General features: G+C 53.0%; 3 protein-coding genes and 2 long non-coding RNA genes across 23 annotated transcripts; 4 read left to right on the top strand and 1 right to left on the bottom strand.

Moving 5' to 3' along the window:
• The first annotated feature begins 1150 nt into the window (after positions 1-1150).
• Positions 1151-13991, top strand: PIPOX (pipecolic acid and sarcosine oxidase). Of its 2 annotated transcripts, none has more exons than XM_053212055.1 (8): positions 1151-1326; positions 2547-2695; positions 9938-10151; positions 10429-10611; positions 11592-11744; positions 12132-12290; positions 12881-12956; positions 13654-13991. In XM_053212055.1, exons 1-8 carry the CDS (start codon positions 1213-1215, stop codon positions 13695-13697), a joined length of 1092 nt encoding a protein of 363 aa, XP_053068030.1. In that variant the 5' UTR covers positions 1151-1212; the 3' UTR covers positions 13698-13991. The 2 variants fall into 2 exon arrangements, with proteins under 2 accessions (XP_053068030.1, XP_014936925.2); XM_015081439.3 differs by having other exon boundaries at positions 1152-1326; positions 13349-13991.
• Positions 13992-27965: 13974 nt separating this feature from the next.
• MYO18A (myosin XVIIIA) lies at positions 27966-130133 on the bottom strand. 17 transcript variants are annotated; one of them, XM_053212437.1, is made up of 46 exons: positions 87412-87551; positions 85178-85228; positions 82100-82768; positions 79920-79997; positions 78628-78663; positions 76780-76867; positions 76470-76576; positions 76184-76360; positions 75613-75826; positions 75202-75344; positions 74490-74590; positions 73568-73631; positions 73196-73340; positions 72849-72869; positions 70831-71007; positions 70516-70606; positions 70031-70223; positions 69210-69296; positions 67108-67249; positions 66793-66952; positions 65606-65792; positions 65064-65307; positions 60720-60829; positions 57536-57601; positions 54416-54544; positions 53568-53711; positions 53094-53183; positions 52827-52946; positions 52513-52624; positions 51971-52098; positions 51543-51697; positions 49654-49777; positions 49367-49567; positions 48692-48802; positions 47844-47948; positions 47336-47482; positions 46846-46959; positions 45379-45495; positions 45120-45203; positions 44565-44702; positions 41282-41467; positions 40844-40983; positions 39974-40018; positions 36589-36711; positions 33950-35202; positions 29248-29388 (listed from the first exon to the last, which is right to left on the bottom strand). In XM_053212437.1, exons 1-45 carry the CDS (start codon positions 87457-87459, stop codon positions 33954-33956), a joined length of 7161 nt encoding a protein of 2386 aa, XP_053068412.1. In that variant the 5' UTR covers positions 87460-87551; the 3' UTR covers positions 29248-29388; positions 33950-33953. The 17 variants fall into 17 exon arrangements, with proteins under 17 accessions (XP_053068413.1, XP_053068414.1, XP_053068412.1 ...); XM_053212427.1 differs by lacking the exons at positions 82100-82768; positions 85178-85228; positions 87412-87551 and adding exons at positions 116269-117347; positions 129980-130133 and having other exon boundaries at positions 78520-78663; XM_027034545.2 differs by lacking the exons at positions 82100-82768; positions 85178-85228; positions 87412-87551 and adding exons at positions 116269-117347; positions 129980-130133.
• LOC128313504 (uncharacterized) lies at positions 76356-80150 on the top strand. Its single transcript, XR_008294320.1, has 3 exons — positions 76356-76974; positions 78071-78185; positions 79810-80150. It is a non-coding gene; the product is annotated as an uncharacterized LOC128313504 (long non-coding RNA).
• LOC106983251 (uncharacterized) lies at positions 83780-103188 on the top strand. 2 transcript variants are annotated; one of them, XR_008294319.1, is made up of 3 exons: positions 83780-87107; positions 87809-93013; positions 93526-103188. It is a non-coding gene; the product is annotated as an uncharacterized LOC106983251 (long non-coding RNA). The 2 variants fall into 2 exon arrangements; XR_003412655.2 differs by lacking the exon at positions 83780-87107 and having other exon boundaries at positions 88856-93013; positions 93526-97989; positions 100596-103188.
• LOC128313531 (collagen alpha-1(I) chain-like) lies at positions 126444-133299 on the top strand. The gene is made up of 3 exons (XM_053212663.1): positions 126444-126665; positions 129350-130803; positions 133018-133299. Exons 1-2 carry the CDS (start codon positions 126444-126446, stop codon positions 130538-130540), a joined length of 1413 nt encoding a protein of 470 aa, XP_053068638.1. The 3' UTR covers positions 130541-130803; positions 133018-133299.
• The last annotated feature ends 6342 nt before the right edge of the window (positions 133300-139641 follow it).

The following is a 139641-nucleotide window of genomic DNA, read 5'->3' as shown; positions in this document are numbered from 1 at the left end:
GGGTTAAACAAGGAGATGCGTGCAGAGGCCGATTTACCGTGAAGCTAATGACACTTCAACCACGGGGCTCCTTAACTGGATGGTCTCTTCCTAGTCCTGGCATCTAATTTTGTATTCATGATTTTTCTTTTCTCTTCCACTTCTTTCTTCCTTCCTTCCCGCCCTTCCCTTGCCTTCCTTCCTTCTATTATTTTTGAGAGAGAGAGAGAGACAGAGAGAGAGAGCAGGGGAGGGGCAGAAAGAGAGGGGGACAGAGGATCAGAAGTGGGCTCTGTGCTGACAGCAGAGAGCCTGATGCGGGGACGGAACTCACAAACTTCGAGATCATGACCTGAGTCAAAGTCAGACACTTAATCAACTGAGCCACCCAGGCGCCCCTCTTTTCTTTTTCTTAAAGAAGACCCCCAAATTGTATAAGAACCAGGCCCTACAAATCCTAGCTCTGTCCTGAATACATGTAAAAGTACTTACTTAGCACACTGCCTGGCACAGAGGGCGCGTTCCCCACAGGGCCCCTCCATGCCCCGGGCTGGTGCCTGGTCCCCTCTCTGTGCCTCAGGACAAAGCTCCACCTCTCTGTCCTTTCCATTTGTTCCGGATAATTTCTTCTCCTTTGTAAAAAGTGAAAGTAAGACATGCTGAGAATAATTTCATAATCACAAAACTGCCCTCCCGTTTTGTTTCCTGCGTCTACCCCCGACCTTGCACCCCACCGGGGAGGTGGGTCTTACCCTGGGCAGAGTGCCAAGTTCTTAGCTTGGCCCTCTAGAATCTCCAAAGGAAATCAGGCGGGAGGGAGGGAAGCCAGCAGGGGGAGGCAGCATTCCTGGTGCCCAGCTCGGTCTAGGAGGCATTGAAATTCCAGGGCCGAAGTCCCGAGACAAAGATCATAATGAGACAGGAAGGTGGCATGGGAAGGAGCCATTTGCATGACAATAATTGAGCCAAGAATAGAAAGCTAGAGGGATACAAGGGTGAGGCTGGCAGCTGAGCTGGGCTAAACCTCAGATCAGACTACCCAGCTCCACTCTGCAGGAGAGGTGGGGACTGAGCCCTATGCCGGGTTTTGCGGGGAGGGAGGGGTGGGGAGAAGGATGCAGCCCAGGGGATTGTGGGAATGCTGGCCAGGCTGGACTTTGCCCTACTCCTCCTCCTTCAGCCCAGAGGCTTCTTTGTGTGCGGGCTTTGTGGCTGTAGGACTAAGTGGGCATTATGGCTGCTCAGAAAGATATCTGTGATGCCATTGTGATCGGGGCAGGCATCCAGGGCTGCTTCACGGCATACCATCTGGCCAAACACAGGAAGAGGGTCATCCTGCTGGAGCAGGTACTATGTTCCCCCTGCACTCCTGACCTTAGGGACGGTCCCTCTCTCCTCCCCTAGAGAGAAGTTTCCAGAGCCAGCAGACTTTGGAGTGAGGTCTGATTGTCAAATTCTGTGCAGTTTGCGGCTTTGCTGCCTAGTGTATTTCGTGACAACGCAAAGAAACTTCCACCGTCCCTAAGACCCACACTGGGTTTCCAGGCTCATTGCCTCCTCTTACTGCCTCCCGGTTCCTGCCCTTGACGGAGAAGTGTCCGAGGCCTGTTCTCTTCCTTCTTGCCAGTCAGTTTCTTCTGTGCCTTTTAAAATGGTTGATCCGGCCCGGAAAAATAATCAGTTCTGCTTTGGGTAACCTTAAGTAAAAATAATTTTGCCCAGAGGCAAAAGCTGATTTGTCAGCCTAAGAGGTAGGATTCTTCCCTGGGTATTCCTGGCCTCTCACGCTGGAACCCAGCAGAAGCTTCTGTTGCTTTCTGTCACCTCTGGTTGATGGCAGCCTTATTGTTTGATACACAGGCAGGACGACTTAGGTCTTATTTTTCCCTGTGGAAAAGGTGACCCCACGTGGGGCAGTGTACCCTGACCACGGCACATGTGGGTGGGCCCTGTGAGTCTCCAGGGTCCTTCCCTGGGCAGGTCCACCCAGCCCACCTTCCAGAGTCCTCTATCCTCCCATCCTCTCTACAGCTATCCAGATGAGTTTTGATTTACCCTTCTTGGTAAATGAGCTAGATTGGTTAGAAACCTTTTTCAGCTTCTCTATCAGTTTTCTCAAAGCCTGAGGGATTCCTGGTTTAACCTTGCAGGAAACTCTCCATCCTCTGCTAAATCCCAAGGTGGCTCCCTTGTCCCGAGTGATCTGAAGCCACAGAGAAATAGCATCTGCTTCCTTGTCCATAAGATGAAGGGGGCTAGACTGGAATGATCTCAAAGGTTCTTTGTGGTTCTGTTTCTCTAGGAGACTAGGTGGGGTGGGGTTGCAGCAAGATGACCAAAGGCTAACTAACGAAGGGACTTTGGGATGTGAATAATGTTAGCAAAAGGGAAGCTGAGTTGGTGCTACTGAAAACTTCTGTGCCGATGGCTAAATCAGTAACTTGGTCGTGAAGGGAGACTGAATGGAAAGATCTGAACGTGACGAGCTGGCTCCAGAGGGTGGGGATGAGGGGCGGGCAGCGTAAGGGGTAACAGCTTCGGCTGTCTCTCTTGTTTTCCGTCTCCAGTTCTTTCTACCGCACTCCCGAGGAAGCTCCCATGGGCAGAGCCGGATAATCAGAAGGGCATATCCTGAAGACTTCTACACCCAGATGATGGATGAGTGCTACCAGATATGGGCTCAGCTGGAGCATGAGGCTGGGACCCAATTACACAGGTTTGGGTGTGGGTGGGAGAACTCCTTGAATCGTGGGGCCCAGTGCCTGGGGGTGCTTGGAGTCTGTGAGGGGGCACCGCCATCAACACTTGAAATGTGGTGCAGGGACACAGGGCCCAGGGGAGTGCCAGACACGTGGAAGTATTGTGCCCACTGTCATGACGATTGCCCCACAGGGCCAGCTGGCTCCTGCCTCACTCTGAGCCCCAGGACTGGGGTCAGACACGTGTTCGAGGCTGGCAGAGGTTGTACTGGGAAGACTGCTGAAAAGGCACTGGGAGCAGATCTCCAGAGCTGGCTCCATGGAGCCATCTGAGACTCTTTTAGGGCAGAGATTGAAATCAAGGAGGAGGCTGCTGTCTTGATTTTTTTTTTTTTTAATGTTTATTTTTTTCTGAGAGAGAGAGAGAGAGAGAGAGAAAGCACTAGCGGGGGAAGGGCAAAAAAAGGGGGAAAAGAGGATGTGAAGCGGGCTCAGTGCTAACAGCAGCGAGCCCTACGTGGGGCTGGAACTCACGAACCGTGAGCTGTGAGATCATGACATGAGCCGAAGTTGAATGCTCAACCGACTGAACCACCCAGGGACCCCTGTCTGGATTCTTTATATTCCTGCTAATATCATAGCCCTTCATGCTGGATCCTCATCCCCAGAGTGACCCCTGTAATCCATGCATTCTCTCTGAATGCCTCTTCCTATAGGCCTCCTCTTCAGGCCCCGTTGCTTGCTGGAGATCTCGATTGTTCCCGTGGCTCTCTAACCCTTAAGACACTGTTGCCCCCCCACCCAACCTCCACTGACCTTTCAAACACCCACGGGGAGGAAGGCAGACAACCCATCATGCGCAGAGAATTTGAACCACCCACCCCACATCCCCTCCCACCTTCTCTGTGGCTCTTAACTGAACTTTCTACAAAATCACGGCTCTATCCTACAGGGTGGCAGTTATTTTAATGGCCAGGAACCAAGAGGTTACTGTTCTGTTGCAAAAACACCATTAACTTAAGAACAAAGTGAAATCCATTATGCAAATACGGCTAGGACAGCTAATTACAGATTTATTCCAGAGGCAGCTAAATGCACCCAGCACCCAAATAAAGGAGCATGTCTTGCTGAGGGGTGGCCTGGCAAAGGGACCCCTTTCTGTCAGCCATCTGTGAATACTGCTGAATGTCTGGTAGTAAAAGAAGTACCAAGGCCGTGGAGGGACCACTTCTTCCCAGCAGATACGGAGGCAACTAAGATGTTGGGAGAGTGATGTTACGAGAGTGTCTGGAACCTTTCAGAGGGAACATGGTTCGGGAGACAGGCTTGGACTTGACTTTGTGCTCTTACCTCTTACGGACTGCGTGACATTGGAAAAATTTCTATACCTCTCTGTGCCTCATTGTTTCCTCACAGAGCTTCGTGGGGATGAAACGAGACTCTTAGGAAGTACTTGGCATAGCGCCTAGCACCTTCTGATAAGTGGCAGCTCCTACGACCTCTTCCGGGTCAGCGGTATCCTATCTGCATTGCACAAGGCAGGAAGAAGGGCAGGAGGAGACACGTGGGGCGTAGCAACCATGGACAAACCGCTGCTGGAGAGAGAGAAAGGAACCACTGGGTAGGAGAGTCTCATAATCTCACAATCCTTTCCTTGGCAGGAATCTGGAAGGGCTTTGGGACCAGGCCGACCTGCTCTACACGTCAGCTCCGACACATTTAGCTATATGGTTTGCAGCAAGCCGTTTAACTCTACGAGACTCAGTTTTCTCATCTGTAAAGTAGGGGTATCTATTTCATGGGGCTGCTGTGAGGATACGTATGTGAAGGGCTTAGAGTAGTACCTGACAAGTCCCTCGTCATCACTGACACCATCATCACCTATTTAATGCTTGTGATAAGAAACTAAGGCTGTTTTAAAAGGACTCAACAGGGGTTAACTCATTTGTTTCTCCCCACAGCCCTTTGAGAGATTTGTTAGTGAGCAGTCAGGGTCCTATTAGTGCAAATCACAGGATTACTATACTCCTAGTTAGTCTAGAATAGGGCTTGGCGAACTTTTCCCGGAAATGGCCACATAGTATTTTAGGCTCTGCAGACCATATGGTCTCTGTTGTAACTATTCAGCTCTGCCAATTACCCAACTCCTGCCATTGTAGTGTGAAAGCAGCCACAGATGATATGTAAATAACTGAGCGTGGCTGGGTGCCAATAAAACTTTATTCACGGACGCTGACATTTCATATTCTCCTCATGTCATGAAATGTTCTTTTTTTTTTTAATCAACCACCAAAAAAAAAAACAACACAAAAATCATCTTGGCTTGTGTGACAAACAAAAACAGGTGGTAGACCTGATCTGGTTCCCGGGTCATGGTCTGCTGGCCCCTGGCTTAGCAGATACCACAGACTGGTTACTTTGTCCATCCCCTCTGTCCCAATAAATTCATGTCTAAATCATCCTGGGTGGAAAGACTACTAATGTTTATTTAAAGATAGGGACAGGGGCACCTGGGCAGCTCAGTCGGTTGAGTGTCCCACTTCGGCTCAGGTCACGATCTCGCTGTCCGTGAGTTCGAGCCCCGCGTCGGGCTCTGTGCTGACAGCTCAGTACCTGGAGCCTACTTTGGATTCTGTGTCTCCCTCTCTCTCTGTCCCTACCCGCCCCCTTTTTCTCTCTCTCTCAAAAATAAATAAACATTAAAAAAATTAAAGACAGGTACATATTGGGGCACCTGGGTGGCTCAGTTGGTTGAGCTTCCGACTTCGGCTCAGGTCATGATCTCATGGTTCACGAGTTCGAGCCCCACGTCGGGCTCACTGCTGTCAGGGCAGAGCCTGCTTCAGATCCTCTGTCTCCCTTGCTGTCTGCCCCTCCCCCACTTGCACGCATGTGCGTGTGCATGCGCTCTCTCTCAAAAGTAAATAAAAACATAAAAAAAAAAAGACAGGGACGTATGATAGCCCCTCTTAAAAGACCACTCTGATGCCTAGAATCCCCAGTTATGAAAAAGAAAGAGTACAATGAATGTGCTTTGGAAAACCTTCCGAGTTCTACAGAGTGCTAGGTATGTTGCTATTATTATTTGAATCATCACGTCCTTTCTTGTGGCTAATCTGATTGACTCGGGCAGGCTAATTTCTTTGGTTCTTTTCTTTAGGAACACAGCACAGATACTTCCCGTTCCAATTCTTTTCGCTTTTATTCTTAATTCTGGTTTTCTACAATGACGCATTATCTCTGGGGTTCTTATTCTCCGAGGTTCTTCCCGGAGAACCAGCACAACATCATGATCTAACCAACAGATACAGATGTATTTACTTAAGGCCACCGCACAATGATTAAAAAAGCAAACAAACCACCAAACATCTTCAGGAGTTGCCGGTGAAGGTGGTTGTCCGATTCTTTTCATTCTGTTCTGCCTCTTCCTGTGACAGTGGCATACTAAACATGGGTGGGCTCAGGATATTTGCATATATTCTGGGTACAGACAATGACACAGGTGCCGGATCACAAGGTCCGAGTCTTTTGTGACGGGTACAGCCAGGACGCTGATAACCACCAGCAAATCCCAGCTCTGGGGCCCAGCTCTTGCTTGCCCCACCTTCTCCCTTTGAGTCCTAATATCTAGCTCCTGACCCAGGCTGCCCCTGCTTAGCTGACAATATCAGACAAGATCACAGCCGTAGGCAGTACAGCTGCTGGCAGAACCTGGTGGCCCCCTCCGCAGCTGCTGCTTCCTGTGTCTGTGAAGTGCCTGGCTTGTCAGCCACATCCCCTCCCTGGAGCAGAGTCTTTGTTAACCAATTCCACCTCGGCCCACTGAGCGGAAGATGAAACGCCAAGAGCTCCTCCAAAACCAACAAAGACAGCAGCCATTACCGAGTCCCCTACCCAAGGTGACTCTGGGAGCTGGCTTGCCGTACACTTTAAACCCCCAAGAGGAGAAAACGGGAGCCTGGGATGGGAGGTGGCTGACGCGGGGTGAGCTGCCTGCCCCTCCCGATTCCTGCTGGCTCCATCCGGCGCCCTGGCCTCCTATAGAAATGGATGGAAATCCCCTATCACCAGCTCCTTACATCGTGTCCGAGGCTTTAGTCGGCCAGAGGAGTCAACAAGGCCCTTGGGAGGATTCTTCGATTACCTCTTCCTAGTGCTGGATCCGGCTGGGGTTGGAGGAAGACGCCCGTTCACACCACATGCTCTGCACTCAGCTGACCGCGTACTGGGAGCTGGGAGCTGCAGTCCTTCCAGGGTTCCCTGACAACCCAGCCTCGCTTCAAGGTGCTCTCTTTCTAGGCCAGCCCTGACCAGGCATTTCCTGGACAATTTTTTTTTTTCCTTGCGATGGCCTTGTCTCCTCTCATGCTTCCCCTCCCCTAACTTTGTAGCCCAGATCTGAGCAGAAAGAGCACAGGGAGACCCAGAGCACAGGGGTGAGAAATTGATGCAGAACTAGCCGGTCTGTTTATTGGGATCTAGGAAAAGCCATTAAGAAAATAAGCATTTAAATGATTTTCAATCCGCCCATGGAAGTCATCTATCTTCATACTGGGGGGAAAAGGCCCATTCTCTGATCCCGGTTTTGACTGACTGATTTCCAATTCTCTAAGCATTTCCCACAGGAGCCTCTCACCTATCTCCCATAATGACAGGCCTTTGCATTTCCAGGCAGTGTTTTACATTTATTTCCGATTTGCTCATAATGGTCAAAAATCTCTCTCCAATCGGAGGCATTTCTCCAGCCGTGCGCAGTTTCCCTCAGGCCAAATAGCTCAGCTGTGATCCACGGAAAATGAGAATTTCCCAAACGCATCTTCGGACCAGGGGAGGGTCCAGCATCACAAATTCAGATGGAAAATTTCCCACTGTTAGATCAATATCTGGGCTAAGAAATAAATGCCACAGGGGCAGAGAGCTGGAGCAAAATGATTACAATTGGCACAATTACACTCACCGGCGGAATCAGCTCACTGATTACTCCTAGGGACGGGAGCGCCCGCTTCATCCACTGCAGGATGGCTTGGGAATTAGAACATCACTCAGCGTTTCATAATTCGACTGATTTGCCCGTTGTCTTGGCATGAGTTTGTTTTCCCCATACAGTACATTCCTGTAAGAGGGGTTCTTACTTCAAGGGAAGAAAGAGGGAAGAAAGGGAGGGAGGGTGGGAGAGAGGAAGGGAGGAAAGAAAGTGACTGAGTCTCCCAGTCTACGGGGAGAGACCGAGAGACGGGGAGAGACTGAGAGACGGAGGTTGCTCTGTTGCAGGCAGGGGTTGGAATACGTTGCTCTGAAATTTCTGAGCCAGGGATCTGACATTGTAACCGCGGAGGTGAGGGTTCAGCCAGGTCTTTCCCAGAATTCTCCCCAGCCACAGCCCCAGAGGGTAGAAAGGGCTCAAGAACATATCCTTGCATGACTTCTGAATTATCCTCTCCACTGAGAAGTCTACCAGGCAAGTTTTCATTCCCTGAGAACCCATCTGAAGTCCTTTTGGGGGCCACGGGGAAAGGACCTGGCTGACGAGTGGGGATTCGACAGCATCTTTCCTCTGCTAAGCTTTGAAGAGGCAGAGGCTCTCACTGCTTTCTCACCAGTGGTGGATGCCGGGTAGGCGGGGGCCGTGGCCAATGGATTGGCCACGCTGCGCGGCTCTGTGTACTGACACCGGCCCTGGGGCCTGCTGTGTCCCTACCCCCTCCCAATCTTCTCTTTAATCCCCCCAACCAGATAATGTGGGATTTGGAAGCATGTAATATCCATGAGACTCCATTATAGGCTATTACGAGCTTTATACACAGTACCTGGGGGATGTACCAGGCTGATGCTGGTCACTGCGGCTGCTGAAAGCGAGAAGGGACTACAGCAACAGTCCCGAGGTCCAAAGTGACCCTTCTATGGTTTAGATCAGTTTCCACCAAAAGGGAGCTCTGGTCTCTTGTGACAGAGAGACAGGAAAGTATTCAGGAGAAACAGATTTCACTCCCCCAGAGAGTAAGAAGCATAAAAGGACATATAGGGAGAGACAAAACCATAAAGTCACTGAATTAATTTCTGGAACCCTAAGAGACCATCTACTGGTGTTTCTGCAGGAGGGTGCTATTGGCACTGGGGTAGGATCTTCCTGAGCATTGCAGGTTTAGCGTCCCCGGCCCCTGCCCACTAAATGTGAGTGGCAACGCCTAGGCACTGTGATGACTAAATAAATGGCCCACGCCATTCACATGCCCTAGGGTCGGGCGGTACCACCCTGGGGTGGCACCACCGATGGTCCAACAGGCACATGTTCCAGAGGAACGTGGGGCCTGGAAGAGTGTGTAACAAGAGCAAGGTCCCAGGGATGTCCCAGGATGGGACCCAGAGCCAGGTGTCCCGATTTAGGATCCTTTCCACAAGACAGGCAGCCCCCAAGGAGGAACCAAGCACAGGCCAGCGCAGCAGGGGACAATACGTCATATGACAAGAAAAGGGACAAAGGAAAAGAAACAGCAGGGGGTGGCGTGGGGGCAAAGAGACTAGAGATCAGGGGCACGTGGGTGGCTCAGTGGGGTTAAGCATCTGACTCTTGATTTCAGCTCAGGTCATGACCTCACGGTGTGTGAGTTTGACCCCCGAGCTGGGCTCTGCGCTGACAGCACTAAGCCTGCTTGGGATTCTCTCTCCCTGGCTCTCTGCCCTTCCCCCCACTCACACTCTCAATCTCTCTCTCAAAACAAATAAATAAACTTAAAAAGAATACAGATCACAATAGTGAATGGATCAAAGGAGGGAGGAAGAGGAAGAAACACCTTTCCAGGTGAGGATTTCAGATGTCTGCCCTATGGAAGGACAAGCAAACCAACAGTGAGAGCCCAGGGTAGACTTAGGAATGGGCTGGCAGCCCGCTCAAGAATACTGACCTCGACCCTAACAACAGCATTGAGATGACTTTACCCGTTCTTTTTATTGTTAATTTTTTAAATCTTTTTAAGTAAGCTCCACGCCCAGTGTGGGGCTTGAACCTATGTTCCGGACATCAAGAGTTGTGTGCTCTGCTGACTGAGCCAGCCAGGCGCCCCTGACTTTGCCAGTTCTTTGAACAGGAGGCTGAGACCTCCTTGATGGGACTTTTGCTGAAGAATGAGACAGAAGGGCCCAGGACCCTGACTCATACCCTCATCCACGTGCCTTTTTTTTTCTTTTTTTTTTCCTTTTCTTTCTTCCTTCCTTTCTTTCTTTCTTTCTTTCTTTCTTTCTTTCTTTCTTTCTTTCTACAGGCAGACGGGGCTACTGCTGCTGGGAATGAAGGAGAATTCAGAATTAAAAACGATCCAGGCTACTTTGTCTAGACAGGGCGTGGAGCACCAGTGCCTTTCAGCTGAGGAGCTGAAACAACGTTTCCCCAATGTTCTGTTGGCTAGTGGAGAAGTGGGGGTCTTGGACAAGTCCGGAGGAGTTCTCTATGCAGACAAGGCCCTCAGAGCCCTGCAGGTAGTGTGTGCAGCTTTTGGGGCAACGCAGCCCCTGCGGTGGTTCCAATCTGCCGTCTCCCAATCACCTTGGCCGGATGAGGACCTTTGCCCTGCTGGCTTCATTCTCGACCTTTTGGGCAGGGCGGTCTTATATACCCTGCTAGGCCCGGTCTTTATGGGAAAGGGGGTCTGGAGTCGGAGCCCTCTCTTCCGCCCTAAGTGAAGGACTTTGTTCACCAGGGTGAACCACATAACTATGTAACTAACTTGCCCTTCCCCGCTGCCGCCCTTTTTAGGATGCAATTCGACATCTGGGAGGCCTAGTGTGTGATGGAGAGAAGGTGATGGAGATAAAACCGGGGTTCCCAGTCACGGTGAAAAGTATGGCCGGGAGCTACCAAGCCAAGAGCTTGGTCATCACAGCGGGCCCTTGGACCAACCAGCTCCTCCGTCCCCTGGGAATAGAGCTGCCTCTGCAGGTAAGGGGAGCTGGAAGCCTGAGCATTGGTGCTTAAGAGAAGAAACCTTGGAGTCAGACGGACTCAGGTCTGAGTCCTAGATCTGCTACTTGCTACCACATGACCTTGGGCAAATTAGGATACCTCATGAGCCTCAGTTTTATAACCTGTCAAATGGGGATATGACTGTTGGAGAATTAAATTATGTAATAAATATGAAGCCCTTAGGAAATGGCTTGACCTGTAGTAAGCGTTCAATAAATCTGAGGTATTATTAACTCCGGGAGAGAGAGAGAGAGAGAGAGAGAGAAGTACGGCTGGGTGTAAATAAATATTTAAAAAAACAAGACTGGAAGAAGAGACAGATGCAGAGATCTTTGTACCTCATATCAAAATGTAACATGTCGGGAGCCTGGGTGGCTCAGTTGGTTGAGCGTCCGACTTTGGCTCAGGTCGTGATCTCACGGTTCGTGACTTTGAGCCCCATATCGGGCTCGCTGCTGTCAGCACAGAGCCTGCTTCAAATCTCCGTCCCCCTCTCTCTCTCTCTGCCCCACCCCCACTGGTTCTCTCTCTCTCTCTCTCTCTCTTTCAAAATCAATACATAAATTTAAAAAAAAAATGGAACATGTCAATGACGTGAGAATTGGGTGAAACAACGATGGACGAGTTAAGAGGGGGCACCCAGCTTGTATTCAAGAGCTACAGGACCCCAGAAGAAACTGTTCTTTTATAGAGTTTCAGGGCTTCCCCCTCCCCTTTTTTAATGCTTATTTATTTTTGAGAGACAAAGAGAGCTTGCGTGGGGGAGGGGCAGAGAAATCAGGAGACACTGAATTTGAAGCAGGCGCCAAGCTGTCAGCAAAAGCCCGAGGCAGGGCTCGAACCCATGAATCGTGAGATCATGACCTGAGGTGAAAGTCGGACCTTAACCGACTGAGCCATCCAGGCGCCCCCATGGCTTTCCCCCTTTATCTCCCACTTCCTCTCTCTGCTTCAAGACCCTGCGAATCAATGTGTGTTATTGGCGAGAGAAGGTTCCTGGAAGCTACGGTGTGTCCCAGGCCTTTCCTTGCTTCCTAGGCCTGGGCCTCAGCCCGGCTCCCCACCACATCTACGGGCTGCCCTCCGGAGAATACCCAGGGCTGATGAAGGTGAGCGGAAAGGCCCAGAGAAGGCTGGCAGGGGCCCATGCAGATTTGGTCCAGCTGCTCTAAGGTCCTTTTCAACAGATCCCTCAGAACCCCCCTCCCTTTCGGGGAGCAGAAGGAGCAGGAGAAGAATACTTCACCATTCCTTATTTGCAGCACAAGACCCCCAGCTGTCCTGAGGCGGCAAAGGGAGCCCTTCCTTTGCAAACACAGGGTTGGAGGGGGAAGGAACAGCTAAGGCAACCTCGAGTGGCAACACACACAGCATCGGTCAGGACTGGGGAAGGCTGGGATGATGGATGGGGGCCCTCGGTGAGAGCCTGCCCCCTGGGCTGGGGGTGTGCAGGAAGGCCGGCCCTCGCAGCTCACACCGCTCTGATTGGGAGCTAGGTCTGCTATCACCACGGCAACAATGTAGATCCTGAGGAGCGGGACTGCCCGGAAGCATTCTCAGACATCCAAGACGTCCAGATCCTGGGCCGCTTTGTCAGAGATCACTTACCTGACCTAGAGCCCAAGCCTGCCCTTTTGGAGCCCTGCTTGTACACGGTAAGGGTGTGGGCGGTGGGGCAGGCCCCTCTCACAGCCCCGGAGAACAGGGGAAGGAGACAGAACTCAGCACTGCTCAGGCTCACATCTAATTGACCCCTGACATGATATGTGACTTGAAACAAATGAGCTTATTTCCGTGGGTCGGTTCACCTCTACCGGAGAAGCCCCGCTAGAGGTTATTCATATTCCTTTTCATTAGCACACGAGGCTGATGCCTGGCTGCCCCTCGCTATGTTTCCCAGAAGAGCTCTAAAAGATTTTTTGGCAAGATGTTCTAGTTGAACAGGCCTTAGGGACGAAGAGAAGAGACAGATGTCACCAAGGCCTGAGGCATCTTGGCTAAAGTTAGTTTACACGCATTAACTGAGCACCTACTGTGTTCATAGCTCTGTCTGAGAAGAGAGGCAGATGGACAAATGAGAAAGGCTGTCGCACCCGGAGGGGGCACTGGCATGCAGAACACATCCTTGTGCCCCGTTCCCATTTTTTCTGGAAAGCAACCCAGCCTGGTCCCCTCCCTCCCTTGCCTGCGGCTCTTCCTCTTCTTTCTATCCTCAGAGGACACAGGTGTGATCGTTTCTTTCTAGAACACCCCTGATGAGCACTTCATTCTTGATCGACACCCAAAGTATGACAACGTTGTCATCGGTGCTGGATTCTCTGGTGAGCCTGAGCAGGGGAAGACGTGCCTTAAAGCTGACCTATCTCCGTACCAGCAGAATGTTGTTTTCTTTTTCTTTCTTTCTTTCTTTCTTTTTTTTAATGTTTATTTATTTATTTTGAGAGAGAGAGAGAGAGAGAGAGCTCAAGCGGGGCAGGGGCAGAGAAAATGGTGTTTTCTGCGTTCTTGGCCGGCCAAAGTCTAGACTCGACTGTAAAAAGGTGCTGGGTGGTGCAATCAGAGAAGAAAGGATAGCTCTGGTGGGAGGCAGCTCCCAGTTTTGGGATGCAGACCAAGAAGAGAGGTGGCCTTATTTGGGGACAGGGTAGCGGACATGCAGGGACCCCAGCCGCTGTCTCTGAGGAGGTTTGACAACCTGCTCTCCTTTCCCTAGGACATGGATTCAAGCTCTCCCCTGTTGTGGGGAAGATCCTGTATGAATTAAGCATGAAATTAACGCCATCGTATGACTTGACACCTTTTAGAATGAGCCGCTTCCCCGGCCTGGGCAAAGCCCACCTCTGACCCCTGGCCAGCGCCTCCTTTTTGTACACTGGAGCCGGGAATAAAGCCCTCTGGCTGTAACATGCCCTCGTGTTCTCCCGCCTCTCTTGAGTCCCCTGTCAACGCCGCATGATTGAATCGACCTTCTCTCCCTGGCCAGCTCTCCAGTCCTCACTACTTTTTTGCTTCCGGAAGGTCAACCAGATATTCCACAATCACAGAGTAGCAAGGACCTTTGAGATGGCTGTCTCAATAAGGAGGACGCATAAGGAGTGGCTCACGGGACCAAAGCAGTTGTTGAAATTCTCTTCGCTGAGGCATTTGATAAACCTGGGGTGGATGTGACTAACGCTGCCCAGGGGAGGGCAAACAGAACAACGTGTAGACCGCTGCTGCCCTTGGAGTTCCTTTTCCGAAAGCTGGAGCCACCCTCCATCACAAACTCCCATAAAATCTGGCTCACCTTGGGTGCACAATAAATGTTTGTTGGAAAAAATGTGTTGAGCAAACAAATAAATAAAAAGCTGCATTGCACTAAAGTCTGAGGGGGGCTGTATTTTCCATGCGACCTTATTTCTCAGAGACTTTAATTGTCTAACTCAGCACCCCAGAGTCCATTATCCCAGGAATCCTTGGGGTCTTTATCCTCTCAGGGCACCGCGCCCTCTCTCCCTGGATTCTTTGTCTTGTTCTCATCCTCTCTCTGGTTCTGCGAAGACGCTTAGCTCCCCAGTCTCTCATTAGGGTGTATTGTCAGGTCCTTATGAAGATGGAGTTGTTATACCAGAAAGGAAGAGAGAGGCACACTCGCTTAGAAACCCTGTTCAATGTTTGAATGTTAAATGTGCCATTTTATTATCATTAGGATTGCTCCCACTTAATGAAACGGCATTAGCACCGAGTCGGCTGGCCTCCTCGCACTAATTGCTTTGGAAGGGAACAGGCTCATAACTACCCCAGGGTGGGTGGAGGGGTGAGGGGGGTAACAGGGACTCGAGCGGGGCCCATCGAGCTCAGTCGAAACCCCAGCAGGAGCAGCTCCAGACCGGGCCAGTGTGACTTGAGAAAAGGCCTGCTCTGGGGAGAGAAAAACTGGGACCAGCTGGGGTGGAAATGTCAGGAGGAGGCAGTGAGTGGGAAGAGAGGGAAATGGGAATAGGAGTAAAAATATCCCCAAAGGAAAGACAACACAGAGGAAATTGCCTCGTAGGCCTAGGCACACGGATCGGCGCTGACTTCTCCGGGGAGTTGTAAAAGCCAGCCAGTCTCCTGCGCCCCAGCCAGGTCTGCTTCTTGGGTGCTCTCCGAGGCTCCCCTGCACCTCAGCCTCCATAAAGTGGGAATAATCACGTCTGCAGAGTAGGAATAACGCTAAGGTGATGCCAAGCGCCAGGAGCCAGACAGACGCAAAAGGACAAACACTGGAGGATTCCACCCACAGGTGACGCTTATGGCAGTCAGAGTCACAGGGACGGGAAGTGGATGGTCGCTTCCGGGGAGCTGAGGAGAGGGGGGAATGGGGAGTTAGTGTGTAAGGGATGCAGGGTTTCGGTTCGGGAAGATAACAAAGTTGCGCAGATGGTGGTGACGGCTTCACAACACCGTGGTTTAACACATTACAAACGCAAACGTGGTTTAAGAGAGTGTACTCAATGCCACGGAACGGTGACACTTAAAGATGATTAAAATGGGCAGCGCCTGGGTGGCTCAGTCGGTTGAGCGACCGACTCTTGATTTCGGCTCAGGTCATGATCTCTCAGGTTTGTGAGATCGAGTGCCGAGTTGGGCACGTGCTGCCAGCTGGGAGCTGGCTTGTGATTCTCTCTCCCTCTCTCTCTCTGCCCCTCCCCTGCTTGAGCACTCGCACGCACACCCTCTCTCCCTCTCAAAAATAGAATAACAGGATACTTATTCTATTGAGTATTAAGTATAAGTATTCTGTTATTTATTTATTTTTATAAAGATTTCCATTTTTATAATGTTTATTTTCTTATTTTCGAGAGAGAGAGAGAGAGAGACAGAGTGAGCAGGGGGGGCAGAGAGAGAGAGGCAGAGGATCCAAAGCAGGCTCTGCACTGACAGCAGAGAGCCTGATACGGGGCTCAAACTCACAAACTGTGAGATCATGACCTGAGCCGAAGTTGGACCTTACGCGACTGAGCCCCCCAGGCACCCCAGTAAATAAACGTTAAAAAATGATGACAAAGGTACGTTTTATGTCACGTATATTTTATCACAATAAAAAAATGGGAATAATAACACTGACCAACTTTACAAGGGTGTGTGAGGATCGAAAGAGATCACTTGTTCAATGTACAATTTTTTTTTTTTTTTTGAGAAAGAGAGAGGGCACACGTGAGCAAGGGGCAGAGAGAGAGAGAGAGAGAGACAGAGACAGAGAGACAGAGACAGAGAGAGAATCCCAGGAGGGGCAGAGGGAGAGAGAAATAAAGAGGGAGAGACAAGTGGAGCTGGGGTTGAGCTCACCCCACGTGGGACGCGAACTCACGAATCATGAGATCATGACCTGAGCCCAAGCCAGATGCTTGGCGACTGAGCCACCCACCCGGGCGCCCCAATACACGTTTATTGAAATTCTGCTATGTGCCGGGGACTGTGCTAGGCATCCTGGATGTATCTGTGAACAAAACATGAAATCTCTGCTCTTGTGGCGTTCACCCAGTCCAATGTGAAGACCTATAAACAGTACGCATGAGTAAATTTTATCATAATTTAGAAGGTGACAGGTGCGTTGGGAAAAAGACGGAGCAGGCCGGGAAGATAGAGAACTCTGGCGGAGGCGGGTTGGGGGACGCTGCCCTTTGCGATGATGGTGATAGTGATGATGGCGGTCAACCTGGGACTCAGTGAGGAGAGGCATTTGAGCAGCCCAGGAAGAGGGGGGAGGGCACCATGCACATAGTGGGATATGTAGAAGAGAATGCAGTAAACTGTAAAGCGAGGTATTGTGTCGTTGCTGAGAGAGAGAGAGAAACGGGGTACAGAGAGAGATCCGTGTAAGATCCTGCTGTCTCCCAAGCTGGCAAAGTTGGGGAGAAAGGGTGTTGGGAACCTCTCCCTCTCATTCAATGGCTGCCCGCAGCTCCCTCTGCCTCTGCTTCGCTCAGTGCCGCCCTCCTCCCCCAGCCAGCTGCAGATCCCCTTCCAAAATATCCAGTCTTATTCAGCTTGCTGGTGACAGTAAAGGAGGGGACCAATGTCTAGAAGAGGCTGAGAAAGGACAAGTGGGGGATGCTGACAAGCCCTGCCTGAGCTGGTGTGTCCTAAAAACGGAGTGTGAGGAGGGGCAGGGGCGTGTGGGGGTAGGAAGGGGTGTGTGTGGGAGGGATGAGGTCAGGAAGGAGTGGAGAGAAAAAGGAGCCGTAGAAGAAGAGACTGGTCATGTGCAGACCAAGAAGGCAGGCGGGGACCTCCAGGGGTGCTGCCCACCCCCAAAGCCAAAGGAAGCTGGTCCAGAATGCCCAAGAGGGAGGATCCGAGCACTTCGTATTGGGGCTCAGATGGGGTCCTGGAGGGGATGTAGGCAATGAAGAGTCTGTGGGCACAGAGGAGAGGAAACACCATTGTTGAAGGTGGGGGTGGGGATGGACAACTTGAGGGTTTTAGAAACATGGAAGGATTTACCAAAACCGACCCACCTACATTATCTCCCTGCTTCCCTCCGGCCTGAGCGTGGCCAGGCATGCCCCTTCAGGCAGACCCTACGTATCTTCAAGATGGAAGGAAATCGCAATAAATCGGGCAGGCAATAAGAGACCTCTGGAAAGGCCGCTAGGGTCTGCACAGGCTGCAGGGGAGAGATAAGGGCAGCGGAGAGAAAGAGGCCAGCATGGTTGCCAACCAGACGAAGGAAAACAGAGGCAGGCTAAAAATAGGTTGGGGGTGGGGAAGGAGGAAAGCCAGTCCAGAAAAGAAGGGAAAGCGGAGGCAATCGATGCTATTGTGACTCTGACCCAATTCTTCCTCTCTCAGCCTCACCAAACTGAAAAACTCGGGGGTGACGGGGGAAGAGGGAAAGGTCTGGCCCAGAGAGAGGAGAGTCAGAAAGTCATGTGAGTCCTAAGACCTGGGCAGCTGTGGAGCACAAGTCAGTAATTGTGACGTGGAAAAGAGGGGGTAAAGTGTAGGTAGTACTAGTTAAACCCTTCCCAGAGTTTGGTGCCCCAGGACAGGCTTAAGAGCTTAAGGAGTGTGAGTGTAACTTGGAAGGAGGAGGTTCAACTGTCTACAAAGGTGAAAGGAGGCGATGAGGATGAGTTAGTCTGGAGACAGTAAGCAGGAGTCACTTGACAACTTGAGTTTTACTTCTCAGAAAGGTGATTAAAGAGAATTTGGCTACTGGATATTTTATTTCTTTTATTTTTAAAGTTTATTTATTTATTTTGAGAGAGAGAGAAAGAGAGAGAGCATGAGCAGGGGAAGGGCAGAGACAGAGAGGGAGAGAGAGAATTCCCAGCAGGCTCCACACACTGTCAGCGCAGAGCCCGATGCGGGACTCGAACGCACGACCCGTGAGATCGTGACCTGAGCCAAAATCAAGAGTTGGACTCTTAACCAACTGAGCCACCTGGACAGGCATGGATATTTTACTTCGACGGCGGGCTTCCAGTACAGCAGGAGGGATTTAGGTTAGACCTCAGGAAATCCATCCCGCTAAGTAGATTTGTGAGACATTAAAACATGTACAGAAACACTCTTGTGGTATCCTTTCCTTGGACATCTTTTAAAAAATATTTTTTTTTAACATTTATTTATTTTTGAGACAGAGAGAGACAGAGCATGAACGGGGGAGGGTCAGAGAGAGGGAGACACAGAATCTGAAGCAGGCTCCAGGCTCTGAGCTGTCAGCACAGAGCCCGACGTGGGGCTCGAACCCACAGACCGTGAGATCATGACCCGAGCCAAAGTCGGCCGCCCAACCGACTGAGCCACCCAGGCGCCCCTCCTTGGACATCTTTAACAATGAGAGGCCCATCTATCTGGGCCTGTATAGGTTTTCCTGAAGGCTAGGGCCTCCCCAGAAACCTCTGGGAGACTTCCGGCTAGAGAGGAGATCTAAGGTTTTTATTACCCTTGAGGTAGGGTCTAAAATGGGTTTCTGGATCCGGGCCGATGGCAGGGCAAATGTAAGCACCTGAGCCAGCAAGGGGAGGCACAAGGTGGTCTGAGTCTGTAGGGCAGGGAGAAGCAGCAGAGACAAGGGGTGGGCTTCTAACGGGCAGGGCCCAGTGGCATTTACATAACTTTGAATAATGAATGAGCCCAGCTCTGGGGCTCCTAGTCAGCATGCTCATCTGCATCTTTATTAAGCTTTATAAATGATTCAGCTCCCTACCCCTTCCCCCCAGCCCCTGCCCAGCCTGCCCCAAGCATCAGGGTAGCTGATTGCTCATTATTTTAGACTAGATTTGTTTCACCAACATTCAGTGAGGCGTGGAGTGGGGGACGCAGGAGGGAGAAACGTGGCCAAAAGGCAGGTGGAGTTGAGGGGAAGGGGACAGAAGCAGCAGCCACAGGAAGGCAGGCAGACGGCTGGGAGCTAGGGACCTGGGCATAATTCTCTAAATGGCTCCTGGGGCCAACATCTTCAGGGACGAAAAGTTTCTTAAGATTCCCCAAAAGGTGCTGGGTTCAAGTCCCATTCAATCCCCGGTTTCCCTCGCACCTGCTGCCAAGCCCCCCGCAGGCCCCTCGCTCAGCTCCATTGCAATGTTGAGCCACTTGAGCAGCCAAATGATGAGTACAGCCCCCAGGAAAGCTCTCACTTTTTCCTGAGGCAGGAATTTTGATATTTTCACACACACACACACACACACACACACACACACAAAATCTGCTACGCTTGCAAGGTGAGAACAGGCATCAGGCATTATTAGGGGAGAATGAGACAGACACAGACACACATGGTATGTGGATATGTAGGGACAAGGAAGCCTCCTGCCCACAGAGTTCGAGCCCACCTGGAGGAGAAGGCTGGAGAAGATGTGCAGACTTCAGTGTGTCCCGGGAGGGCATGTTAGTGCCAAGTGCTCTGGGACCTGCCGGGTCTACTGGCTGGAGGCAGGGAGAGGTATTAAAAGCCTAGACAAGGAGGAGTTGGCAGGAAACTGGTAGGGGGAAAGGTAAAGCATTTCTCAACCCTGGCTGCACATTAAAACTACCCAGGGAGCTTTAAAAAATATGATGCTTGGGATCCACCCAAGACCAATTAAATTGGAATCCCTGAATGAGAAAGCCCTTAAGCACAGTATTTTTTCAAAGGCTCCTCAGTGTTGTTTCGATCCTGATTGGAACACATTTTTAAATTTTATATATAGACAGTTTATTAAATTATTAATATATAAAATAAAATCAGAGAAATCTAAACATTGGATATTTGGTATTAAGGACTTATTGATAATGTATTTAGGTGTGATGTGGGTATTGTGATTACATTTTTAAAGTATCTTTGTCTTTTCTTTGAGGGATATACACTAAGGTATTTCTTGAGAAAGTGGTATGTCTGGGGTCTACTTCAAAATAATCCAGTAGAGGGAATGGGAAAGTGGGTGGGGGTGTAGATGACGCAAGATTTGCTCAGTGTTGATAACTGTTTTGTTTTTAATTTGTTTTAAGTTTATTTTCCGAGGGGGGGGGGAGAGAGAGAGAGAGAGAGAGAGAGAGAGAGAGAGAGAGAGAGAAGCATGAGTGGGGGAGGGGCAGAGAGAGGGAGAGAGAGAATCTCAAGCAGGGTCAGCACTGCCAGCTCAGAGCCCGATGTGGGGCTGGAACCCACAAATCCCATGACCTCAGCAGAAATCAAGAGCTGGTCCCTTAACCGACTGAGCCACTCAGGCGCCCCCAGTGTTGATAACTGCTGAAGCTGCTTGATAGAGAAGTTCGTTGTATTATTCTTTTCACTTTTTGTATACAAAACAATAAACGGAGTTCCTTGAGTGTTTCTAATATGCAGCAGGGTGAGAACCACAGAGCCAGGCACTCAGCAGAAAAGGGGTCACCATGGCACCTCTGTGAATACAACTGGCTTCAAGCAGAGCAGGTTTGTGGGACCCTAAATGATAGGTGAGGGTCCTGACTGCAGGCAGAGCTGCAGAAACCACTTTGGGGGGGGGGGTTGGGAATGATACGTAACAGTTAGAGATGCAGTTGGGGATGGGAGGTGTCCAAGCCTTCTTCCCCAGCCAGCACAGTCTCTGGGGACTCAGTCCCCATGCTCTGTGCACCAAAGTGCAGGGCGTTGGGAGTGGTCACTGGACGGAGGGTCACTGGGTGCCTGAGGCACCCAGAGCAAGAAGCCAGCTTCGCTCCTCTTTCTCAATCCCCACCTCTCCTGATTCCACAGGAGCTGGACCCCATCTCAGCAGGCACCCCTCTTCCCCAGGCACCCGCCTTTCTTAACTGCTATCACCACTGCTTCCCTGCGCTGTCACTCCCCTGACGGGCTCATCTGCCCGTGCCAGGGAACATTAGCCCAGCTGACTTCATCAAGGAGGTGAGGGAAGGCAACACAAATCCACAAAAGTATGGGCACCCAGGCACCCACCCCCAGCGGCTGCCTGCCGGCAGAGCTATCCTGGGCTGCTGAGAGATTCGCAGAAGCTTGGTTTCATTTGCATATCACTCCTTTAATAAACAATTCAAATGAATCCCAAATTTTCAGTTTTCTGCTATCCACTGGTGGGATCTCCTCACATTTGTCCCTGACACAGAGCAACCATTCCCACGTTCTCCACGTGCTCTTGTGAAATAACTTCCTGGCCAGCGGAGGGGAATGATGCCCCCACCCCACTCCGCGCCCCTCCCATACTGAACTTAGCCCCCCTCCCCAGTCCCTCCCCCCACCCCTGCAGGCACCACCAGCACGGCATCAGGCTCAGTTTGGGGCTCTAGATCTGTCTTCTCCGCTCCATTACCTTCCCCTGATGGCCTCTAGGGGCTGGGGAGGGGAGAGACTTGGAGGGGGTCTATTTAAGAGATTTTTGGAATCTGTGCCTGCGCATCACCCGCTGCCATGAGTTATTTCAGCGCCGATGTTTGTCTCGAGCTGATTATTCCAGCCCGAGAACAGGTGGAGCAGCCTGCGGTGGCTTATTCGTCAGCCAAGGCCATCTGTTCCCAACAAGCTGAGATTTGTAGCTGATTTCTACTGGGGAGCAAGGAGTGGGGGTGGGGAGGGAGATGAAACTCACCCTGACGCCCCAGGGGACTTACTCCTCCTGGACCTTCTGCAAAGCCTGAACCCCCAGACATCCCCTTCTGACACCTATACGTTCTCATCTTCTCAGAGAACTCACTGGTCACTTGATGCTCTGAAACAGCAAAGATACTTTTTCCTTAAGGGGCTAAACCTTCTTAGATGGTCAGGTATGAGAAGCACAAATCGATCAGCCAGGCACAAAGTCTGGCCGTTGAGCCATGTCGACCCACAGAGATCTTAAAAAAAAAGTATACAACTGTGACACGCATATCCTAAATGACCTTTTGACTCTTGGCTTCTCCTTACCCATTCTGCCACACCAGTCCCCCTTCACCAACAGGAGTACAAGAGTCTCCTCGCCTCAACCTGTCTCCTGAAGGGCTCCCAGCTACACGGGAGGGCAGGTCTAGATGCTCCCCTGACTTCCTCTCCCCTAAATACCCTGTTCAAGTTCCACCCTCCAATCTGCTCCTTTTCCAGCTTCTACACTCAGCCGTGCCAAGAGATGCCTGCTGCTTTAAAAACGGCTTTCCCGGAGCAAGGGATCTAAGCAGTTTCTAAGCAGCTTTGCCACATGGTCCCCCCACCCCCCACCCCCCCTTTGGCTACTATTTCTATCTATGAAATGCCAGGAAAGAAGCTACTCTTAAAATCACACTAATATGACAATTTGGGGCTTTCTTTGGTGTTTGGCACAGATATATATCTGTACTGACTTAAAAAAGAAAAAAACCGAGGGGAGACTGGGTGGCTCATTTGGTTAAGCGTTCAACTTCAGCTCAGGTCATGAGTGGTGGTTCATGAGTTCAGTCCCGCTTTGGGCTCGCTGCTGTCAGCGCAGAGCCTGACAAGGGGCTGGAACTCACGAACTGTGAGATCGTGACCTGAGTCGGATGCTTAACCGACTGAGCCATCCAGGCGCCCCGAGGTCCCTTCTAATGTTTATCTAACATCTGTGCTTTCACGTGTACTTTTGTCACGTATGCATGTTCCCTTAAGAACCCATTCATAGAGCTGTAAGACCGCCTCACTTTCTAGTTGGTTCTCTAGGGTTATTTTGCCGGTTCCTGGGAACAGACGCTCCTTCTCTGCTGTTAAATCTTGCCCAGTTGGCTCAGTATGTGGCCCACTGGAAAGACAGCCTCCACAGATGAGCTCTAGGACCGTCCAAGGCAGGCCGTGAGTTCTGTGCTTCTCGTGAAGCAACTTCCAGGGCAGTGCCACTCAATAGGGTCACTCTTCCCTCCTCTCCAGAGGATAGTATTCCTGTGGGGGCCAGAAGCAGCCTTCAGGCAAGCGTTCCAACCTCCAACTGCAACTTGCCAGTCCCCAGAACTGAATATGAGCCACGAGGCCTATTGTACCACACACGATTTTGTATTTTGCCTATTTACCAGTCATTGACCTATCTTTCAAAGACATAATGTTTCTAAGGCTATTGGCTGCCTCTAGTTGTTCCAGAATGTGTGTGTGTGTGTGTGTTTTAAACTCCTTCTTTTCTGATTCTGTGCTTTCAAATTCCCTAGCGTCCTCTTTTCCTCAAATCCATTTGCTTCTTTCTCTAATCTAGTCAGATCATAGATGTGGCACAAAACATATAAAAATTTATTAAAATGTGGAAACTCTTTGACTCTTAAGCCACCTCAAATATAATTTGCCTGGATGGTGTGAACCTTAATATCCTTTTTGAGGTTTTCTCTCTCTCTCTCTTTTTGGTAAAACTGTCATAGCTGACTTTTGATACCTAAAGCAAATTCTATCTGCACATTTAAGTATTCCACTGGGAGATTTATGTCACTGACTTCAATCGCAAAGCACACATCCTTTTTGGAATCTCCCTCATGTATATGACCCATCACTGGGGTTTACACTACAAAAGACTCAATTTCTCTGTGAAATTCCGTCTAAACAAATCTAGCATCCTTGTTAACTCCAAAATGGCTATTGCTCTGGAAATCACTCCTCCCAGATCAAATCCCAGAGAATGGTCTGGATTTTTCCATCGTGCTGTAATGAAATTAGACTGAGGTGAATATAGCTTAATATATGCATTCCGGGCCATGTGGAACTGTTACTCATATTGTTGGCACAGTATATGCATGAAGCAGAAATGTGATAATGTATGGAGGATGCTCTGAAAATTTTAAGGAGCAACATAAATGTAAGGTTGACATTTCCCCCCAAAATGCCAAGAAGTGTTTCCTTACTTAGGCCAGGCCTTGGTGAATACCAGGCACACAGCGATTTAGAGATGAGGTTCTGGACAATGCTTCCTGGCACTCTCACATGTCCCTTTACCCTCTGACAAGGCCAGAACAGCCCGGAGGCTCCAGGGCAGTTGCTGGAACCAAGCTGAGGACCCTGCTAGGACACATATCACCTCTTTGAGCCTCACGGAGAGGCCACTTCCGGGTTGTGATGAAGGGGAGAGGATTAGAAATGCTCAGCAAATGGGAACATAGTAAGTAGGTGCTCAGCAAATGGGAACTATTGTTAATTTTATCATCCTCCTCATCCCACGGGTCACTCCTGACAGGCCGGGAAGGGCAGCCTCGTTCCCAGCTTCTGCCAGGGACTTCCAAGAGCCCTGAAAAGGCGGGAAACAGTATTGTGGGTCTGCTGAGCTCCGAGACCAGGGCTCGCGCCCAGGGAATCCTTGAAGGGCAAGGCCCACGGGCTCCGCCCAGTCAACTGCTTGAGAACCTTTTGAGCGTAGTGGCTTCCGGAGGTGCGGGAAGACCCTTCGGGCGGGGGCGGAGTCGGAGGCGAGGCGCTCCGGAGGCCCGGGTCATGCAAATGAGATATGAATATGCTAATACAGGCGGGCTCCCCATGATTGGAAGGGCGTCTGCCGGGACCGGCAGAGCCCGCGGGGAAACGGGAGAAGAAATGCAGAGAGGAAGCGGAGGCGCACCCGGGCTGCTGGACGCAACCGGCCCCAGACTGACTGGCGCTGGGAGAAGACGTCCCTCCCCCGGCACCGGCATCGCGCTGCCCGACTCGCGCCGCCAGCCGGGCCCTCCGGCTCCTTACCGAGGGTGATGAAGGGGTGGGGGTGGGAGGTTCTGTGGGCAGCAGTGAGGGGCTCCCTCCGAATTGAGAAGCCAAAAGGTTGTCAGCGGTACCACCTTGTTTTACAGATGGGAAAACTGAGTCCGAGAGATTACTGCCCCTTCTCCAGGGTCTCAGTGCTAGCGGCAGAAGCTCTCCGTGGAGTAGGTTCTTGTCTCCTTTTGTTTTGTTTTCACTCCGGCACGTGGACACCACTCTGTAGGTGAAAAAGCAGCAGCCCTAAATGCAGCAGAACTTGGTGCATTACCAAGCATGTCCCGGACTGCCCACCAGGCTGGAGGATTTAGAATAGAATACTTCCTGGGGAAAGATGAAAGGAATTGGGGTGGCAGCCAGTAGCAGCAGCAGCAGGCAAGGACAAATTACCATAGGCCGGTCTGGAATGTGTTGCTGCGTGAAAGGTGAGGAAGTGTTCCAGCTTCTCTGAGAACTAGCTCAGAGGAAATGAAAGGGGAGCAGAAGGATTATGGTTAGATTTAAGGCAGTGCTTTCTCCCAGGGATGATAATGGGGCCCCTTATTCAGTGACCCAGGAAGGCTATGGACCCACCCCCCTCCCTCGCTTCTGAGGGCTTTGGAACCCAACTCCCTCTAGTCCCGCAGGGCCCAGCATGGAGGACAGGAATGAATGATTGACTTTGAAAAGTCCTCACTATTCAGGTAGGAGATCCTTTCCTGGGATGGGCCCCCTGGGCTCTTTGCTGAGGATGAGGACAGCAGACGCGCTGGCTCGGGGGCCCTGAGGGGAAAGCAGCAGTCATGGCATCTCTTGCAACACGCTCACTGCCAAATTGATTCAAATTGGCTTGGATATGAACATATGATTAAAGGAGCGGCGCGATTCATTTATCAGGAGAGATTAAAGAGCGGCATCTGCGCAGCCTAGCTGGGGGACAATTAAGGAGCAAATCGCTAAGTGTCTGTGCCACTAGGCATGGGGGTGGGGCATGGTGGGGGGGACAACTGGGATAATCTGCCAAGAGGACACAGGACAAAAGGAAGTAGTTCAGGAGTCACTGTGGGCCCCTGTTGTCTCTGGGCATTGACTGGGCACCTTGGGGAGCCTCACAAGGCTTTGGGCCCCACCCATGCCTCTCGTTAGACAGGAGATTCTATGGAGGCAGCTTTGAGCCTGGCACAGGGACAGATTTGCAGCCTTTTTTTCTAGAATCATTTACATCTTAGGGACCAGAGGTGCCCTGAGTGTATAGGTGAGGGCGGAACTTATGGAGCTCTGAAGGCACACCCAAAATGATTGGCCTTTGATGGCCCTACAATCTCTTGGACTCCCCCCGGGGAGATGGTGCTGAGGGAATCGCTCCTTTCCTTCTTGGAGCCCAGCACCCTGGGCAAGGGGCTTTGCTGCAACTTGAAGTGTTGGTCATGTGAGGCGATTTCCTGCTTCCTTGGCCTGTGGAGATCCCTACCACCACCTATCTTTCCCTGCCTCAGGGCCTTTGCTTAAGCTCTTTTTTTTTTTCTGGTACACCTGTAGAAGCCTTTCTTCAAACCCCAGCTCAAAATACCAGCTCCTTTTAGAAGCCTTCCCATCCTTCTCCAACCCCCTCCCCCATCATATTCCCAAAGCAACCTATTTGTCCTTCTCTTATGTCTCATGTAATTATTTCCACATGGGTCTGTCCCAATCTATGAGCCCCTAGATGACAAACACTATAATTTACTCCTCTCTACTCACCCAAAGCTTGCAGATATTAGTAGATGCAGTACCTATATTGTATGTCTAACTCCTCCACTAGAATATCTGCCTTATGAAGGAAGAAAACTCATCTGTCCCCAGCACTTAGAACAGTGCCTAGGCCATGGCAGGCAGTTATGAAATATCTGAATGTTGAGTGAATGAATAATTAATAATATAAGCTTTCTGAATTGAAGCCCCAGGTCAGACAATTCGACAATGATGTTGGACTTTCCAGTTAACCTGAGGCCTGAGTCAGCGCAGGTCAACAGAGTTGGGATCTTGTCTGCAGATGGGAGGGACTCTGTCACCCGTTCCTGGGAGAAATAGAAAATGCACCCATCTATTTGAGAGCATGAGTAAAAGATGAACATGAGGAGCCAGCAGTTTAAAAAAAAAAAGTAGGGGTGCCTGGGTGGCTCAGTCGGTTGGGCGTCCAACTTCGGCTCAGGTCATGATCTCACGGTTTGTGAGTTCGAGCCCCGCGTCAGGCTCTGTGCTGACAGCTCGGAGCCTGGAGCCTGTTTCTGATTCTGCATCTCCCTCTCTCTCTACCCCTCCCCCACTTGTGTTCTGTCTCTATCAAAAATAAATGAATGTAAAATAAAATAAAAAATAAAAAAAAGTAACTTTACTTTTATTACCTTTTCTATTCGACCTTGCAGGGGCAGTGGAGAGGGGTAGTCTTTTTCATTCAAGATGAGTCCATATTATACTTCTCTCCCACTCGTTCTGGGGGACTTTCCTCCCTCCTTCCCTTTCTTGACCCTTTCTGGGAGGCTGACATCGCCAGAGCCTTGGCTTCAGCGCTGTCTGATACCCTTTCCTGCCTACCTGTACAAACCAGGGGAGCCCGACTGACCAGCTGTAAAAGAAACTTTATGTGTGCCAGGATTATAACTGGTCACATTACAGAAGGTGGAGGAGGAGTCGTCGTTTGTTTTTTACCCTTCTGTAAGAGCTGCCTCGTAGCTGTCAGCGAGCGGACCAAGTGTGGACTGAGGCATGAAGGCAGAGACTGGGCAGGGCAGAGAAGCCAGAACTCCCAGCCTACTCAAGTTGGCCTGTGGCCAATGGGGTTGGGGGCCAGAGAGAGTTCTGGCAAGTTTTGATCAAAAAATCATATTTGGAATGACTAAAATTAAACTTAAACTTTTTTTCTAGAAGGACTTGAAAAAAAAGAGAGAGAGAAGCTAGGATCCCTGTAATTGGTGAAATTTAGTAATCAGAGGACCTCAACATTTCTGAGTGGAGGCCAGTGTAGGATGAGGCATGAATGGCTCTGCCTGATTGCAATCCACAAGCTCTTAAAATAAAAGGTGGGGTTTGTCTCCCTTGACCAATCTTCTCATTCTACCTTTGCCTGCCCCCAGGTGACCTGCCAGAACTTTCTTTGTGGCACTGATCTGGCGTGGGAGTAGGCCAGAGACCCGGCCGCTTCCCCAGGTCCTTACCAGAACCCTGCCTCTGCTCCCCACTGACCATCTAGGACTTCACCTGAGCCTGAAGTAACAGGCAGAGCCAGGAGGAGAAGGACGTTTATTTCCATACATCAGGTAAACAGGGAAGAGAGAGCACAGCCCAGTGAGTACAAACCAATTGCGGGAGAGAAGGTGAGGGGGACAGCAGATGGGAGCTGCACCAGGCACTGCCCTTGGGTCCCCAAGTCTGGTATTATTGGTGGGATGACCTTTAGGGTGGGGCTGGGACTGTCCGGCCACGTGTTGTCTTGTCTCGGGGAAGTGTGTGGGGGCAGGGCAATTGGAAGAAGAAAAATGACTCAGGCTCAGGACACAGGGTGAGGACTCGTGTCTAATACACCATCAGTACTGACCCAAACCCCCATCTTGAGTTTTTCTGATCACAAGCTCCCAACCCAAGGCCTTCCCTCTCAAGTTGGGCCCACGGTCCAGGCAACTTGGACAGAGGGTCAAGGAGGCAGTGCTTGGATAAGCCCCGAACTTATCGGCATAGGTGGAATGGGTTTAGTCTTAAATAGGTCATTGCACTTAACACACTGAGACGAAGGGGGTGGGGGCTGAAAGTGCCAGATGGTACATATGCACCCCTGTCTGTGTAGGCTTGCTCAACCCAAACCCAGAAGCACCTGAGAGCCGCTCCCCATGCTGACAAGAATCTGGACCCAGCTCCGCTCACCGGTCTCTCCAGCTGCACAGAGAAAGGACTGCTCTCTGAGGAGCGAAGCGGGAGATGAGATTCCCCTAGTCAGTCATTCCTGGAAACCCCAGCTGCCACCACAGCCCCCTCCCACTCTCAGGGATGCAGCTGTGATGGAGAGGGTGGGTATTTAAATTAAAAGTAAAAAGACAGCAGGCACTGAGAAGAGAAAGCCCTCACCCCAAGCCTGGGGGCGGGGAAGGAATTGCTGTTCCTGCCCCCAATTCCTCCCCATGGACCCAGCAACCTAGAGTGTCCCAGCAGGCAATCTGTCCACCGTCCCTGAGCAGGGGGCTGAGATGGAGGTCAGCTTGCTGGCTCCATGCAGTGCCAAGCCACCTGCCACTGCCCACAGTGCGGCCCAAGGTCGAAACCAAAAGTGTGGCATTTTGGAGGCAGAAGGAGCATTAAGTTCTCTTTTCAGAAACTCCTCTTCCCCCCCACCTCTTCCATGTGGAGATGTCAGACACCCACAATTTGGAAAGCCCCCCAACCCCCTTGGGTCGGGTGTTTCCCATGCAGATCAGCAGTCAGGTGGGGGAGACCTGTGCCCCATCATTTCCTGGGAGAGGCGCTGTGGCAGTAGCCTTTGGGTGCCAGAGGTTCAGACCACTCCCCTGGGCTATGCGTTGGTCTCTGTCGGCTTGGCCTCTGTGTCGCTGTCACTCAGATAGTTATGGGAATATCGTGGCCTGGAGGTGCTGTCCAGAGGGTCGTGTTCATCATCTGACCGGTCAGGGGCAAGGGACTTCCAGTAACTGGTGGGGCTGCAGGGAGAGAGGAACAAGGTCACAGACGAACAATGCTCTTAACTCGCGGCACCAAAGCCTTTGGGTCTGGGAGGCTCCCAAAGCCCTGTCATAGCAGTCCCTAAAAGCCACAAATTGAGAAGTAAATTCAATCCTATCTTGCTTGAGAAGCAATTCCATCTTCCCCAGAAGACACTCAGAGTAGTAAGAGAAAGGAGCACATTGTTTTGATTCTGAAACCTTTTGAAATTCCCAGGAAAGCAACACTGTAGAGCAGTGGGTCTCAAACCCGAGTGTGTTATAAGGACTCCTGCATCCTTCCCTGGAGAAATTTTGATTTGCTAGCTTTTGGGTGGAACTGAGGAATTCCCCATTTTCAACTCCTCCCCAGAAGATTCTGATGGAGGTGGTCCATGGACCAGGCTGACTTGGAGAATGGCAGTCTGGTGATTATATGGCTACAACCTAAGGGAACCTCATTCCTAACACGATTCCTTCTAAGAAGGAGGAGCCTTCCCCACGGAATACTACCAGACCTTAACACTTTCTCCTTAGGCTTTCCTAAGGCCTGTGAGAATTTCTGCCTTGACCGTGGCATCATCTATTCACCACAAGGATAGGAGACTCAGGATGTAGGAACTGGCAAGACGTCCATTTCAGGGTGGCATAGTTATCCCTTTCTTGGTATCATAACCCAGCTCTCTAGAGTTTTCATCAGGCCACTGGGAACCTCCAGCTTCCTCCCACCAGGATGTGAAGAAACATCATCCCCTGGATGGAGCAGGCTCATGGCATTCAGCAAGGATGGAACCTTCTGCTCCAGTCATCTTCTTTTTTTTTTCTTTCTTTCCCAAAGTCTGAGAGCCACCTTCCCCTGCCCCTCCCACCACTGCTGCCTCTGCCGGTTCAAGTGCACCATAATTTCAACACTCTTGAACAAAATGCAGCACAGAGAAGCTCCACCCCTACCAGTGTCCAGCACTCAGAGAGTCCCCGTCCAGTGCTCCCAGGGACACAGCTCTGCTTCCGGATCCTAGAGAGCTTCCACTGGCATAAACAGGAATTCGGTGACCCCTCTGCCCACAATTCTGCTTTAAGAATCTGAGGCGGGGAACCTTGTTTATGGCCCCTTTGAAGTTCTACCCTAAACCCGAAGAGGAAGAAGCAGGCTTCTGAGAGAAAGAATCAAATCCTTCACTTTTCCATCTGTGTTGTGAAGAAAGGGTTTGGCTATTGAGTACTTCCAGCGTGTGAGACATCGTCCTAGGCAGTCTGGATATGCGTCTTATTCTTCACAAGAGCCCTATGAAACGTCACCAGGAAGCTGGTTCAAAGAAGCATCTTGCTCAAGGTCATATAGCCAGTATGTACATTTGAACTTGGACTCTTAGACCTCAAAGCTTTTGCTGACTCCACCTGGCCACTGGATTGGGTGACCCGAAGAGGAAACAAGACCAAACCTGAATGCTCCCCACAGGCCCATGGTGAAAGCCCTGGGGGTGTGTAAAGATAGGTTTCTCTCTCTCTCTCTCTTCCTCCCCCCCCCTCCCTGGGGAGAAGGAAGAGCCTGATAGACTACATGTTCAATTATGCAAAATGGTTCAGGAATGGGGCAGTCTGGTTAATAGTTATCATATTTCTCATGAATGAATTACCATTTTTAAAGGAATCAGAATAGCACAAAACACATTTAATACAAACTAGACTGAACATAAATGAGTCTTACTTTGATGGGCCAAAGGCACTTAAGGACTCTAGGGTGTCTCAGGGACGAAATCATAAAGCTCAATGATGACTGTGCACCATAGAAAAAATTGGGGTTATTTTAGCTTTTGGGTTGTTTGAATTCTAAATTAGTGGGAGCCTGGTTTTATTTTCATGTTTGAGATAGAATTTCTGGGCACCCAGTGCTAAGGTCTGCTCTTGGGCACGGGAAGGACTGATTTTGTGAAAAGGCAGTGTGGTTATTTTGGGGGCAGTTGGGGGGCAAGGCAGATGCCAGGACTGGGACCCAGATGCCAATGGGGCGCTGTCGGGTAGGGGCCGGCCCGAATTCCTTTCGATTCCCCCCACGTCTCTCCTTAGAGTAGGGTCGCGTCCCCCATCCCTATGTCCTTGTGCCCGCCAGGTTCCAACACTGCTCCATCCAGGTGCTGGGTAAGTGGCACAGGTAGCAGGGGTCAGTTCCACGGAGCCATAAGATACCCTTGCCCCTGGCTGCGTGTTCTTCAGCCAGTCTCCTTTGTGGCTTCTATCGGCACAGCTGTAGAGCCAACAGCAGGCAGCTAGCCCCCTCCCAAGGGCAAGAGTCTGGTCTGGCAATTTGAACATTTTAACCAAATTGTTCCAAAAGCTTTCCTCCCCACAAGCCAGTGTCTCCTGCGCAGCGCTGTCACAAACAATTTGGTGTATAAACTAATTCCTGCTGGGTGAGCCCAGGGTGGCAGGCCCCTCCCCTTGCCTCTGCTATGGATGCGTTCGTGTTCTGAATTCTCACCGGTCCCCATCACCAGATGGGAAGCTAAGCCATCACTCTGCCCCTGCCCCCATTCTACCCAAAGTCGGTTCATGCTGAGTCTGACTAGGTCCTCCCTTCCCTGGCCCTTCTCCTGCCAGCTCTGTATTGACTGGCAAGCTTTTGGCTGGCGCCCACTCTCCCCGCAGTGAATCCAATCCTCCCCGGTGGTGTTGTATAGGGTTTCAGGATCACTCCTGTCTTGCTGGCAGACAAGAGGAACTGTGCTGGTGGCTGGGGGAAGAAACAGGCTTTATGTGGTTTTGTTCTTGTTGGTCCTGGGGTCAAGGGTGATGATGGGCTGAGGGCATCGGGTCCGAAATACACCAGTTGCCGGGCAGTGTGGAGGGGCCTGGTGAGGCCCACGTCTCCCTCTTCAAGCAGGGGTGCAGTGCTCAGTCTGGCCTTCTCTTCCAAACCACCTGATGGCCCATCAATGACTTCCTGCATTCGGGGAGCAGGGCACTCAGCAGGGCTGCAGAGGGGAAGGCTGAGCTGGTAGATACAATATTGCGACTCCAGCCTTTGTTCACTGTGGAGCTGACAACAGCTCCCTCGTGCAACAGAGATGCTTTCTGCTCCTCCCAGAGCATCCCGCAACCACTGCCACAGGGGGTAAGCGACCGAGCAGTGCTGAGCCCAAGGGCTTGGTTTCAGAGCAGCTCGGGGCCAGAGGAATCCAAGATGTCTGTCCATGAGCCTGGGCTGGGCTTAAATTCCACCCTCCTCCACCATCCCCCTAATTCCATCCCATCACCCATCTCCAAATAGCTGCAGGTAACTTTCACTTCTACTTGCTCCTTTCCTTAAAACATAACTGGTCCCTTTGGGTATAACCCGGCCAAGTCAACGTACGTGCCCAGCCACCCCACGGCACAAGAGGCCCACAAACATGCGACAGGTGTGTGTTAGTTCATGCATCGGGGAAGCAAGGCCCCTGCCCCAGGGGGCTGCGCTCTGGGGTCACACCTCCTGGGAAGCAGCAAGCTTGCCCTGGGAGGGTGCCAGGCCGAAAACAGCTTCACATAACCAGGGTGATCCAAATGTCACCACCCACCAGGGAAACCGGGAACAATGGGATTCCAGTGAGTCAGTTTCTGCCTTCTTCTGAGGTGGGGGTGTGGGCATAAAGGGCCTAACTGCTAGATCTCCCTTCCCACAGAGAGAAGGCTGGGGGAGGCAGGAGAGCCAGGAGGGGGCTGTCACTCAGCAGCTGCTAATTTCTATTCATTATAACTTTTTAAGATGAGCTGAGCTGAGGCGACGCCCATGTGTGGGCTTCAGGTGGGAGGGCTGGGGAGGGAGTCCGGGAACTGCGGGTTTGAGGGAGGGTGTGGTGCAGCCCCGTGAGCCTTGCTGTCTGAGGCTTGACGCGTAGCAGGGAGGAAGGTGGCGTTGCAGGGCAGTGTCGAGAGCCGAGAGCCGAGCCAAAGGTCCCGTAAGAGAGGGCGGCCACTGACACACCAGCTGGGCCACTGACACACCAGCTCGCCCTCAGGGGTCAGCTAGAGCCCTTTCCCAAGCCCAGCCCATTGGGGGCATAGACAAAAGCCCGAGGCACACACAGTAAACATTTCACCTGTGGGCTCTGCCTTGGGCCCTACGGAGGAGGAGTGGTGGAGAGCAAGCCTAATAGACTCCATTCAGATCCCAGCACATCACTTCCCAACTGTGTGACCCTGGCCAGTGACTTAACTTCCCTGAGCCTCAGCTTCCTGTTCTATAGAATGGGGCTAGTCAAGCCTTTGTTATGGAGTTAGTGTGAGGATGAAGTGAACAAAATGTGGCAAATGTCTAGGAGGTCCCCCGGCACCTGCGGTGAGGACTTAGTAAGTGGGAGTTGTGCCGGACCATCCTCAGCAAGGTCAGCTGACTGGGCTCGGGGCAGAGAAGGACTAACCAGCTCGCTGGCCCCACTCTCCAAGGCAGCCAGAAAGCTCTCTGAGGCCAGGCCCGCCGCAGAGGCACGCAGGAGAGGCCTGGGTGGTGGCGGATGGGGTCGGGCACGTTAGTTCACACCGAGCGGCACACTCCATGCTGCGCCCCACGCCGGGCGCCACCTACTGCACTAGTCGCTCTCGGGCCGGTACAGGTACCGCATCATCAGGCTGTCCACCTCCTTCTTGCGTTTCTTCTCCTCCTTCCGAGACGGCCGGTGCGCCTGCCTGGCCTCCTCACCTTCTGCAGCCGGGCCCTTCTTCACGCTCGAGCGGCTGTGGCCTGACACAGTAGAGCCACTGGATGTCGATGAGGACTCTGACTCTGTCTCCGCTCTCTTTCTTCTCGATTTGGACTTCTTCTTGCTCTTCCGAGAGCGCCCCTTCTTCCGCCGCTTGTGCTCCGAGGACTCCTCGGAGCTCGAGCTAGAGCTAGAGCTGGAGCTGCTCCTTCTCCGGCTCCGGCTCTTCCGGCCGCTGCGGGAGCGGGAGACGTCAGCGGCAGAGGCCGAGCGGCGGATGCTGGTGGCCCGCGCTGGGAGGTCCAGTTGGGCGCTGCGGGCACTTTGGATGCTCTTCCGGTCGTCCTCCTCGGAGTCGGGCTCCAGGCTGCTCCTCTGGAACGGGACGGGTTTGTAGCTCAAGACCTCGTTGATGGCGGCCTCCAGGTCTGGGTCCAGGTAGGAGTGACGGCTGACGGGGCGGATGCTGGAGCCGAGAGGCTCATCCGTGGCAGAGGGCGAGGCGTGTGGCCGCGGTGGCACCGACAGGCTGCGGGCCAGCGATGGGTGGCTGTACTGGGAGTGGGCCTCGCTCAAGGCCACACTGGCTCCGTCATCCCACGCATCCAGGCAGCTCTGGCCCAAGGACAGGCGGGAATCAGGGCTGTCCCGGCCCAGGCCCGAGGCCCGGCTCAAGGAAGGACTGAGGGTCCTGGACAGGGTATCGAGCCGGGAGGTGCTGCGCCGGGAACTGGGGGAGCCTGAGAGCGAGAAGCTCATGGAGGAGCGGGCCCCGTCCTCACCGGAGCCGTGCCGTGTGGCTGAGGAGGCCCGGCTGGTGGGGGCAGAGACTGTCGAGGCCCGGTCGAAGTCTGAGCCCCACCGCTTCTCCAGCCCCCGGCCAACGCGACTCCGGGCCTCGGAGAAGGTGGAGCCGCATTCATCTTGCTCTTCCCTGGGTCCTGTGCGGGTCTTCCGGGGGGGCCTCTCTGGGGAGGCTGCCCGCTCGCTCAGGGTGGTGAAGAGCGAGTCCTCGTCCCCAGTGCCCCCGATGGAGTCCTTCAGGGTGAGCCGTTTCCGGTAGCTCAGAGAGCTCAGCACGGAGGCTGGCCTCTCCTCCACCCCCTTGCCCTCCTTCCCAGAGGTGTTGAGGGCCGTTCTAGGGGAGGGAGATGAGGTCAGGAAGAGAGAACCAGTAGTGGATTAGAGGCAGCCCAGAGAGAATGGAGGGGAGGGGAGGGGAAGGGAGGGAAGAGGGAGGGAGGGAGGGAGGGAAAGAGGGAAAGAGAGAGAGAGAGAGAAAGAGAGGAGCCGGCATTAAACCCAGAGAATAAAGATACAGAGGGAGGGAGGAGACAGGAGGCAAAAGGAGCGAGCGGCAGCACCCTGGCAAAGTGGCAGCGAGAGCATCGGAGGAAATGAAGCAAAATAATTTGCGTCAGTGAAAATAGCTTCATGGAGAATGTCATGTAAATTAGACCATTGTTCTATTTCATCACTTTTCCCCCTCTAAAACGTTTAGTTCAATTTATTTCATTGTCAACTACCTGGAGCCTTGTGCCACACCGTGGTGAACGGCAGTGGGGCGGGGAAGGAGGCATTATCTGCAATAACAAAATGTTGTTTGGCTGAATAAATTAAACCAATTAGAGGGGGCCGCTGGGTGCTTGTGGTGAGGGGCTGGACTTGGGAAGGGGCCTCAGGGGAGTTGGAAGGCTAGGGATTACTTTACAAAGCAGCCTGCCCGCTACTCTGGGAGGGGGTGGAGAAGGGTGTGCCCTGGTGGGGATCAGGATGGTTCAGAGTTGGGGAGAAAGTGGGAGGCGGGGGAGCCAGCAGGGAAACAGCTTGAGGAGGCGTTGGAGCAGAGGACAGAGGATCTCCCTCCCTGCTGCCATGCTGGCTGGGAAGTGAGGGACGAGGAACGTGGAGCCCCGGATTCCAGGGGTAGCTGTCTGTGTGATCAGAAGCCTGTGACTTGGCTGGACAATAGGGAATGAGTTCCCCCAGTGGATGGGTGTGAGCAGGAAGCATGGGGGTGGTGGCGAGGGGAAATGGTGAAAAGATCAGAAGAAGGAGAGAATGGGCAGAAAAAGACAGAAATGGAGCTGTGACAGGGGAGTCAGGGGAGCCAGTGTCTTTTTCTGCCGGCTTCAGGGGCCCAGCCAGCCCTGTCTGGGGTTGTGGGATCCGGAGTCTCCTTATGCCACCTTCCAGTCTTGATTCCAGGGCCCAAACTTTTGGGTAGTTCAACCGACGTTTGTCAAATGAGTAAGTGGGGATGAAGTTAAACCTACGGCAAACCGAAGCCCCGAGTCTGGTAGGAAAACATCGCTTGGGAAAAACAAGGGTGCCACCAACCCTGACCTGACACTGAGCCTCCTGGCGCATCGCACACGCTGGGGGCATGCCTGGGCCCCTCTGAGGCATGCCAGGCAAGAGACGCCGGTGGCATGAGACCCGGCCTCTTTGGGATCCAGGCACTGCTCAGCTATCCCTGGGCCATGAGGTGGCTTTTCCTCCCAGCTCAAGGCCACACGCTCACCTGGAACTCTTCAAGCTGCCATCGTCGGACGCTGCCTTGGAAGGCCCCTTGTTTTTCGACAACCATGACTTGACCCCGTCGACCCGGTCCTCCAGCTCAGAGTCCACATCTGAGTCCCCCTCGCTGTGGGATGAGGAGCAGAAAGGTAGGCAAGGCCCGGGAGGGAGTGATCACCCGCTGCCCAGGAGGGAGCACTGACGGGGTGGCAGGTTTTTCTCGGGCAGGGGTGGGATGCGGGTGACATGCACATCAGTGAGTCAGGAGGGGAACAAGAGAGGTCAGATGGGGCATACCATTCACAGGGACCCGGCCCCACTCAGCAGGCCACACTGTAGGACAGCCACCAGGAAGACCCTGAGGGGCACGGAGGCACCTCCCATTCTACTTTCTGTGACAGCCCGCTGTTCAGCCAAATAAGTCCAACGGGGATGACAGGGAAACCGTCCATGCATCAGTGACAGCTAAATGGCTCTTGGTTAAAAAGAGAGGATTCGTAGGCTCTACGGCCACTCCCGGAAGCCTATTCTGTTTCTTGTGTGCACACTCCCAGAAACGGGGCTGTGGCTGCTGCCATTTTCCATGCCTTCACTGTGAGAGCCTGACCGCTGGCCGTGGGTCAGAAAAGACCAGGGCAGCTTTCTGGCTTCAGGTTAGCTTGAACGGGAGGCCCCTCAGCTGATGGCAGCGCTAAGCTAACCGAGCACCACAGGCCAGATCCCAGACTGGCCCTGTGACTTCCCCGGCCCTTAAGAAACAAAGAAAAACGAGGAGGGGGCATCAGCATTTCCTGAGGTGCTAGCACAGTTTCGGGATTCAAACTGCACCCTGGAGATCCACTTGAGCCCAGAGAGTCTCAGACATTGGCTCTGTCTCTCTGAGTCTCCTCTCCCCCTCCTCCCCAGTTCTTGCTCCCCAGTTCTGCTTTCTGGCCAAGCTGGCCTGAGCCCTCTCTACTTGCAGAAAAGCCCAAAGGAGTCAGAGTCTGAGGCTGGAGTCATGGTGACTCCTTCACAAAGCAGTGGGGCTTAGAGACAGCTTCTGAGTGAGAATGCTTCTAGAATTCTGCAAAATGTCTGCTTACCACATTCCCCTGCTATAGATATGCTGGGATTTCTCCTCGATATAAATTTCCGTTCATCTGTGTCAACAGGAGCAGGCCCATTCCTGAATTATGTTCTTGAATAAATAGCCACACAGGCGTGTGTGTGTGTGTGTGTGTGTGTGTGTGTGTGTGAGGGCGTACACACACACACACACACACACACACACACACACGCACGCACGCCAGAAACCAGAAACCACCAGACTCTGTTCTGGGGACTGTGAGAGAGCATGACCCGTTGGGAGGGGAACAAAGAGGCATATTTTATGGGCTTCCATCAAATACAGAATTATAACGAAGACGAGGCTGGTTGATGCCCTGGGTAAACAGGAGTTTAGCAGACAGCCCCGAAACCACTAATGCAAGCCCTGTGCCTGTCCGAGCCTGGCAGATTTACTATGGTGCATGGGCCCCATGGAACGCCAATACCACCTGATTTATACACCCGTGCAAAAAACCTCCTTCTCTAGCTTCAGAGCCTGTAATTTATCACCACCGTTCATAACCATATTGATTGCCTTTAGAAAGGAGGTGCTGTATGCATCGCAAAATCTATGTCTACATGTTAAAAGTGTTTCTGTATAAATCTCCCTTAATACTGCACTGTTTACTGCTTTCATTAAGGTTATGGCAATAACAACTGTATCTCTAAGTAAATCGAAACATTATTTTTCTGCCCGCCTTAGCACACTCACTCACTGGCTTGCTCGATAACTTGGAGCTGGGGCCCAGAGCTGCTGAGGACGGAGCCACACCACCTCTGCCATCAGCAGGATTGTGGCTAGGACTGCCCACCCCAGTGCGCCTGCGTGAGTGCACACTGGGGTGTGCGTGTGTGTGTGTGTGTGTGTGTGTACTCATGCATGCACGCACGTGCCCATGCCTGGAAATGGTTTAGAATATGATCTTAAATGCGCATTTTATCAGCCCTCGAAGCTCCTACGGTCCAAGGATGGCAGGGCTAGAACACACAGGGGACAGATAGTTGTGGACCCAGAATACGAATTTCCCTCCTTACATTCAGAGCAGCAAACGGGTTGAGAAGCTGGCCTGGCTGCCCTCACCTTCCCTTTAGTTTCGAGCACATAGATGATGTTTAGGTTCTTTTTCTTAAATAATCAGGCCCGTAAACAAACCCAGGGGCAGGCAGGCTCAGGGGGCAGTTGAAATTTTAAATGGTCGGAATTAAACCTCGAGTCAAATACAATTTATGTCCAGGCTCATGTGCTATTAGTTAACTGGGAGCCGAATCGCGGGGGAACAAACAAACGGAGACAGAATGGCGAGGGATATTAATTGTGTGTGACAACCGGGCTCCAGCGGCCCTCTATCACTGTTACACACTATTACATTTATCATTAGCTCTCACGGAGTCCTTTGCGCGGCCGCCAGCCCATCCTGGCCAGGGGAGGAGGCCTGCCAAGCCAGAGGGAGTAGGGGGAGGAAATCCAATGCCACACTAAAAAAACAACCTCCAAACAAACAGCCCTGACGAACTTGACGGAGGATCACTCCGATCCGCCTGAAGGCCTGCACATCTCACACCCACCATCCAGCTCCCACCCAGAAAGAAAGAATCGAGAGAGGGCGGATATGCTGGGCTCCCTGCCACCTGACAGACAGGCACCAGCGCAAATGCCTGGGGCCTCCCTGTGCCCAAGGCGCCCGCAGGGAGTAAAGTAAACACATCTGGCTGCGTTCCCTTCCCTTGCCAGTTCCCTACCCGCTGCCACTGCTCCCGGGCTGTGATTAGCTGCCTGGATGCCTTCCCCAAACAAGTAACTGCTAGATGCTCCTCACCTTGTACCTTTGTCTGCCACCAGAAGGTGGTGGACCTTTCAAAATGAAACATACCCGCTTCTTTTGGGTAGCTTGGGCTCCAAAGGAGCCCCAGGATATGGAAAAATCCAGCCCGAACAGACTTTTCCCCAGAGAAATAGGCTGGGAGGCTTGGTTTCTGAGGAAGGAGAGGGCTGGAGCTCAGGAAGGCAGATTGTGGGTACCACCGAATGAGGCTGAGCTCTCTTTTCTGATGGAGCCCCCGTCCTGCACACCAAGGGCATGAGCGCCAGCCTGCACCTTCCTGGGGTAGCGCCTCACTGCCCTGGCCTTGCCTCCCCTCAGGGCAGAGTCAGTGGTGTTAGCGTGAGACCAGCTTGGAGAGTGTGCAAGAGGCCGTGTCCACGTGCGGCATGCAGTGGGGACCCTGGGTGAAAGCCAGTGTTAGGGGCAGTTAGACACCACAGAAGGAGAGGCAGAGAGCGCCTGCGCCCCAGTCCTCACGGTTTATTCTTTCTTTTCTGATACTTTGTCACCATGTCCTGCAAACTGGAAACAGAAAGAAAATGGTGGGCTAGGGGGACAGAAGAAGAAGATTGAAAAACCAGTGGGCAAAGCAAGGGTGGACCTCTCAGCCAAGGTGGACATCCTGAGCAAGACATGGCTCTGGCTGGCTGAGACCAGCTGGGGGGGGTGGGGTGAGTGAGGGAGGGACCTCAGAGGGAGGTCTGGGCTGCCCCGGGGCACTTTTTCTCTGCCCCCAAGGAGCAGGCTTCTTATGTGGGCCAGGACCCACTTGCAGGATGGGGCATCAGCGCTCAAGCGGGAAGGGGGCAGGTCTGGGGGTGGGGGTCCGCCCAAGGCAGCCTTCGGAGTTTCTCCAGGGCCTGACCCTCACCCTCCAGAACTGCTGGTCTACCTGCCTTGTGACTTCTTCCTGAGCCTAGGACTATAAATCTCTCTCTCCGAAACCATTCCCTGGGTGGGTTTTATAAGAGAAAATCTCTGGCATGGTAACAAGGTACCACGGGCCTTAAATCTCTGCTTTCCCCAGAGTAGGGCAGGCGCCATCGGAAATGCAGCTAAACGGGGGAATAACTCATTGTGAACAGGCAGAGCTGGAGAGCCAGGTTCCCGGGAGGCCTGAGGAGGGAGGACAGGGAGGGGGAGGGAGGGCATCTCACCCGGGCAGCACCGGTCCTGCCCTCGGTCATTACAGGACAGGGTCCATGCTGGGGTCTGGTGATGAGGGAAAGGTGGGCTGGTGGCTCAGTGGCAGGGAGACAGAGACTGCAGCTGTTCTACCTCGTGGCCTGCTCCACAGGTGGTCAGAGGGCCTCGGTGCGGCCGCCGCTGCCACAGAGGCCCCCTCACCTGGTGATGAGGTCCTCATTCCCATCGCTCTCCATCTCGTCCTCGATGGCGGCCTGCAGGTCCCCAATGCGCTTGAATGCCAGCTTGAGATCGGCCTGCAGGCTCTGGTTAGCGGCCTCCAGGCTCTCCAGATCCATCTCCTAGGAGGGAGAGGGGGCAGTCGAGTTCACTGGAGGGCCAGTCTCTATCTGGCTGCTCTAGAGAAAACCTGCGGCAAGTCTCTCCAGGCCGGGAAGGAGCGCCATGGAGGCGTCATGGAGCTCCAGATGGAGACTCGGGCACTGCCCCCGGCCCTCTGGCCTGGCTTCAGGACGTGTTCCTCTTCCTTCCAGAGATCTAAACTCTGGTTTCTTTGTGGCCCATCCCCCACCCCAGCCCAGGGGAGGTGTGCACCCAGACAGCTGCCTGCTTGGGGCCCTGTGAGTTTTGGCACGTTACCAGTTCATGCTTCTTGCGGCTCGCCTCGGCCTCCTTCCTGGCGAGCTCGCCCATCTCCTCCTTGGTGTCGCGGAGCTGCCGCTGTAGCCTCTTGTTCTGCTCCTTCTCCCGGTTCTCAGCTGCTGTGCGCTGATCCCGCTCCTCAGTCAGCTTCTCCATGTTCTCCTTGAGCCGGCTGGCCAGGCTCTGGAGGGGGAGGTAGGGAAGAGAAGGCCACCAGCTAGTCAGAGACGGGAGTGTGGCTCTGATGAGACTCCAGAGTCAGGAGGCCTGGGGTCTAGCTCTGGCACCACCACTCGCTGCTAGGTCCGCTAGGTGGGCAAGAATTAAAGCTCTCTGAAGAGCCTTCCTTTATCTTTTAAAAAAAATTTTTTTTTTCAACGTTTATTTATTTTTGGGACAGAGAGAGACAGAGCATGAACGGGGGAGGGGCAGAGAGAGAGGGAGACACAGAATCGGAAACAGGCTCCAGGCTCCGAGCCATCAGCCCAGAGCCTGACGCGGGGCTCGAACTCACGGACCGCGAGATCGTGACCTGGCTGAAGTCGGACGCTTAACCGACTGCGCCACCCAGGCGCCCCTCTTTATCTTTTTTAAAATAAATAAATAAATAAATAAATTAATTAATTAATTGATTTGAGAGAGAGAGCGAGAGTGAGAGCGAGAGAGAGAAAGAGACAGAGTAAGCAGGAAAGGGGCAGAGAGAAGGAGAGACAGAATCCCAAGCAGGCTCCAGACTGTCAGCTCAGCCCAAGACGGAGCTGAAACCCACGAATTGTGAGATCATGACCTGAGCTGAGAGTCAGATGCTTAACAGACTGAGCCACCCAGGTGCCCCCTTCCTTTATCTTCTGTAATATGGGAGAATAACACCTACCGCAGTCCTCTGGTGTCTTTTTAAAAAAAAAAAATTTTTTTTTTGATGTTTGTTTATTTTTGAGAGAGAGAGAGAGACAGAAAGAGACAGAGCGTGAGCGAGGGAGGGGCAGAGAGAGAGGGAGACACAGAATCCAAAACAGCTCTAGGCTCTGAATTGTCAGCACAGAGCCCGATGCGGGACTCGAACTCACGAACCGCAAGATCATGACCTGAGCCAAAGTCAGCTGCTTAACTGACTGAGCCATCAAGTCATGCCCCTTCCCACCCCCAGGGTCTTTTAAAGATTAAATAAGGTAAAGTATGTGAAGGCACTTGGGATGATGCTATCATCATCATCATCATCATCATCATCATCATCATCATGACCAAGGTCAGAGGAACCCTCTGGCTACAGCCTGGGTCTGTCCACATTGATACCATGTGTGGGGTCTCCACAGTCAGCAGGACTTCCCTCAGGGACTCTGAACCCAGCAGCTCCAAAAGCTAGATCCTGTGCTTGGAGGTGAATGGTTTATGAGAGTTCCTGGATTAGGAGACTAAACAGTCATGAGATTCTAAGCACAAAGCCATCCCTCTAAGCCTGATGAATCTCTCTTCCTCCAGAAACTGAATACATTGTTCCCTCCCGGGGCCATAGGATGTTGCGCAAGAAATGACCTGGAGGTTGCGGCAGAGCATGAGGGAAGGACCTGCTTCTGGTTCTACTGCTGACTGGCCATGGGGTCTCCACCCCAGGCCCCCCAGCCTCTGTGTCTCTAAAATAACAGCACTAGACTATATGATTTCTAATTTTTATTTGTTTTTGAGAGAGAGAGAGAGAGAGAGAGAGTGAGCAAGCGAGCACGGGCAAGCATGAGTGGGGGAGGGGCAGAAGAGAGGGAGACACAGAATCCGAAGCAGGCTCCAGGCTCTGAGCTGTCAGCACAGAGCCTGATGCGGGGCTTGAACCCAAGAACTATGAGATCACGACCTGAGCCGAAGCTGGACGCTTAACTGACTGAGCCACCCAGGCGCCCCTAGACTATATGATTTCTAAGGGCCATTTGTGTTTAACATTCTGTGCGTCTAAACTACAAGACTGCTCTTCTGAGCAGAAGGGAAACAGAGAGAGCTGAGGAAAGGGACTGAGGTCGACAAGAAAAGGAGACAAGTATACAGATCTGCCCCAGAGCCACCGGATCAATGGCTTCTCCTGCCCCTTGATAGCTTTGTGACCTTAGGCAACCTATTTAACCCTTTCTGTATGCAAGATGGGGGTCAAGATATTACCAGCTGTGCTGAGGCTGTGGTGTGTAGCCGAGGAACATCACTGGGTCTCCCCTAACTCTCCCTAGCTCTCCTGAGGACCGTGACCTCATCTTGGGAGCTTCGGCCATACTCCCTTCCCGGGTCAAGGGTACTAACGCCCTCTCAATGCCCACTGCCAGCTCCAGAGTCACCTGTTTCCATCCCTTTCCTGGTGCCTGCTTCACGGGCTGAGGGGCTGCCGGGGAGGTGGCAGGGACGCTCCTTGGCACGCACGCCGATGAACACAGTTCTCATGGAGAACTGGAGGTGCTTCCACAAGTCTACAAGCTCGAGCGGGAGGAGGAGAACTTAAAAATAGGGCGAGGGGAGTGTTCACCCAGAGACAATTCTGCCTGCCTCTCTCTTCCCACCTGCTCTACCGGGGAGGGTGGGGCTGGGCGCGCCGGCTTCCGAAGCCTGGAGCAGAGAGGACTGGATGTGGAGTATGGAGGCCACGGGTGGAAGGGATAACAAGACAGAGCAGGAGAGGGGTGAACAGGAACAGGAGGAGGGTTGAAGGAAAGGATGAAGAACAGAGGGAGAGGAGGCATGGGATGGGGAGAGAGGAAGAAGTGGGGAGAGGGTGGGGAGGAGAAACGCAAAAGAAGGGGGCAGACGTGGAGAGAAGCAAAGAGAGAGGAGAAAAAGCAGAGACAAGAAGGGTGGGAAGAAGTGAGGAAAAAAGGCAATAAAAAAGGGAAGGGAGAGAGAGAGCGAGCGCGGTGAGATGAGAGAACAGACTTCAGCCCTCACAGAAGTGGCGCCATCCGCTGCATATTTATGACCCTGCCGGAGAGCAGAGCGAGAGCGAGTGAGGGGACCGGCGGGGGGAGCTCATGGTGGAGGAAAATATGAAGACAAAAAGCTAAGCTGCTCTGGTCCCTTGGCAGAAAGCAAGCACGGAAACAGAATGTAAAGCAGGCTGGCTCCACGGTGCCCAGAGAGCAGGCGGGGCGGGCGGGGGGAAGGCACCCGCCCCGTCAGCTGGCCTGGCAGCTTGGCAGGAGCCTCTGAGGAGCGTCCGTGGCCTGCCCGGCGCAGCTGAGCATGCGTGGCTCCAGCTGCCGGGGCAGCTCTGCCCTGCTCTGGCTACGGACCAGGACAAGTGTGCACCCACCTCCAGACGCTTCACTTGGGTCCTTTCGAACTCCAGGCGGGTCTCCAGCTCCCGGATCTTAGCTTCCTGCCTGCTCACCAGGGACTTGTCCACCATGGACTGCTCCAGGAACTCCACTTGGCTCTGGAGGGCTTGTAGCTGGGGGTGGGGGCAGGAAGAGAAGAGCTGAGCCCAGAAGGGAGGGGCAGAGCCTGGGCAAGATCACCATGGTGACCAGAGGGCTGAGGGAGGGAGGGATGCACTGGGGAGGTGGGAGGACGGGGCCCCGAGCCAGAGGCATTCCCCACCTGGCCCGATGCTGGCACAGATTTTGCCCTTTGGAGGGAAAGGAGAAAGCCGAGGACCAGAGAGGGAATAGAAATGTGAAATGAGGCAGCTGAAGCCAAAATGTCTACTGTGGTGATATGGCTCCAAGCCTAGCCCTTTGCGTGCATTGATGCGGCGGCGTGGATTACTAATAACTGAGAGGAGCGCTTGCTTTCCAACGGGCTTGGTGGTCCGCCCCTACATACAGGGACCCCACACCCTCTTTCTACCAAGGGAGAAAGTCTCCACCTTCTCCTGCAGCTCCTGCTTCTCCTTATTGGCTTCTTCTAGCTGAGCCTGGAGGTCATTCATCTGTGCCAAGTCCCGCGAGGCCTGGGAAAGGAGTGAGTGCTGAAGCAGGATCCCCCATGAACACAAACCCCAGCCCACCACACCGCACACAGAGTGCAGGCCCGTGACTCCCAAGAGAAGTGGTGTGGGGGGGGGGGCGCCGCTTAGGAAGAGGACCAGAGGGCCAGCGTCTGTGGCGCGGGGTGTGGTGGGGCACCTGAGCCACGGCTGCCTTGTGCTTCTTCATCAGCTCATTCATGTCCTCCTGGTCCTCTTCCAGCCGGCTCTGGATCTCATTCTTCTCACGCTGAAGGCGGCTCAGCTGCTCCTCCAGCTGGACGGAGGCAAGACCGATCAGAGGGCGTGGGGCCTCGAGTGCCCGACGGCACCAGGTGGCAAATCCGAACTTCCCCATGCCACCTCCAAAGGGAAGGGGGTGATGTCGGGGCCGGGTCCACGCACTGGTCCAGACCCGTGGCGCTCGAGCAGCTGAGACAAAGGCTGTCTTCACAGCGTGGGCAGACCCTGGGCTAAATGACAGCTGCTTTCTGGCAGCTCTTTGAAGGCTAATGAGAAGGCAGAAAAGGTCTGCCCAGAACAAATGACCCATCATCCTGGCACCAGCAATCTAGGCCCTAACCTGAAGGTACTCTGCCCCCTTCAGGCCTCAGGCAAGGACCCCTGGACTCTGGGAAGCTCTGCTAGCTCGGATTCTCATTCTCCCCCCCTACCCCCCGCCCCCCATGGCCTGCTCCCAGGCCATCCAGCCCCCACAGCCGGTCCACTCCTGGGGGGAGGGGAGGAGACGGCCAACAGCAGCTTCAGGAAATGAATGAATCTATTAGCCTGTAATTCCAAACCAAAATGACTGCGTTGGCTCCTTCTCTGCCCCATCCGTCTTGTTACCGGGCTGTGGGGAGCTGGGGAAACCTCCGCCAAGAAATTTATTAACTCGGATTTAAATAAAATGGTAATTTTATAACAGCCTTTTTTAACACAATTAAAGAATTTGAATTACTCACCTGAAAACTGCTGAGGAGCACAAATGTCACGGGGATAAATCAAGCCCGGGAGATTGGCATCTCTCAGCAGATGGGTGACCAGCTGGGGGGCCGCGGAGCCCAGAGCCCCCAGCCTAGCCTCCCCGCTGCCCCCTTCCCTGCCCAAGGAGGTACTGGTGGCCGCATCCCCGTAATGAATTCCTGGCCGATGGATGGGCCGTGGGAGAGGTAGGGAATTAAAAGGGAAGCATTAAATAAAAGCTCTAATTAGCTGCCGCTTGGGCTTGTCAGTGGGCTGGCCAGGGGAAGAGGAGGGAAACAGAGCCATCCCATCCTCTTATCGGTGCTTCCGCTAATCTCTAGGCACCTGTTTACATCCCTCAGCCACATTAGCTGCCTTTATTTATGGTGTCGGGGCCTGCGGCCAAGCTCCCACAGGCAGGTGGTTAAAACAGGGAGATGGGCCCTTGCTGGCTCCCTCTTCCACCTTGCCCCCCTCCCAGCCTCTGCTCTGAGTGGGGAGGGGCGAAGGAGGGGAGGCCCCCTCTCCCTGCAGGAAGTCCTGGAGTGAAGGGAGTGGGCTGAGGCAGGGCCCCCCGTCTGGGGGGAAGGGAGCCACAGTTACAGCTCTATTTTGCTTCAGCCGCCCTCCTGAGCCTGGCTCGCACACCCCAGTCCCTCACCGCGGTCTTGGCTTTGGCGATGTCATCAATCTGCAGGTGCAGGTCTTCGATCTCCACCTCCATTGCTTTCCGCGCTTTCACGGCCGCTGCACAGGTGAACTCTGACTCCTCCAGCTGGACACAGAGCCACCCCCGCCCCAGGGAGAGACGTCAGCCATTCCCTGGGAGCAGGAGGGCTGTACAGGGTGCTCACAGGGGAGAAGGAGCCCAGGCTCTGTTCGCTTGACCCCAGGGCTGTGGTGTGTTGGGGTGCACGCACAGGCATCTGCTGTGGCAGGGAGGGTGGGTACGGGGACCCATCCATGCCATCCTGGGGCTTGGCGGTCACGCTGTATGGCAGGCACAGATCCTAGGAGTCTGGCTGCTACAAGTGGCTTCTCCCCCTTCCCTGTTACCTTCCTTCTCAAGGACTCAAGAATCCCTGAGAGGGGCAGGAGCAGGAGAAAGAACCAGCCCCCTGGAGCTGCCGACTTCCTCTCTGTAAAGATACCTGGTTCTTCAGCTGGGCGATCTCCCTCTTGCTGGGTGCGTTGTTCTTCAGGTGGTCCAGCATGATCTGGGCATCTGCCAGCAGGGCCTTGGTGCGCTTCAAGTCTTTCCGGAGCCGCTTCTCTGACTCCAAGTCCCGCTGGTTCACCTAGGTGGACACCAGAAGCTGGGGCTCTGGATTCCACCACAGAGCCTCCTCCTATCTTCCCTAAGCCCCTGGTTCACTCTTGCCCTCATTCTGAGAGTCTCCTTAACAAGTAACAACAGAGGAAGTGCCAGGGTCGTGCCAGCCAGTGAGAAAAGCCCGGGGGTGCTGTGTGTGGTAATGACCCCAGTTATACACGCGATGACGGTGGGCTTTACGGAGCCCAGTCCCCCTCCCCATTCCCAGCTTTGTATCCCCGAGATGGCCTCCCTAAGGCCGGACGGTCTTTGTATCCCCGAGATGGCCTCCCTAAGGCCGGACGGTACAGGCTGTTGGCCGGGCCCCGCCAGCAGGCCATGATTACCTGGTCGCTGAGCGTGGCGAGCTTGCTCTCCAGTTCCCGCTTCTCTCGAAGCACCTTCTGCTTGTCCTCATACTCTTCCTCAAGCTGCACTTCCATTTGCTTCAACTGCAGGGCCCGGGGACAGAGGCCCACCGGTCCCTTCAGCGTCTGCTTCCAGCCAGTCCCCTTCCCTTCTGGATCCCCCTACCCTGGGAAAACTGTGGGGCGGGCTGAGCATGGAGGACCCCAAGAGGTCAGACCCCAAGTTCAAAGTTCCTAGGGTTTCAAAGCAGCCTGGGCGGGAGAGGAGGGACTTCGTTCTGAGTGGGAGGCTTCGTTCTGGAGTGGCCAGGCCCTGCTGGGTCAGGCTAGCTGACTGCAGAGGGGTACAGAGTGAGCTGTCGCTTGGCACAGAAAGCAGGGAGCATTCGTGCCTCAAAGGACTGAGCTTCTCTATCGACCCCGAGAGCACACATCCCAGCCAATGCCAGGGTCTCCAGCAGAGGTTCCGGGTCCAGAATGGCAATGGATGATAGTGTGGCTAAGGTAGGGAAACAGAAAACCCCTTACTTTATTTTTTTTAATGTTTATTTATTTACTGAGAGAGAGAGAGAGAGCGCGCAAAGGTGCAAGTGAGTGGGGGAGGAGCAGAGAGAGAGAGAGAGAGAGAGAGAGAGAGAGAGAATCCCAAGCAGCCTCCGCACTGTCAGTGGAAAGCCCAATTTGGGGCTCAATCCCATGAACTGTGAGATCATGACCTGAGCCAAAATCAAGAATTAGATGCTCAACTGACTTTAAACCCCTTCCTTTAAAGCAGTGATGGGGGAACCAGGGTTTGTATGGGACAGGGTAGGTGCCCATTACCTTACCTTCTTCTGACATGACTGCCGGGCCTCCTCCACCTCCTCATCCCGACTTTCCACCTCCTTGGAATGGGTCTGTCTCATTCGCTCCATTTCCATCTCTAGACGTAGCTTGGCCTAGAGGTGGTTGGGAATAGGGACCAGGTTCCTGACCCCAGTGCTACACCCTGACAGGCAGTGCTCCCTGGGCTCAGGAGTGGGGATGGTCTCTGCCAGAAATACCCCTGTGCTCCTGCCTTGCTCCTGTGGCAGTCAGCTTCTCCAGAGAAGCCGAACTCCCTCACTAGATGTTTGTCCCAGGCCCAGGGGAGGCTGCCAGAGGTGGGGACAATTCTGTAGGTCTTCCATTTGGCCTCCAGGCTCTAGCTCCCTGGACTGACACGGTGGCTGGGGGGCGGGCTGGGTGGGCTCAGAGCCTCCTGGCTGCTGTGCATCCTGAACCCCTGAACGCTAGAGCTCAATCAAGATTTGTTCTTGCGGAGAGCTACGTGAAAGCTTAATTACTTTCACACTGTGGCTGGCACCGATCAGGTGCTCACCCCACATTTTGTGAGTAAGGGAACGAATGAATGACTGCACATGGGAACTTGTCCTCCTCCGGCTATTCCCTGGGTTAGTGGCGGGGGGTGGGGGTGGGGGAGGGGGGATGCTGGTGCCTCCCTCAGCCAAACCCTGTAGCACCTGCTCCAACATCTGGATGGTCCCCGCCTGCTCATCCAGCTCCTCTTCCTGATCCTTGACCTTGGCCTCCAGGTCCCGGAGCTGTTTCTTGACCTTGGCCAGAGAGGCCTCATCCTTAGACTCTTGGGAAGAAATGTCCTGGAGCTCAGCCTCCAGTGAGACGACCTTCTGGGTGAACCCCGCAATGTCCATGTCTTTTTCCTGGAGCAAAAGAGAAGATGAGGCCGGCCGGGGCCCAGCCCGCGTCGGTGATGGGGATGGGGCACGGATGCGGGTGGCCCACACACCTCCAGTTGCTGCTTCAGGCTGAAAGCTTCGGCGAGGAGTGCATCCTTCTCTCGCTGCAGCTTCTCCCGCTGCAACTTCTCCCGCTGGGCCTCCTCGTGCGCCTGCGACAGCTCGCTGTCAAACCTGTGAGGGAACATGCGTGGCCAAGGTGGCTCCCCCAGCGCAGGGAAGAGTCCGGATCTCCGGCACCCAGAAGCCGCCAGGAATCAGGGCCACCATAGGACAGGATGCAAGTGGAGGCGGCCTCGCACGGCCCAAAAGCAGGGGGATAGGGCAGGGGTGAGGCAACATCCAGGATACAGGTCAGGCCACCTCGCCCTGCTGAGCAGCCTGGTCTGGGATGGGGGCATTTCATTGTGCCGGTCTAAGGAGCCCCTGTACCAGGGGGGCCTAGGAGGGACCCACAGACAGCTTCCAGGGAAGAGGTGGATAGACTCTGCCTAGTCGCTGTCTTGACCTTTTCCATTTCAACAGATCCAAGAACGAGGGGCCGGGTGGGCACTGAAATAGGTAGAAATGGACGTCCTGCCTCATCTCACTCACTTTCCACAGTTCATCTTGGCCACTCTAGATGAGCAGCTGGCTCTGGCCCCCACCCCTGGGTGCCAGCCTCTGGCCAGGCCCAGCAGAACTCGTGTCACCACCAGGACAGCCCACGCCGGGCTGGAAGCCAGCAGTCCCACTTGCCCAGCTGGCAGTGCGCTTCGATGGGCACACAGGCCAGGGTCGAGGCCTCTTTCCTTGCTCCTCTACTCCTGGCCTCCTATTTCCCGCCCAGTGACTCTAAATAAGGAGCAAATTGCTGAAATTCCTCTTGATACCTTCCCTGAATAGCTAATGAGGTTCCTGTTGAAAACTGAATGGCTCCCCCCAACCCAACCCCACATTAAAAAAAAAAAAAAGGTAAGGAAACTCCGGGCAGCTGAAATGAAACCTAATAAGTTGCCCAGCAGGGAGTGCAGCAGGAGACGGTAACTAGGCCGGGCTGGCACTGCCATCGGGGTGCTCGGGAGACGGGTCCCGCTAAGGGTGCCCGCCTCTACGGGAAAGGGAGGGTGGGGTACAGAAGAGAACTAGGGAAGCGGAGAGGCACGGTGCTGGGAGCGAGGAGTAAGATCTGTCTCTCCTCACTCTCTGCAAGCAGCGCCCAGCTGGGAGGACAGCAGAACGCCCAGGAGGCCGAGGGTAACCCCGGGGTCACTGGAAGGACTCGCCTCTGCCCTGCTCACCCCCAGGGTCGTGGGTGTGATGCTGTTCCTTCACCAAGGCACCCGGGGCCTCTGCTGAGAGGCCCTCCCCTGCAGAGGGGAACTAGGCACTGTTCCTGCTCCCTGGGGCACCCTGCTGCTCCCAGGGTGTGTGGGTTCCCTGATGTTGCTAATAAAGGCGTCCCATTCCCATCCCCAGCCAGGGAAATTAATTTAGATTGGATTTTATCCTGTGAGGGCTGCCCCCCTCCTCTGTGTCATTACCATAATGAGATGGAAGTAGCACGGTGGTTTAACAACATTAGCCAGGAGAGGGTGTCTGTGTGGCTCAGGCAAGCGGGAGATGGGGAGCGGGGTGGGGGCAAGGGGCAGGGCCGCGGGTGCGTTCTGCACAGGTCCTGGGTGAGCTCGTCCTACTGGGTCCAGGCAGGGTGATGGGCACACACTGTGGGGAGCACGTCCAAGAGCGAAGGCCCGAGCGGGCCTCCAGTGGGGATGCAGCCTGAGTGCTCCTCAGAGGTCAGGGGTGAGACACATTCCAGGACAAGGGACCATGCAGGCATGGTCCCTGACCCAATTCAGGCCCTCGTTCCTTGTCTCCTCCCTGGAGGGGGAGGCAGGGAGCCCTGTTGGGGTTGCTCTAGGAAGTCTTCTGTGTCCAGGGCGGGGGACCCACCCACCTCCTCTGCTTCTTCTCTAGCTCGTGGTTGCGGACCTGCTGGCCCTCCAGGTGCAGCTTGGTGTCCTGCAGCTCAGCTGTTAGCCGCTGGCACTTCTTCTTGAGCTGCTGCAGAGCCCGCTGGCTCTCGTCACTGTCGGCCTGCAGGTCTCCGAGCTAGGGCCAAGGTGGGGCACAGGGTCAGCAGCCAGCGAGGGGCCCGGAAGTATGGGCGGAGAAGGGGAGGAGGAGGAGGCGGGGGAGGGAGGGAGGGAGGGACCCAGGGATGTGGGTTGAAGTCTGGGACATCCAGGGAACCGAAGACACTCTCTAACAATTGTTTGCCCTCGGGTGTCCCCAGCACCGAGAGGCTAACAGGTGGACACTGGGGGCTCGCCGGCTCTGCGTGGCCCTCCCAGGCACAGGCCGCCCTCCTTCCGCCAGCCTCACCCGCCTCTCCAGCTGTCTCTTGTTCTGCTGCTCCACCTCCAGCTTGTCCTCAAACTCCTGCTGGAGCCGCTTCTTGGTGAAGTCCACCTCCCGCATGGCTCGCTCGTACTTCAGGCGCCACTCACCACCTGCAGGGTTGGGGGCAGACAAGGGAGGACCAAGCTGCTGAGAGTCCCTGAGAAGGGACAGAGGGCACGAAGCAGGTGGAATGGGCCAGAGGGACTCAGAAAGGTCTCTGGAGTGACAGCTTCCTCACAAGCCAGCAAAAGACTAGAGAGGGTGTGTGGCTATGTGTGCTGTCCTCTCCCCGGGGACCCTCAGACCATGGCCCTCAGACACTGTCATGATCACGGTTGCATAACCCTCCATGATGATCCCCTACATTCACCGGCACCTCTACCTTCTCGTCTATTTCTTTCACTGGAGCCTTGCACCAGCTCTACGGATGGGGGATGGGCCCAGGCCAGGGGCGCGGCTGCCCAGGGGTGGGTATCAAGCTTGCCACTCAGGCCACTGCCGAGCTCCTCTGGCCTCACACCCACCTGCGTCATCATCGTCCACCTCCCCGTTGATCTCAGCTGCCCGGATGAGACGGGCCTCCATCACCTCCATTTCCATCACTTCCATTTTCTTCTTCAGCGCATCATACTGGGTCTGTAGAGGGGAGGCGTATGAGGCTGCCATCCCACTCCCTCACTCGGTACCAGCCAGGGCCCTGAGCCACGCAGACCACGGTCACGTGCTCACCCAGGGTGGACAGGGGTGCCGGGCCACCTGTCCCCAGTGGGGGGAGCGGATGGATACCAGGGCGTGGTAGTCACTGGCACGACTGTCTTCACCCCGGCCCTGCCCTCACCTGTAGCTCCTTCATCTCCTTCTCGGCTCGGAGCCTCTCGGCGGCCTCTGCGTCCAGCAGCTGGGAGGCGGACTCTCCTGTGTTGCGTTCATCAGTCAGCTCCGATGTCAGCTCTGAGATCTGGGGTTGGGGGGAGGGAGTGGCCACCAGTTGAAATGCCTGCCTCACTCAGCTGGAACCCCTGGGCGGGGCGGGGGAGGGGGGGCGCTTCCTAGGCCTGGCACCCCGCACAGGTGGCCAGTCAGCCTGGTGTTGGGAGTCACTCACCCGGGTTTCCAGCCGGTCGCTGTTGAGCCGAAGCTCGTTCCGCTCCTTCTCCACCTTCTCAAGCTTGTTCCGCAGTTGCTGGATCTCCTCCTAGGGTGCAGTAAAGAGGGCAAAGTGAGCCAGAGGCACTGTGGGAGGCTGGGGCCTGGAATCAGCACCCCTGGGGTGAAGGGAGCTGGTGAAGCTTGGGCCAGGACACAGGGAATAGGAAGCCACTGCCTCCCAGGGGCTCCTATCCCTGGACCCTTCCCCAGATGCTAAGGATGCCTGCGATTTTATGCCGAGAGGCTACCCAGCGGCTTAGCCAGCACCCTAGAGGGACGCCTTCCGCTTGGTGGGCATAGTTCAAGGACACCAGCTCTCTGGACTAAATAAAGAGCACTTGGGAGCCCAAGACAAGCCAGCAAGGCTTTTGCCCACACGGATGAACCTGTCCTCTCCCATTGGCTTGGCCCTTCCCAGGCTGTTACGTACGTCTTTGTTCCGGATCTGCTCCTCGGACAGCTGCACCTCGATGAGGGGCCGCACGGTGGTAAAGAGTTTCCACCAGGGCCAGTCCTTCACCCCTTTGTTCTTCTTGATGTTCTTCTGCACACAGCGGATGGCCAGGTCCTGGATCTGAGTTGGGGCGGGGGTGGTGCACAACAGGGACCTCAGTCCCAAGCGCAACAAGGATCCCCACCACCACCGGCAGCACAACGGCCAGGTTGAACCCCCCCGCCCCCGCCCTCGCCCCCGCCCCATTCAAACACTCCCTCCACCACCCCTGGTTCTCAGCCTCTCCCCATGCCTCAGAGAGTGGGCGGTAGGGAGCCTGGCGCTGGGAGCACCGCACTGGGCACTAACCGCTCTGCCGTCATTAGGAATAATTTCATCTGCTTTATTTGCTGCCTGATTATTTCCAGCACCCTGGCCTAGATGTGCTATAAAACCTAATCTTGCTGAAACACAAGAGGCGGCGGTGCTGGCTGTTTTATGGACTTGCTAATAAGAAAAGGAGTCGCTGACACAGCTCCTTAATCTTCATGGAGCAGCCTATGATCCAGAGCCCACCTTCCCCTAAGCCCTGCCCCCCACCCCTGCCCTAGGACCAGGCCACACGGCCCCAGAGCTGGGCATACCAGCACACTCTCTGGCACCCAGGAGCTGCCCATTCCCCGCCCCGGCCCAGAGCATGCTGGCCCTGGGAGGCCCGTGCCTCTTCTCCCCCAGCTAACAATAACTCATGGCCCCAAGACCAGCCTCCTGCCCCAGCATGTCCCCTTGAACCCCCGCCCCCACCCCAAGTACTCAGCTCTGCCACCTAGGCCGGGGAGTGGGACCTTTTTCTTCTTGAAGTGCTGGCGGGCCAGGTAGCCCCTGCAGGCCGCCTGGAACAGGGTTAGGTTCCTGCTGGTCTGCTCGTCCCGCTGCTCCTCCAGCCGAGCCAACGTGCCAGCCCTGAAGAACACCTGTGGAGAAGCAGGCCGGATGAAGGCGGGTGATGGGCTCCGGGCAGCCCAGCAGGGGAACAGGCAGCTGGCACAGGAGACGGGCAGGCCTGGGAGGGGGCCCTTGGCCTGGGAAGAACCTGAAAATCCAAGGGAACAAGAGAGGAGGGAAGGAGCAAGGAGAGGCCCCAGGATGGCTGAGGGAGGAGGCCCAGGCTGGGGGCTGGGGCGATGTTTTGGAAGGAGAGGAGTAGGGTGGGAAATCTAACTTCAAAGAGAGATAAAAGGAGAGGGAAGTCAAAGGGAAGGAATCTGGGACAAGAAGGAAATGAAGCGGCCACTGTCAAATGGGGACAGGACACCCCTCAGCAACATCTACGGTGGCTTCTTCCCCCAGGACTGCCAGCAACACCGTCCTTGCCCCCTGGGCCCACAGCCCACCGCAGGGCCCACCGCAGGCTCCAGCCACCTCGGATCAGGTGAAGTGGATGGTGGGGAATGTGTGTGAGAAGAGAAAGGTCCAGCAGCCGTGGGCAGAGAAAGGGTGGGGCAAGGGGCAGGGGGTACCCTCCCTGCACCCTCCCCACTCAGTTTCATTTTAGACAATCTCCTCTTTCATGTGCCAACATCCCACCTCCACACACACACACACACACACACACACACACGCGCGCGCGCGCGCGCACACCCACACACACACACACACACCCAGGTTTCATCTCATGAAAAAGCCAGTGGGGTGGGCGGGGGTTGGCCCCATCAAGGGACCTGTTGTACAGGTTTGGGGGCTGGAGAGCAGATGTGAGAGGAACCAGCTGGGCGCCCCCACATCCAGCATTTCCTCTCACTCTTTGGTGCTCTGAGCTGGGGCTGGGTAAAATTTCCCCTGCTAAGAGAAGAAGAGGGGGAAATATATAGGCGAAAAAAGACTCTAGGATCCTCACAGAGGGCAAACGGACATCCGGGAATATGCCCACCTCCACCTTGCCCAGAACACAGAAAATTCCCTTTCTGGGGGCCAAGAGAAGATGTGAACTCCACAGGAAACACTCAGAACCAATACCCCCAGACCCCTCCTTCAGTGAAGAAGTGGGGAGAGGGCCTACACTTTCTGCTGAGAAAGCTTTGCCTCTGGCGACTCCACAGAAACTTAGTCCCCTGGGCCTGGCCTAGGAGAAAGCCAGCTTGGTCCTCTGCAACGTTTCCCCAAATCCCACGCTGGGGCTGAGTGCCTGGGATCTCCTACGGGCCTCAAGCCCTACCTGAGCCTTCATCTCCCACAATGTGTGAGCCTGAGACTCCACCAGGGGGTGGGGAATATCCAAGCCCCCCCAGAGGTGGACACATGAGCTAGTGGCCAGCACACGTGGGTGTCCGACTAGGGCCAAAGAAGGGAGGTGCGGGTTACGGGATGGAGAGTGGCCCCCATTCTCAGTGTCTCACAATGAGAAGAGAAAGGGTGGTCTAGGCACTGGGGCAGGGAACCTTAGACCTCTGCCGAGCAGCTGTACGTTAGTGGGGTTAAGAGTCCTTTTGAGTATTAGGTGAAAGCTCGGGGCCCTCTCCTCCCCCACATACCCATCCACACAAATTTTGCAAATTTCAAGAGACTCTCAGGTCCCCAAACACCCTGCCTGAACCCTCAGTGTCCTGTGGGCTCAGACTGAGACCGCCTCCTCGGCCGCAATGCGACAAACACATGGAATCTTTGCTCACCAGCCAGCCCAACCACAGCCTAGAAGCCCTGAAATTTTTCCCCCAAATCAGATGTGAGCAAACATCCAACTTTGCCCCTAATTCCTCTCTGAGTACGCGTGTGCCCTGGGGCTGTCCCGTCTCGGCCAGGCACCTGGGATGCAGCAGAGGGTCTGAGATGGCAGCCGGGAAGAGGACCAGCCTGTACAGGCCCACTCTTGCCCGAGATGTGGCTTGGAGGACGTGCCACCCCAATGCCACCAGCAGCAGTCCTGGCCTGCCAGAGGGGTAGCAGCCTGCCCAAGAGACCAAGAGGCTGAAGTGAAACCTTGGACTGTAGGCTTCCCAGGGAGGAAACTCAGCTGGCAGCCCCTGGGCTCACAGATGGTTGGGGATGGGAGAGGTCGAGTCAGACACAGTGAGACCTAAACCAGAAAAATGACACAGAAAGAGTGGGACCACAGAAGACCCAGAGAACAAAGAAAGAAACAAAATGATGAGCCAGAAGCCAAGGAAGAGACCAGCAGGAACTGCCAGGGCCCCAAGGAAAAGGGAAAGCCAGCAGAGACACAGATACAGCCAGCGGACAGGAAAGGGAAGGGTGAGACTGTGACTCAGAATACAGAACAGAGAAAACAGAGCGGACAAGCAACACCGAGCCTTTTCTGCGAGCATCTCCTTCCACTTCACGCTCCCCACGAAGCCCTGGGACCCGGAGTTCCCTCCCTCCCTGCTGACAGGTGGACAGGTTCAGAACCCTCTTCGTGGCTCCCAAATGCTCTCCCTCCCACCACAGCCCTCGGGGCACATACGTGGATGCCACCTGTCAAGTCTCAGGACAGAGGGGCGCGCAGGGCTCCTGCCTGCAGGAGGGACGCTCGCCTGAGAGCAGTTGGGCAGACCGGCACCCAGACCGGGCGTGCCTGCCTTTTATATGCCACGTTCCATTCAGATGAGGAATCGGGCTTGTGGGCAGGTGGTGCCGGCCCAGCCTCACAGTGTCCTGCTTGCTCTTCTGGGACCCTGGCGGCCCTGGATGACTCGCCAAAGGGTCCCCTGGACAACTCCTGTCCTCCCGCTTTGTCCGGCTTTCCTCCCTTCTGTCTCCCCCACTCCCCACACCAGGACTCAGGCCAAGTTCAGGGCCACCTTCCAACCCACTCCCTCCTGACATCACAGGGGTGTTCACGGCACTGAACAAGCCAGTTATTCAGAGGGAGGGAAAGTCAAGTTTGCGGCAGAAGGGAAGGGCCAGCTATCTGGACAAGGGTGGCCGGAGAGGGACGGCCCAGCTGCCTTCCTGTAGGGACAACTCACCCGGCTCAGGCCCATGCAGCAGCTGCTCTTCTCCAGGTCGAGGGACTCCAGCAGCTCCTCCACTGCCTGCAGAGACATGCCCCTGTCAGGGAGGCCAGGGACCACCCCCGTCTCCACGCGGGACTCTGCCCAGTCACGAGCCTTTCCCATCCTCCACTGAGACAGTCTGTTACTTATTCAACAAGCACCCTCAGTGGGCATCTGCAGTGTCAGGCACTGTGTTAGATTCTGGGTACGTAAAGATGACTACGAGAGGAACAAGTTGTCTTGTTGGGGGGTGAAACAAGTGAATTAGAGAAGTACACTGAGGAGAGGCACTAGGTCAGACAAGGGAACCATGGAAGGCATCCTGGAGGAGGTGTTGCTTGTGTTGAGTCTTTAGCTACAAGTAAGAATTAGCCAAAGTAGGAGACGAGGCATTTCGGGCAGAGGGACGGGCATGAGCAAAGGCCTGGAGACTACAAGAATGCACCAAGGAAACCAGACAGTTGAGTACAGCAGGAGTGAAGGGGATAGGGCAGCTAAGGTGCAACTAGACAGGGGGGCAGTAGCCAAAGGGTGAGGTGCCTGTGTGCTTTGAGAACCCATGGAGGGCTCTCTCAAGGAGGAACATGATCAGATTTGCATTTTTCAGTGATCCCGCTGGCGCACGGTGGGAGAATGGACGGAGATCCCTTAGGCAGTTACTGTAGTAATTCATAGGAGAGGAGGCTAGAGCCTGACCCACAGGGAAGAGAAAGAGGCGGAAATGCAGGTGATGTCAAGGAGGCAGAGCCTTGCCACGTGTGAGAGGGCAGGGTAGACGACTGAGGTTTCTGACTTCTGTAGCTAAACAGTTAATGGTGCCATTCTCCAAGGTAGGAAACGGAAGGGCAAGAGTAGGTTTGGGGGGCGATGGAATCGAATCAGTTTGGTCTGAACGCTCTGAGTTTGAGGTGTTATAAGGTCAGGTAGAGAAGTCCAGAAAATGGCTAGATAGAAATGCATGTCTGAAGTTCAGGAGAAAGGCCTGGGCTACAGGTATTGATTTGAGAGTCGTCAATACGTAGACAGTAGTTGAAGTGATGGGTGTGAATGAGGTTGCCCAGGAAGAGGCTGTAGAATAGAAAACACGGACGTCCAGGGAGAGCGTCTTAAAGGAAGGGGGAGGTAGAAGAAAGGAAGCTCAGAGGGACAAAGAAAGAAAGAACAGAGAGACCAGAGCAAAGCCAGGAGTGGCAGCAAAGAAACAGAGCAGAGAAAGTTTCCAAAAGAACAGAGTTGTCAAGAGAGTCACATGGGCCAAGAAGCACAGAAAAGTGCCCATTAGTGCTGGCAACATGGAGGCCACGGGGCAATCGGAGACCAGTCCCGGGGTGTCAGGGCCAGGATCTAGGCAGCTGAGGGTGGAGGGATGGATGGCGGTGGGACGGGGGCAGGTCAGTGACAGACAACAGTCTGGGGTGAGAGAGGGTTGACGGAAGCCTCCTTTCTGAGCACAGTGTCTGCAGCATGTTTCTCTGTGGACAGAAAAAGGAGAGGCTGAAGGAACAGGAGAGAGAACAATTACCACTGAGGGAGCAGGCCTCCAGGGAGCCACCAGGAATGGATTCCAAAGCACAGAAGGAAGGGACTGGATGGGGGGGGGGGGGGCTACCTCTCCCACCCGGACAGGAGGGCTGAGGAAGGAGGCACCTGAAGAGGAGTGTACAGAAGGCAGAGGAGGAAGTTGGAACCTCAATTTTATTAGCATTTAGAGGCAAGGTCAATTGCTGGGCGGATGATGTGGGAAGGTGTGGAAGGGGGAGATTTGAGGAGAAAGATGGAGAATGGAACAGCAGGGAAGGAGCTTAGAATAGGGGCCAGGGAAGGATGGGGCATATGAAAAACTTGCTGGGCCATGTCAAGGGCCCCGTTGAGGCTGGAGGCCAGGAACCTGTAGGACTTCAAGTCTACCCAATTGTATAATTTTCTCCCACAGCTCTTGGGAGTCCCAAATGGAGGAGCACAGATGCCTGGAGGCTGGCCCTAGTGTGTGTGTGTGTGTGTGTGTGTGTGTGTGTGTGTTGTTTGGGGGGGGCCGTGGGCGGGGGGCGGGTGCCATGGGAGGCTCAGGAGAGCTGAGGGTGACAAAGGCCAAGTGATGGGAGGGCTGGACCACGGCATTGAGGCTGAGTGGAAAAGGAAGGAAAGTTAGAAGGGAATGGAGTGGGGTCCAGAAGCGAGAGGTCTCAACAGGGTCAAAGAGCAAGTGTTCTGAGAGGAGGAGAGAAATGAGGTGCACAGGTAGAGGGCTGTGGTCAGAGAAGGCCACGTTAGAATTTAAGATTTCTGAAGTGAAGTGTTTCCAGGGATGACAAGGTGCTGGGTGTAGCCAGGAGTGGGAGGCTGGAATAAAGGTCAGGGGTCAGACAGAGGGGGGCTGTGTCATCTACATCCACAGCAAACTTGCCCAGGACACTGGCAAGTCCTGGATGGAAAGAAGTTTTAGAGGCCTCCGTGAATATGGGTCTGTGACTCAGGGGGCAAGGGGACAGGGGCTTTCTGCCCCATTCGGCCCCATTCTCCCTCTTAGGGAAGCCAAGGTAAGGTCTGAGATGCCTTCAGAGTCAGGCTGGGAGCCTGAGGCCAGAGCACAGTGAAAGAGGGGTCCTCTGCTCGAGGAGCCCTCTGGCTGTCTGCAGGGCTCCTCTGGGGAGTGATAGCCTGCGTGATAGCCCAGAATGGCAGGGAGGCCTCCCTTTCTGCAGCCATGAGTTCACCACCCTGTGCTGACAAGTGGCCCAGGAGCCTCTGGCTTACCCTGGCCTGGGAGGCCTTACCACACCCATCTTCCCCTTAAGAGGGATGCTTGCCTCACCTCTGGACAGCTTCTTGCTGTGGGAACCAGTCCGTGATGTGGGAGTTGAGGCTGAAGGGCCCAGGTGCTACCAATGGTACACCCAAAACATTAGTTCCAATCTGCCACCTGGGAGGCTCTTAGACGACCAGCTCGCCAGAGCACTGGCCTCCAGAGGGGGTGCTCTTCTCTGACTCCCCAGGCTGCCCTCTCCCCACCGCCACAGCTTGGCTGCCATGTGCCCCTGTCCTGGCCCCGGTCGGCCAAAACCAGGAGCCTGAGCAAGGGCCAGCCTGGCTCTCTCTAGGGGAGGAAAGGTAGCCACTTGGAGTGGGGTCTGAAGAGGAATCTGGGGTCCAGACCTACCCGCCTTTCATCCACCACGATGTAGTTGCGCCCATGTTTCTTGGTCAGGTGTGGTGCCAGGACGTCAAAGCGGCGGCGGAACTCGGAAAATACCATGTGGTCAGGGTAACCTAAAGAGAGGGCGGTCCAGAGTCGGTCCTTCAGCACCCCGTCTGCTCCCGGCACGCCTGATGGCCACTGGCACCCAGGTAGCAGGCAGGGACGTCACTGGAAGGGGAAGAAACTCAAGGGGGAGGAGAGGCCGTGGCTGAGGCAGGCCCAGGAAAGAGGGGTGGAGAGGGAAGAGGCAGGTGCAAGGGACAGGAGGCTGCCCTCCAGCGGGATTTCAAGGTTACAAAGGGAACAGTTTCCCTTAGAAGGAAGCAAGCTCCTTGTCAGTGAGGTGTGCAAACGGAGGATGGCGGACCACCTGGAGAAGAAAGCCGGGATGACCTCTAAGATGCTTTCTAGGCTCCGAGTCTATGACTCTGTTCGAACCCAGAAAGAACAATGTCTTCAGGGCTTAATAAGGAAACAGAAAATAGGGCAACAGAGAGTAGCTGAGAGGAAAAGTGCACAGGCTTGGGGTTGGAATCCTCACCCTGGCTCTTAGCATCATGTGACCTTGGGTGACCCACTCAACATTTCTTTCTTTTTTTTTTTTTTTTAGTCACAAAAAACTTTATTTAGAATGTAAAGTTTTGGGAAGTTTGTTAAAAATATCAAAAAGTTTGAAAGCACATGACTAAATAGGATTACGGATCATTACACAACTTAAGTTTTAAGTTTTAACCAAAATGGCACTAAGAGATTCTATAGAAGGTTATATAATTTTTAGCAAAACTCAGCTCCTTTAATATCAATAAGTTTTAGTTTTCTTAGGTAATTAGAGATCTGATAAAAACAAATATAGAAACCTTGTTTTCTGGGCAGATAAAGAAAAAAAATGTTGTGACTTCTTATCAAGAGCAGATCAATAATCTAAGAAAGTCTTCTTTTTAACAGAGAGAAAAACAAAATTTTAATTTTAGACTGGTGTACTTTTTTCCATTTTAGGTTTTTATTTTAATTCTAGTTAGCTAGCATCTGGTATTATATTAGTTTCAGGTATACAATATAGTGATTCAACAATTCCATACATCACCTAGTGCTCATCACCTGTTTCATCCACCCTCCCTGGCCCTCTCTCCTCTGGTCAATTATCAGTTTGTTCTCTCTAGTTAAGAGTCTGTTTCTTGATTTCTCTCTCTCTCTCTCTCTCTCTCTCTCTCTTTTTCCCCGTTGCTCATTTGTTTTGTTTCTTAAATTCCACATATGAGTGAAAACTTATGGTATTTGTCTTTTTCTCACAGACTTATTTTGCTTAGCATTATACTCTCTAGTTTCATCCATGTCATTGCAAATGGCAAGATTTCATTCTTTTTATGGCTGAATAATATTCCATTGTATATATATACACTACATCTTCTTTATCCATTCACCGATTAGAGGATACTTGTAAATAGCATTTATTTTATTTTATTTTATTTTTTAATTTACACCCAAATTAGTTAGCATATAGTGCAACAATGATTGCGGGAGTAGATTCCTTAGTGCCCCTGACCCATTTAGCCCATCCCCCCTCCCACAACCCCTCCAGTAACCCTCTGTTTTTTCTCCATATTTATGAGTCTCTTATGTTTTGTCTTCCTCCCTGTTTTTATATTATTTTTGTTTCCCTTCCCTTATGTTCATCTGTTTTGTCTCTTAAAGTCCTCATATGACTTTTGTCTTTCTCTGATTAATTTCACTTAGCATAATGCCCTCCAGTTCCATCCAGGTAGTTGCAAATGGCAAGATTTCATTCTTTTTGATTGCTGAGTAATACTCCATTGTATGTATATACCACATCTTTATCCATTCATCCACTGATGGACATTTGGGCTCTTTCCATACTTTAGCTATTGTTGATAGTGCTGCTATAAACATGGGGGGGGGCATGTGTCCCTTGGAAACAGCACACCTGCATCCCTTGGATAAATGCCTAGTAGTGCAATTGCTGGGTCGTAAAACTATTTTTAGTTTTTTGAGGCACCTCCATACTGTTTTGCAGAGTGGCTGCACCAGCTTGCATTCCCAACTCAACATTTCTGACTCTCGGTCTCCCGATCTTTAAATGGTGGACCTACCACTTATCTTGCATGGTAGTCATGGGGCTTGAATGACAAAATATGTAGAAAGCACAGTGTGGCTCACATAATGGGTGTTCAATAAAATGCTACCTTCCTTTCCTCAGTCCACTGAAGCAAGACACAGAAAGGGCACCCTTAGTGCTCCTATCCTGACCTTGAGCCCTAGGCCGAGTGACCAAGACTTATAGATTCTCTTTCCCTGAAGAGTGTTACCTCTAGCAGAGACCTCCCTAAGGCTTGAGGTGAGGGCAAGGGTCAGATGGCTTCTAGCCTGGAGCAAGGTCGGGATGGTGGCCAGGAGGAAGTTACCCCGAGCCACTTGAGGGAACCAGAGCCCGTGGCAGAGGACCACGAGAGCCACTCTTACAGATTCACAGAATTTAAACTGAAAAGGGGTCTTAGAGCAGATACAACTCATCTTCCAGGCATGGAAGCTGAGGCCGAGGAGGTGGACCGAACGGCTTGCTCAAGGTCACAGAGGCTGCGGCTAGAGGCAGAACTGGACTCCAAAGCCGGGCTCTTGACAGCTAGTCGGGGGCTCACTCCACTCCACCGGCCTAGCCAGCTCTGGGAAACCCTCCAACTGGGAGATGAGGCTGATGCGTGTGCCCGATAATTGAAACAGGAGGCGGGGGCTGCTGAGGGGCCAAGACAAAGTGAGCTATTGATTGTATCTGAATTGCAATTAAATTGATGGGCCAGGATAGCAGGTCCGGACGCCTGGCATCTTAATTAATCATCAGCGCTATCGATGGTGGCTGGGGACTGGGTGAGGGGAGGGGGGCCTGCCGCTGCTGGCCTCATCGATCTGCTTGTTTGAGTAAAGCACATTGATTTTGGTTCAGAGCGGTAACAATCTGGTTTTGAAATAATAAACACCAACTCCATATCAAGACGTGGGGACAGATCAATGATTTATTTAGAGCAGGGCAGGGAGCCCGTGTTTTGGCTTTGGCTGCTAAGGAAAAGTGATGGAGTCCATGGGGATGCCTCAAGGGGGCCTGGCTATGGGCGGTGGGACCCTGCCAGTTCTTCTATCAAAAGGGAAAAGGGCAGAAATCTGGCAACCCTTAACTTCTCAGGCTAACGAAGCCCTACTCAAGAGGCATGGGCTTGGAAGCTGGTCCACCTGGGCCAAATCTCACTGTACCACTCAAGAGCTGTGTGACCCCAGGCAAGCTACTTAACATCTCTAAGCCTCAGTCTCCTCATCTGGGGATGGTAATAGCACCTATGGCTTATGAGATTGTTGGGAAAATTAATGAGTTAATGTCTATGACGAGTTCAGAATAGTGCCTGGTGTACCGTAAATACTCTAAAGATGTGAACTAGAGGTGATCCTCGAACAACATGAGAGTTAAGGGTGCTGACCCCCTGTGCAGTCAAAAATCCAAGTATGACTTTTAACTCTCCCCCACCCCCAACCACCACCCCAGAACTTAGCTACTAATAATCTACTGTTGACTGGAAGCCCTACCAATAACAGAAACAGTCGATTAACACATTGTCATGTGTTATGTGTAGTATATACCGTATTCTTACAATAAAGTAAGCCTAGAAGACAGCAAATGTCGTTAAGGAAGTCACAAGGGAGCAAAAAGACAGGCATAGTACCATACTACAAAAAGTCCGCATATAAGTGACCTGCACTGTTCAAAACCAGTTAGTCAAGGGTCAACTGTGCTAATTACTCTCACCCTTTCCATCACCTCCTCCAGATGGGTCCATAAAAAGGGTCTGTCTGACCTTTCTTGGGAATTTTACGTACTTCAGAAAAATTTAGCACCTCATTTCTCATCGGGGGGTGCAGCCCAGCCACCGGCCTGCTCTAGGAGATAGTTAGCACCACTGAGCCGACAGCTTGAGTGGGTCTGTTGCTGTGGGCAGAGCAGGGAAGGGGGAAAGAAGGAGCTGTGTGAATAGGGCACGTGGGGAACGGGGGGTGGGTGAGGAGGATTGGAATAGAGAAGGGAGAGGAGGAAGAAGGGGGTCAGCCAGGCAGAAGGAAAAAGAGAAAGGAACAGCCTGGGCTGGAGAGACCCCCACTGAGCAGGCACCAGAGGAGGAAAGAGATCTAGGGCCCAGAGGGGGAAGCAGCACCCCTCTAGCCCCATGGGCCCCATCTGGGAGGTGGGGAGGGGCAGGAGCCAGTTCTAGAAAAGAGAAGCAGTAGCTGAGAGGGAGGGAGGCCCACCTTGGCGGTACATGCGCATGGCGTCAAGCAGGCGGGAGCCGCGGAGCTGGGCACGGAGCAGGGGCACGTCCAGCTGCAGGAGCCCAGCCTCGCAGTGGTCCCCCGAGGGCAGGTCCAGCTCGCTGCTGCTGCTGACCCGGCGGGAAGACGCAGAACGGGGCTCCCCAGCCCAGCCCTCTGCTACAGGCAGGAAGCAGTGCACGAAATGCAGCTTTGATTTCTTGATGGTGTCTATGAGGGCGTCCTGCCAAAGGGAAAGAGGCAGGCCTCAGTGGATTCTGATGGCCCGGCCGGGGGTCAGGAGAGCTGGGACTGGCATCAGCATCTCCGCTCCCCACGGGATGGCAGGTGTCCCACCAGTGGCCAAGCCATGCCCTCACTCAGCCTGCGTGGCCACTCAGGCAGCCGTACCGAAAAGAGGACTAAAAAAGAGTGCAGTCAAGTCAGAGTGGGACGCTGAGTGGGCACCAGGTAAGTTGAGTGTGCCTAGAATGGCCAGAGAAGCCCCAAGAGGGCCCCGGAGGCTGGGCGGGCACACTCACCACCTGCAGCTTAATCTGGATGCACAGAGACTTCTTCTTGACAGCCGCCATGCCTGTGGTGAAGGTCTTCCGCATGCTGGTGGCCCGGCGCAGCGCCAGCTGCGAGCCGCCCTCTAAGCCTGCGATGGAGCCCGACAGCACCGTGGCGCTGCCCGCCCGGCCCAGAAACAGGTTGCTGATGATTTTCCTGCCGGAGGTGGAAGGGCAAAGGAGGGAAAGAAGTCTCACTGAGAGTGTAGTGGAGGCCGTTCCTTCTCCCAGTTCCTAGGACACCCCCAAAAGCCCCATATCATCGTGGCCAGTGGCCTGGGTTATCTGGCCTGGGGCTGCATGTCCCGCACCCTAGAGAGAAACTGTAGACAAATCTTCGAACAGGAAGAAGAGAAAACCACTGGGTGGAGGGGGACAGAAGCCTAGGGGTAGGCAGGCATTGAACAGAGTGGAGTGATCTGTTCTTGTCCATCACCCGGGAGGGCAGAGGTCCAGTGTGGCAGGAGAGATTAGAGCCCAGCATCCTCTGCCACGCCATAGAATCTGCATATGACATTTACTGGTTGTTATCTGAGCTCTCCCCCCGTCCCCCCCCACCCCCCAAATGGGCAGGGAGTTTTGTTTTATTCATTGCTATCTGCCAGACACCCGGAAGAGTCTCAGTCAAGGAGCAGGTGCTCAATAGTTATCTGCTAAATACACAAATGAATGACAGGCCTATATGACTGAGGGGTTTCTAAGGCTATTTCTGCCTTCTTTTAAAATTTTTAATTTTTATGGTATTTTAAGTAATCTCTACAGCCAGTGTGGGGCTTGAAGTCACAACCCTGAGATCAAGAGTTACATGCTTTTGTGACCAAGCCAGGCACTCCATTTTAAAGTTTTTGTTTGTTTGTTTGTTTTGTGTGTGTGTGTGTGTGTGTGTGTGTGTGTGTGTGTGTGTGTGTGTTTATTACTCCTGCCTTCTATGAAGAACGTGGAGGTGCTATTCAGATTTCAAACTATAGGTCCCTCCAACCATGTCCATCCCACCTCTATCCAGGAGGCCACTCCCAGGCCCTCAAGACCAATTGACCTTGGGTGTCACCTCTCAGGAAGTAGAGGCAATCAACCCTGCTGGTGAGGGGGCCTCTTAGACCAGGGAGGCCAAAACCAGCCCTGGGGACGAGACGTGGCAGAGCGAGTGGTGTCCTTACTTCTGGGAGTCCTGCAGGAGCCGGGGGGCATTCTGGGTGGCCGGGTTCTGTTTCGTGTAGCTCAGCCAGCCAGCTACATTATACTCGACCCAGTTGGTGCCATGACTGTGGCCCAGGAGAAAATGGTGGGGTTTGCTGCTGCGCAGGAGGGGGCTCTGGCCTGAGGATGGGAGAAGTAAGGTTCAGATCATCAGGGCACAGGCCCCAAAAAAGCCCAGGGACCCGGTGAGCCCTTCCAGACAGTACCATCTAGACCCGTATAATAGTGGGTCCTTCCGAGGGGTAGCAGAAGAGCCCTCTAGGGGTACCACCTACCTTTCTTGTCACCCTCCTGGGGGCCATAGTAGGAGAAAAGGCGCTCCAGGAGGGCATCCTCAGTGGCCCCTGGCACCAGCACCTCCTCTTCCAATAGCCATAGCAGGCCCCTTGCCTCGTCGGTGCGTGCCAGTGAGCGGACCTACGGAGAAGTGAAGAAATGCCCCCGTGTCACATGGAGCCCCTGGCCCGACCACACACTATCGACACGCCACCCATACGCACATGCATTGCAGCTCCTGCCACTCACGGCTGACACCTTGTGGAGCAGCTGCGCAGCAAGGAGAAAGAGGGAGCCTGAGAGAGACTAGAGAGAGAAGCCCACAGCAAAACACAGTTCCTAGGAGTCGTGTCCGAAGTCACCAAAGGCTGAAGGCTTCTTGTTAATCATCCTCACCCTCCTGGAAGTGAGGCTGTGTGGCCCTCACTCCCTGGGCATCACCTCCCAGGCAGACTAAACGAGATGAAGTCTGGAAGGTCCCTGGGCAGAGAGCATGGCCCGAAGGAAGCAGTTAGTCAGTGATGGCTGGGGTTAACCCTGGGCGCCCTGGCAGCCGGGGTGGGGCGGGGGGGGGGGGGGGGACGCGGAAAGGGCTCAGAGCACTGCAGGGGGGATTCCTGCAGGGTCATAAACTCGAGCGTCCAAATTGTAAGACAGGCGACTTAACAGATAGAACAGCCAAAATGGGAGGAGTTGGGTGACTGCCTAGCAGGTGTCCCCATCTGAGGGAAATGGCTATTTCCCAATCAGCTGTAGCCAACTTCTGTCCTGGAGGAACACTGGCCTAGTGCAGATAAACCTTCCAGCTTTTCAAGAGAAGGTGGAAATACTGAATTCTGGTTTCTAACACCCTACGCAGGCCACACAAACCAGGTCTGTGGCCACATCTGGTCTGACGGTGTCTTTTCTACAGCATTTCCAAGTCTTCCTTGAGCAAGAAGACAGAACCGCCCCCCCACCCCCATGCTTGCCTGGCCTTTAGGGACTGGGGGACGAGAGAAGTAAGAAAAGTGCCATTTTCCCTTTCTTTGAACCCAGCTGCCTGCATCTCCTCCCCACCCCCACCCCATGGCTGCCCAAGGGAGCCTGTGTGATTCTCAGGAGGAAGCAGAATGTGGCCAAGCACTGAAGGGCAGCTAAGGTCCCAGACTGGCTGGAGCTGCATGGCAGGACTGGGCAATGAAGGACAGTGCGCAACAGGCTCAGCACCGAGGGGTCCCTGTTCCAGAGGTGCTAAGGCCCATCAGATAGGGACAGCAAAGAAGGGAACCCACTGTCTGAGCCACTGCCACTGCTAAGCCACACGGACTGACTTTCCCACACCTCCTGGGAATGGCAAAGGCTCTCACGGAGGCCGGGACAAGAACCCAGGTGCCAGGAAAAGCAAAGCCAGCTTCCCTGGGGAGACACGGAACTTGGGCACTTTAAGGACTTGTCCCGGGGGACACTCGATCTCCCTGGGGCCCCACGCCCTTGTAGCATGGCAGGGCCTTCCCACAAGGAAGAGGGAGAGGGAGGCAGGGCTCAAAGCAGAGGAGGGGAGCCTAGCAAAAATGCCAATTCTCGAGAAAAGTCCCTATGAAACGTCCCTAACTGAAGACAATCAGCAAATGCCAAGTGTTCATCAGGCCGGCCGGTCTCCCAGGCAGCAAAGTACCCAAGATACTAGTCCAAAGTGTGACAAAGCCTGCCCCTAAGGTTGAGGGGTGAGGGCTCACATATATAGCGAGGCACAGATTCCTTGCTTGCACAGACTCCTCGCCCGTTCTGCTTGGCTGCACCAGTCTCTTGGGGACAGTGGGAGGGATGACTGTGTCCTCTGGGTCCAGTCAAACCCTCACCATCGAGGAGGAGACACCAGAGTTCCTGGCTCAGCCAGTCACAGGACAGGGCCTGAGCCCGAGGTGGTAAGGGAGGAGGTCACATCTTCCCTTGTGGCTCAGACACCTGGGGCTAAGCCTGTCACTGCACAAGGGCAGAAGGAAGTGCCACTTCCTGACCGGACCAGCTGAGCAGCAGGTTACAACAGCAAGGGCCTGACTGAGGTTGAGGAACAGACAGGGGAGAAAAGGCCAGCCCAGGCCCTTGCTGGAGTTCCTACCAGGGACTGATGGGAGGCTTGGTCCACAGCTGCCACAGAATCATCCGTGGCTGGCTCCAAGTCGTCAAATGCCAGCTCAATGTTCTCCTAGGAAGAAAGGGAGAGAGGTTGTGAGCACAGGCCCTTTGAGGGGTGCAGCCCTGGGTGATGGCCAGGCGGGGGCGCTGGGATTGGGACAGCTAAAATTCTTTTAACCTTCTTCAATACTGAGGTAAAGTCGCATATTCCTATTATTCGCACCAGTTGATTAGACTATGCAGAATACCCCTACTCTCGATTTCACACCATCACCCTCGAAACACTTGAAGACAGCTGTCATTTGCCTCGTGTATCTTCTCTCCAAGGTAAATACGCTCCCCAGTTCATTCTTCTCACCTCCACATGAGGTGGGATTTCTAGATCTTGTTCCATGCGGGACACCCTTTCGTGAAGGGGCCCTAGCTAATCACCATCTTAACAGATCAGGAGACAGACAGGGAAGGCCAGGCCTGACACACGTGGAGGCAGGAATTCACGGGGCCTAGGTGGGTGCCTTGAGGGTGGGCAAAGAGGGGCTCTCAGGGACCCCGAATGCAGGTGCAGCTTCTTGGAAAGCAAACTCTCCACAGGGTAAGAATGCAGTCTGGGGCAGGACAAGACTACCACTCCAGAGAACACAGAGAGACAGAAATGACAGAGCAAAAGCGAGGAAGGGAGCCACCGGTGGGAAAGGTGGTGCCTTCTCTCTCCACAGATGCCCTCCCTGCGGGCGCCAGGGAAGTGAAGTTGGGGGCCGGGGTGGGGGTGGGGCGGGGGCAGGCAGAGGCAAGGTCAAGTGCTACCTCCTTGTATCTTTCTAACTCCTGCACAAAGGTGCGCTCGTGGAAGAGTCTCTGCAGCCGGTCCTGGGCGTAGTTGTGGCATAGCTCCTCAAAGGAGGCTCCACGGGCCGACCCACCCTGCTCAGGGTTCTGGAAGCCCGGAGTGTCCACAATCATCATGGAGCAGAGTGAGTGCTGGCTGGACTTGAGAGCCCTTCACAGGGAGAGCCTGGGTCAGAGCTGGCCAGGGCAGTACCACTGAACACGCTCCACTGGTCTGCCTATGGCGCCCAGGCAGCCATGTTCTGCCCCAAGCCAGATCTCCACCCTGCCCAGGTGCCCACGACCCTGGTGGGGAGGATGTGCCTTTTGTCGCCCGCGAGGACAATGAGCCCTCTGCTGGCGGAGAATGGCTCCACCTCAGCAATCACACCAGCACAGAGGTCAACTCCCACCTTTGTCACGGCAGGAAGCTGGTCAGCTCCTGGGCCCTGCCTGGCACTCACCTGTTCACCAGGGAGACGAGAAGGGTGAAGAGCTCACTATAGAGGCCAGACGCCATGCCCTCTAAGCACTCCAGTGCACTCAGTTTGGGGCCTGTGGGGCAAGAGCATCATCTCTACCTCCTGCCCCCTGGGAATCCCCACGGGGTATGCTCTCTACCCACCCTGGGTCAAGTCAGCATGGGGCCCTGGGGCTGGGCCTCTTCCTCTGATGGAAGCACCTATTCACCCCAGCAGTCTCCCCACGCCAGAGAAGACTGCGATGAGCCCCGGATGAGGCCTCCCAATCACATCTACCAGCCAAGGGTCCCATGGTACCTGTGCTATCTCCCAGGCTGCTCTCCTCAGGGCCCTGGCGGAAGGAGGTGGAACGTTGTAGGGTTCCACCCTTGTGCTGGTGCTTGAAGATGGCTGAGGAGAGCTCCTCCAAGCTGCAGCCCAACAGGTATGCGGCCTTCTGGGCCCACTCGTGGCGGGCAAACTGCTTGCGCCCAGCTATGGGGTTGAAAAAAGGATCTGGCATCTTGGGTCTTTCTCCTTAGTCCACTTGATGACCATGGGGCCCTTTGGCTACCATGGCCAACAACTGGGGAGTGAACATCTTCTGGAGGAAACACCAGCCCTGATGACACCAGAAGGGCTTTAGGCAAAACAGGGACGGCCAGAAGCTGCCCGCAAGCACTCCTGTGTCCCCTGCCCTAGCAAGAATGAGCAGGTCCTAAAAGAGGAGGTAACTCCATGCTGCCGCCGCCAGAGGGCGCCCAGGCAGCCTTGACCATCGTTTTTAGAGGACTTGGCCTCAGGGGTACCAACTTGGGGTGGGGCAGTCCGAGGAGGAGCCAGCCCATCTCTAATGAGCACCGGAACCACCTGTGCCTGTGGGGGACACATCATGGGGGAGTACCAGTGCCTCCCCCTTCCAAGAATACCCTCTCCCTTACTTCCAGGCGTCTGCTGGGGGAGACCACAAACACCCACCCATGGCCCACCAGTGGGGAAGTGGAAAGAGCTGCCAGGGAAAGGGAACAGCCCACGCAGACAGTCGCGCCTCAGCCAACATGTGTCTAATCACAGCAATTAGGGAAAGCTAACAAGAAACAAGGATTTACCTTCAGCAGCTTCTGTAAGGCAAAGGACCAGCATGCAGCATGCAAAGAAAAACAGCGTGTTAGCAAACAGTCATCAGCTGAGCCCGCCAGGCCCACGGGAAGGGACCATGGGGGGTGGGGGGTTGTGAGGATGAGCAGGCAAGAGAACATAACCACATTCAGACTCCGAGACACAAAAATACACACATGTGCACACACACCATCTCAAAGGAGTGTGTTCATGGATGCAATCACGCTGTCACATAGAGACCTACAAAGACACCACACACACACACACACACACACACACACACACCCTCTGGGAAATACCGGAAGCTCTGAGGAGGTAACAGACCCTGCTGACACACACCCGGAACTCTCCGCGTGCAGTACAGGGTTATAGGAAACCTGGGCTTGTCACCGCCTCAGAGCAAAAGAACTTCCTCAAGACACAGCCACACGCCTACCCGCCTGCCCACCTACGCAGTCTGGAGACAACTTCTTTAACTCAGAGCCTGCTTCCTCTTTGGCAGGGATGCCACCTGCTGGGATCATAAGGAACCTAACACCTGAACGCCTGTTCCTCCGTGCACCCACCCGCCCACCAGTGCTTTCTCGGTCCTGCTGAGCAGCCTGGGGCTCTTCACATCCCAGAGGAACATGAAGCCAAAGCCCGAGAGGATGTTCAGAGGCAGCATCCCTCGGAGAAAGGGGAGAAAGGGGCAAAGAGGTGCTCAGAGTGCCCAGCCGTCAAGGTAATCTCAGAAGAAGGCAGCAGAGTTCTTCCAAGCCAGACCAAGCTCTAGCCATTCTCAAGCCCCAAGTTCAAGTGCGGAAGCAACAGCCCATTCCTTACCACGGTGCCTGCCGCCCCCTAGTGGCCCCCACCTGGATATGCAAGAGGAAGAGATGCCTTCTACCAAACCAGTGAAGATAAGGGAAGACTCAGAGAAAATTGGCCTGGGAAAGCCCCAAGAAGCAGGCCCACCCTACGCCACCCAAGCCCCGAGGAGGGCATCCTGAGAGGCCCCAGGATCTGGAGGCAACACAAGTAGAAGCAGCTATGCCTGGGACTCCGAGAAGCCTCACAGCCGGCAGGCACCTTCTCCCCCCTCAACCTGGGGCTTCTCCCAGGCCAGTCCCCTCCATTGTGACAGAACAAGCCCAGCCCCCAGACAGAGCCCAGGGCAAGCACCAAGATGGGACAAGGTGGCCCCTACACCCCAGGGAGGGGCCAAGGTCAGTTACCGGCTTGCTCCTCGGGGGCCTCTGTCAGGAAGGGAACAAGAAGCAGAGTTATTCCAAGGGGACTGCTCGGACTTAGGGCCCTTCTCTTTCCCCTCAGCCTCCGAATCCTGCCCCCCCCCCCCAACTCTTCACAGTGCTCCGCATTACTGCCATCCAAGTCCAGGGGCAGAGATCCTTCTCTGGGCATCAGAGCCTCCTGTTCTGACGTGGGAGACTGGGAAGAGGCACACGCAACAGAGGGTGATAACAGACACATCTGTGCTGGGTGAGGACAAACCGCGAGTGGCAGGGCCTCCACAAGCTCTCCCGGGCAACAAGCCAGGCTGTTGGGACCCGTTGCGGGTTACCTTTGGTGGCGCCTGCAGCCCCCAGGTGGTAGATGGCAGCCAGGATGAGCCAGCAGGCTTTCTGTTCATCTGGGGAGATGCCCAGCACCTTCATGGCGGTCTGTAGCTTACTGAACTGCTGAGCCGCCTTCTGCTTCTCCTCAGGCTGCAGGGACAGGAGGGGACGCTGGCACTGCACCTCGGGGGGGGGGGGGGCGCTGTCCCTCCCGGCATACCCCCATGCTTCTGGACCCTCGGGGAGAGCAGGGCTGGTGAGAGCTGCCCAGCTGGGGCTGGGCTCCTGCTATTCCCGTGGGGTTCTCCAGGTCGCTTCCCCTACTCCCCTGCTCCCAAGGCCCAGGACTGCCAACCTAGTCCCCACAGGCCCCTCACCTTGGCCAGTGGCACAATCCCAAACACATTGTTCTCTGCCAAGTGGTTCAAGTGGAGCTCTGTCCTAGGGGTACAAATGAGGCATCAGCACAGTGCTTGGTCCCCATGCCAAGGCCATCTCCCTACCAGGGTGGAGACAGATTCAGCTTCCAGACTCTCAGTCCTGTCTGCCCGTCATGCCCTACTGTCAGGCCAGCTGCCACCGCCTTCCCTAATTGGCCTGAAGGCCTGGTCAGAGCACCAACCTCCCTAGGACAGGTCGTCAGAGATGCTCTGGGGAGAGTGTCCAGACAGACCCCTGAAAGAGAGCCAGGAATCTGCCTGAAGCACGAGTCTAGCCAGGACAGAGACCAGGCTCTCAGCTACAAGAAGAGTTAAGGAGGATAATGTCCTGGGGTTGCTTGCTCAGCCTTATCATTAATCCTTTTTTGCAAAGAACAAAGACAGCAAGACTGAAGGTCTAAAGGGAAAAGCCTAGTAGATGAGCCAACATGGGGGGCAGGAGGCCCAGCTTGGAAGGCACAGAAAAAGGCACGGGCTTTCGGCTCCAGTATGAACTCAAATAACAGCTCAGCCCCACGTTATCTGTGTGACTTATAGGCAAGTCCCTGACCACCTGCATCTTGAGGTGCTTTCCTCTGCAGACCTGGAGTAGCAGAGGTCATAGCTCGACCCTGGGAACACGGGAGCATCAATTGTGCCCCTCACACATAGCCAGGACTCTGTGCCCGGGACCCAGGAGTTCCTGTGGGGTACAGCCCATGGCTCATTCATCTCACCACCCCCAGTTACCTCAGAGCCTAACATGTAGCAAGCGTACGATAAACAAACGGTATGGGATGCAGTCAAGTGACAAGGTCCAGGAGCCATCAGTGAGCTAGAACCCAGAGCACCCTCCCCGATTTCCTTTGTCCCATCTCACCTGAGGGTGCCATCCCCACAGGCCAGCAGGTAGTAGAAGACGTTGAAGGTGGCCTCACCGGCTGGGCGTCGGGCCACACGCAGCTTCTCCAGTAGCATCGTCTATGGCACAGCATAGAGGGTATGGGCAAGGAGGGTGGTGCAAGGTCAAGCTTCTCCACCCCACACCGGAAAGAACAAGGCCCATGGGAGCAAGCAGGTGCAACTTACTCTCAACCAGAGGCCAGATCACCACAGGGTCAAACCTGGGGCACAAACCAAAGCCAGGGGGAAGGAGATAGGCCCAGCTCACAGAGGGGCCTTGGTGCCTTGCCTAGCCCCCAGGCACAGTCTTCTCAGGGAGCTGGGCACTTTGTGGAAAAATATTTCATTCAGCATGGAAGGGGACCAACTTCTGCTGGAACTTACTTCATTGACAAGCAAGTCTTACTTGGGTGAAATTAGCCTGAGAGAAACCCCTGAACACAGGGCCAGGGCCCCAGAAGTAGGGTACAGCCAACCCCAGGGTTGGGCAGGAAGCTGAGCCAGGACCCACCTGGGGCAAGAAGCATGGGGGGGCAGAAGACACGGCGGGGGCAGAATGGTGACAGCTCGGGGTGGAGCACACCATCCCTGCTGGAGGGGATCCTGGGTAGAATCCCGGGAAAATAAGGCACAGGAGGGAGCCTGAAACCAGGCAGCCAGTCTCTTAACTACCCTGAGTGTCCTCTCACCTGGATGGAGGCTGAGGCCACCTGGCCAGCTTGGTCAAAGTCCAGGGAGAGGATCTGGGAGAAGCGAGTGGCATTGCCGTTCATGATGGTGGGGCTGTTCCCAAAGGCTTCCAAGAGGCTGTACAGAGCCTGCCACTTCTCTGCTGTAGAACAGAGGCCCAGGAGCCATCAGGAAAGCCTCCAGAGGCCCAGGAGCCATCAGGAAAGCCTCCAGAGGCCCAGGGGCCATCAGGAAAGCCTCCTGCCCAGGGCCTATTCCCCTAGCGCACAAAGGCTCAGAGTTACTCAGGCCAGACTGCCCAGGGACAGAGGGGGTCTGAGGGCACAGAGAAGCCAGGGAGAACAAAGCTGACGCCTATGAGGCACTTCCATCCCCAGCCCCTCTCAGTTTTTCCAGGTGGCCTGTCTCACCAGAAAACACCTTGTTCCCACTGGTGCCTGCGATGGTGGCCAGGTACTGCACCAGATGCTGGCAGCTGGTGGTCTTGCCACTGCCGCTGCTGCCCAGGAGGATGATAGACTGGTCCTGGCGGCTCATCAGCATTGCCCTGTATGCGGTCTGGGCCACGGCATAGATGTGGGGTGCCATGTCCTCCCGCCGACACCCCTTGAACATGTGCATCACCTTGGGTGGGAGGGGGAGGGCGGGAAGGGGCAGGCTCTTAGCTGGTCACACTTGGACAGTCCTCACCCCCAAGGTCCACATCTTTCTGGGCCTTTCAATGTCGGGGCGGGGGTTGTCGAGGGATTCCCAGGCTAAGGCCTTGCATAGAAATGCAGATACTGGCACAGTCCCGGCCTCTGTTAGAGGTTACGGGGAGGGCTTCATGTCCCCACCCCTTGAAATGGCTCCAAGTTCAACTGTGAGAGTGGACAAGAGCCCAGTGGGATGCCAAAGGGAAGGAGCAAAGCCAGGGAAGGTGGGGTAGGTAGTGTGTGGGTGGGTCCATGGGGCAGCACGGTCGCCTAGTGGGTGCCGCACCTTCTCAGAGTACACGGCAGGGGCCCCACGGGGGCTGAGGACGAGCAGGCTGGGGCCAGCGTACGTATGCAGCAGGCTAGCACCATAGCGCTGGCGCAGTGTGTGGAGGACGCTGGACTCATTGAGGTACACCAGCGAGGCCAAATCTTCTAGACGGTCGCAGGAGGGAGCATTAGCCTGTGTGATAGGACAGGCAGGCAGGCACTGAAGAAGCAGAATCTGTCGGCACTGCCAGTGGACAGGCCTGCCCTGCCCAGCCCACTTCCTGTGCCCTCCACCTGCAAACCTTCTCCACATCATCCTCGTCCACATCCAAGATGGCGCCATCATGGTCTAGCTTCACACGCACCTTGCCTTCTGGCAAGCTGAGCTCCTCAGATTTGAGCTGACTGCCTACAGAGCGGGGACAGACAGTCAGACACAGGCCCGGGAAGCCTCTGCCACCCTCTTCAGGCCCTTTGTGGTCCTGTCCCTTCCCTACTATATCACTAGCCTCTCCTCACTCACCACCCAGGCCTCACCAGACCCAGAAGGCACACCCAGCCCGGAAACCTGAGAGGCCCAGGCATCTGCACCCTGGGCCTCCCCAGACTCACCCAGAGAGAAGCCATCCTTATGGACCAGCCACACCTTCTCTGTCTCATACCAGGCCTCCTCAGCTGCAATCTGCTCTTCTGTCTTCACCTATCAGAGGAAGGGGGGGTAATAAATAGTCAGACCTTGCTCTGGAAAACAGTCGGGACAGAAGAGAAGAGACATGTGAGGGGAAGTGCTTCCAGATGAGCCACCTGGTAAGGGGGACAGTTGGGTGGCAGACACAGAACAGGGGACATTGGAAGTGTCAGAGGAAGAAGGTGGGGAAGCCAGGGGATGGGGATGGGCCTGAGGAGCCCCGAGGACAAGGACACAGAGTTAGGGACCATGCCAGCCTTGAGGGTCCGGAAGGACGGGGACTCTCGGAACCCGAGCCCTGCGGAGAGTAGACTGTAGGAAAGCAAACCAGCAGGTTCTGCCTTCAGCCGCCCTCTTCCCCACCTCCCCTGTAGGGTTGGTGTGCTGAGCCCACACCCCTCTCCCTGAGCCAACGCCCACTGCTACTGTGACCTCTCATGCCCAGCCTCTGTCTTGAGGTGGGAAAGGGCGCTTCCTCAAGACCCGAGAAGTGTCTACTGCGGACTTTTTACTGCAAAGTGATATATGGGTCCTAAATCCTAGTCTCGGCCTGGTCTTCCCTCCAGAGGATGCTCTGCTGGGCAAGGAGCAGTGCCCAGATGTACACGCCAGCCTTTCCACTCCTCCTCCATGCCTCCTCAGAAGGCCAAGGCCATAAAATAGCATGGCCAGACATATGAGGGGGGCATGAAAGTGCAGCAGTGTTTTGCCAAACACAGGAAAAGCCTTGTATGCCACATGGCTGGGCACTGGAACAGCTGTGAGCCACCATCAGTCTCTGAGAGTCCCCCACCCTCACAAGACTTGAGGCCGAGGTACAGACGCTGCTCTGTGATACTGACCCCCTGTGTGAGGGATTGGAAAGGATAAGAAAACATAATAAATATTTTCTTTGTCACATTTCTTGGAGCTGAACGAAAAAGAGATCTGGGTTCTACTCCCAGGTTGGATTCTGGGTTCAGATAACTCCCTCTTCCTCGCTGACTGCCCTTCCCCGTTGGAGAGAGAAGGGTACACGTGGCCCCTAGGCTCTGGGAATCATGACCAGGGAAATCACCCTTCAAACAGGAGAACCACTATGGGGCTGGCAACATTTTAAATTGTTAAATGAAGACATGAAAAAAAAAAAAAAAAGGCTAGTTTTTTATATTTGAAGAAACGTAAGTTTATAAAAAAAAATCAATGTTTTCTTTTTTTCCAAATCACATGATACAGGTTAAACGTTCATCTCGACTGGACACATTCTACGGGTCAGATGCTTGGAACCTGATGAAGAAGGGGACATCACAGGGTCCTGGCCTAGAACGAATCCTTTAGAGCTAATTCAAAGGTAGGTTCCCAAATTGGCCAGCAGGTGGAGCCAAAGAATGCCACATCTTCTGGCTTGGGAAGGAGGGTGGGAGGTGGGAGGGGCTCAGCCTTTCAGCTTTCTCTACCCAGAGTAAGAGGAATTAAAACACCTAGAAACCAAAACTCTTGCCAGGCCCTTGGGTTCCAGTGGTTAAAACCCAGGTGCCACATGGCCAAACTCAAGTGGTGGCACTCAGACTAGACACCTCCCAAGGGCCTGACACAGAACAGCCCCATTTCAAACTTCTGGCACCACCTCCCCCAAGGATCCCCCCAGATACAGGGTGGGAGCCGGAAGGGAAAAGAGGCCTTACACTCCAGCATGAGGCCCGAGCACAGACGCCAGCCCAGGTACAGGCCAGGGGTGGAAGGCGGTCACTGGAGGAAGCGGAGGGCTCCTGAAGGGGGCAGGAGCACCCTACCTGGCTGTGGGCAGGAGAGGCGGCCTCAGGGTCCAGCTGCCAGCAGCAAGCAAAGAAGAGAGAGAGAAAAAGAGGGGTGAAGATGAGTAGACCACTGGCATGAACCCTTCAGCAAGCACTCTGGGCCAAGTGGGCGGGCACTTTCCAGCTGCCCAAGGTGCAGGGTGGAGGCTGGAGGAACTTAGCGCCAGGATGGGAAGCTGGCCTGGGCAGGTCAACTGTGTCCAGTCAAGGAGAAGCCAGACCAGGAAGGCGGGGCCCGGCATGGTGAAGAGACACTTGCTATCAACAGACTTCTGAGTAGCTGCTCTGTTAAGTCATTCACTGTGGCCTGGGCATGAATATGCCACTCTGCCTCCGGCCATGGCCAGCCTAGCTCCCCTCTATCTGGCCTCCAAACACATCAGAGCTGTCACTCCTGCACAGAACAAGACCATAGGGCAAGTCTCATGGAACAAGACCACGAGCAGCCCCGAGTCTGGGACCCTTTCCTCAATCCCCCACTGCACCCCTGCACCACTCCTAGAAGGGCACACCACAAGCAGAGGCAGCACTCCATCTGCAACCTGCCCAAGAACCAAGGGACTGTCGGTAGACCCTTTGGCCAGACTTTGCCTCTCTTTTTCTGTCTGATTACTTTTTTAAAAATTTGTATTTATTTATTTTTGAGAGAGAGAGATGGAGTTGAGCGGGGGAGGGGCAGAGAGAGGGAGACACAGAATTTGAAGCAGGCTCCAGGCTCTGAGCTGTCAGTCCAGAGCCCAACATGGGGCTTGAACTCATGAACCGTGAGATCATGACCCGAGCTGAAGTCGGATGCTTAACCAACTGAGCCACCCAGGTGCCCCTCTGTCTAGTTACTTAAAGACCTTTCTGAAGAGGAAGGGGACCCAGCTAGACCTTGGACCTTGCCTATAAGGAATAAACAAGGAGTTAACTGGCCCCACCCGCATCTGAAAAGCCAATGCATCAAAAAAGGGGAGAGTCAGCTCCCTGCCTCACCGTCCACCAGGCCCTGGTGCCAAGACATGTTCTCCAGGACAAGAGAATGGGGCCAGAGATGGGGGCTGGATCCACAGCCACGAAGGGCCCCCTCCCACCGGCACAGGGCCTTGGGTCCCCTAGAGGAACAGGCCTCACTGTGCTCAGACCCTCTGCAGAGCCCTTCTCTCATTTCTTCAGGTGAGAAGCCCACGTGAGGGCCCCCAGACTGCCATGGAGCCATCCTTCCATATTCAGGTGCTCCCCCCGTCCCCCCTGGCCTGGGAACCATACACGTGAGGTGGCATTACAGGAGTTGTGAAGATCCTCTCAAGGCGCTGGTGGGCCTCCTCTGCGGGGGTCAGCTGGACCTCAGCGGCAGCTCCTGCCTAGAGGTTAAACCACTGTCAGTCCTGGCCTGGGGAGGAGTGGGGGGCACAGCATGCCAAGCTTCTAGCCTAGGAAGCCACTGGGACCCAGTGGGGAGGTGGAGTAGGGTCAGGGAGGCAAGCCAGGCACCAACTTGAGCTTTTTTTTTAAGTTTATTTATTTTGAGAGAGGGAGAGAGAGGGAGGGGGGGGAGAGAGAGAGAGAAAGAGAAAGCACGCAAGTGGGGTAGGGGCAGAGAGAGAGGGAGACAGGACCCCGAGCAGGCTCAGTAATCTCAGCTTAGAGCCCAACGTGGGGCTCACACTCACGAACTGGAGATCATGACCTGAGCTGAAATCAAGAAGCGGATGCTTAATTGATTGAGCCACCCAGGCAGCCCCCAACTTGAGTTTTTAAATTATCCTATTGGGGGGGGGGGAGGAAATTCTGGGGTTATTTCTTCTCACAGTCCTAACTACTTCAGCACTAGGATGACCCTGTTCTCCCGCACACCCTCTGGCCCCTGCCCCAGTTCCAGGTGACAGGTGGCTGAACTTCAGCTCAGGGCACATCTCAGCCCCTCAACTCCACCCTAGTGAGAGCGACGGGGAGCCGGAGGAAGGCAGCCAAGCCAGGGAACAGGCACATCACTCTCTCTGGCTACTTATAGGTTCTACTCAGGGGCTGACAGTACACCTCACAGCCTTCCCGGGAGGCCCAAACACCCCTGCCAACTCCCGTGTGCCAGGACTGATTTCCCTGCTTCAGAGCAGGCCGGCAGGGCTGGGGCAGCTGCAGCCTCCTGTTCTCGAAGTTCTGCAAAACCCAGGAGGAATGGAGCGGGGAACCCAGCAGGTTCTGGGACCTTGGGAGTCCCAGGAGGTCATCGGCAGGGAGGGCCTCTAGGCTGCTCTACTCCCATTTCCCCCTCCCCCCCCTTTCTAGCCAGAAGAGCTTGCAACAGGTGGGAGAAGCAGTGGTGAAACTTGACTCCTCCCTCCTACACCTCATGAGGCCTCAGAAGGGTCCACAAAATGGGGAAGTTTGAAGGGAACTGTCCCTGGCCAGAGGACCAATCATGTAGGCATCACCTTCCAAGGTCCTCCCCTCTGCCTCTCAGCTTCCTATCCCACTCAGAGGGTACTCTGGGGACAGACGGGTCCGCAGATCCAAAGGGGGCCTATGGTTCCCCTTTGCCACCCAGGCCTAGGGCTCCCTCAGGAATCCTGCTGTCAGAGAGGACTGCCAGCCAGGCCTGAAGAAGGAAGTGATGGCAATGATGGCATTAAAACTCCTGTTATCAGCATCGCTATCCATGCTGCCATTTATGAGGCACCCACCACGCCAGGGACTAGGCTCGGGGGAGCACCGTACCATTCCTAATCTTCACAGGACCCTTCAAAACTGGGATTATCCCTTGTTTGCAACTCCAAAATCCAAAAGCCCCCTCCACCCCCTCTGCCCCAAACGATTTTTTACTTAACTATTTTGATCGCCAAAACTCTTTGTATTCTATCCCCCTGCAGTGTGAACATAGATTTTGCTATGAAAATATTTACCTTTGGTTAGAGGTTACTGCTCGTTATGTATGACATTCTAAAATACAGAAATTATGAACTTGCAAAATACTTCTGGCCCCCAGGGCTTCAGAGGGGGAATCAGACCTGTCCCATCCCCACTTGGCAGATGAAGGAAGGGTCAGCGATGGGACCATGTTGAGATCCCACAGAGGGTGAGTAGCTGGGGATGTGAACACGGGTCACCTGACTTCAGAAAGTCTCCTTCTCCCCTGGCACTGATCTGCTAAGACTTCGACCCTTGCTTGGGAATCTGGAGCCTTCGGCCAACACCACGCAGCCTGGGACCAGGCCCCAACCCCACACAGGAATGTGAAGGAACGGCAGCATGCTGGTTAGCAGGGCCCATCCCAGAGCAGGGGCCGCCACGGACTCTGGTGTTCAGTGAAGGAAAAGCCATGCAGCCCCACCACGGGCACAAGGCCAGGCCCAGCTTCTCAGTCATGCGGGCGGGTTGAGGAGGCCCGGGGAAGCTGGCTGCGAGGGTGCCTGGCCTTCCAACGAGGGTGGTGAGGGCGTGGGAGGTTAGTGATACACTCGGGTACCTCCTGCTGCACGTCAGGGGCTGGTGACTTGGACTGCGGCAATCCAGTCAGGTTCGACTTCGGGCCAGCGGAGCCCGGGTCCGCCAGCTCTTCCGGTGGGGCAGGGGAGCACTGCTTCTCCGGGATTCCAGGCTTGGCCGGGGAGCCTGGTTTCCCTGAGGAGCCTGGCTCCTGGCTGGAGGGCTTCTCCCCCTTCCCAGGAGACTGCCTGCCACGGGGCTTGTGGTCCTTGGCCCTGCCCCGAGACATCAGGCTCCGTAGACCCACAGAGAGCTCATCCTTGGCTGCCTCCTTCTTTGCTTCAGGCTTAGGTGGAGGAGGGGGAGGTGGAGGAGGTGGTGGCTTGGGACCAGGGGCCTTTTCTCCCCTCTTGCCTCGAGCTGGGTGCTCAGGGGACCTGACCCCTCTGCTTGAAGGCTCCTTGGCACTCCCAGGCTCCTCACCAGGCAGCACCTTGCTCACCACCTTCCTAACTGCGTTTGCCACTCTCTTCCGGGACAGGCCCTGGGCCTCCTCACTTGGGCCTTCTGCTGAGGCAGCCCCCAGGCCATTCATGGCGAGTGTGGGTGCAGGGCTCTTGGCTCTCTGGGAAGTCTCTGACGGTACAGGGCTGGTAGGAGGCTGAGGACTCCTAGATGGACCCCTGCTGTCCTTTGAGCTGCCCTCTAGCTGCAGTCACACAAACACAGGTAGACATTAGCATCGGCCCTTGTGTCCCTGCCCACCCCATGCAGAGGAAGTGAGACCTCACGCCTCGCCCTGGATGGAACAGACCTTCCATTCGTCCATGTAAACAACACATAGCTCCAAGAGGCTACACCAGGAAGCCTTCATTGCATCTTCTAGATAGGACAATTGCATCTCAAAGTTTGGCTTCTCTCTCCCCCAAAGCACAAGCAGGTACTGCAGTCACCTGCTGTCTATCCGTAGCCTTAGCGCAGAGCTGTGAGATGCCAGCATACAGTGCCCGGAGGCCCATGAAGTGTCCCAGAGTTACTGGCCGATGTCAGGGCAGCAACCAAGCCCCAATCCAGGTGAGCCCACTCCCTCGCGGCCCAAACAACAGCAGAGATGGAGCATGGAGAGGTCAAACCACCAATTCCTGCCGTCAATCCTGGGCCTCCCTCTGGGGCTTTCTGCCTTTGTGGTCCCCGGTCCTTCAATCACTGTGCTTTCTGGGCCGTCAGACCCAGAACCTACCAATCCCAGCAGAAACAGTGGTTGGGGAGCAACTCCTGGCCCCTGGACATGCCAAGCTGCCTCCCTCCTGCTCCCCTGATTTGTGGCCATTGTCTACCCCTCACCCCACTCTCAGGGCTGCAGAAACCCAGTGCGGGCCGGGGGGAAGCTTGTACCTCAGGCTGCTCTGTCAAGTCTCTACAGCTTTCCTCCTGCCACCTTCCCAAGGGCTGGAGGCCTCCTGGCTCCCAGGGTATGTGTGCGCAGAGTAATAGGATGAAGAGGAGAGAGCTGGGGCCCACAAAGGGGAAAGCACTCAAGTGACCACAGATCCACTCTGCCTTGGAGCTGGGGCCCTGGCTCAGCCAGCCTCCCAGCCTCTGGCACCCGCCTGGAGTGTGCTGGCACACTTTGCCTAATGCGCCTACCCTTCCCCCAACACTGGTGGGAACTGTCTGCGGTCCCAAGGGACAGCCACTAGGAAAGCCAGGCTGGCTAATAGTAGGGCAGAGTTTCCTGCAAAGCCAGCCACGTTGCCTGGGGGAGCAAGGTCAACCTGGGGGCTCCTTGCTGATCCGGCAATGCCCTGCCACTAATGGGCTATGTTTGAGTCCCTGTTCCGCAAAACAATGACCTTGGTTCCAGGGTATACCTGGGCCCTGGGCTCTACAAGTCTGGCTGCCATCTCTGCTTGGATGCAGGAAGATACTCAGAGTGGGCAGACCTCTGAAACGTCCTGAACAGGGCTGACCCAAGCAACCTCAGTCCGGGCCTCAGCTACAGGGAGGCCCTGATGCCGGGGTGGGGAGAGGAGGGCTTGAAGGTGCCTCTCCCTCAACCTCTTGGACCAAGAGTGCTCCATGGCATGCCAGGGCACTGCGGAGCTGGCTAGCAGCCCCGGCTGCCGGCTCCTGCTCCCTTCTCCTCCCTCTTCTGGCTCTCCTCCCATCCCCCTGACTGAAGATGGTGACAATGATGATGCTAACACACAGTGTTTATTATGTGCCGGGAAGTCTTCTAAGCACTTCACGTGTAATTTTCTGGAGTATCTGGATACTCCCGGGCCCCTCCCCAGCATATCTCAAACAGACCCCTTTGAAATCACTGGCTAACCTGGCAGGATTAATTCCACATCAGGTGGAAGCCACAGAGTCTGGCTAATCAAACCTCCATCCGAGGAAGTGGGGGAACTGGGACAGGCACCATCTGGGGTAATGAAGCCAGGATCCGCTTTGTGACCCAGCTCTGCCCCAGGGCCCCCCGCACTCCTGCCCCCTGTGCCGACAGCGGCCCTCTCCTAACTACACGTCTCTAGACCTGGCTATTCTGGAACTGTCTCTCTTTTCTTGCCTGAAAAGAGTCCAGCTTTATTCAGGGTCTCTATCTCGAGGCAGAGTGACCTGGGGGAGAAGCTGGGGGCACCAAGCAGCCGGAGCCTGCCTCCAGGTCACCCGCACCAAGCAGCTGACGGGGTCTTGGGAAGAGACAAAACAGCTGCAGTGAAATCCCTCCCTGTGCCGGTCTTGTGTCACCAGAGCAGGACGAAGAGTCCCAACAGCTGAGCTCTCCTCTGGTGCTCCCCAGCCTAAGAGTTTGCCCGCCTAGGACTCTCCAGCCCCAGAGGGTCCAGAAAACCAGAGCTAAAGGTAGGAACTAAAGAGAGGGGCCGGGGGAGGTGTCCAAAGCGCCTCGGTGTTCCCATCTCCTTCGCGCACCCCAGAGGTTGGCATCACACATGCTGCGCTTTCTGCCCCTTTAGTGGCATTCCCTCTGACCACCCAGAGACGAAGGGGCACCTGCCACGCCTGCCTGGTCCGCGGAACCGCCTCACGGACTAGGCGAAGGCGGGCAGGCACACCCACCCGGGCACACGCACGGGGGGCTCAGAGAAACACTTACAGCCCCTTCCTCCTTGCCAGGGGGGCTAGGCTTCGGCAGAGTTTTGTCCTCCTCTTTAACCTGAGGGAGCAGACAAAGAAGTCACTGGCAGGTCAGGGCGGGAAAGAGCATTAAAAGCACCGGAGGAAAACATCCGAGGGGCCCTCCCTCCCGAGCAGGCAGAGTTCCTGCGCATTTGGGAGTACTGGGGTGAGGGACATGAGCAACGGATACCCTGCGCTGCGGTCAAAACTGTCCAGTGACAACTTCAAGAATGAATAGCGGGATCAGGTACCCTTGCCGTCGGCCACCAGTCACGTGGCCCACTTGGGCGGTCTGAAGAGTGCCATCATGGCCTTGGTTACAGGGTGGACGGAAAGGTCCAGCTAACTCAACCCATGCTCAACTGCAAGAGTCATTCCCAGCTCAGGCGACAAGTGGTCTGAATAAGAGGCTCCTGACCTAGTGACTAAGGAGGGAACAACCCCAGGGTAGGAGCCCTACTGGGCCAACGGGGGTAGAATGGGTGGCCCTTACCAGGCTGGCTCCAACTTGCTTTCAGGTCCCTGTGATCGCCCCTGGCCCAGAGCCTGAATGCCTTCCCAGCCACACAGCTGAGCTTGGACTGGGGACAGGAAATGGGGCAGAGGCAGGGAGGCCAGATATTTTGCCAACCTCAGACCCACAAAACTGCTAACCGTGCAGCTGAGGGAGGGAACCCCAAGGTTGGGGGCAGAATTTAGAAGGAGAGATGCCTGAGCTCTGGCTGTTCTGGCCAGGAGGTTGGGCTCAGCCCCGGAGCTAGAGGGCAGGAGCAGAGTTGGGAAAAGCTCAGACAATGCCTCATGGACTTCGTTTCTCTTCTTTCCCCAGTCACTTAGGACTATGGGAAAAAGGCAGGTCTGTGAGCAGCTCTACCCGTCTTCAACATGCCTTTCCTTCCGGGCACCGTGGGGTAAAAGCATTGGAAGGAGTCCTCAATTCCTGATGGAAAAGATCTTTAGAAACGTTTCCAGAATCATGTTAATTGTCCCCCTGGGGGGAGGGGGAGTCTTTGGCTACTTTTGAGCTCTAATTAGCAGTGCCTAGGGGCACTGACCCGCATGATGGCCGCTGAAGTTTTAAAGCTGCGACTTGTCTACCGAGCTATTTTCAATGGGCTGAAGCTTCAAAGTTAGCTCACACTGTTACGGACAGGGGGAAAATGGCAATTATTCATCAGAGTGCGCTCTACTACTTTAGAAATTGGGACTGGAGCAGATTAAAGGGAAGGGAGGGGCTGGTGGAGCGGGAATGAGGGGGAGTGGGAGAGACTGGGTCTGCACCTGCTGCCCCCACCCCCGGTGCCTATCGCTCACACCACCCCACACCCCCAAGGTCACACCATGCATTAGCTCCTGGGCACACAGGTTAGAGGAGCAGCCAGTGTTCACAAACCACACAGACAAGCTCATTACTGCACGCGGTGCTATTAGCTTGGGCTCAGGGATGGCCCAGATTCCGAGTCCACTCCGTGTCCTCCACCGGCTCCAATTCTGTCCTCCCTCCAGTGATGCGAGCTTAGGACCCCAAGTGTCCCGCCCAAGTGGTGAGGCACTGGGGGAAACACTGGCCGCCCCCCGAAAGGTCTGGGACACTAGGCCCAGCTCTGAGCTCAGCTCTGGATTTAGCCTGAGGCTGACTCACGGCCTCCCCCACTGCCCCCCCAACCAAGGGCTCTGTCTGTTACAGGTCATTGCCCAGCTGGGGACTGTGCACAGCACAAAGGCACGCCCAGGTCGGCAGCCTGAATCACCCTCTGGAACCCAGGCAGCCAACTGGCCTGGCTCCCAACCCTTGGCTCCTTTCCTTCTACCCACCACAGTCCCCAGACCAGGGGGGACCCAGTTCCAGAAGCCTCAGAACCAACGCCATCCCTCGCGGCCCCCCACAGCGGCCCACGTTCCCAGCGGTGAGTCAGAGCAGCCCGTGGGGGGTGGGGGGGGGTGGGGAGGCAGATGGGAAGGGTGTGGGGTGGTTAACTTGGAGGGGCACCAGTGGGACAAAAGGCAGCTCCGCTTACCAGAGGTGGAGCTCAGAGAAGGAGCATGACTCAGCACAGAAGCCCATCCAGAGCAGAGCGATTCTCCCCAGTCCCCAAATACACGCTCCTGCCCCAGTCTGTCTCTAGCTCCCCAAGCTCCCTTGCCCACAAGCCAGACTCCTGCCTGCACACGCCATGCCAAGCACATAGGAAAAGCATAAGATTTTGAGACCCAACTTTCCTTTTGCTCCCAGAAGGCGAACCTTGATGAAAAGGCCATGGTGCTGAAGGTAGCCTGCCCCCTGGGTCAGAGAAGACACAGGCAGGGTGGGCAGGGTCTCTCAGGAAATCGGAGTCTTCCTAAAGGCCACCACCTGCCAGGACAAACACTGTGGGCAACAGGGGACAGAGGGGAGGAAACGAAAGGGGAAAGATTACAGAGCTCAAAAGGTCAGAGGAGGAGTGAGGGATAAAGCACTGGGGGAAAGTGCTGGCAAGGTGGGGTACAGAACTTAGAACTTCCTGCCCTCAGGAGCTGTGTGTCCTTGAATAAGCCACCTCACCTCTCTGGGCTTCTCTATAGAATTAGGGGATGGACCAGTCTAGACAATGGCTGATGTCCTTTCCAGGTCTGCACCCTAGGAGTCTGGGTAAAGAGAGGCACTCAAGCCCTTAACTCAGTGAACCGAAGTTACGGGCCTGTGAGGGCATTAACAAAGCTTCCCCAGGACTGCAGCAACTTTGGCTTTCTACCTGCAACACGCCATCACCAGCCTGGAGGAAGGGGACCTGGAGAATTCCAAAGCCACTTCACCTATGGGTGAGAAATTAGGACTGGTCCTCTTGAGAATCAACAGGCAGAATCTGCCTCAGCCCAGAGAGAGGCTTCGTTCAAAGAATCCGTTCAGTTCAGTGGAGTTCAAGAACTTGTTTGTTCTTATTACTGCTCATCATGAATTAACAGTGAAAAATTGGAGAATTTTTTGTTTTCAGTTAATTATTTTTATTTATATTCTTTATTATTTTTATTTTAAGTTTATTTATTTCGAGAGAGACAGAGACAGAGAGACAGGGAGAGGGAGAATGTGAGCAGGGAGGGGCAGAGAGAGAGGGAGAGGGAGAATCCCAAGCAGACTCCTCACTGTGAGCACAGAGCCAGAAGCAAGGCTCAATCCCAGAAACTGTGAGATCATGACCTGAGCCAAGATTAGGAGTCGGATGCCCAGCCAACTGAGCCACCCAGGCGCCCCACAATTATTTTTAACTTGCTTTGTCGACTTGTCTCTTTTACTATCCAGTTCATATGCTAGCTGTGAAGTTTGTTTAATTATTTAATTCATTTGTTCTTTGCTCTCCTGCTCAAGTTTTTCTATGTGTGCAGGGGGAAGTCCACTCATCCCAGGCTGTGAGGACACCAGTCCATTCACGCCCGGGCCTGTTCCTCTGTATCAGCTCTTCCTTAGAAATATCACTCTAGGCACAAAGATGGGGTTCTCCGCAGATGAAATTCTCTCTGTGGCTTTTGTAAGGAACTGCCTGAATATTTCTCCTTCCTTCCTTATCACTGGATTTTAAAGATTTTAAAGATTTGCTTAGAATCCAAAAAACCTGTCTTTAACCAATACATAACAGATGAGGAACTCAGCCCCAAAGACGGAGGCAATGTCTCCATGACGGTCACTGCCAGAGGTTGGAACAAACCCTGACCTGCTCCCTCGTGGGACTTCAGCCATTTCTTTTGTTTTGTTTTTTTTTTTTTAATTTTTTTTTTTTTTTTTAATGTTTACTTTTGAGAGAGAGACAGAGTGCAAGCAGGGCAGGGGCAGGAGAGAGGGAGACACAGAATCCAAAGTAGGCTCCAGAGTCTGAGCTGTCAGCACAGGGCTGGACGCGGGGCTTGAACTCACAAACCGCGAGATCATGACTCAAGCCGAAGTCAGACGCTTAATCAACGGAGACACCCAGGCGCCCCGAACTGCAGCCATTTCTGACAACATCATTAATTACTGAATATGGAACACCTACCCTAATGAGATAGGCCCTGTAAAAGTATTTAACACATTTTAAAAAAATGTTTATTTATTTTTGAGAGAGAGCACAAGTGCGGGAGGGGCAGAGAAAGAAAGACACAGGATTCTAAGCAGGCTCTGCCTATCAGCAGAGAGGCCAACACTGGGCTTGAATCCACAAACCATGAGATCGTGCCCTGAGCCAAAAGTTGGATGCTCAACCGACTGAGCCACCCAGGTGCCCCTTTAACACATATTTTTACTCTTATTTATTTTAAGGTTTATTTATTTTATTTTGAGAGAGAGAGAGAGGGAGAGAGCACGTGGGAAGAGCAGAGAAAGAGGGAAAGAGAGAGAACACCAAGCAGGTCCCACGCTGTCACTGTAGAGCCCGATACAAGGCTTAAACCTGCCTTGTGTTTAAGAGATCGTGACCCAAGCCGAAACCGAGTCAGACACTTTAACTGACTGAGGCACCCGGGAACCCAAATGTATTTTTAAATATAAGTCTTACAACAGCCTCATGACATCAGTCTCATTTTACTAATGAGGAAGAAGACTCAGAATGAGATTAAGTCACAAAGCCATTCAGTGGTGGAGCTGAGATTTGAACCCAAGGTGCTCCGAGTGCAAGGCCCATGCTGCTCCCTGAGAGGCCCACCTTTGGCCCTGGCTTAGGCAGGATCTGAGGGGCTGAGTCATCCTGGTGTATGTACTGTGTCGGTGTCAGTGTTCAGGAGGTCTGGATCAAGCTAAAGCATGGATGGACAGGGAGGGCACTAGTGTTCCAGGTGCCCAAACAGAGTTTCTAGACTTGCAAAGGGAGACCCCAGCCACGATCCTGCCCCTCTGAGGCTCTGACCACCTCCCCGACTACTCTCTCTGGCACTTCTGGCTTCTTCCGTTGAGGGAAGGGAAGAGAAACCAATGCTCACGGAATACTTGCTAGGAGCCAGGCACGGTGGCAGTTGCTTCATACTGTCTCCTTATTTAATCCTCTCAACAGCCCACTTTTTGGATAAGGAAATAGAGAGGGTAAGTACCTGGCTGAGGACCCCAAAGTCAGTAAGTGGCGGCCCTGGGATTCACAAGCAGGTTGTGCGCCTACAACGTTCCCTGGACTGTGGTTTCTTCGCGGATGCAAACTCTATTCTACCCATCATACTGTGGGTGCTTAATAAATAAATGTTGGCTGCACGGCAGTCCTGCAACGGGGGATCTTTGGCCAACTTCTTGTTCCCATCTGGTTTCTCCCCTCAACTGTAAACTATGGAGAATAACACTTGCCAATCCTGATTCCCAGGGACGAGGGCAAAACAAGAGAGGTAAAATCTCTAAACTGAGCAACAATTAATAGATCGTGTACACTCAATGCCGTGGGGTGGGAGGGGAGGGCAGGGGCACTCTGAAATTGCTTAGTAGCTCTTTGGCAAGCAACAACAGCCATAAAATGCATCATCCTCTGGCCCTAGCCACCCCATCTAAGGAAGGTATAAGCAATAAGTCGATTTAAAGAAAGGAAGAGAAAGAAAAAACACCCACAAACCCATGCAGAGACTTTTAAAGAAGCACTCTGTATACCAGCCCCCAGTTGGCAATAACTCAAATGCCCAGAGTTAGGGAAGGGTTGGCTAAACTACGATACTTAGGTACAATGCGCCATTATGTTGCCTCTTAAACTAACAAATACATGATCAATGTGACCACAGGGAAAACTCCATCTAAAATAATATCAATCAAAGCAACTAGAACCTAAATAGTATGCAAACAGTCATCATCACAGTCTTGCAAATTAGACACAATGGAGACATTTGGTATTTATTCTGTTATGTATTTGTTACTTACTGTTTATTTCTATTGTAAAGATGGCTAAATAGTCAATAAAAAAGAAAAAGCAGAGGAGATAATAGCTGAAAGCATTTTTGTCAAAGAGGAGAAATCCAAGAGATGTGCTGAGGGACCCATCTATGCTCAGCCTGGGAAGGCTTCCAACACTCAGGGGGCTGGACCAGGCTGCATTTTACCCTCTGCATGGACCTGCGAAGGCCATCAGCCCTTAACTTACCACCCTCTGTGCCCCTCACAGGGAGGAATGGGGGCACAAATGCCCCCAGGAGAATCTTTCCACCTCCGCCCAGGCTCCCCACAGGCATGTAATACCCAGCCTGGGAAAACACATCGAGGCCAAGTGTCCATGCAGATATCCCCACACTGGGAGCCCCCAAGGGCAGTGGGAAGAGAAAGAGGAGATCCCGCTGTCTGTGACCCAGGGAACTTGCACATTTGGAGAAGAAAGAGGCATGGCATCCTCCTCTGTCTCCTTTCCCACTCTGAGGAGCAAAGAGTAGCTCTCCGGAGACGCTCTCGCTACCAATCCCACCCTAGCACCTACTTATCTAAGAACGAGAGGGAGGATGAGGGCATGGGGAAGAAAGAACAGTAGTAAGAGTAATAACAGTTAACCTTTACTGAGCATGTACTAAGTGCCAGGTACCGTGCTGAATCCTTTTCATGCACTATCTCATTTGACCCCTACAGTATTCCTCTGAAGTAGACAGTAGTATCATTCTTACTTTACAGATGAGCAAAAGGAAGCTCAGAAATGACACGGCCAAGGCCTCATGGCAGCGAGTCGCAGATCAGAACTCACAGCCAGGTCCGTCCTCCAGCAAGAACCTCCCAGGCTCACTTTAAGGAATGGAAGCAAGCCCTGCCCCCACCTCCCTTGATTCACCTGCATCGTTGAGCTTCCGTGACATCATCTGCCGGAATAACTGCTGGGGTAGAAAGCAGGGGCTTCCAGAGATGACCTGCCCTTCCACTATGACCCAAACAAGCTTTGCACAGAGCTGCTTGAGAGGAGCGAGGCCCCTCTGGGGAGTGGCCTGAAGGCCATGCTGCCAGCCAAAGGAGGAGGGGGAGAAGAACTTGGCAGGGACACCCTGGCCCCTTTGGTCCAGCCTCCAGCGAGAGCCCTCCCCCACCCCAGGGAGGAACAGAAAGCAGCCGAGCGCCTGCAGTCACTACCGGCCAGCCCGGAGGAAGCAGGTGCACTGGAATGGCTTCCTGCTGCCACTGCAGTTGCAGAAGGGCCCGGGTTTCCTCCTCCAACGGCCGGACCTGCTGGAGGCCTCCCTTCCCTGGGGACACTCGCTGCCCCTCTGCGGAGCCTTTTGCTGTCTGTCTCACCATCGTCACACACGGCCCCAGATCTTCAACATGGTGCTGGTGGCCTGGGGACCCAGGCTGGGGTGGTGTGGGGAGGAAGCTAGGGCAGGAAGCACCCACCTCTCAGGGTGAGGAGTCGCTGTGGCCCCACCCCAGCTACCCACACACACCTCAGCACTGGTACCAGTTGTGTGGCTGGGGCGAGGCAGTCCTTGGGCACAGGGAGATACGAATGCCCATGGGCACATGGCTCTGGGCCCACCACCGCACTGGGCCAGCCCACACACTGCCAACTGCTGACACGACTAAAAACCTGACCCTTGGTGGCCGGGAGGGGTGGCGCTGGGGGAACGGAACGACTGGGAGGCAGCTATGTCTGCCTCACTGGCTTTTTTAAGGAACTTACTCTTCTGGAGTAATCTCTGCTTGAAAGAGACCTACAGACAGTCAGGGCATCCCCGAGATGCCATCTGCGCCCCTTCCAAGTGTCCGATCCACAGAAATGCAGAAGGCCACGCTGAGTCCACTGGTGGCCGTCCGGACAACTCCAAGAACCACCCCTCTCCAGCACCTTTCTCTTGTCCACCAGGAGGAAGAAGGGTGGAAGGTTAAGCTGGCAACACAAAGCAGGGAACAAGACTTCCCAGTGTCTAGAAGGTACTGGGGTTCCAGACCTCGGAAGAAAATAGCGTTCCAAGGAACGAAGGCCTCCAGCACTAATGGTTTGTGGGGAAGGTGTGCCACAGCCTGTGGACAAGCTGATGCAGTCCCAGGACACTGAGGTTTAGAAAATGGTGCCCCCTCCAAAACTCCCAAAGTCATGAGTCAGACCCAGGAGGGCCTCGCCTCTGAGGTGTTGTGAGGCTGCCTGGGCTAGATAATTCCCTCCCCACCAAGAAGCTGGGAGAGGAGCCCCAAGGCAGCACCCCCCCGCCCCACCTCCTTCAGCCACATCTGGGGAAATAACAAAAAGCCTCCTCCTTTCATAAATGAGGAACAGGCATGAGGAGCCTAGGACGTTTCCGGGGTGGGGGGTCAGAGGGACACTCACCCGCATGGCCTGGCCTGGAGCAACCCGGAGCTAGGAGTCTCCTCTCTGATGCTGCTCCGTTAGCTTCTCAAAATAGCACTGGCTGCAGCCCCGCCCCTGTTCCCCTCCCTCTCTCCAGGCCCCTCCCGTCCGGAGCTGCCCAACCCTGGCCGGTTGGCTGTCGTTGGTTGGAAGGACTGAGTGGCCACCAGGACTGCAGGTACCAGGTATGCTGGGATGGAGAGGGTGATACAGTGTGGGGAAGGGGCAGAGGAGGTGATTAGAGTGAGGGCACAGGTAGGGGGCAGGCAGTGTTGGAGGGTTAGGGGCAAGGGACAGGGAGGGTGGGACTTTCCTACTGACACACACCCGGCTCCCGGACAGCTGAGCTGATATGGCCCCTAAAAATAGCAGAGGAATTTGAGACCTGCAGCCCCCGGCCCCACAGGCCAGGAATGAGACAAGCACATTTGCGTACCCACACACACACACACACACACACACACACACACACACACTCACTCACTCACCATCATGCATGAACACTCAATCACAGCACAGTGTTCTTGAGAACACACAAATCATAGGCTCACCCCAGCCATCTAATTACTGCAGCGGAGGCCAAGAAAACCACTAACGTCATATCCAATCCAACACACAGGGCCTGCTGCACACTGTGCCCCAACAGCAGCCACGCAGCCATCCTGTAAAGTCCTGCAGGAGTAGAGACCCATGCGATCAGTCTGAGGCCCACTGTCGCTGCCTGGCTGTAAATACACTGGGGACTGAGTGCAGGAACCAACTGCACTCTCTGTGTGCACATCCCTCACCCCACACAGCCAGAGACTGCGCAGGCACGGAGGAGGGTGTGGTGGGTGGGCCTTAGCCCTGCAGGCAGAGGAAATCGTGGGTGTCTGGCCAATGAGCAAGGGCTGCCGGTGAAAAGCCAGGGCTCCTCGTGAAGAGGGACTCTGGCCCTGGTCTTTGGTTAGTGCCACAGGATGCCCAGACCAGGGCTGGGAACTTCCAAGAGGCTGAAATGGGAGCTGGGGGCCGTTCAGAAGGAGCCAATGACAGGCCTTTTGAAGCTGTCAGCTCTGTAGAAAAAAGGAAGCTTGTCTCCAGGAAAAAAAAAAAAAAAGGGTGGGGTGGGGTGGGGGTGCTGGGAAGGTCTGGAACAGAGCCATCACCTAACCAGTGTCCAACCAGAGTGGCTGGAGACCCCAGGCCTGCCACCCCGGCCAGTCTCGTGTGCCCAGTGGGTCCTGTAAACAGCATGGCTTTCTCTGTGCAAAGGTTGGTGAGCACCGCCCGGGAGGACAAAAGCCTGCTCTGCCTCCTCCCTGTCACACACTGTACAAGCGGAGTCACCCACGGCCATGAGGGCGTGGGGCCGGTGCCTCTGCTTTCTAGGGACTGCTTGCTGTGTCTTCCCAGGGAGATCATCTGGCCCTATTGGGGCATGTGCTGTGTTAGAGATCTTCACATCCCCTAGGCTTTCTTGACATATTGGTGCCAACTGGGGCTGCAGACTGAAATCCCCTGTGGGACTCTGAGACTATCGATGCCTGAATCCCACCCTTTCCTCCTACTTTCTGATTTAATCGGCCCGGGAGGGAGGCCTGGACACTAGGATTTTTAAAAGTTCCCCCAAGTGATTCTTACATGCAGCTGAGGCTGAGAACTGCTCAATCTGAAAGCAGCATAAGGCCTGATGCAGAGGTTCCCTGTCGTTCAATCACTGAGTGCGTGGGAGTGGCTGGGTGGCTCGGGGGCTTGAGCGTCCAACTGCAGCTCAGGCCATCTCTCAGTTCGTGAGTTCGAGCCCCACGTCAGGCTTGCTGCTGTCAGCACAGAACCCGCTTCAGATCCTTGGTCCCCCTCTCTCTCCACCCCTCCCCTGCTTGTGCTTGCCCTCAAAAATAAAATAAACATGTAAAAACATCACCGAGGGCGTAAATGGATGAATGAATGAACAACTTAGCTGTGTGACCACAGCCAAGTGACTTCCAAGGCCCTCACCTGCAAAACAAAGGTTCTGCCCACAGTGACTCTTTTGCATAGTCAGTTGGAGACTGGGGAAGTCTCAGTGAATGAAAGGGTTTGTCTCTCAGGGTGCCTCAGTTGGTTAAGCATCCGACTTCATTTGGCTCAGGTCATGATCTCATGGTTCGTGGGTTCAAGCCCTATGTCGGGCTCTGAGCCTGGAGCCTTCTTTGGATTCTGTTTCCCCCTCTCTCTCTGCCCCTCCCCCACTCATACTCTGTCTCCCTTTCTCTCAAAAGTAAATAAAAATATAAAAATAAAGAAGGGGTTGTTTCTCAAAGTGTGGTCCCCAGACCAGCGGCATCAGCATCACCTAGGAACTTGTTAGATATGTAAATTTTTGGGCCCTGCTCAAGACCTACTGAATCAAAAACTCTGGATATGTGGCCCAGCACTTGTGTTTTAACCAGCCCTCCAGGTGATTCTGAGAAGCACTGTTTTAAAGGAATTATTCATGGGGCGCCTGGGTGGCTCACTCAGGTAAGCGTCCGACTTCAGCTCAGGACACGATCTCACGGTTCATGGGTTTGAGCCCTGCGTCAGGCTCTATGCTGACAGCATGGAGCCTACTTTGGATTCTGTGTCTCCCTCTTTCTCTGCCCCTCCCCTGCTCACAGTCTCTCTCAAAAATAAGCATTAAAAGAAATAATAATATGGGAATGCAAGCTGGTGCAGCCACTCTGGAAAACAGTATGGAGGTGCCTCAAAAAACTAAAAATAGAACTACCCTACGACCCAGCAATTGCACTACTAGGCATTTATCCACAGGATACAGGTGTGCTGTTTCGAAGGGACACATGCACCCCCATGTTTATAGCAGCACTATCAACAATAGCCAAAGTATGGAAAGAGCCCAAATGTCCATCGATGGATGAATGGATGAAGAAGACATGGTATATATATACAATGGAGTATTACTCGGCAATCAAGAAGAATGAAATCTTGCCATTTGCAACTACGTGGATGGAACTGGAGGGTATTATGCTCAGTGAAATCAGCCAGTCGAGAAAGACAAAAATCACATGACTTCACTCATACGAGGACTTTAAGAGACAAAACAGATGAACATAAGGGAAGGGACACAAAAATAATATAAAAACAGGGAGGGGGACAAAACAGAAGAGACTCATAGATATGGAGAACAAACTGAGGGTTACGGGAGGGGTTGTGGGAGGGGGGATGGGCTAAATGGGGAAGGGGCACTAAGGAATCTACTCCTGCAATCATTGTTGCACTATATGCTAACTAATTTGGATATAAATTTCAAAAATAAAAAATAAAATTAAAATAAAAAATGAAATAAAATAAAATAAAATAATAATAATAAAAATAAAGGAATTCTTCATGGTGTACCATGGTCAATAGTGAGACTTCCAGAGCCAGCCTGCCTGGTTCAATCTTGGCTTGTCCATCTGGTGAGCTATACAATTTAACCCTGTGCTTTGATTTCTTCACCTGTACAAGGAGGGAAAATAATTGTACCTACCACACAGGGTTATTGTAGGCGTTAAGTGAGTTACTGCTTGCAAAGCTCTAGGAACAGTGTCTAACACATAAGTTTTAAATAAACTTATTGAAAAAAAAGTTTGCAATAGTTTTAACTATTGTTCTCTATCTGTGATCACTAGCAGGGAGAAAAGAAAAGCATCCCAAGCAAAATTTCCAGGTGACTGATGACTATTCCCTTTAAGGCACAAAATGCTTTCTATTTTGAGTAGTTTCCTAAATTCTACTGCTATCTGTAATCATACAAATACACATTTTATAGATTCTTAAGAATAACACTCTGAACCCATCTCAAACATCTCAAACTCTGAGCTCCCTCTCTTGAACCCAATCTGTTTCCATTCTGTACAGAAGGGCACATCATCCCCACTGTGATGACTCTTGACTTCCCGGCTGGGCTCCTGTCCTACCAATGTCCCTGGCCACTCTCAAAGGGCACCAACCCTGTCCTGGGTACAGCAGTCAGCCTGCGGCCTCGCTCCGCACCCATGTTAGGAAGGCCAGATGCCCTTTGTGTCCATATACTTGCTTTTTAGTTCTTTTGTCCCTTACCCTGTCAGGCCATCAGCTGTCACTCTGCCTGTCAGCATGCCTGTCCCCAACAGTCTCACTTCCTTCTAACAAGCAGTTTCTGCCAAAGACTAGAAAACTAGATAACCATGCCTGATACGAAAGAGCCCAGAGCAGAGCAAACGGAATACCAGAGACCACTCTCCTGTGAGGGAAGGTCTGAGTTTTCCCACGCATTCTAGAGGGTCTTCTAGGCCCACCTTCCATTCAGCAACACTCTGGAAGATGACTTCTGGGAGACTGAGGTGTCACTTTACCCTCAGAGTCTTGTTCTGAATTGTTAGAAACCACGTGTTGATCACTCCTCTTTTCTGCTCGGATGACCAGATGCTGTCAGTTCTGTCTGTGAGCTGACTCGTGTTACTGATGGAGATCATCTCGGAGCAGGGACAAGGGCAGACCTCTTCAGAGGGAATCCTGAGGCCCTGGCAACCCATTCAGCTTCACACACAGCCACAACCAGTCTCTCTGATGCCCAAAGGTCAGTGCTGCCTCCCGGCCTGGCCCACTCTGCATAAGCCTACCCTATGACTCCAGGGGGCCACACAGTCACTCCCACAGCCAGCCAGCCGACCCCAGACCCCTTGGCCTGCCTCCTTCCCCTTTCTCCCTCTCCCCAGCACTCCTTGCTCTCACTCTCTTAGGCAGATCTTCCCAGGGTCCCCTGCCTTCATCACCACCAGAGCATTTACTTGTAAATGCCTTTCTACCTTGCCGAACCCTCCCATCTGTCAAGGTCCATCTTGAGTCTCACCTCCTTCATAAAGCCCTCCCCAGACCCCAAGGCCTGCATGGTAACACTGTGCAAAGAGCACACACTTCCAGCCAGGCACGCCTAGGGGTGCTGAATCCCAGCTCGACCTCTTTCTCACTGTCTGACTAAGGGAAAGTGAAACTCAGCTTCTTAGAGTTTCCACTTTTTTGCCTTAGAATATACCTCCCTTATGGGGTTGCTTTGAGAATTAGAAAAAAAAAATAGGGGCACCTAGGTGGCTCAGTCAGTTAAGCGTCTGACCTCAGCTAAGGTCATGATCTCATGGTTGACGTGTTCGAGCCCTGCATCGGGCTCTGTGCTGACAGCTCGGAGCCTGGAGCCTGCTTCAGATTCTGTGTCTCCCTCTCTGTCTGCTCCTCCCCCACTCATACTCTGTCTCTCAAAAAATAAACATTAAAAAAAAGTTAAAAAAAATAGTAGGGGCGCCTGGGTGGCTCAGTTGGTTAAGCATCTGACTTCAGCTCAGGTCATGATCTCATCATTCATCAGTTCAAGCCCTGCATCAGGCTCTCTGCTGACAGCGTGCAGCCTGCTTCGGCTCCTCCATCCCCCTCTCTCTCTGCCCCTCCCCCTCCTCAAAAATAAACAAACATTAAAAAAAAAGTACATATAAATCACCTGGCATTGTGCCTGGCAAATTGCAGGCAGTGATTAAATTATTTTCAAAACCACAGTACTGTCTACACCTAAATATCACCATGTACATAGGGTGGTTCTTCAATCTACTCAATATGGTGCTCTGCGAGATACAATGGAACCTACATAGATACTACAGGGGTTAGATTCTAAAGCCAGCCTGTAAGGCAAACATAGAAGATAGTCAGAAGTACTCTTGAAATTCCCAAAGTATAGTACACATGGTTTTGTATATGCAGGAAAACAGATACATGCACAGCCTATGACAAAAAGAAATACACAAAATACATGTTTCCATTTTAGACTACAGTCAGCACAGAGCTGAGCTGTCAACACAGAGCCTGATGCAGGGCTCGAACTCACCAACTGTGAGATCATGACCTGAGCTGAAGTTGGATGCTTAACCGACTGAGCCACCCAGGCACCCCTGGAATTTACTAAAGTTTAATGTGTATATGCCACAACTACACAGCGTAAACTAATATTTTGAATGGTAATCTATCTGTGGTTATGGTTCAGTTTTCTCTCCCTGGACGGCAGGGACCGTTTCCTCCTTCTTTTTAGATCTCCTGCCTGCACTAGGCACACAGTAGGTGTTCGATAAGTATCCACTGGATTTAACTCACTGACGTGAAAGGTGCTGGTGAAATACACCTCGTAGAACACAATAGGGAAAAAAGGGATATCCAGATAGAGTAACAACTTCAAGGACTCTGCTCTCCGTGTGGGGTGAGTGAAAGGTCCTTGGCTCTGTTACTGGTGCTGGGCCAGGCGCAGAGCAGTGGGAGCAGGGGTGGGGGGACCAGGCTACCCAGGAGGCTCTGAGGAGCAAAGGAAGCCATTCAGGCTTTCAACTAGCAATTACTTGTAATACCTCAAGGTGAACACTGTGGGGAAGCACGATGCCTGCTTCTTTTTCTGTCTCTTCACAGCTAGACTGTGAGCTTCCTAAGGCAGAGGTGATATGTGTGTTGTTCATTGTTAGGTCCCTTGCACCTACCTAGTGCTTGGTACATAACTGAGCGAGTGATTGCAACAAGAGAAAGCAGACATGGTTCCTGACCTCAACAAACATACAGACCAGAAGAAGAGATAACAAATGTACCCAAACAATTATAATTCAATCTAGAATCTGCTCAACGCTCCAACAGGACCGTGGATAATGTTCTAGGAAAATTCAGAGGCAGAGACCTTTTCCTGTTGGGGAGTTAGGCAGACAGCTTAGGGGCAGCTTGGGGCTGGGCCGTGAAAGATAGAAGAAAATCTGTAATGTGGAGGTGAGGGAGGAAGAGAATTTCAGGGTAAAGGAGTAGAATAAGAGAAGGCAAGGAGTTGGGAAAACAGACAGTAAGTTTGGATGAAGTGTAGGACACACGTAGGTAAACGATGAGAGACAAAGCTGGAAAGGTAGGTGAGGCCAGATCAAGAAGCCCCATCTGCCACAGTAGACAGGCATTCTTTCAGCTGCCCACTGTCCACTCCTCCAACCTCTGAATACAGCACCCTAATTTTCCCTTGGGGACCTACCCTAGCATATGACTTGAGTCTGGCCGATGAGTGTATCATGTCCCCAGACTATAGGGATGGGTTTGTGGAAGGCATGTGAACCCAATTAGTATCAAGGACATATCACGAAAGTTTGGGATTATTGAGTCACACACTTCTTTTCCCACAAGACCTGAACCTGGTGCTGTGCCATTTTGTCACCACTTGTCTGAGGCGGAGCCAGTATGGAAGATGAACTCAGAGACAGAAAAGGCCTGGGTCCTGTTTCAGTCTCTAGGTAAGACTGAGCCTATAGCTAGTTCTACCCCCTGCATATTTCAGATGTTTGAGCCCATGCATTTCTTCATTTTAAACCAGGTCAGCTGGGCTCTGTCACTTGCAACTCAAAGGGCTGTACCTGAGGAAAAAAGTAAGGTAAGCGGCATAAAGACAAAGCAGACACATACTGAGCACTAGCCATGAGTCAGGGACAGTGTTACTCGTTTTCTTCACAAAACACTGGGAGGTGAGTTTCTTCACAAAACTTTTGCCCATGCAAAAGAGGAACTGCAGGCTGGGAAAGCAAGGCTTACAGCGGTTAAATAACTTGCCCCAAACCACACAGATAGTGATTGGTAAGGCCGGGGTGAGCCATTCCGACTCCAGAGCCAGCTCCTTGCACTCTGTCTCCTGCCTGGAAAACAGTAGGAGTCACAGCAGGTTTCTGGAGAGAGAAGGGGCATGATCAAACTGTGTTTTACGAATGCTGATCTAACAGAAGGATGCTGGGAAGCAAAGGAGGCTGAAAGCTGAAAGACCATTGGAAGTCAAGGTGAGGGCCAGAAGAAAGATGGGCAGAGGGTTGCCCTGTTCTGGCAGTGGATGGGGAAGAGAGGGTGATTCGAGACAGAGACTTGGTGGCTACCGGGGAGGATGGGAAATGGGCACGAAGTTGACGGGAGGGGTTGCGAAGAAGATCTAAAGCCTCCAAGGTTTCAAGCTGTCAAGATTTCAAAAGAACAGCGTGAAGCCACTGTCCAAAACAGGAATGTCTGATGGAGGCTGATTTAGAGGGAGATCGCTTGAAAAACACTGGGCCTGAGGTTCTATTTAACACCCTAAAATAATACTCATCTGACCCTATTTGCCTCTCTAGTTCTTTAAACCAAAACTCCCGGGGTGCCTGGGTGGCTCAGTCGGTAAGGCGTCTGACTTCCGCTCAGGTCATGGTCCTGTGGTTTGTGAGTTTGAGCCCCGCATCGGGCTCTGTGCTGACCGCTCAGAGACTGGAGCCTGCTTCGGATTCTGTGTCTTCCCCTCTCTCTGCCCCTCCCATGCTCATGCTCTGTCTCTGTCTCTCAATAATAAATAAATGTTAAAGAAAACAAATTAAAAAAAAAAAAACTCCTTTTAAAAAAAAGTCTATAAACCCTATCTCCAAGTAGATAGTTATCACGTAGTGCTTGTATTATTACTAATTTGCAAGGTATAAAATGTCATTAATAGAACTTATTTAGCCCCCTCAGTTAGGGGGCATGCACGTTTCAAGCACTCAGCCCTTAGAGCTGGAGGGGACCAGCCTCCTGAGGGAGGAGGGCTCCCCATCACTCCAGGGGCACCCCAGAGAGCAGTTTCAGAGTTCCTCAGCACCAGTGCCTTCTCTCTCCTGGAAAGGATGATCTTTTATTTTTACAGTGTGTGTGTGTGTGTGTGTGTGTGTGTGTGTGTAACAAATGGCTTCTCTTTTATGAAATAACAGTGTTGGTAGGCAGTGCCTGGTAGTCTCTGAAGTACGAATTTTTTTTGAAATTTTACTGGACGTCAATGATGAGTGGATCCCAAAGTGGAAGAGGACAGAACCCCTTTAAGAACAGGGATGGCCACAGGGACGGCAAGGAGCGCTGAGAAGTGTAACCTGAAGTGGGGAAAGGTGCAGGGCTGGGCCCAGACACTGCTGCCCTCCAGGTGGTCGTGGCTGGTGGAAGCCCCAGGCCCCTGCCACACTGGGCCCGCGCTTCCCGGCCCAGCCCAGCCGCCGGCAGACGCAGGGGCGGAGCCGGGGGAGGGGCCAGGCCCCGTACCAGTGCACATGCGCACATGCATCCAGAGCACCGGGACGCACCCGCCCTGCAGCGCCTCCAGAGACCGGCAGAGGGCGGCCTCCCCCTTCTCGCCAGCCCTGGCTGCCGAAGACGCGGGATTTCAACGCCGCAAGGCTGGCGTCCAGGCCACGCCCCCAAGAGGCGTCCCCCGGGAGCTCAAGACAGAGGGGGCTGCCGCGGCAAGATGGCCTCTCGCTTTATCCTGGAGGGATAAGGCAAGAAGGGGCAGTGATGAGCTCAGCGCCGCCTTTGTTTTAATCGTCGCTCCATTCCCCAAACCCAAAACAGCCCTGCAAATAGTAGGCACTCAATAAATGCTTATTGCTGAAATAAAATGGATGAATGGATGAATACATGAATAAACAGAAGACTTCCAGGGAAGCTTTAAACATGTGTGCGGGGGAGTGGTCTGAGACTAGCAGTCTAGGAAATTCCGGGGAGGTGGGGGCAGCCCCAGATCACTACCCTCACTACCACTTGCGCTTCGGGCTTGGCAGTCCCCTAGGCCCTGCCTTAGCCCACCCAAAGGTTTGCTCAGAGCCTGGTGACACCACACCATCTCAAGGGCACAGAGCCCAAGTGGTGACGTCTGGGCTTGTCCTCTCTGCTAAGACTAGGAGTCTGTCCCCTCAGAGTCAGATCCTGGCTGCCTGCAGGGACCACTCCAGTAGGTCTGCTGCTCCGGGAGCACTCTGGGCTGCGGGGGATTTCCTCTTGGCCCCTGGGGATTTCCAAACTGCCTCTGCTTTGCCAAGCTCCCACAAGGCCAAGGCCACCCTTGAGGAAATCCTCCATACCCTGCCCAAATCCCACCCAGACTTGGTTAACTTCTGAGTCTACCAAACGTACCACACACACAATATACCCATCCCCACCCCCTCTGGCAGACATGAGAGAATAAGCATAATGAACTATTGTTCTCTTTTTCACATAACTGACAAGTCTTCTCTATTTCCCCAGAAGAAAAAAAGGAAAGCCAGCTTAAGGGTCAGCCGCACGGATTTAAATAAAACATCAGTAAGATCTTCCTGGGTGTGAGAGTTGGAAACCTATGGTGCTTATTCTCAAAGTCAGGGAGACTGCTTTCAAGAAGCATCCGGTTCCTCCAAACACTAGACACTCAATACATGTTTGAGGATCTGTGTATTCACCTCTGGAGGCCCTAATTGGGCCTGTTTCTAGAGTCCTTTAAAGTAGAAATAAAGTTCGAACTCACTCTCCATAGAAGTAGGAAGAAAGAAGCAAAAGCTTCTGCTTTTCCTACCAACCCACCACCTCCACATTAACAGCCTCGGCCAAATCCACTGGGGCATGTGAGCACCTGTGTGTTACAAAGCTGGGCAGAAAACATGCTTGGCAAGGTGGGGAAGCACTGCCCCAGTTGTGGCACACAGCCACGGACCTGTTGGCCCCAGGGCATCAGGATTCCAGAGTTGGTGAAGTGTAGAAATTGCCAGAGTGGACAAGCCTTCCTTCCCGAGAGGAAGGGAAAAGGCCAGCATCCCCGGCCTCATCAGGGGAACTGCGAGACGAGAGAAGCCTTCAAGAGCACGCCACCATTTTTTTCTGAGAGCTATCTGGAGCTGCACTGTTCGGTGTGGTAGGCACGAGCCACGTGTGGCTACCTACATTTAAGTTAAATCGAAACAACAGGAGGGACGCCTCAGTGGCTCAGTCGGTTAAGCGCCCAACTTCGGTTCGGGTCGTGATCTCGCAGCTTGTGAGCTCGAGCCCCGCGTCGGGCTCTGTGCTGACGGCTTGGAACCTGCTTCCAATTCTGTGTCTCCCTCTCTCTCTGCCCCTCCCCTGCTCATGCTCTGTGTCTCGCTCTCAAAAATAAATACGCATCAAAAAGAATTTTTTTAAATTAAAAAAAAGAAACAATGGGAACACTTTTGATTAAATGAAAACCAAAAAAAAAATTTTTTTTAAGATTCAGTTTCTCAGTCATGCCAGCCACATTTCAAGCGCTCAAGAGCCACATATGGATAATGTCTACCAAGTTGGAAAGCACAGACTATTGAACATTTCCATGCTGGCAGAGTGTCCTATTGGACAGGTCCGATCTAGAGAATCCCCTTTCAGCATATCCTGGTCTTCCTTGCCAAAGACTCCTTCAGGTGTTGCCCCCGACCACCTGCTGTTCTCTCCCGCCCCTGCCCCAGAATCTGCTTAGACTCCTGTCCCCATGTGCCTTGCCTTGACCCCTAGGCCTCAGAAGAAATGGGGGAGGGGGAGACAATTTAGCCACAACTTAACAACCAGCCAGGGAGCAGAAGCCAGAAGCAGAGGGGCTGAAAAGGCAAAGCTGAATGGAAGCCAGCCCCCACTCCAAGGCATCCCAGGCCTGGGAGAAAGCCCCTTAGTGCCGCACAATCGTTCCTTGTTTCTGCAGAGTCTCTGGACCATGCATGGGTAAGACATCTGGAATGTAGTGGCCTGAGGGCTTCCCCACACGACCCGCTGCCGGGCTCATCTGATGTTAGTGCTCCAGAGAGAGATGTCCCAGCAAGACCCTGAACTTTCAAGGGCAAATGAGGCCAATAAAACCTTGTCCTGAGCAGCATGCCGGGAGTCCTGCCCATGGGGCAACAGGGAACGTAACTGGGCACCTCCCTGCGTCACTCGCTGAAAGAACCAAATGAGGAAGCGGGGGAGGAGGACATGGTAGAGAAAGGAGCTCAGGGCTCGCTTGCCAGGCTAGAGTGGCTTCAACAGGAACAAGGGAACAGGACACGGATCTGACAGCAATCACATTCTATCACAGGCACTTCATATGAAAGGTTTTGCTACAGTAGTTAGAAAGTCCAAGTGCGAGTGTCTGGGCAGGCTCATATGTGTGATGACGGAGCAGAGAACAGACCCAGGAACTGGTAGGTCGGGACTGCCTCTCTTTTCCGTGCCTCCATTCTGTCCTCAGTTCTTACTTAGCTCTGATCCAGAAGCAAGGCAGGCGTGAAGAAGCAGAATAAGGTGTAGAGAGACCACAAAAAAGTAGAGTCTGGTGGTTCAACTGGAAAACAAGTCGGTAGGAAGAAGCCTGGTATTCCAAAGTGGTTGGCGTCAGCCAAGAATTTGACTGGAGGCAGTCATGGAGAAAGGGAAAGTGGCACAATTTTAAAGGTGCATCAAACTACAGACTAGTTTGGAAGCCCAGGGGAAAGCCTCAGGACATGCTCTGTGGCTGCCTCGTGGCTCTGAGTAAACCTGTGGACAAATCCGGGCCCTATTTCCCTATCTTCACCTGGAGGGTAAAAGCGCCATTCTGGGGACAAGAGTGAAGCTCCCTGCCCCCCCTTCCCCAGCAGGGCTGAGTCATTAACAGGCATGTGGCATTCCTGTGGGCAGATGGCCCATCAAACTCCCAGGCACCAAGTACCTCCCAGCACTTTAGAGACAGATTAATGATGATGACAACGCTATTCTAAGTGATTTGCATGTATTGATTCATTTACTCCTCAAAGCAATCTTACAAGGAAAGTGCTATTACCATTCTTATTTTACAGATAAGGAAAGTGAGGCACAGAGAAATTAAATCATTTGCCGAAGATCACACGGCCTGTAAGTAGCAGAGCCAGGATTCGAACCCAGGAGTCCAGCTCCAGAGTCCATGTTGTACCCAATATACACCAACGTATTAACAATATATACATAATCATCTGCAACTTCAGATTTGTGGGCCCTTCTGCCTATGCCTCCCGCCTCTTCTTTCCCCTCCCCAAATTTGCTGAAAACAGTCCCTACAACCGAAACCAGCCCTTCAATCCAACTTCCTATTTGCCAAGCATCTGTTTCTATAGCAACAACAAGATACGCAGTTTTTGGATTTTGAAGAGAATGAGTAGGGGGGGAGAACAGGGGACGCTTGATAGAATGGGTTTCTCTTTCAGAGGCACAGAAGAGAGACCTGAAAACCAGCGTGCTAAGGAAGATACAAGGGCTGGGAGGGGAACCCAGGGCCCTGACAGAAGCCAGAAAACTCTGCCTTCCCCTGCCCCAGAGACCAAGTCCTCTGGTCTGGACAGAGAAGATGAAGGCAGGTTAGAAGGCCTGGAGGCTGACGGTAGAAATGCTTTGGAAGAGTCTGAAAGAAAAAGATACCCGGACTGAACTTTACAGTGTGTGTGAGTGAGTGTGTGTGTGTGTGTGTGTGTGTGTGTGTGTGTGTGCGCGCGCGCGCACGTGCATGCGTGCGTATCCCAAGCCATTTCCCAACGAGGTGTTCTGTCACAAAGCCTGGTTCTGCTCCACAGGTCAAGGCCAAGTAGCGATGGGTGGTGGCGAGGAACAATAAAGCAGGGCTGGAAGAGGAGCAACAGACAGGCATCCGCGTGCCTGTGTGGGGCGGTTCACCTCCCACCAGCAAGGGTGAGAGTATGTGGGGTGGGGTGGTCAGGCTGGTGCCCTTCACCTTCGCCACACCTAGGCCTCATTCCAGCCTGTCACCCCCAACCTCATCTAAATATGAAACACCTGTCATTGTCCAGAAATCCTGAGGCCAGAATCAGGATTATTGCAGGCTTCTTTGCCAGGCAAAGCCAAGTGCTAAGGGGAACAGGAATGTTGCCGGTCACTTGATTCTAGGAAGACAGCCCATGGCAGAGCCACAGGCTTCTCAGGAGGGAGGCCCAGTTTCCCTCTGGCCTCTATTGAACGTGATGCATGGCCAAGTGATTAGGGACTCGACCTTACCCTGTGCTTGTGTTCTTTAGGTAATCTAGGCCACCCGCAGGGGAGGATCCAAGGCTGTGCCAGGCCCAGCACAGGCTGCGTCCCCAGTGCCCTCAGTGCCAGGCGCACCGGCTTCCACAGCCTGGATAGCTCCAAGGAGGCCAAGCTAGGAGATGCCAGCCACTCAGGCAGGAAACCTTCTGCTGTTCTGCTGCCGGCTTCCGCAATCAATCCCACAACCAGGCCGGTCCACAGATCTTCGAGAAGGCAGGGGCCAGGAGAGGCAGGAGGCAGGCTCCCAGCAGGGAGAACCAGCAGGGAGACAGTATCAGATTCTTCTCCTCACCCTCGCCCTGGAATCTCCAGATACCTCCCCCATGATGCGATGGGGCTGGCCATGAAACTGGGTGTCACAGAGAGTCATGACTGTATCATCCTGCCTGACAGTGCTCTCACTGCTTGGCCACTAGCCCATGCCACCCCGGGCTGAGATCTATCTTTTTGCAGATGTCTTCTGTTCTAGAGAAAGCACAGGCTTCCTGATCACAGGGATGGCATCTTCAGGCTTTTTCTTCTACAGAACCAAGCCCACAGGGTGATACGGAGCAGGTGCCCATCAAGGCTTCCTGACATCCCACCGTGATTGTGTCAAGGCTCCAAGGCCATTTGCATCTGGCCTTCCTACAGCCCAGAGCCATGTACCCTCACCCCCCCAGCCCTCTTCTGCCCAGAGCCAGGGGCGGCCTCAGTCTTACTGCCAGGAAAAAGAGCCCGGGAGGTGCCCTGTGAGAAATCTCCCCTCCCTGTGGGTACCCTGCGCGCCATAGGGCCTGGCGGTGAGAGAAGCTGGGGAGGGAGAGAGGAAGTGAGTCAGCTCCTTGCAGAAATGGGAGTGGAAGGGAGGGGCCGGTAGAACTGAGATCAGAGGGCAAGGGGCACAGAGGCCGGAAGGGTCGCTAAGAGAGGGAACCAGGTCCTGGAGGCATTATGGGGCCCAGAGAAAGGGGGACAGATGAGGGTGACAAAGCCAGCAGTGTTACCTCCTGCCAAGGCTGGTAGGTCCCCACAGGCCAGAGAACCTGGGTTTGGCAGCCCACGGCCCCACCTGAAGATGGAATCCGAGGCGGCTCCCCTTCCTGACTCACCGGCTGGAGGAAGTGAGGCTTGTGGGATATGGCCAGCCACGTTCTCTCCTCACTGAGGGGGAGTTTCTGGTCCCCAAGGCCTCCCACTGCTTCTCCTGAGCTCCACAGCTCCAGAAGCCCAGGTTCCGCCGGACCCACAGCAGAGACAGATGTTTGCATTTCCCATGGAGGATGGGAATGAGGCCCAGGCCCCAACAGGGGAGCCGTTGGGGTGCCCCAGCATGCACCCTGGCCCTCTGTGGCAGCCCCTGCCCATGCGGAGCTGTCCCCAGGCTCCAGCTGGAATCTGTTGCTCTGACTGGGAAAAATCCTTGCTGTGAAAATTCCCAGCCTGCTGACATTCCAGCACGCAGGCAGCGCAGGGCAAGCAGCAGAAAGAAAGAGGAAGCCTTGATCCCTGCTGGGCCACATCCTACCTCCTCAGAGACCTGCAGCCAGTAAGACAAGCACATTTCTCCAAGGTCCCCCGGGCTGGGCACAGAGTGACTCCGTATGCCCCCAAATCTGCTTCTCACCCAAGCCTGGTGCCTTCCCAAAGATATCAGTGCGGGGCCAGGAGACAGGCCGTCCCATGACCCTCCTCCCAGAGCCCCTTCCCTAGGCTCCTGCTCCTGGCCGCCCAGAGCCCATCTCTCCTCCATTCCTGCGGGAGATGCTGAGACGCCCACAAGAAACTGAGTCGGGAGTAAAGGTAGCGGGTAGAACACGGTGACGTACTGCAGACGCAACACCAACGCTAGTTGGGGGAAGGGTTCTAGAAACCAAAACTGCGGTAAATGCAGAGAGAATGGGAAACCACTTCCTGGCCAGACAACCATCTTCTTTCCTTCAGCAAATATCCAACAAATATCACTGAAGGTCTCCAGCACTGGAGACATAAGATAACCCATTAATCGCAATCTTGGTGAATGTTATGAAGGAGAAGGAAGCGGTGGTGCCAGGGTGCGGACGTGACATCTGAGAAGGTCAAGGAAGGCTCCCCTAAGGAAGTGACATTCAAACTGGGGCCGATGTGTATGAGGGCGTGAGGGTGGGCAAGGAAAAGTCTTATCGACATAAGGAACAGCAGGGACTCAATGGAAGAAGCCAAGCTGCACACCCACTACCCGCTAGGCCTTCTGCCAGGCCATGCTCCTCGCCTCCCCCCCACAGTGCACACCAGGAAACAACAGCGTGCAGCCCCTATGCGACAGAAGAGGACCTGTTCTTGGTCAGAGGTGACACTCTGGGGACCCTGCCACCCCGAGTTATCGCAGAGGTCAGTGCTAGCGTCAGTAAGGGCCAAACAGGCAAGGGGCACCATCCCTGCCCCCCAGGTTCTAACAGGGGAGATGTGTAAGGGGCAAAGGGTGCCCCTGCCCCTCCTCCAAGGGACCACAGCCAAATACTGCCGGGACAGATGCAGCCGCGCTTTCTAGTACCTCTCCCAGCTCCCACCAGATTAAATCCCACCTGCTGCCACTCGGGCTCTCTTCCTCTGGCTAATCCTCTGCAGAGACAGAGGGACAGTCACCCCCTCCTGCAGCTCACCATCCACAGAGCGAGAGCAAGAATGGCCAGTCAATCTTCACTTCCCCTTCCCTTCTGGAGGAGACGCCTACAGGGGCTGCAGGAATCAGAAGGACGCAGGCCTGGGCCGGGCAATGGATTTATATCTAGATGCTGCGTCCTCTGCCCCGGACAGCACACCAGTGAGGTGCAAGGAGCCGATGCCCTAAGTTCAACTCCTCACAAGTCAACAGCCTTGGAACCTTAGGCAATGTACTTATCCTTAACCTCTGCGTAATCAGGTATCCTCATGTATGAAATAAAGATTATCGTAATACCTATCTCAAAGGGGTGTTGGGAACGTTAAATGAGTTAATATATGTAAAGCAGCTAGAACAGTCCTAACGCCAGCCACGACCCTCATCTTGGCTATTCTCTCTCATGCTCTCCCCTCAAGGCATTTCTGCTCAGCGGAACCTTTACCAGATCAACTAGACGCCACTCAGGGAGCATGCATGCGCTCGCTGGGCGCCGTCCTGGGCGCCACCCGGGACGTGGGACAAACACCCTACACTCCTCCCTACACCAGAGTCTGCAAAGCGGCCGGGCTGCGAGTGCCAGGGAAGCATGTCACTTCCCGATTCTGAGAAACCGATGGCGGGAGATGAAGGCAGCCAGAGTGGTGACCCAGGTCTGAGGAAACAGTTTCCCAACCAAACGGGAGCCAACAACTGGGGAAAAAAAAAAAAAAAAAGCTTTGCTGACACTGTCCCCTGTATTTAACAGAACAGAAGCTGCTGCCAAACACCACGAGGGGACTCTGGGCTTGGCTGCCCACCGACCCCCCCCCCCCAAAGTGCACAGCGGGAGGGGGGCAGCCAGGAAGATTCCACGCCTTCGCAGCGCCTGCCTGGCACGGCGGGCGCCCCCAGCGCTGCTGGCCGCCTGGGGCGCAGCGTACCCACTGCCCCAGACTGACAATGGAGGCGCCAGGCAGCCCCCTCCCCGGCTGGGTCCCCGGCCCCCACCCCCACCGACGCTGCTCTCCACCTCGGGCCACAGTGAGGAGAACCCAGCGACTGAGCGTGGCGGGGTGGCGGGAGCGCTGCTGGCAGGCGGACCGCGTGCTTGTGGTTTCTGGGAAACGCTGTAGAGATCTGCAGCATTTTTAAAATACTTGTGCTCCCACCCGCCACACACCCCCCTTCACCCCACTCCTCACCCACCCCTAGTCTGGGTGTTTGCGTATCTGGTATTTTCCAGAACCATTTCAATGTAAATAAGAGATGAGAAGGGAGCTGCGGACAGGGTGGCCAGGGGTACTGGGGGGGGGGGGCACAGGGGCTCTGGCCAGGGCCAGAAGGGGCCGGTGCAGACCACCTCAAGTCAAGGCCCTGCCCCCCCCCGCCACCCCCCACCCCCCCCCGCCCCGGGCTCCAAGCGGTGCCTGCGAAAACAACAGATGACCATGACATGTGCCCACACCCAGTTCAATGTGGCCTGGGCACTGTGCCCACCACCCACGGGCTGGGTGGCCAGGGCACTCTGGGGCTGCAGTCTGTCTAGCAGCTCACGGGGAAGAGGGCAGAACGTGCCTCTGAGGACAGAGAAGGGAGACCTAGCGGAATGGAAATGACCTAGCCACCACCCGGTGCTGCTGGTCCCATGCGCCCCACTAATCCAGGATAGGTAACCCCCCAAATGCTCCTAAAGACCTTTTACTCACGAGTTCACATGCCCTGGACACCTTCCCACTGGCCGCCTCATTATCAAAAGAACTCAGTCTGAGTTCTACTCTGAGGCCTCCAGCCAGAGCTCTCACATGGTGAGACTCCGATGTCAGAAGTACCTGAAGCTTTGGCACCAAATGAAATAAGACTTTTCTGTTTAAAACGAACCAGCAAAAAACAAAAACATCTCTGGGGATCATTTGGAGCAACATTAGGGAGAGAGCCGTTCTAGAACACTGAGCCCGGGCAGCACCCAGCACCTCCACCACCAGAAGCCCCTGGGAAAGCCCATTGCTCAGAAGCTGGCCTGGCAGACCTGGAACAGCAGACTTTTCAGTCTCTCCTTGAAATCCTGCAATCCCCACTCCTGCAGGTACCGCCCCCGCCTCCCACCCCCGCCCCCACCACCACCACCCAACCAGGGTCCTGGAGACAAGGTTGGTGAGGGTCATATAGCTTTTGCCCAGGGGTCTAGGGCTTCCTGGCAAAGGGGCCCCTGCCCTTCTCCCAGATGTGGGCAACCCCAACTGGCCAGTCTCCTGCCAGGCCACCGATGTCCCATCTGCAGGCCTGAGCACCCAGCATCCCAGCGCTTCCTGCAGCTGGCTGTCTTTGAGGACAGGGCCACAGGGACAGAGTCTGGACAAAAGCGTCATGAGTTCCCGTTGGAAAGAAAACCTTACCAGGAGCACAGATGGGAAAGCACTAGGATGGGTTAATTAAGGAAACTGCAAAATTACCTTCCCTGGATGGCTTTGGAGCTTGGGCAGAGGGAAAGGTACCAATCTTCCTAAGCGTTCACTATCTGCTGAAGTCCACAAATGTGGTTTACACAACTCTACATAAGCAGGTGGTTTACACAGACACGACAACCTTTTTAAGGAACCTCACAGCCCTATAGTCTTTGAGTACAAACCCCACCATCCAAAGCGAGGAGAAACTGAATCACAGATCTCCGGTAAATGCCTGAGAGCTACATAGAGCCCAGGGAGGTAGACCTGACTGGGAAGGGGTGGGCGCCTTCTTTTACATCCACACCTCTCCCCTCCCACCACATCTTCGAAGCTCAGGGAAGTAGTGCTTTCTGGGTAGGGGTCCCCTGCAGGCTAGCTCCTTGGTGGTGGGGAGAGGGGGGGCAACCACATTAGCCAGCTGGGCTTTTCTGAGCTTAGCAGAAACATCCTACACTCCTGCTCCCTGCGATGGGCCCACAAGGATACAAACAGAAGGGGCTGGCTCTCCTCTCTCCCAGGCTCTCTTCCTTCTCAGTGGGCCCTTGACTTTCCCACTCAGATTCATGGAAGAGGAGAAAGGAATGTTGATCCAACTGGGGTTTTAAGATCCTCATTTGTACCGACACCAGACTCAGGGAACGCTTCGCCTTTAGACAATTTAAGAGTAACTGATCCCAAACCAGATGGCCCAAAACACTTTCCCTGAGAAGCCAAGGAAAGAACTTAGCATCTTCCTCCAAAGATGCATCCCACTCGACCCCTCTTCTCCTCCATCCCCCACACTGGTCGGTCACCAAGACTACACAGTCCCTCAGTTGCTCACGTCTGATCTCTCTCTCCATTGCCCCTGCTTCTCCCCAAGCACAGGCCTCCATTCATTCTACTAAGATGACGATAGGGCCTTTGCTGTTTTCCCCATGGCTGCCCTTGCTACACCCAGAAGCATTCTTCATGAACAGCCAGAGAGATTTTCTAAGATCTGTTCCTATCACTCCCTGAGTGAGCTGCTTCTTGTCCTCTGGTTGAAGTTCACATTCCTTAGGCTGGCTCACAAGGGCCTTCGTGACCTGTCCCCTGCTTGCCTCCTCTGCCACTTCTCTCAATACTCATTCCCCCATGCAATGTCCCCCCAGCCTTATTCCCCAAATGCGTCATTCTCTCTCCAGCCTCAAGGTCTTGGCACGTGTCTCTTACGGCCTTCCACTTCCACCTGCCTCTCCGGCATCCATCTCCCACCTGGATGTCAGCTTTCCCGGTGATCACTCCCAAGACTGTACTTAGAGTCCCTCTTCTGTGCAGGGCTCCCTAGGGCCCCGTACTGGCCCCTGTTGGGGAGCCTCTCAAATGGCATTGTCATCTGTTACTTGACCATCTCTCCCACCAGACTATGAGTTCCTTAGGGCTGGGACTATGTGCTGTCACCACTGGATCCCAGGATCTGGCCCACAGTTGGTGCTCAACAAATGTTTATTTAATAGATAGGTGAGTGGAAGAGTGGAGGGCGGAAAAGAAATGCTCCTCCCAGTCCTGCTGAGTGATTTCCATCAGGCCCCATGTCTATCCTACTACAGTGGCTCACCCCTACTCCCAGTGGAACCTTGCTAGCAGCTACAGGGACACATGGAGGTGTGAGCCAAGCACTCTGGACACACATCATGTGAGAAGGAAACCCGAGGGGCTGTCTCTCCCTGGGGCCTTCTGAACAGGCCACGGAGAGGAGCCATGAGGCCTGGTCTCCATCTGTGTAGCAGAAAGAGAACAGATGGCCAGCCAGCTCCCTCAGAGCTCCCTGGGGACAGGCGGTGTGGACACAGTTGATGGATGACCTGACGGGCAGGGTGGCCGCCAGGAGCTGTGTCCTCATGGGGCCAGAGTTGTCAGGGTGCCCCGCCTGGGAGCCCAGAGGAAATGGGAAGACTCTTCTTGGCATGGAAGTGAGCTTAGAACTGCTGCCAAGGAAAGGAGCCAGAGCCGGAGTGGGAGTGGGAGGAAGACAAGGAGATGGAGGGTGATAACTGCAGCCACTACAGACCCACTCCAGGCCTGCCCCAGGAAGCCAGGATGCTGGGTTCACTCTGCTCCTCTCTGCTGGGGCAGGAGTCCCTGCCACCTGCCAGGCAGGGGAAGCTGGGGGCGGGGGAGTTTCCTCAGCTCTAGGCTTCTCGCTGTTCTCTCAGATGGCTCTTGGGAGACTCGTGAGGGTAGCATGTTCTGTGGAAGTCCTCTGGGCACTTCTGCCCTTGCCCCACGGGGGCCAGAGCAAGCCAGGGTATCTCGGGGATACCAGCTGTAGTGTGGAATGTACCAGGGTCTCCAAAGCTAAACCATCCACTTCCCCAGGAATGGGGGGAGCAGCAGCTAGCTGGGAAGGGAGAGTAGCCGAGAAATACGAGATGCCAAGAGGATCCCTAGGCTATAAAGAGAAGACTAAACAGCATCTGGGATGCCAGGCCCAGGGCCCCACAAAGGCCTGTGCTGTGGTTCAGCAGGGAGCTGGCAACAGTCCCCTAGGGGACTCATTCTTTAAGAAGAAAATTCCATCTGTTAAAAGCAATGTTAGCCTGGGAGAAAGTAGACAGGCATGGCAACATAGCATGGGCTTTGGTTCTAAGATAAAGACCACTCCCTCTACACTGTGGTTCCCTGAGCTCAGTCTAGTCTGGTGGCTAACACACAGTAGGTGCTCGCTGTGAGTTTCCGGAATAAATGAGGCCAGGTCCTTCCGCGGATCCCACAACAGCCTCCCTCCCATGCACTACCCCTTCCTGACTAGCAAAACTGCCTGACCTCCACCAGGCCCCGAGTAAAGGAAGGTCCCGAACCCAGTTCCAGGGCTTCCTGCCAGACTCTGACCCTGCAGCTCCCAGGCCCCCCAGGCCATCTGAGCATCCACTTCCCCTCCCTGAGAGAAAGCTAGGACCAGGACTCTGCCTGCTTCCTTAGCATTTCCTCCCACTTCCGACTTGGACACATCTGGTTGGTCACTTAGTGCTGAAAGAGGTCCCGGCCAGCCTGTGTACTGGTCAGGCTGCAGGCACCAGAGCTGGGCAGTCCAAAAACCTGACAGCTGGGAGGCAGGGATGGCCAGAGGCCAGCTTGTCCTCATGTGCTGTCTCTAAGTGGGACATTCCAAACTGATATGTAGCCACGCTATAGGTGGAGTCAAAAGACCCCTGGGCTTAGAGATCGCTGTCCCCCTGGAGACCCGTTCATACATATAATCTAAATCTCTTCTACGCCTATGTCACCCCTTCCACTGCTGTTTTGAGCGGGGTCTCACGGATAGTCAGGTCAGACTATTTCTGTAGGCTTGACACCTGTTGCATCTCCAGGGTGTTTTCTTCTTCCAGGAGAGGTAGTAATGACTCTTGGAGCCCAGGTGATCTTTATAAATCAGGTCCAGTCACTCCCCCCAACCCCACTTCAAACCCTACAATGGTCCCATTTCACTGGGATAAAATCTAAATTCCTATCATGACTTGCAAGGTCCTCCATGATCTGGCCCCTGCTTATCGCTGCAACATTACCTCCTGTTCAACTCCTCACTCAAGGGCAAGAGGAGGTCTGAAATCATCTTACCCAAGAGCTAGCAAAACAGCTGCACATCCCAGAAGTTCCACGACAGCCCTGATTTGAAATAGTCCATCTTTTTCTTTCAAGTCTAGTATCTAAATAACACGGAAATCCTACGTTTTACTCCAGATACCGGGCTGGACAAGTAGACCGGACTGTCTCTCATCTGAAGTGGCACGTGTTACCCTCCACACCCCAATTTAGGGCTCAGGAAACATGGTGCCCAAACCCCGAACCCTCGCATCAAGAAGTTTGTATCACTGTGCACCAGCCCCTGCTAAGGTCGCTCCTCCCTGCGGGCCAGGTAAGTTGTCCCTCGGGCCAAGGAGTGGCGTGACTTCAACTCCCGAGTACCCCAGTCATCCGCCCAAGCACACTTCCAAATCCCTGCTCCCCCGCAGCTGCCCACGGGGACACTCACATCGGCTGGCTCCCTGCGGGGTCCCTCGCCACTCCGCAGCCAGCTCCGGCTCAGCTCACTGAGCTCCGGAATGGGTTGCACCTTGAGCCGCACACTGTCCCCGGACTGCCGGATCATCTCCACGATCTCGTCCCTGGACCTGCTCTCCACGTTGTGCCCATTAATCTCCACCAGACGATCACCCGGCACCAACCCCAGGGCCAGGTCCTTGGTGCCCGCGCCGGGCTCAGCAAAGTGAACCACCCTCCGGTAGATCTGGCCCTCGGGGCCCCGATCCAGCATGGTTGTGCGGCGCAGGGAGAAGCCGAAGTCTCCAGTGGGCCGTCGCTGCAGCTCCAGCTCCCGGAGGGCAGGCGGTGGCAGGTGCACCACGGGGGGCAAGCGTAGGTCAGCCGGGAACCTTTTAGTCACCAGCTCAGGCACTCGGGACCGGGGCCCTGGCCGAGGGATGCCTGCGCCGGGATGCTGCACCAGCTGTCCCTCTAGAGTCCTCGCCTCCACCTGCGGGGACGGGGCCGCAGAGTGCTCGGAAGGGGTGGAGGTTTCTGAGGCACTCTCATCCCGACTCCGCTGGGAGAAGGAGAAGCGTTTGACAATCATCTGTGAGTTCTGCTTGGCCAGGGAGCCAAACTTGGCCGCCCGCTGCAGCACAGAGCCGCGGAAACTGCCTTCCTCACCCTTGAGGTCATCGCTGGAGCTGGCGGTGCTTAGGTGGCCCGAGTCCAGGATGACGCTGCCCCTGTTGCTGTCAGAGTCAATGTCGGTCAGGTGCAGGTCGGAGCCACTGGCCACCTTGATGGGGATGGGGTTGGAGATTTCCAGGCGGGTCTTGGACTCACGCTTGGAGGAACGGTTCAGATTGAAGAAGCCACGACGCAGGCTCATCTCCTCCAGGCTCCGCAGCTCTGCCGCCGACATCCGCTCCTTCTTCTCCTTCTTCTCCTTCTTCTCCTTCCGCCCGCCATCTTTGTCCTTGTCTTTCTTCATTAGGTTAAACATGGTGGGGTACAGCTTTTGGGGGTGGCACCCCTGGGGGATTACGGGTGCTTAGCACAGGGCCCTGGTACCCCGCCTCGCTGCTGCAAACAGAAACAGAGAGAGAGAAAGAGGTTATTCGAGAGGAGCCTCTTCCTGTGTCTCCAGTGCAGACCAGACCAACTAATGAGCACAGCTCGTGGTCGCTGAGAGCTAGCTCCCTACGCGCCAGGTGCTCTGTTTTATACAATACCGTCTCTGTTAAGCCAGTCGTCATAACACTGCTCCAGGAAGGTCTGTGATTACCCCCATTTCACAAATAAGGAACCTTGAGGTTCAGATAGGGTTGTAAAAGCCCAGACTCCAAAGTCTGTCATTGCCTTTAATCCCTGATAGGTGTGCACAGAGGTGGCATCTGGGAGATGTGACCTCCTGGCAAGAGGGCGCCATCAAGCTAACCTGGTACCCGAGTGAAGATTCAAACACAAAGGCCACCACCTCCCCAGAGCCAATAGCCCAGTAAAGCAACAGACATCACATGCTATTTGGCTCTTTCCTAAGCCTGTGATCCCCACGGAAGCAGCCTTAGCCACCGCCTGACAGAAGACCTCAAAGAACCCACCCTGATTTGATGGCTACCACTTGCCGGGCACTTTACACGCATTACCTCATTCGAACCTCACAGCATCCCTGCACGGGAGGGATCCTTATCTCTACTTTACAAATGAGAAAACAGGGCTCAGAAAATTAAGTATGTTGTTAGTTGTCACACAGCCAGTGAGTGGCAGTGGTGGGATCCCATGGCAAATATTGTTTTCTCTCTAGGTCCTCGGCGCCCAAAGTGAAGCAGGGAGGGTAGGGGAAGTTCCACACTGAGCCGAGGACAGACAGCTGAGAGGTGGGGGTGGGTCTGCTGGATAAACAGGATCCTGAAAAACTCATATCCTTTTCCCCAGACCAACAACTAAATATAGCCTGGGGAAGAAAGTCGTGGCAGCCTGAGAGAGAATGCCAGCTCCAGGGCACCTGTGCCTACGATGCCAGCCTTCTGCCCCTATGCCCACCCGACTGGGGACAGGACTGAGCAAAACCTGGTGGGGGTGGAGTTGCAAGCCAGGGAACAAGTTCTAACCAGCAGCGAACAAGAAGGAGAAATAGGCCATACCGCCTAATTAGAAATTAAATGAAATTTTTTTCTCTCTCTGTGAAGGCCTCCCCCTCTGAGTTCTAGACACGGGACTGACAAGCTCACTCCTTCCAGCAAGGACCTTCTGCAAGACCTGGGGAGGCCTGTCCTGTCCGTGTACCCCACTGCCACAATCAAGTAAGGCCCTCCAGGCTCCTCCATCCCATGGATCCCTAGCCCAGGTACAATGCCAAGGATGACTTCAGGCCAGGAACTCCCAAGGGTCCTGGTGCACCGGTTAATTGCTTCCTCCAACGTCCAGCACCCTGATCCATAGGTTCCTGTGAGACCAGTGTATTCTTCCTAGAGCAGTACTCTTCACAGAAATACAATTCAAGTCATATGTGTAATTTAAAATGGTCTTGGGTGCCTGGGTGGCTCAGTCGGTGAAGTGTCCGACACTTGGTTTCAGTTCAGGTTGTGATCTCATGGGCCCCTCATGGGGCTCTGCACTGACAGTGTGGAGCCTGCTTGGGATTCTCTCTCTCTCTCTCTCTCTCTCTCTCTCTCTCTCTCTCTCTCTCTCCCTCTCTCCCTCTCTCCCTCTCTCAAAATAAATAAATAAAATAAAATTGTCTAGCAGCCACATTAAAAAAGGTAAAAAGAAACAGGTGAAATTAACTTTAATGATATACTTTAATGTAGCTATATTCAAAACACTGTCGTCTCAACATGTGATCTTTCTGAAAAATATTGAGGGGCGCCTGGGTGGTTCAGTCAGTTAGGTGTCCAACTTCGGCTCAGGTCATGATTTCACGGTTCGTGAGTTTGTGCCCTACATCGGGCTCTGTGCTGACAGCTCAGATTCTGTGTCTGCTTCAGATTCTGTATCTCTCTCTCTCTCTGTCCCTCCCATGTTCATGCTCTGTCTCTCTCTGTCTCTCTAAAAAATAAATAAACATTTTTTAAAAATTTAAAAAGAAAAATATTGAGATATTTTACATTCCTTTTTCCATATTAAGTCTTCAAAATCCAGTGTGAATGTCATACTTAGAGCACATCTCACTTCAGACTAACTACATTTCAAGTATTCAACAGCTAGTGGCTATTGAACTGGGCAGCACAATTCTACAGAAATCTTTAATTGTAGAGCATATCCAAAGAGATGGGGAATCTGGCCCAGTTACTAGCTCCCTGTGGATCTAACAGGCACCGTTTCCCCCTCTGACCTGTTTCTACCTAGTAAGACAAAGCCCCTTCTGAACCTTTTGGTTCGAAATGCTCCATGCACAGTACCTGGAAATAGGAAGACAGGAAATCTAGGGCCCAAGAAGTGCAAAGCCAGGGGCAAACTTGTCCTGCGGAGTCTGGACTGATCTGGGATGGGGGAGTACCTGACAGCAGGCATCCTCTCTTATGGGCTCTATTTTGACATGGGGAGTCTCTCTCTCTCTCCTCCTCAACACTGATGGAGTGTGGCACAGACATACCATATACCAAGACGTGGGATCTTCGGCTGGTCACTGCCCACCTTACCCTTCACCCATCACTTCCTGCACTGTCTTAAAAGGCTGATTAAAAAAAATTGGGGGGGGGGGTGGGGGCGCCTGCGTGGCTCAGTCGGTTAAGCATCCGACTTCGGCTCAGGTCATGGTCTCACGGTTCGTGAGTTCGAGCCCCGCATCGGGCTCTGTGCTGACAGCTCAGAGCCTGGGGCCTGCTTCAAATTCTTTGTCTCCCTCTCTCTCTGCTCCTCCCCTGCTCATGCGCTGTCTCTCACTCCTTCAAAAATAAATAAAAACATTAAAAAAAAATTTTTTTTAATAAAAAAAATTTTTTTTTAATTCTTAATGTTTATTTATTTTTGAGAAGGAGAGAGGCAGAGTGTGAGCAGGGGAGGAACAGAGAGAGAGGGAGACACAGAATCCGAAGCAGGCCCCAGGCTCTGAGCTGTCAGCACAGAGCCCGATGCGGGGCTTGAACTCACGAACCGTGAGATCATTACCTGAGCCTTAGATCATGACCTAAGTTGGATGCTTAACTGACTGAACCACCCAGGTGCCCTTTAAAAGGATGATTTAAAAAATGGCTCCAGGAGCACCTGGGTGGCTCAGTCGGTTGAGCGTCTGACTTCAGCTCAGGTTATGATCTCACAGTTTGTGAGTTCGAGCCCCACGTCTGGCTCTGTGCTGACAGCTTGGAGCCTGGAGCCTGCTTCAGATTCTGTGTGCGTCTCTCTCTCTCTCTCTCTGTCTCTCTCTCTCTCTCTGCCCCTCCCCTGCTCACACTCTGTCTCTGTCTCTCTCAAAAATAAACCTTAAAAAAAAAAAAAAAAAGAAGATGACTCCAGGGGTACCTGTGTGGGAAATGAAGAAAGAAATCCACCCTGGGGACTGGAAGGACACAAATGAGTATCTTGGCCTCAGCCTCAGCCCAACCACACAGAACCCAATGCCTACAATGCTCTCCCCCCAAGACACTTCTTTTGGTCTTCAGTTCTTACTCTGCTATCCTTCCCCAACCCTGGCTCTTTGCTGGGAGCTAGACACCTGTGTAGCACCAACAGAAAACAGGTCCCAGAATTCTAGAACCTTCGGGCTGGAAAGGTCCCTGAGAAGTAATTTAATGTAAATCCGTGTCTTGGCAAAAGCTTGCTCCTTGCTGCGATTGTGACAGGGAGGAGCCACACACCGTCACAGCAGTAGCACAGGAGACAGCGCTGGCCAGGAACGTTAGCAGACCTGGTATCTAGGCCTGGATCTGCCAACAAATCGCTAGGGGACCTGGAGCCTGTCACTTTGCTCAAGGTTGGGCTGGATGATTTGGTCTCTTGTTGCTCAAAAATTCCAAACATCTAAGTCTCTTGTGGACACAGGTTGTTCATTAACCTTCTGCCAAAGGTACTCCTCTCATCCCAACCCTGGAGCCTTTGGAGACTGAGCCCATTTCAGCCCTTCCCTCATCATCCCTGTCCTGCCACTGTTAGGCACACAGCTCACAAGGTACCCCTTCCCCACCGTCATCCCTCCAAGCCTGTCTGGGGCTACCTGCAACCTCCCTGTCCGGGTCAAACCTACAGTACAGCCGCTCCTATGCTCCTCAGAGCTCACGTCTCCAGAGACCTGGGCTCTGTCACCTTCCTGTGGACCTTGCACTTTTCACCATCTCCCACCCTCAGGTTCAAAGTCTCCAGCAGCAATGACATCAGGATCTTCCCACTCTTCACTCTGGGCTGCAGTTTCTACCCGCCTCCCCTTGGTCTCTTACCCTCTCCAGTGAAGGTAACCTTAGAGTTTTCTGACCTCCTTCTCGGTCTTTCTCCCCTCATCCTACTCCAGGAGGCCTTTCCTAATTTTAAGTGGAGGAAAGGTATATATAAAAATTAGGGTATGTGCCCATATCATCTTGACCCTACTACTAACCCGATCAAAGCAAAGTACAATCGACTGACTCAACTTGGCTGCCTTATCACTTTAAGACAGAAAGCATTTTAAGGGCAAGGACCCTTCAACTCAAATATGCATCTTGCAGTTCATCAACAGGGGAAACAGTTTCCATATTCACACAATGGAATACTACTCAGCAATAAAAAGAGAAAGCAACTACTGAGACAACAGGGATGAATCCCAAAAATACTATGTCAAGCGACAGTAAAAGGCGGCTTTGACATAAGAGTACATACTGGTGAGGCTCATACAGTACATAGAGATGGTCCCTGACTCACAATGGTTCGATTTACAATTTTTCAACTTTACAATATGCACACATGAAAGTGATAGGCATTCAGTAAAAATTATACTTCGAATTTTGAATTTGGGTCTTCTCCTGACCTAGTAATATGCAGTAGGATGCTCTCTTGTGATGCCAGGCAGTGGTCCTGGTCGGCCACACAATCACAAGGGTAAACAGCCGATGTGCTTATAGCCATTCTGTACCCACGCAATCATTGTGGGTTGTTTTTTTTTTTTTTTAAGTTTATTTATTTATTTTGAGAGAGAAATAGTGAGTGTGCAAGCGGGGGAGGGACAGAGAGAGCAGGAGAATCCCCAGCAGGCTCTGCACTGTCAGCATAGAGCCGGATATGGGGCTCGAACCCACAAACCGTGAGATCATGACCTGAGCCAAAATCAGGAGTTGGACACTTAACTGAGCCACCCAGGTGCCCCAACCATCCTGTTTTTCACTTTCAGTACAGTGTGCAATCATTTACATGAAATATTCAACACTTTATTATAAAATAGGCTTTGTGCTAGATGATTTTGCCCCACTGTAGGCTAATATTAATGTTCTGAGCACAATTAAGGTAGGCTAGGCTAACCTATGACGTTTGGCAAGTTAGGTGTATTAAATGCGTTTTTGAGTTATGATATTTTCAATTTACAATGGGTTTATCAGGAGGTAAACCCACTGTCAGCCAAGGAAGATGTGTATAGACAGAACTAACCTGTGGTGAAAAAAAATCAGAACCGTGATTACCTCTGGAAGGTGGGGAGGCGGGTAGGGGTGGCCATTGCCTGAGAAAGGGCATGAGGGAACTTTCTGGAGTGATGTTCATGTTACATTACCTTGATAGGGATTTGGGCTGACGGATGTATACATGTGTCAGCAGTTATCAAATAGTGTACATGAGGTTTGTGCATTTCATTATGTGAAACAGGCACTCAAAAGAAAAAAACTGGAAACATATACTGCAGTCTAGTCAATGATACATACACTAAAGTATTGGGGGCAAGGTATACTGATGTCTGGAATTTTCTTTGAGATGTATCAAACATGTACGACGGTTTGATGGATGGATCAAGGGAGAAATATGTGGTAAAGTGAGGACAGTAAAGTGTAAATTGTAGAATCTAGGAAGTGGGAGGGGTATTCACAGTAAAAGTCTTTAACTTTTCTAAATTGTGATAAAGTGTTGGGGAAAATACATATCTATCAAGTACCTACTAAATGCAAGAGAAATGAAACTAATGAAAGAGCTTAGGCTTCAGATGTCAGGTAGCAAACGTGGGACCAATTCTGAGGTAATAGCTATGCAATCCTGGGAAAGTCACTTAATGCCTCTGTGCCTCTGTTTTCCCATTTGTAAATGGAGATAATAAGAGTACAATAACAGGGGCGCCTGGGTGGCTCCAGTTGGTTGAGCATCCAACTTCGGCTCAGGTCATGATCTCACGGTTGGTGGGCTCGAGCCCCGTGTTGGGCTCTGTGCTGACAGCTCAGAGCCTGGAGCCTGTTTTGGATTCTGTGTTTCCCTCTCTCTCTACCCCTCCCCTGCTTGTGCTCACAGGCTCTCTCTCTCAAAAATAAATAAACATTAAAAAAATTGTTAAATAATAGTACCTACCACATAAGGCCTGGGGACTAAATGAAATTGGTATATAAGCCCTCCATATAACACCTAGCCCAGGGTAAGCTCTCAAGAATGGTACCCAAGCATAGCAAGGCACATTCTTATCATCTAAATGGGACAGTAGACAGAATAATAAAGTACAGAAATGACTATCAGCCCAAGTGTGACTAAAATAAGTTTAAACATAAAATCTTAGTGCCAGACAGAACCTTTTTTTTTTTTTAAAGTTTTTAAAGTTTATTTATTTATTTTGAAAGAGAAAGCATGCACGCATGAGCAGTGTAAGGGCAGGGAGGGAGAGAGGGAGAGAGAGAATCCCAAGCAGGCTCCGTGCTATCAGTGCAGAGCCCAATGTAGGACTTGATCTTACAAACCAGGAGATTATGACCTAAGCCAAAGTCCGACGCTTAACCAACTGAGCCACTCATGCGCCCCTGGACAGAATCTTTGTATGTGGAAAGTAAAGCCCAAAGAAGTGAAGGCAATCCAACGAGCTCATGGCCAGGCTGGATCACACTGGCTCAAGTCCAGAGGCCCCATGTAGCTACTGCCGAGACGAAGCACAAGCAATTCATAGATGCAGAAATATGAAAGGCCAACAAACACAAACAGGTATTCAGCCTCAGTCATATCACAGACACATGAAATGAAACAGACATGCTATTGTTCACTTATCAGGTTAGTAAAAACTACCATCATTAATAACGTCAATCAAATAGAAGATAGGAAGCAGGGTATCTGCTATTTGTTGGGAGTATAAATTGGTATAAGGGCAAGTTGGTGGTATCTATGAAAATATTTAAATGTACATATTCTTAGACTGGGCAATTCTACACATAGGACATCTACAGATATGTCCACACAATAAACATGGCTGATCTTTGCATCATTGTTTGTAACTCAAAATTCTGTCAATACAAAGATCATATCACTAGGGAAATAGCAAGATTATAGAACTGGACAGTTAAAAAGAATGAAGGGGCGCCTACGTAATTCAGTCGGTTAAACATCCAACTTCAGCTCAAGTCATGATCTCATGGTTCATGGGTTCGAGCCTCGCATAGGGATCTGTGCTGACAGCCTGGAGCCTGCTTCAGATTCTGTCTCCCTTTCTCTCTCGGCCTCTCCCCTACTTGGGCTCTCTCTCTCTCAAAAATAAAAAATAAACATTAAAAAAAAATTTTTTTTAAAGAATGAAGATTTGTATATACTAACCTAGAAAGATTCTATTCTATATTAAGTGAAAAACTCAAGTTGCCATATAATTTTTACTAAAATTTTTAAAACTATGTATATGTGTGCATATATATACATGGAGATTATGTATGTGCAATATTTGCAAACGCATAGAAAAATGTATGCTCTGGGAAAGAGACAGATTTTAGCAGAGTCAATGGCTTTGTGTTTCATCTATATTGTTTTAATTTTTTACAATGAGAATATTTAGCTGGTAGGGGTGTATGTGTGTGTGTATCTAGGCCTAGGGGCTTTATTTCATTATTTTTTTTTCAATGTTTCTTTTTTGAGAGAGAGAGAGACAGAGGCAGAGAGAGAGGGAGACACAGAGTCCAAAGCAGGCTCCAGGCTCTGAGCTGTCAGCACAGAGCCTGACGGGGGGCTTGAACTCATGAACCATGAAAGTATGACCTGAGCCGAAGGCGGTCGCTTAACTAACTGAGCCACTCAGGTGCCCCTAGGCCTAGGGGCTTTGGATAGTGGGATTATGCATAATATTTCTTCTACTTTTCTATATGCTCTTTATTTCCTACAGAAATTTTTTTTAATATTTATGTAAAATTATATTTATGAAACATGATATTGCATGTAAATATAAATAAATAATATATGCATATGTGATAAATATGTTATATATAAGATATATATAACAAGCTTTAAAAAAAATGCCTGAAAAGATCCATTACAAGATTTTGTCTGTGGTTTTCTCCATGCAGTACAGGCAAACCGGGGTAGTAACACTTTAGCTTTTTAGCTAATAGCCTTTCCCAGCATATGTTACTTTTGTGATTTTAAAAGATTAGAAAGAAAAAAAAAAAAAGGAAGGTTTGACAATCCACTTAGCATTTAGGCTGTAAACCAAGTTTGCAACTGTTAAGTTCAAGGCTTGCCATCTCATGCCTTAGGAAAGTTTCAGTGACTTGGGGGACTTGGTTAAAATAGATCTCACTAGTGTCTTGTGGCTTTAAGTGGGGACATATTTAAATGGGTCACCCTGCAGCTGGCAAAATAGAAGCCCCAGGAAATGGAAACTATAACGTTAGAATCCCAAGACAAGGCGCCCAGACTTGGCTGCTGTGGGTGGACACTTAAAAGGGTCAGTCCTCCCCACCCCACTCCCAGACCACACTCATAAATAAATACAAAGGAAATACTTTCCCAAGAGAGCCGGCCTCTCTCCCTTGGCCTCTGACCTCCCTAAGCGGCCGTTTCCTACAGCCCAGAGGCCTTTCTCGGCGCCAGTCCATACCAAGGTTTGCAAAAGCGACCAGGCAGGACTCGAACAGAAGCACCTGGCCGTCCGTCCCGGCCGGGGCCCCGGCCGAGCGGCGCAGAGGGACGCCTGTCGCCTTCGCCGCCACCGCCACTGCCCGAGCCTCTCTCCCAGCCGGTCCTGCTTAGAGCTCCGCAGCGCCCCGTGACTCAAGACCAGGTCACACGGAGCTTATCTAGCTCCAGGTGTGCTCGCTCCGACTGCACGCTTCTCACATGACATCAGCCGGCCGGCCGGCCCAACCGCCCGCCGGCTCCGGCTCCCTTGGAACCCGCGGCGCTCAGCACTTCCAGGCAGCCGGCCGGTGCAGCCGCAGCCCCGCGGCGCCTCCCGCCGAGATACCGTCTCCCCTGGAACGCAGCGATCCCGCAGGCCCCGGCAGGAACGACGCGGGAGACGTGCCAGGAGCGCGGCCAGGTCCCCAGCTGCTCTTCCAGGTGCACCTCCTCAGCCCCAGGAGGGGTTTGCCGCAGTCCGCTGGGCGCTAGACTCCGCTAAACACCCCTACACCCCCCCCTTTCTGTGTGACCTTCAGCAAGTCCCGTCCCTCTCTAGGCCTCAGCTATTTCAACTATAAAATCTCCATGGGCCTGAGAGTTCAGACTTGGCCAGGAGCCCTTACCTTTGCCGGGAGAGGTATTCTGCTCAACTACAAATTGCAGGTTCTAAATCCTGCTCTGCCTCTGAACTGCTGTGTGACCTTGAGCCCATCATCCAACATCTCTGAATATCAGAGGATAATAAAAATAATCCCCTGTAAGCGATGGTGAAGTACCTGGCAGAGAGAAAGGGCCAAGGGCCTTGTAAAACCCTCAGCCCTCAGTTTAAACTGCTGCCTGACTATAGGCTCTTTGAAACATCAAGGGAATATGGATAATTGACAAGCTGCACCACTCCCACCTCAAGGACAGTGAGGTGGGGAGAGGAGTGGAGGCTTTCCAGTTCTGCTCCCCACCCCTCCCAATCCGGCTCCCAACAACACTCTCTAATTCAGGCTACCTCAGAAAATGCTGATGGGGGGGGGTGGGGATGGGGTGCAGTGAGCAGATCTTAAAGCACCCAGGGGCCTGACCCAAAGTAGAACTTCAAGCCCCCAGCCCGAGTCCTGGGGGAACCTGTTAATCATAGCACAGGGTGGGCTGGGCCCTCCCATACCCTTGAAACTTTAAACTACACCAGGTCAGAGCCCCTCCCCTTTACCCACCACACCCGGGAGAGGCCTGGGACAAGGCCTGGGGCCCAGAGCCACCAACAGGACCCGGCTCACATGGATGATCTAGTTCCCGTCTGTGGCGTCCACTTCAGGTGAGGGGGGTCTGGCTGGGGACAGACGTCTGGTTTAGAAGGAGCAAGAGCAGCCGTGCTGCTCTGGAGACCTGTGACACACCAAGTCCGGATCAGGGCTTTCCTGAGTTCCAGCAACTAACTCCCTGCTCCACCCGAGTAGGGTGGATTCTCCCTTTCACACTAGCCCCAGTGCTGCCCCACCCAGTCCAGCTTCAGGTACCTGCCTCTGGGGGACCCCGCACATTTCAGGCCCGATTTCTGAAGACATACGCACCCTTTAATGAGCAGCCTCAAGCTAGGCTGGTGAGGGGGGCTCCAGGCAACAGGCTGGCTACCCAGACTCCCAGGGAATGAGGTGGAGGCACCAGGCAGGAGGCAGGAGGGGCACAATCCACGTGAGGGCTTCTGAGGAGAGCCAGGGGCACCGGAGGAAGCCCTTAGGCACACACCCTGGCACCTGAGCCAGGCCCACAGAGAGTAAACAAACTAGATACTCAGAGCTGCCAGGCACCAGGTCAAGTGTTCAAAGTTCAAAGCTTCCAAAGGAAGTGACCACCAGCACTCATTCTATCCCTCCCACATTCCCCCCTCCACCCCCACCTGTGATCCTTCTCATTTCCCTAACCCTCCAACACAATAGCTTCCCCCATGGTCTTCCTGGAATATGAGGCCCCAACTCCAATGTCCCCAACCCCAAAGGAACAAGCACACCTCCACCCGAGGCTATCTATAATTAGTCATGTCCAGCAACCAGGAGGATGTTTCCTGGAAAGCCCTCATCACAAAAGGACAGAGGGGAAGCTGAGGAGGTGGCAGGCCATTGACAAAGAGCCAGTGAGGTCTGTCAGGAAGCCAGAGACCTCAGGAGAGCAACTTTCAATATCCCCAAATAGAAAGTAGCCTCTGAACCAAAAGGGTGGGGAAAGTTAGACAAGGCCTGGCCCATTGCCATGCCAACAGGAAACCGACCTGCCCAAGAAAGGGCTCCAGAACTGGTAAGAACGTGGAAAGGTGATCTTGCTCTTAACTGTCTGGTTGACCTTCCCTCCCTTCCAGCATGGACCCAATGCATACACACTTCGGGCAGTTCACTCTCCTTATGGGGAATTACAAGGCCTCCTCAGCAACAGACATGCCAGGTACTCCAAAAGACAAATGAGCCCACACAAACCAGCCTGAATCATTGGCCAGGTGAAGGGGGGAGGGAACCCAATTCCATAATTTTGGGAGTCCGTCAGAGGGCAGGAAGGCTCCAGGCAGGAGAGCTCCTCCCAAGAAGCATTGTCCCCAACCTCTGCACAAACACAAACCAAGAGGACACTGCCAAATACATGCCCGGTTGGCCAAGTGAGTAGGCAAAAGCAGTACCCTTAAAAAATACACCGTCTGCCTCCCCCCCATCCCCCCCCCCCACCCCGTTCATTCTGGCTGGCAGCCTTTCCAACTAATCAGCAGGACACATGTGCCTTGCAACAGGGTGACATCCCCATCCCCCCTCTCTGCCCCCAACAAAGCCTCAATGTGTGCTATGTCCCTGCAGGCCTTATCTCAGCCAGGAACATGACCCACTCCTCACCATGCTTGGTACCAAGTCGCACCCCCACCCCCCACCACCCCCACCACAGGGGTGTGGAGTAGCTAACCTTACCACCTCGCCTCCCCATTGGCGAGACAACTGGCATGACAGGTTAGCAGGGCGGGGCGTCAGGGCAGTCTCTCCCAGAGGCCTGGGGCAGGCTGTCCGACCTTCCCACACACATCCCACCCCTTTGCAGGGAAAGGTGAGGTGAGCAGCCAGTCACAGGGGACAGGCAGCACTCCCTAATCTCCAAAGCCTACCATTCACTCACCCCCGTCTTCTGTCCCAAGGGGAGGGGGCCTGGGGAAGCGGGGTCTCCATTGTTTTGCCAGCTGTCTAGCAGCTGCTCCTTTGAGAGGAGCCCGCTGTCGGCCTGGCAGTGAAAGGGTGAAGGCCGCTGGGAGGGATAAAGGGTTCGGTGGAGGTGCTCGCCTTCCCCGCTGCCTTCCTCGGAGCCTCGCTCGGTCGGTCGGTCGGTCGGTCGGCCTGGGGGGGAGGGGGGGCCGGGGCCTGGCCCCGAGAAGCCCCCTATCCCGGAGGCTGCAGCCTCCACCCCGCAGCCCGGGGCCACCTGGGCTCCCCTCAGCCCTCAATCCCCCTAAACCGAGGGCCACCCTGCCCTGCCTCCGCGCGCTCCCGAGCTGGCACAAGGGGCCGGAGCTCCCCTCCCCGCCCCTCCTTGTCGGCCCCCATTCCCGGGCGCCCAGCTCCGCGGCGCGGCCGGGGACCGGAGCCGGGAGTCCGGGCCGCCGCTTCCAGGGGACAGTGGGGGAGGAGGAGCCGGCGGGCCCCGCCGCCCGCCCGCCTTCCCGGCCCGAGCCCGCCCCGCCGCCCCACCCGGCCCGGGCAGCCCCCGAGCGGCCGCCCCCGCCGCCCCGCGCTCACCGGCCGCCGGAGCCCGCCCGGCAGGCAGCAGAAGCGGAGACGCGGCATCCAGCGGCCCCGGCCCGGTCCGGGCTGGAGCGCAGCGCGGCGCAGCGCAGCGCCGCCCCCCGCGGCCGCGCGAGCAGAGCCGAAAGGGAGCTCCCTGCTGGCGGCTCCCGGGATAAACGCCCGGCCTTCCTGGCAGCGCCTGGGCGCGCCTCCAGAACGGGCCATGCGGGCACTGGGCGCTGCTCTGGGAGCCTTCTGCCCGCGTCCGAGAGGCCTGGAGCTCCCGTCTGCGCTGGGCGCCGGAGGCCGCTGGGCATGCCCAGGGCAGGCACCGTGCCCGCATGTATAGAGCAGGTTCCTTCCAAGGCCTGCACTGGACTCCGCGCGCTGGCTGTGTCCGAGAGGGTGCTGCCCAGGGCAGTGCTGTGCGGAGGACGCATTCGAGTCTTGCTGGTCACATCTTCCCAGGGTGGCTCTGCAGGGGCAGACATAGGGCGCTGCTCGATGGTGCCAGATGGCTTAGGCCGAAGCAGACACTGCCCGCATGTCCAGGGTGGCACTCGCAGAATGTAATCCCCAGGGTGGTAGCTTGGTCTGAGAGAGCCCTGCCTCAAGTGCAGCTGCCTGAGGGGTGTACCGGGGCCCAGGAGACGCAGCCCTCAGCGGTGATCACTCAGTCCCCAAAGGAGTCCAACGATGCTAATAAGATTAACACCTTTCAGAAGCTTCTTGGTTTATAGGTCCCGTCATGTCCTCATCCAGTGAGATGTTTACCCAGGAAAGGATTAGAGGTGTCCTGGGAGAGGCCAGAGGTGTTTAGAGACCAGTCTTCCAAGGTAGGTGCTCTATCTTGAGTTTGGAGATGGAGAGGTGGATGCTTCTACAGGCAGTGTGCATACTGGAGTGGGATACCCCAGAATGTGGAAGAAACTGCATGGTGCGGGAAGAAGGGTGTAGCAGACAAGAGCGGCTGCCTCCATAGTTAGCCCAACCAAGAATTTCTGCAGACAGAGGAGGCGGAAGCTGACAGATCAGGGAAGGTTAGAGCAAGGGGACTCAGGAGCAAAGAGGTGAGTAAGAGCTGGGAGATCCTGAGGAATAGACCACACCCAGGATGTACATTTTGGATAGAGGAATAGTGCACCACCCAAACTCGATTAAACAAATTTTTATTGAGAGGCTGCTGAGTGCCAGGTGCAGCCCCAGGCACTCCGGGGGACACTGAGAAATCAGACATAGAACCTCTTTCCAGGGAACTCACACAGAAGTGAGTTGTGACTGCAGGAGGGTACACCACACTGTCATCCCTAGGATGAGACAGTGACATCCCTAGGATGAGGACATGACATTGAGTGAAACCTTGGAGGCTGGGTTGGACAATACTATCATACCACATCATATCATTACCGCTTCCTGAGCACCTACTATGTGATACACACACTCTCCATTCCTCACAACAAACCTATGACAAGAGACTATTATTACAGATAGTGACTGAGTGCATGGACTCTGGAGTCAGGTTACCTGAATTCAAACCCCTGTCAAGTCCTAGCTGTGTTACCCTGGGCGATTTACAAAACCACTCTATCCCTCAGTTTGCTTATCTGAAAAATGGGGATAAATAACAGTGCCTGCCTCAAAGTTTATACTGAAAATCAAATGAGTTTAGTCTTGGGGTGGCTGTCTGGCTCCGCTGGTGGAGTGTGCAACTTTTGATCTTGAGATTGTGAGTTCGAGTCCCATGTTGGGTGCAGAGATTGGTTAAAAATAAAATCTTTAAAAACAAAAAACGAAAAGTGAGTTTGGTCTTTTCAACAAATGGTGCCGGAACAACTGCATATCCGTAGGCAAGAAAACGAATCTAGACAAAGACTTCTCATCTTTTACGAAAATTGAAATGGATCATAGGCCTAGATGTAAAACACAAAACTATAAAACGGATAGATGATAACATAGATGGAAACCTATATGACCTTGGGTATGGTAATGATTTTTAAAAAATTTTAATCCCACCATAGTTAACATACACTGTTATATTAGTTTTGGGTACATAATACAGTGATTCAACAATTCTGTACATTACTCAGTTCTCTTCATGAGAAGTGTACTTTTAATCCCCATCACATACTTCCCTCACCGCCCTCCCCCACTCTCGTAACCGTCAGTTTCTTCTCTGTAGTGAAGAGTCTGGTTTTTTGTTTGTCTCTTCTTTTTCTTTGTTTGTTTTGTTTCTTAAATTCCACCTATCAGTGACATCACATGGTATTTGTCTTTCTCTGACTTATTTCACTTAGTATTATGCCCTCTGGATCCATCCGCGTTGTTGCAAATGGCAACATTTAATTTTTTAAGGCTGAGTAATATTCCATTGTACATATGTAACCACCTCTTCTTTATCCATTCATCTATTGATGGATACTGGGACTGCTTCCATAATCTGGCTATTGTCAATAATGCTGCAATAAACATAGGGGACCATACATCTTTTCAAATGAATGTTTTCCTATTCTTTGGGTAAATGCCCAATTGTGGAATTACTGGATCATATGGTAGTTCTATCTTTAATTTTTTGAGGAACCACCATACTGTTTTTCTGGAGTGACTGTACCAGTCTGCTTTCCCACCAACAGTGCGTGAAGATTCCTTTTTCTCCACATCCTTGCCAACACTTGTGTTTTCTATTTTAGCCATTCTGACATGTATGAGGTGGTATCTCATTGTGGTTTTGATTTGTATTTCCCTGATGATGAGTGATGTTGAGCATCTTTTCATGTGTCTGTTGGCCATCTGGATGTCTTCTTTGAAGAAATGTCTGTTCATGTCTTCTGCTCATGTTTGAATTAGATTATTTGGGGTTTTTTGGTGTTGAATTGTATAAGTTCTTTATGTATTTTGGATACTAACCCTTTATTGGATATGTCATTTGCAAATATATTCTCCCATTTACTAGGTTGTCTTTTAGTTTCAATGATTGTTTGCTTTGCTCTGTAAAACTTTTATTTTGATGTAGTTCCAATAGTTTATTTTTGCTTTTGTTTCCCTTGCCTCAGGAAACACATCTAGAAAAGATGTTGCTACAACCAGTGTCATGGTGATGATTGTTTACATACAACATCAAAGGCATGATTCATGAAAGAAAAAATTGATAAGCTGAACTTCTTAAAAATTAAAAACATCTGTTCTGCAAAAGACAATACTAAGAGATCACAAGCCACAGACTGGGAGAGAAAATTTGCAAAAGACACATCTGATAAAGGACGGTTGTCAGAAATACATGAAGAACTTTTAAATCTCAACAATAAGAAAGCAAACAGTCCTATTTAAAAATGGTCCAAAGACTCGAACAGACACTTCACCAAAGGAGACGTATCGATGGCAAATAAGCGTTTGAAAAGATACTCAGCGTCATATGTCATAGGGAAATGCAGATTAAAACAACAGTGAGATATCACTGCACACCTATTAGAATGGCCCAAATCTAGAACAGTGACAACACGAAATGCTCACAGGCATGTGGAGCAACAGGAACTCTCATTCATTACTGGTAGGAGTGCAAAATGGTACAATCACTGTGGAAGACAGTTTCGCAGTTTCCTACAAAATTAAATATACTCTTACCATATGATCCAGAGATTTCACTGTTTGTTATTTGCCCACATGGGAACTGAAAACTTCTATCCACACAAAAACCTGCATAGATGTTTATAACAGCTTTAATATAATTGCCAGTATATAAGCAACCCAGACATCCTTCAGTACCTGAATGGATAAACTGTGGTAGATCCCGACAGTGGAATATCATTCAGCACTAAAAAGAAATGAGCTACCAAGCCATGAAAAGGCAAGGAGGAACCTTAAATAACTATGTGAAAGAAACCAATCTGAAAAGGCTACATACTGTATGATTGCAACTCTATGACATTCTGGAAAAGGCAAAACTATGGAGACAATAATAAGATCAGGGGTTGTCAGGGGCTGGAGGAAGGGAGAGATGAATAGGCAGAGCACAGAGGATTTTTCGGGCAGTGAAATGATATGATATGGACACATGTCATTACACATTTGTCCAAACCTGTGGAATGTACAATACCAAGAGTGAACCGTAATGTAAGCTATAGACTTCGGGTGATGATGGTGTGCCAATATCAGTTCATCAGCTATAACAAATGTACCACCGTGGTGCAGGATGTTGATGGCACGCGGTGGGGGGGGAGGGGGGGAGGGGGCTGTGCCTGTGTTGGGGCAGAGGGTATATGGGAACTCTGCACTTTCATCCCCATTTTGCTATAAACCTAAAATTACTTTTAAAAATAAAGTTTCTTGGGGGCGCCTGGGTATCTCAGTCAGTTGAACATCCAACTCTTGATCTTGGCTCAGGTCATAATCCCAGGATCATGGAATAGAGCCCCACACTGGGCTCCGTGCTAGGTGTGGAGCCTGCTTAGAATTCTGTCTCTTTCTCTCTGTCTCTCTCTCTGCCCCTCTACCCACCCTGCTCTCTCTCTCTCTCTCTCTCAAATAAAAATAAAAATGAAATGTCTTAAGTTTGAAATAATGAAATGAGCCAATATATATAAAAAAGAGTCCCCAGCACATAGTAAGCATTCTATAACTATTAGCTTTACTATTCACATCTGTCCTAACTCATAGCTATGGAAACTGAAGCACAGACAGATTTGTGACTTGTACGCAGCCTGCAAGTGGCAGAGTCAGGATTCAAGCTGAGGTCCCCAAGGCTCCAAAGCCCATGTTCTTCCCCCTACAACATGACAGTGAATGAATAGGCATATTAACATGTATCTTTTGGGGGCATCTGGGTGGTTCAGCGATTGACTCTTGATTTCTCAGGTCATGATCTCGAGGTTCGTAAGTTCAAACCCTGCACTGTCAGTGCAAAGCCTGCTTGGGATTCTCTCTCCCTCTCTGCCCCTCCCACCCCATAAATAAACAAACTTAAAAAAAGATGTTTTGTTTATGTGTGTCCACATCTAGGCACTGTTGGGGTAGTATAGAGTATTCTTTTTTTTTTTTAATGTTTATTTATTTTTGAGGGACAGAGCACAAGCAGGGGAGTGGCAGAGGGAGGGAGACACATAATCCAAAGCGGGCTCCAGGCTGTCAGCACAGAGCCTGATGCAGGGCTTGAACTCACAAACTGTGAGATCGTGACCTGAGCCAAAGGCTGACGCCCAACTGACCGAGCCACCCAAGCACCCCCTAGCACTGGGTATTCTTAAGAGCTCCTCTAGCCTGACCCAGGAAGCAGTTTCAGAGATGGGGTAGGTTTGAAACACCAAGGTAACATCCACAATGACTGGTGGGCTCATGGTCTCGTGGTTTTTAGTCTTTTACTTCCCAAAGAAGTAATCCCTGCCAGGGCTCTGTGTGAAAGTAAAGCACCTCTCTCCCCCTTGTAGAAAAATGTCAGAGGGGTGTCCACATAAAATAGCCCAGATGACCGTGGAAAGGCCAGGGTTTTTTCCTCCAGAAGATTCCTGAGCTTCTAAAGCAATATGACTTTAATCAAGGATCCCCCTCAGAGAGAAACCTGGTGATAACAGTCGCTTACGTCAGCGGAGCCCTTACTATGCAGTCGGTGCTGTTATTACCCCCATTTTACAGATTAGAAACCAGGCTTAGGAAGGTGAAATAATCTGCCCAAGGCCACGTGACTAATACATAGCAGAGCCCGGAATGCTTGCTCTGATCACACTCTGTTGGGCTGTGTCCCGGGTGCAGTGGAAAGCACATGGGCTTTAGAGCCACACGGCCGGAGAGGACACTCGGTCTAGCAGCTGCTAGCAAATTCCTTAGCCTCCTTACACCTCAATTTCCTCCTCTATAAAAAGGAGATAATAACAATGCCTGCCTCACAAGGGTATGAGAGGATAAAACAAGCAAATTCGTTTAAAGCAATTAACCCAGTACTTGATACATAGTAAGTGGTTAACAGATGTTATTAATCTCTCTGAACCCTTAGTTCCTCATCTGTAAAATGGGGGCTGATAATAACATGTAGGTCACAGTTATTGCGAGGCTTATGAGAAATGGCAAATGACATGTGAGATGAGACTGTTATGGTGGCAAACTACCATACCATGGCCTTCCAAAAAGGGTCGCAGAATAGCAAGCCAGCTTTTTTAAAAAGCCCACAGAATTACAAATCTGCCTGATAACAAGTGCTATTCAGATGACAAAGGCACACCTTGAATATTTTCCCTCAAAACGCATTTATTAGCTTAAGATCCTTTATTTCTTTGCTTCGAAGCTTGGAGTGTGGGTGGAGAATGCTCTCCAGGAAACTTAAGTCTAAATTCTTTTTCCTTTTTTTTTTTTGAGAGAGGGGCACAGAGAGAGAGGGAGAGAAAGGGAAGTGAGGCTCACCTGAAGCCAGGTTCAACCTGAAGTGGGGCTCACCGGAAGGGGGCTTGAACTCACCAACTGTGAGCTCATGATCTGAGCCAAAGTCAGATGCATAACAACTGAGCCACCCAGGCGCCCCTTAAATCTAAATTCTTAGAAGACAGTACTTGCAGAAGTTCAGTCCAAAATAAAGGAGCACATCTCTGATATGACATGCAAATGTTTTATTTGAGGAAAGTTCAAACACATACGAAACTAAACAATAATATAACACACACCGTCCCCGCCCCCCCACCCCTGCCCCAAGTATCCATTGCACAACTTCAATAGCTTCCAACTCAAGGAAAATTTGTTTCAACTATACTCCCTCCTACCCAGTAGAGATTTTTTTTAATGTTTATTTTATTTTTGAGGAGGAGGGGGCAGACAGAGAGGGGGACAGAAGATCTGAAGCAGACTCTGTGCTTATAGCAGACAGCCCTATGCGGGGCTTGAACTCAGGAACCTTGAGATCATAACCTGAGCCCAGGCATCCCTACCCAGTAGAGTTTTGAAGCAATTCCCAGATATCATATCATTTCATCTGAAAAGATTTTAGTATAAATCTCTAAAAGATAAGGATTATTTTAAAAACAAAAGCACAATACCATGATCACACCTAAAGATTTTAAACAATCACCTAAAGGGTGCCTGGGTGGCTCAGTGGTTAAGAAACTGACTTCTGCTCAGGTCATGATCTCGCAGTTTGTGAGTTTGAGCCCCACATCGGGCTTTCTCCTGTCAGCGTGGAGCCCACTTAGGAACCTCTGTCTCCCTCTCTCTGCCCCTCCCCCACTTGTGCATGCACACTCTCTCTCTCGAAATAAATAAATGTTAAAAAATTATTTATTTTATTTTTTTAATCTTTTAATGTTTATTTATTTTTGAGAGAAAGAGACAGAGAGCGACAGAGAGCGAGACAGAGAGCGACAGAGAGAGCATGAGCAGGGAAGGGGCAGAGAGAGAGGGAGACGCAGAATCCCAAGCAGGCTCCAGGCTCTGAGCTGTCAGCACAGAGCCTGACATGGGGCTCAAACCCACGAATCCTGAGATCATGACCTGAGCCAGAGTCAAGCGTCAGACGCTCAACCAACTGAGCCACCCAGGGATGCCCTCCAAAAGGGACGCCTTTTTTAATTTTTTTAAATGTTTTTATTTATTTTTGAAGGAGAGAGAGAGACAGAGCATAAGAAGGGGAGGAGCAGAGAGAGAGGGAGACAAAGAATCTGAATCAGGCTCCAGCAGGCTGAGCTGTCAGCACAGAGCCTGATGTGGGGCTCGAACTCAGGAACTGTGAGATTATGACCTGAGCCGAAGCTGGACACTCAACCGGCTGAGCCACCCAGGCGCCCCCCCCCCCAATTTTTTTAAATAAATGAACAATAATTGCTTAGTATTGTCAAACAATGTTCAAATTTCTCATTGTCTCCATTAATGTCTTTTTTAAAAAACTGCTTGTTTGTTTGAATCAAGATCCACATGTTTCAGTAAGCTGAAAACTTTTAAGTATCTTTTAATCTAAACTTTTCTCTTTTCTTTCTTTTTTCTTCCTGCAATTTATTTGTTGAAGAAACTAGGTCATTTATCCTATAAATTTTTCACAGTTTGGACTTTGCTGATTGAATCCCCATAGGGTAGTTTAATATGATGCTCTGATCTCTGTATTTCCTATAAATTGGTAGGTACATCTAGAGGCTTGGACAGATTTGAATTTAATTTTTTTTGGCAAGAATACTTCATAGGTGGTATAATCTTCTTTTCACAGGAGGCACATAGTGTCCCGTTGTCTCTAAAATGACACTTTAAGACATCAGAAATATGATTGTCTTTACTAGAAGTGTAAGAATATAAAAAGAACCCACCCATCCATAGATGAATGGATAAACAAAATGTGACATTTACATTACAATGGGATATTATTCAGCCATATGTAATTGAACTTTGAGGACATTAGGCTAAGTGAAAGAAATCAGACACGGGGGACAAATACTGTATGATTCCACTTATATGAGGTATATAGAATATGCAAATTCATAGAGACAGAGAGTAGAATAGAGGTTACCAGGGGCTGAGGGAGGGAAGGAACGGTGAGTAATTATTTAACGGGTACAGTGTTTTGGTTGGGGATGATGAAAAAGTTCTGGAAATGGAGAGTGGTGATGTTTGTACAATATCTTAATGCCATGGAATTGTACACTTAAAAATGGTTAAAATGGCGGGTGCCTGGTTAGCTCAGTTGGTTGAGTGTCCGACTTCAGCTCAGGTCTTGATCTCGCTCATGAGTTCGAGTCCCACATCGGGCTCTGTGCTGACAGCTCAGAGCCTGAAACCTGCTTCGGATTCTGTGCCTCCCTCTCTCTCTCTGCCCCTCTCCCACTCATGCTCTGTCTCTCTCTGACTCTCTCTCTCTCTCTCCAAAATAAATAAACATTAAAGAAAAAAATGTTTTTAATGGTTAAAATGGTAAATATTATGTTATTCATATTTTACCACAATAAACACTCCCACACAACAGATAAGTCTCAAATGTCCACGGCAGACATCACTCTAGAGGCTAGCCTGGAGCTTTCACCGTCTCGTGCAAATATCCCAAATGAATCATGTCCAGAGCCAGATGTACGACCTTCCTCGATGACTCCTCCCTTCAGCTGATGGCCCTAATCCTTGGTAGGGGAGCCAACAGTGCGTTCTCCTTGCCTCCTCCTCCCTCTGCCCCCATCCACTCAGGCATCCAGATCTATCGGTTCTACTCCACAAATAGCTCTCCAATCTGCACTGTTTATCTCCACTGCCTTCGTCTTAGTTCAGGCCTCATCAGCTGTCGTCTGGACAATTGCGACAGCTTTCTCATTCCAACCTGTCTTCCATATGCCTGGCTGCCAGAAGGATCCTTCTAAAATACACATACGATCCTGTCACTCCCTCCCTGGCTTGGAATTCTTCAGAGGCTCCCAATGATGGCCTAGCACAGGGACCAGCAAACTTTTTCTGTGGAGGGCCTGATAGCGGATATCTTAGGCTTTACCCTCAACTGCTCAACTCCACGACTGTAGCACAAAAGCAGCCACAGACGATATAAAGACAAATAGGTATGACTGTGTTCCAATACAAATTTATTTATAAAAACAGGCGGTGAACCAGATTGGGGCCCGAGGGCTATAGTTTGCTGAGCCCTGGCCTAGAGGATAGAACCCAGGCTTCTCTGCATCACCCAAAAGGCAATTGGCTACCTCTCCTCTCAGGACCTAGGCATCAATAGCCCGAGGCCCGAG

The sequence above is a fragment of the Acinonyx jubatus genome, chromosome E1, assembly GCF_027475565.1.
Source record: "Acinonyx jubatus isolate Ajub_Pintada_27869175 chromosome E1, VMU_Ajub_asm_v1.0, whole genome shotgun sequence".
NCBI lineage: Eukaryota > Metazoa > Chordata > Mammalia > Carnivora > Felidae > Acinonyx > Acinonyx jubatus.
This window is presented reverse-complemented; position numbering and strand designations above follow the sequence as displayed.

What these genes read in the sequence shown, in the direction of transcription:
- PIPOX (XM_015081439.3), top strand. Translation starts at nt 1,213, where the DNA reads ATGGCTGCTCAGAAAGATATCTGTGATGCCATTGTGATCGGGGCAGGC. An exon ending in GCTGGGACCCAATTACACAG is followed by an intron (nt 2,696 to 9,937) that starts GTTTGGGTGTGG and finishes TTCTTTCTACAG; the next exon opens with GCAGACGGGGCTACTGCTGC. An exon ending in TGGAGCCCTGCTTGTACACG is followed by an intron (nt 12,291 to 12,880) that starts GTAAGGGTGTGG and finishes GTTTCTTTCTAG; the next exon opens with AACACCCCTGATGAGCACTT.
- MYO18A (XM_053212427.1), bottom strand. Translation starts at nt 117,267, where the DNA reads ATGTTTAACCTAATGAAGAAAGACAAGGACAAAGATGGCGGGCGGAAG. An exon ending in CTCGTCTCCCTGGTGAACAG is followed by an intron (nt 70,224 to 70,515) that starts GTGAGTGCCAGG and finishes CTCCCTGTGAAG; the next exon opens with GGCTCTCAAGTCCAGCCAGC. An exon ending in CATGCGCATGTACCGCCAAG is followed by an intron (nt 60,830 to 65,063) that starts GTGGGCCTCCCT and finishes CCCTCTCTTTAG; the next exon opens with GTTACCCTGACCACATGGTA.
- LOC128313531 (XM_053212663.1), top strand. Translation starts at nt 126,444, where the DNA reads ATGACATCAGCCGGCCGGCCGGCCCAACCGCCCGCCGGCTCCGGCTCC. An exon ending in GTCCCCAGCTGCTCTTCCAG is followed by an intron (nt 126,666 to 129,349) that starts GTGCACCTCCTC and finishes TAATCTCCAAAG; the next exon opens with CCTACCATTCACTCACCCCC.